This window comes from Mustelus asterias, chromosome 25 (assembly GCF_964213995.1).
Source record: "Mustelus asterias chromosome 25, sMusAst1.hap1.1, whole genome shotgun sequence".
Taxonomy (NCBI): Eukaryota; Metazoa; Chordata; class Chondrichthyes; order Carcharhiniformes; family Triakidae; genus Mustelus; species Mustelus asterias.
Genome location: NC_135825.1, coordinates 19,431,333 through 19,575,511, shown reverse-complemented (window position 1 = coordinate 19,575,511; position 144,179 = coordinate 19,431,333). Strand labels below are relative to the sequence as shown.

General features: G+C 43.3%; 2 protein-coding genes across 3 annotated transcripts; one reads left to right on the top strand and one right to left on the bottom strand.

The window, feature by feature from the left end:
* Nucleotides 1-71,493: 71,493 nt before the first annotated feature.
* LOC144511841 (dual specificity tyrosine-phosphorylation-regulated kinase 2-like) lies at nt 71,494-81,535 on the bottom strand. The gene is made up of 3 exons (XM_078242209.1): nt 81,118-81,535; nt 78,492-78,592; nt 71,494-74,494 (listed from the first exon to the last, which is right to left on the bottom strand). Exons 1-3 carry the CDS (start codon nt 81,179-81,181, stop codon nt 72,917-72,919), a joined length of 1,743 nt encoding a protein of 580 aa, XP_078098335.1. The 5' UTR covers nt 81,182-81,535; the 3' UTR covers nt 71,494-72,916.
* Nucleotides 81,536-89,243: 7,708 nt separating this feature from the next.
* Nucleotides 89,244-131,626, top strand: eif2d (eukaryotic translation initiation factor 2D). 2 transcript variants are annotated; one of them, XM_078242207.1, is made up of 16 exons: nt 89,244-89,448; nt 95,048-95,238; nt 96,143-96,226; nt 102,073-102,163; nt 102,622-102,729; nt 109,108-109,511; nt 110,868-110,985; nt 112,552-112,597; nt 118,522-118,625; nt 120,154-120,306; nt 122,532-122,621; nt 125,923-126,018; nt 126,713-126,833; nt 129,623-129,797; nt 131,139-131,224; nt 131,365-131,626. In XM_078242207.1, the coding sequence occupies exons 1-15, from the start codon at nt 89,393-89,395 to the stop codon at nt 131,210-131,212; spliced, it is 1,911 nt and encodes a 636-aa protein (XP_078098333.1). In that variant the 5' UTR covers nt 89,244-89,392; the 3' UTR covers nt 131,213-131,224; nt 131,365-131,626. The 2 variants fall into 2 exon arrangements, with proteins under 2 accessions (XP_078098333.1, XP_078098334.1); XM_078242208.1 differs by lacking the exon at nt 95,048-95,238 and having other exon boundaries at nt 89,256-89,448; nt 95,280-96,226; nt 131,139-131,626.
* Nucleotides 131,627-144,179: the final 12,553 nt, after the last annotated feature.

The following is a 144,179-nucleotide window of genomic DNA, read 5'->3' as shown; positions in this document are numbered from 1 at the left end:
GTGACGTTATCCAGGTACGGGAAGGTAGCCCGCAGTCCATTCTGGTCCACCATTCGGTCCATAGCACGCTGGAAGACCGAGACCCCATTCGTGACACCAAAAGGAACCCTTAAAAAATGGTACAGGCGACCATCCGCCTCAAAGGCTGTGTATTGTCGGTCCTCTGGGTGAATGGGGAGCTGGTGGTAGGCAGATTTTAAGTCGATGGTGGAGAACACCCGGTACTGCGCAATCTGATTGACCATGTCAGATATGCGCGGGAGGGGATACGCATCCAGCTGCGTGTATCTGTTAATGGTCTGACTATAGTCTATGACCATCTGGGGTTTGTTCCCATTCTTAACCACCAGGACTTGCGCTCTCCAAGGACTAGCGCTAGGTTGGATGATCCCTTCCTTGAGGAGCTGCTGAACTTCAGATCGAATGAAGATCCGATCCTCAGCGCTGTAACACCTGCTCTTTGTTGCGATGGGCTTGCAGCCTGGCACGAGATTCTGGAATAGGGAGGGTGTGGTAATCCTAAGCGTTGAGAGACTACATGTGGAGCGCGTTGGGCAATTTAGAGGCTGCGGGTCTCCCACTGAAAGCGGAGGGTGTGGCCCACCGTACTGCAGGGTTACACTCTTCAAGTGGACCATAAAATCGAGTCCTAGGAGTATTGGCGCGCAAAGGTGCGGTAACACAAGGAGCTTGAAGTTCTCGTAAACCGTGCCCTGCACCGTCAGATTGACCACGCAACTCCTTAGCACGGTGACAGACCGGGAACTTGACGCCATCGAAATTGTCTGCTTGACAGTCCGAATCTGGAGACCACACCGCTTCACGGTGTCTGGGTGAATGAAGCTCTCCGTGCTCCCGCTGTCAAACAAACAATAAATCGGGCGTTTGTTTACCGGTATGTCCATCATGGACTTGTCGAGTCTGTGAGGCTTGGCCTGGTCCAGGATGATCGACGCCACCGTTGGTTCATGAGCGCAACTGCAGGCAGCTGAGATGGTTGATGACGACCCCTGCCAGTTATTCGCGGTCGGTGCCGACCAAAATGGCTGCCCCCATAGGTCGCACGTGGACGATGGCGCCAAAACCTGCGGCCCCTGCAGGTCGCACGTGTCTTGCGACTCCGTCGTTCGGAATGGCGATGTCCTGGAATCGCACGTGGTAGAAGACCTTGAAGCTGCAGAAGACAAGGAGGTCGGCTCCGGGGAGTCACACGCCGCACTGCTGTTCTTGGATGGAAGTTTGGACCGGCATACCTTGGAATAATGCCCCTTCTTGCCGCAGGCGGAGCACAACACCACTTTAGCTGGACATCGCTGCCGAGGGTGTTTCACCCCCCCACAGAAGTAACACTGTGGGCCACCTGGAGCTGCTGCCGTCGTCAGGTCCGAGGCTGGGAACGCAATCGCGCAGTTTTTCGGTCCCGCTGAATGAAGTGGGGTCTGTGACTGCCCCTGCCACGCTGTCTCCATGTGGTCGTCGGGGTACATCTCCAGACTTTTGGAGGCCGTTTCTAGAGCGTCAGCTAACTCTATGGATTTAGTGAGATCGAGGTTACCTTGCTCCAACAGCCGAAGGCGGATGTACGACGAGCCAATTCCCGCCACGAACGCATCTCGAGCTAGGTCGTTCATGTACTGGTCTGCCGTCACTGACTTGCTGTTGCAGGCTCTGGCTAGCTGTTGAAGCTCGCACGCGTACTGTTCCGTCGTTTCGCCGGGCTGCCGCCGTCAAGTGGCTAGAAGGTATCGAGCATGCATCTCATTCGGCGGTTTGTTGTATCGCTTCTTGAGAAGCTCGAGGGCCCCTTTGTAGTCGGTGGCCCCACGGATCGCTAGGTATACAGCGTCGCTTACCCTCGCGTGGAGGACCTCCGCGGAGTCTGTCGGCGTCGTCGGTGGAGGCGTCGAGGTAATCTTGGAAACACTTCAACCAGTGGTCGAAAGTGTTCGATGCTCCCGCCGCACGTGGGTCCAACGTAAGCCGTTCGGGTTTAAGCATTTGCTCCATGTTTTCTTTGTCGTTTTTTTTTAAAAAAAGAGTTTACTTGTTGGCAATAAAATTGATGCGCGATATAACACACGAGAGGCAGGATGTACTCGGGAAATAAAGGCTTTTATTGCCAACAATAACAGAGCTACTATATACAGTATACGATCCCAGACTAAAGGGTCACCAGGCAGAGCAGTGACCTTTATGCCTCTCCCAGGAGGCGGAGCCGACTGGGGTGTACCATAAGGACTATATTAACAGGTAGAACAGCCCAACCCTAACCCCAACAGTAACATATCTACAGACTCATAGTACTGGCCAGACCATGGCTCAGCACTACCTGGTGGGAACCAACAATGGTTCACCACAGGTCCATTGACCTCGGGCGGGATTTTACAGTTTCAGGAAAGCGAGGCTGTAAAATCCCACCCATCACGTTCAACAGTTGGGCTCAAGGTGAAAAAAAGCCCATTAATCAGTATGTGACTGCATTAACATAGTTGTTATAATCCTGTGAATTTGGACAACTAAAGATGATCTCATTAAAGATAGGATTGTCTTAGGCATAAGAGATCCTGCAGTGAAAGCAAGTCTACTGAGAGAGGAGAAACTCAGGAAAGTGATAGACCTGCAGAAGTGCAGAGATTGTAAAATGTCAGCGAGAGCATGCTCATGGCAGAATAGACCAGGCTTTGCATTTTGCTAAAAGAGTGAAAGAACAGAAAGGTCGTGGAGAAAGGACAGGATGAAAATATTGTGGCGGATATCATGCAAAGGAAAAGAAGGCTTGTCCGGCATCGGGAAAGCAGTGTTCTAAGTGCAAGATGTCATTTTTCACATGTGTTTAGGCTAAAAAGAAGTAAAACACAGATATAGAAGCCACTGAAGAGATTTCAGCCAAAGATTCTGACAAATCGCCTCACAATAGCCTGGTGTTGTCACGTTTACAGGTGATAAATGGTTTTTATCTGTTGACCACAGAAGGGGAGCATCAAGGAAACATGAAGGGTCAGATAGACAATGGTGCATCATGCAACACTGATCTTCACAGACCCGTGCAAAGTGCCTCAATGTGGCGATCTGATAATGAGGCCCTCGAGGGTAATGTTGATGCTATATGATGTCATGACACTCATACCGAGAGGACAACTTAATCTGAGAGCTCAACACAAAGACAAGAATGAAGATCTGGAGTTCCAGATCATAGACAGGAAGCAAGAGTCACTCATCTGAGTCAGAGCAATTCTAAACCCTTGGACTGGTAACCCTAAAGGTGCCAAAAAAGACTAGCAATATGTTACGGCACATTAAATCATTGACAGCTGAACAGATCCTTGGGGAGCACAAAGATGTGTTTACAAGCTTTGTATGTCTACTTGATGAATATTCTCTTGCAGTTGATGAGAGTGTCAGACCTGAATTAGTCTTCAGAGAAGAGTTCCAGCTTCCCTCAAATCCAGTTTCAAAAACAAGGTCGAAGAGCTGGAGGAGATGGGAGTAATGAAAAAGTGACAATTCCCACAAACTGGATTAACAGCATGATAGCAGTGAAGCAGCCTGGAAAGCTGGGAGTTTGCTTAGATCCAAAAGATCTAAACAAAGTGCTGAAAAGATTTCATTACCACATGCCAACCATTGAAGAAATGTTACTGCAACTTGCTATGGAAAAAATCTTCACTCCCCTGGGTGTGAGGGATGGTTACTGGCAAGTGAAGCTGGTGCCTTTAGGGAGACACAGATGATTACGATACCCTTTGGCATTTCCTCCAGAAGAGCAACAACACAGACAATGTGAGGCAGTCAGGGATCTTTCCAGGGTAGAAGCCATTGAAGATGATCTGCTATTGGATTTGAAGACACAGTAGAAGAAACCATTGTTGGCCACAGAATCCAGTGTGACTGCCAGGAAGAACTCATCTGCTGAACATGAGGCTGAACAAGAAAGAAAAATCTTTAGTTCGTTATGTGGGTGGCACAGTGAATCTGTGGTCAGCACTGTTGCCTCACAGCGTCGGGGACCCAGGTTCAATCCCAGCCTTGGGTGACTGTCTGTGTGGAGTTTGCACGTTCTCCCTGTGTGTGTGTGTGGGTTTCCTCCAAGTGCTCCAGTTTTTTCCCACAGTCCAAAGATGTGCAGGTTAGGTGGATCTACTAGTTAAGCTCTTGATTGATTTAAAAATTCTCATCCTCCATTTCCTCGTCCCTCCCACTCCCTGTAATCTCCTCCAGCTCCACAACTCCAAGAGAAGTCTGAATTCAGGTCATTCTTTCGTGTCCCCAATTTTAATTGCTCCAACATTGGTGGCTGTGTCAAAGAAACATAGAAACTAGAAGCAGAAGTAGGCCATTCAGCCCTTTGAGCCTGCTCTGCCATTCATTTTGATCATGGCTGATCATCGAATTTAATATCCTGATTCCCCCCCTTCCCCCCATATCCCTTGATCTCTTTAGCCCCTAAAGCCCCTCAGTTGCCTAGGCCCCAAGTTCTGGAATATCCTCCCAAAACTTCTCTGCCTCTCCAACATACCTTCTTCCTTCAAGACATTCCTTAACACCTGTCTCTTTGACCAATCTGTTAGTCACCAGACCTTACACCTCCTTACGTGGCTTGGAGTCATACTTTGTTTTATAATGCTTCTGAGAAGCACTTGGTATATTTCATAACGAGGTGTTATAGAATATGTTCTTGTTTTCAGTTTCCTTGGTTGATACATTTTGAAGATGAGTTCTAACTGAAAATAACTCCTAGATCCGAACATACTTTTCTCTAATAAAAAATAGATCTGAAGTTATAAACAATAGACTAACAACTTTAATATTAAACTGCAATCGAGCACAGTTTAGCAGTAAAAAGTAAAGAGAAATTATATTTGATTATATTTAGCAACGTACGTTGAACATTCTTTTTCCGTCTCTTCCAGCAATCTTAATTTTTATTTGCAGTAACAAGATCCCTGTGGGACTGCACCTGGCAGAAGTCAACTGTGAGTCCAAAACAACGTACTTTGCCAAACCGTAGGTAGGTAATTGGCCATAATCTCCAGAGGACCATTGACTTCCCTCTCTATCAGAGAGACAATTGATTATATAGCTTGAGGGGCACCAGTCCACATCAAGAATGGGGCAGGTGAAAAGAATCATGGGAATCATAGAATCCCTACAGTACAGAAGGAGGCCATTTGGCCCATCGAGTCTGTACCAACCACAATCCCACCCAAGCCCTATTCCCACAACCCCACACATTTACCCTGTTAATCCTCCTGACACTGGGGTCAATTTAACATGACCAATCAACGTAACCCACGGGGTGAATGTGTAGACTCCACGCAAACAATGACCCGAGGCCGGAATTGAACTTGGGACCCTGGAGCTGTGAGGCAGCAGTGCTAACAACTGTGCCACTGTGCCGCCCACGTCTGCCTCAGCCAAAATAGGAATTAAAGCCACACCATTGGCGTTATTGTGAACCACATATTAGCCACCTAGCCAACTGGGTTAACTAGCCCCCATGCAGGCACTAACTTTGGAGAAAAGCTTAGGGTCATTTAGCTCTTGCAATGTCTAGTCCATCAAAATACCCTCATAAACGCAAATCCTTACATGTTTTGACTGTTCACCGTGATGATTTCCTGCTTCCTGTCAAAATGATCAAATGAGCTGTGACAGCCATCTCTGATTTCACTTCTAATCCAGAAATTTTCAAAAGAGGAGTTAGAGGTAAGAATGAAGTTTATAGTATTTTGGATATCTCCCATCAAATTGTTGGCTGGACTGCTGAATTTCAACCATTTGAAGCCCAGTAGATGCTAACTGGGCAGATTAGGTGAACAGAACAATGGTGTTAAAGTAAACAACTGCAGATTTGGGCATTTGGGTTTGGGAAACTCTGCGCCAGCTTATACCATGCAATTATATCCGGTAAATATTGTGGATCATGTGAGAAATAATTGATCAATCATTAAAAGCTGCACAATCCAGCTACAGGGAAAGTAAATATGATTTTAGCTGTACTACAAGACTATGAAGTAGAAAATGAAGAGTACCATACTTCAGCTATGTAAAGTTTTGGTATGCCTGCAATTGGAGTATCGCAATCCAAAGATGTGCAGGTTAGGTTGATTGGCCATGTTAAATTGACCATACTGTGTAGGGGATTAGCAAGGTAAATGTGGGCTGTTATGGGAATGGGGCCTGGGTGGGATTGTGGTCGGTATGGACTCAATGGGCTGAATGGCTCCCTTCTGTACTGTAAGGATTCTATGATACTTCTATGATGTCCAGTTCTGGTTTCTGGATATGGTAAAGAAGGATCAGTAAAGGGCAACCAAAATAGCAGCTAGTTTAAGAGCTCTTAGAATCATAGAATCCCTACAGTGCTGGAAAAGGCCAATCAGCCCATCGAGTCTGCACCAACAACATGCCCTATCCCCGTAACACCAGGTATTCATCCTGTTAATCTCCCTGACACTAAGGGGCAAGTTAGCATGGCCAATCAACCTAACTCACACATCTTTGAACTGTGGGAGGAAACCAGAGCACCCAAAGGAAACCCACGTAGACACGCGGAGAACATGCAAACTCCACGCAGATAATAAGGCCAGAATTGAACCTGGGTCCCTGGCACTATGAAGCAGCAGTGCTAACCACTGTGCCACTGTGCTGCCCTCTTAGATATGGTAATGGGCCTAAGACCTCACACTCGATATTATTATAATACATATATATATCCTCATAGCTCATTTCTAAAATTTTAAAAACTGGACAATGACCTTTGAAAATGACTGAAGCTATTGTCAAGATATCAGATCAGAAACCCCAGGGTATATTATGAAGTCAGACTAGACCTCAACAATTTACTATTTTGGGATCAATGTGAGGGTAAGGTGTTTCACTCTAAGTGCGATTCTACTCACAAACTGGGGAGTTTTTATCAAAACAGATTTTATTTAACAACACAGTTTAACTATAACAAATGAATTAGCTTTAGCAATTGAATAATACTTAACCATGACAAGAAAGAACATTTAACTGCTCAACTATCCCTATGAGTTCCAATTCAAGCAATATTCCTCTCATAGACATAAAGCTTTCTTTAAAATTAGTTAGCAAAACACAGACATAAATGCTTGTCTCAGGTTAACAGTCCTAGAGCTTTCAGAACACCTCTGGAGAGAGAGACAGAGAGGCACTTGTTTCTTCAGGCAGTCAAAGAAGCAACTGCTTGTATTTTTAAAAATGACACTGAAATGCAATTTCTTCTCTGCAAGCTTATCTCCTCCCATTAAACACATGACTCTACCCCTGTTAATCAACCTAATCAAAACTCTACACTAATACCCCCAGGGAGACAATTGCATTAGCTCTGCTTAAAACAAACACTCCGGCCAAAGTTTTACCACCACGCCTGCCCCGGATCCGGGTGGGCGTGGCTCGCAGAACGGAATTCTCCATTGGCTTCGGGCGGGATTTTACGAGCCTCACCTGAGTGAGGTCCTAAAATACCGGCCTCCAAGTCTAAAATGAGTTCTTATCCTGTGCTCCCAGCAACCAATTTAAAGGTTTTGCTAGAGAAATCAGTACCCTACAAAACAGATCTGAATTCTAAGAATACCTCTTACAAAACACATGATAGGCATATATTTCTTAAGGCACAGTATCATCACACTATGTCTGTCTGAAACCCTATTTAATGTATCAAAAATATTGGCACCTCGTTATTTCTGAAGAGTCCCTAATGATCCAACCCCTCCCCGTGTCCCTAATGATCCAACCCCCCCCATCCCCAACATGAGCTGCGGAAAGCAAGTACAAAGGAAACTATACAAAGGTCATCTGCATTTCTGAACTTGGCTGGCCTTCCAGAGTCTTCTAGTCTGCTAGGACAAAAGGTCCTGCAACCTGCCTTGATTCTTATTGGCTGGGACATTTTGCAATCTTGTGGACGCAGATGAGGAAGCCATATCCTTTGTCAAAGATGGTGTGGAGAGATGGGAATCTTGTGACAAGAACCTGTGGCTGGGAGAACCAGTTATACTGTAATGCTGTAAAGTTTATTTATTAATGTTTATTAGTCACAAGTAAGGCTTACATTAACACAGCAATGAAGTTACTGTGAAATTCCCCTTGTCGCCACACTCCGGTGCCTGTTCGGGTCAATGCACCTAACCAGCACGTCTTTCAGACAGTGGGAGGAAACTGGAGCACCCGGAGAAAACCCACGCAGACACGGGGAAAACGTGCAAACTCCACACAGACAGTGACCCAAGCCGGGAATCGAACCCGGGTCCCTGGCGCTGTGAGGCAGCAGTGCTAGGCGCTGTGCCACTATGCTGCCCATACTGTACTGCATAACCTCAGTCTGCCATTTTTCCATCTACCCAGCAGCACAAAGGGCTCTGTCAGGCTCAATGCCTGGCCCGATATGCTTCTACTGAACCTTTGTACCATCACCTGTAAGACTGATTTATCTCTGCCTGCATATCTCAAGTCTACTGGAGAAGTGAATTATCCAACATCAATTCAGCCTGATGATCTATGTGAAGGAACACACCAGTGGACTTTGATTCTGAACTCTGGACTCAACTGAAACAATTATTTTCTTTCTCATCTTTGCACTGTAAAAATTTCCCTTTCTATCCCATCTTTACTTTACAATTGAAAAGGAGGGTACCTGGCGACTGCCCTTCCGTGTTTGAGAGAGTGCAAATATGCAAATCCCCTGAGTTGATCCTATTTTGAGTTTGCTGTGGGTTCTTAATAGAAAAGTGGATCACACCAGAACTGAGGGGGTTGTAAACATGCCACCGCTAATAAAGAGGGAAGCAAATCCAAACCCTTTTCTGTTTATGGAAGGGTGCTGAAAGGAAAAATCAAGGCTGCTTAAATTAACTCCCTCCCCCTCACCGTAACAGGAATACAATAAGTTCTCAGAAGCTAGGGTTATTCAAGCTGGAGGAATCCTAGTATAAAGGGGTTTTCAAAAGGCTGAAGCAATTGGACTCAGTCCGGTTGCATGGGTTATTTGTTTAAAGCTTATTTATTAGTGTCACAAGTAGGCTTACATTAACACTGCAGTGAAGTTACTGTCAAAATTCCCTTGTCGCCACACTACGGCGACTGTTTGGGTACACTGAGCGGGAATTTAGCATGGTCAATGCACCTAACCAGCACATCTTTCAGACTGTGGGAGGAAACCGGAGCACCCGAAGAAACCCACGTAGACACAAGGAGAACGTGCAGACTCTGCACAGACAGTGACCCAAGCCAGGAATTGAACCCAGGTCTCTGGCATTGTGAGGCAGCTGTGCTAACCACTGTGCCACCGAGCCACCCATGGAGGTAGATAGGGAAGGTAGGAGGAGAGAATATGCTTGAAATATCTGGACGCAAAACATTAGGTTAGGTGTTAGGAAGTATTTATTTTCAGAGAGCCAAGGTCTTATATCTGTAACTTCCTGCAGCCCTCCACAATATATGTCCTCCTTGAATTCTGCACACTGACACAACCCCAATTTTAATCGCTCCACCATTGACAACTGCAACTCAGCTTCCTAGTCTGTGGAATCCCCCCCGATCCTCTCTGCCCCTGGGGCAGGCACGGTGACACAGTGGTTGGCACTGCTTCCTCACAGTGCCAGGGACCCGGGTTCAATTCTGGCCTTGCATGACTGCCTGTGTGCCGTTAGCACATTACCCTTGTGTCTGCGTGGGCTTCCTCAGGGTGCTCCAGTGTCTTCCCACAATCCAAAGATGTGCGGGTTAGGTGGATTGGCCACGCTAAATTGTCCCTTAGTGTCGGGGGATTAGCAGGGTAAATACGTGGGGTTACAGGAATAGAGTGGGATTGTTGCCGGTGCAGACCCTATGAGCCGAATAGCCTCCTTCTGCACTGTAGGAACTCCATGACCTCTCTTTCTCATTCTAAGATTAACTTTAAAACCTACCTCTCGGACCAGGCTTTTGATCCTTTGTCCTACTATCTCCTTATGTGACTCATGTGTCAAATTTTATTTGATGTTTCAGTGGGATGCCTTAGGCCATTTTACTGTGTTAAAGGCACCATGTAAATCCCAGATGTTGGGACAGATCAGCATACGTGTGATGATAAGGATTCACTGCCACTGAGAGAAAGGTTCGGGAGGTTACATTGCTGATTAGCTGCAATGGGGTTATGGGTCACTGCAGGATCTGGGAATCTTGCTTCATTACACTGGGGAGGAAAAACCTCATGATCCCTGGATCACTTCCCTTCCATTTCAATTAATGGAATGGAATCTGGCAATCTTTGAAATTGGCCAGTGATCCTCACTGTCAGAATTGTCTTCTTAGATCTCCACTGAGGCAGCAAAATCAGAAATATGCTTTCATGTCAAAAATAAAACCATGGTAGATATCAGGAATCCTCTTGGAGAATCATTTTGACAAAAGTTCTAATTCAGGATAGAGTAGCAGTTTGGACAAATGCAACACATTCATTTAAATGTACTGCAAATCATGGAAAAAAATAATAAGGTCCTAATTAATTTTTTTGGAAAAATATTTCATTCATTTGTGGGACATGGGTGCCGCTGGCTGGCCAGCATTTATTGATTTGATTTGATTTGACTTATTACTGTCACATGTATTAACACAGTAAGAAGTCTCACCACACCAGGTTAAAGTCCAACAGGTTTATTTGGTAGCAAATACCATAAGCTTTCGGAGCGTGCTGCTCCTTCGTCAGATGGAGTGGTTATCTGTTCTCCAACAGTGCACAGACACAGACACAGTGCACTGTTGGAGAACAGATAACCACTCCATCTGACGAAGGAACAGCACGCTCCGAAAGCTTATGATATTTGCTACCAAATAAACCTGTTGGACTTTAACCTGGTGTTGTGAGACTTCTTACTGTGCTTACCCCAGTCCAACGCCGGCATCTCCACAACATGTATTAACACACAGTGAAAAGTATTATTTCTTGCGTGCTGTACAGACAAAACATACCGTTCATAGAGAAGGAAATGAGAGAGTGCAGAATGTAATGTTACAGTCATAGCTAGGGTGTAGAGAAAGATCAACTTAATGCAAGGTAAGTCCATTCAAAAGTCTGACAGCAGCCGGGAAGAAGCTGTTCTTGAGTTGGTTGGTACGTGACCTCAGACTTTTGTATCTTTTTCCTGAAGGGAGAAGGTGGAAGAGAGAATGTCCAGGGTGCGTGGGGTCCTTAATTATGCTGGCTGCTTTGTTGAGGTAACGGGAAGTGTAGACAGAATCAGTGGATGGGAGGCTGGTTTGCGTGATGGATTGGGCTACATTCACGACCTTTTGTAGTTCCTTGCGGTCTTGAACAGAGCAGGAGCCATACCAAGCTGTGAGACAAGCAGAAAGAATGCTTTCTATGGTGCATCTGTAAAAGTTGGTGAGAGTCGTAGCTGACATGCCAAATTTCCTTAGTCTTCTGAAAAAGTAGAGGCGTTGGTGGGCTTTCTTAACTATAGTGTCAGCATGCGGGGGGTGGGGGGGTTGGGGGGGGGGCGGTGGGAGAGGGGGGGGGCGGCCAGAACAGGTTGCCCATCTCTAGTTGCCCTTGGAGGGCAATTGAGAGTCAACCACATTGCTGTGGCTCTGGAGTCACATGTAGGCCCGACAAGGTAAGGACAGCAGATTTCCTTCCCTCAAGGACATTAGTGAACCAGATGGTTTTTCTGACAATCGTTTCATGGTCAACAGTAGATTAAATGCAAATTATCCAGCTAAAATTGTACATTCAGTGACGATGTTTGGATACAAAGTTGTTGCACAATCTCAGTCGCTAACTTGATTATTTTTGGAATGCAATGGCGGCATTATTTATCAATCATGTAACAAAACTGACTCATTACAAAAATTTGGTTTAAACAAATAAATCTTCAATTGGTTAGGGGGCAAGCCAACAAGAAAAAGCAGAAGTTTAAAGAACCCTCCATCTCATCCTGAAAGTGTCATTTCTCGCAAAAGGTGTGGTTTCACAGTTAACAGCTGCATTCTATACTTTATCCAAGTGACCTTTCTTAGTGTGGGAGCCCAGCCAAATCTGATCTGTCTCCACCTGTCCACATGGCCACTCTCCAATAGTGGTTACTGGACACTGATCCACCCAGGGAGGTGAGGGCAATTGTAGCATCAGGTCTGCTGAGAAAAACGGTCTAAAAATCGTTTATTTACAAACTGCTCACCAACGATTCTCTTTGTGCATTTATATAGCTTCTTTAACATACTAAAATATCCAAAGGTGCTTCACAAGAGCTTTATCAAATAAAGTCAGATACTGTGTCCCATAAGATGATATTAGGACAGATGATCAAAAGGTTGGAGAAATAGGTAGATGTTACGGAGTAGTGTTAAAGGGGAAATGAGAGGTAGAGAGGCAGTGAGATTTAGGGAGAGAATTCCAGAGCTTAGGACTTAAGCAATTAGGGTCACAGCCATCAGTGGTGGAATGATTAAAATCGGAATGTGGAAGAGAGCAGACGTACACAGAACAGTACAGCACAGAACAGGCCCTTCGGCCCACGATGTTGTGCCGAGCTTTATCTGAAACCAAGATCAAGCTATCCCACTTCCTATCATCCTGGTGTGCTCCATGTGCCTATCCAATAACCGCTTAAATGTTCCTAAAGTGTCCGACTCCACTATCACTACAGGCAGTCCATTCCACACACCAATCACTCTCTGAGTAAAGAACCTACCTCGGACATCCTTCCTATATCTCCCACCATGAACCCTATAGTTATGCCCCCTTGTAATAGCTCCATCCACCCAAGGAAATAGTCTCTGAACGTTCATTCTATCTATCCCCTTCATCATTTTATAAACCTCTATTAAGTGTCCCCTCAACCTCCTCCGCTCCAGAGAGAACAGCCCTAGCTCCCTCAACCTTTCCTCATAAGACCTACCCTCCAAACCAGGCAGCATCCTGGTAAATCTCCTCTGCACTCTTTCCAGCGCTTCCACATCCTTCTTATAGTGAGGTGACCAGAACTGCACACAATATTCCAAATGTGGTTTCACCAAGGTCCTGTACAGTTGCAGCATAACCCCACGGCTCTTAAACTCCAACCCCCTGTTAATAAAAGCTAATACACCATAGGCCTTCTTCACAGCTCTATCCACTTGAGTGGCAACCTTCAGAGATCTGTGGATATGGACCCCAAGATCTCTCTGTTCCTCCACAGAGTTCAGAACCCTACCTCTGACCCTGTAATCCACATTTAAATTTGTCCTACCAAAATGAATGACCTCACATTTATCAGGGTTAAACTCCATCTGCCATTTTTCAGCCCAGCTTTGCATCCTATCTATGTCTGTTTGCAGTCTACAACAGCCCTCCACCTCATCCACTACTCCACCAATCTTGGTGTCATCAGCAAATTTACTGATCCACCCTTCAGCCCCCTCCTCTAGGTCATTAATAAAAATCACAAATAGCAGACGACCAAGCACTGATCCCTGTGGCAGTCCGAAAATTTTCCATCCACCACCACCCTCTGTCTTCGATCAGACAGCCAGTTACCTATCCAATCGGCCAACTTTCCCTCTCTCCCACACCTCCTTACTTTCATCATAAGCCGACCATGGGGGACCTTATCAAACGTCTTAGTAAAATCCATTTATATGACATCAACTGCCCTACCTTCATCAACACACTTAGTTACCTCCTCAAAAAATTCTATCAAATTTGTGAGGCACGACTTGCCCTTCACGAATCCGTGCTAGAAGACCACAAATGTCTCGGAGGGTTCAAGAACTGTAGGAGATCATGAGGGGTGAGACCATGAGCTTGTGTGTTCATCGACCCGCTTTCCTGCTGACGTCGTTCTGACTTCCACTCATGCAACAGACTTAAGTCTCCAAAATTTGATAGCCTAGTGGTCTTATCGCTAGACTTTTAATCCAGAAACTCAGCTAATGGTCTGGGGACCTGGTTTCAAATCCTGCCACGGCAGATGGTGGAATTTGAATTCAATTATAAAAATGTGGAATTAAGAATCTATTGATGACCATGAAACCATTATTGATTATTGGAAAATCCCATCTGGTTCACTAATGTTCTTTAGGGAAGGAAATCTTCCGTTCCTACCTGGTGTGGCCTACATCTGACTCCAGAGCCACAGTAATGTGGTTGATTCTTAAATGTCCTCTGAACAAGGGCAAGAAGTGATGAGCAATAATGTTGGCAAGCCAGCAGTGCCCATGTCCCATGAATGATTCCACCCAGGGAGTATGAACAATAAGTGAGAGATAGAGAGAGTGAATGACAAGAAGGAGAAGGTTAGCACAAGCACTAAGAGAGAAAGCCCATGTACACTGATAGAGGGGGTGAAGGGAGTGCATGCAATGAGAAAGGGAAGGAGTGTGTCCACCAAGAAAAAGAGGGAATGCGTGAGAGAGAGGGAGTGCAGCATGGGAGAAAGAGAGTGTGGGGTAAGGGAGAGACAGAGAGAAGAAAGAGAGTGGGGAGGAGAGAGAAGAATAAAAGTTTGCCTGCTGTCTGACGTCACAGTGCACCTCCGCTTTAAATAGGATCAGTCAAGCCTGATCTCATATCCTCCAAACAGGCACACAGCCAATGAACAGTGAGAATGCTGGCTATGCACCTAAACTGACAGCACAATTCCACGTGAACAGGCATGTGAAGCACACACCCCAAATCATGCCTACTTTTAAACACAATCACATTTCGAGGCCATGCTTTTTTTTTAACCAAAGTTCCTACGCCTTGGAGAATCATCACATTATTTTTCCATTGTCCATTCTAATGCGAAAGAAGTCAGGTAGCTTTTATAAAGTAGAGAGCAATGGAATTAGTAGGCTTGCCAGCAGTGAAGCTTCCTCATTGGTGATGCAGTGTTTCAGAAACAAAGGAGAAACACAACACATCTCACAGCAGTAACGACACGAAGAAACATGTCTTGTGTGTTCAATGTGGTGATGCTGAAACAAGTTCCTTCACCCAAAACCGCCATGACCTCTTATGAACCCTCCTTATATCACAACACACGGCGCTTTCCTGTCAAAGTAGTGGAGGAGTCACACGCTGTATTTCAAGCTTATTTGTCAAACTGACCTGCTCCTAAACTCTTATCACTTTTGGGCACTTGAGGAACAGTTTGTGCTGCAGTTGCCTCAGTTCAAACTTTTCCACTGCTTTTGCTTTCAAAAACCATACGTTATCTGAGGGATATATCTCCTTATCGGGAGTCCCAGCCAATGTGGGAGGATGTGTGTCCTTGTGCAGGAGAGATGTCGGGCACACTGAGTTCTCTCCTAACCAGGAGAATGTCCTCATATTGGACAGTGTTCGGGCATGCTCAAACTTCACAGCTTTCTGACACTGTGCAAGGGGATGATCCAGTTCTATAATTCTGCATCGGCCGGATGCTTACAACACACAGTTACCCTGCTATTTACCGGGAGGCAGCGCAACATAGTTGCAGAGGTGGTGGGGGATGAACAGGGCAGGACAGGACCTATTATCATCCTCTTATTGCCATTCCTGCCTGACCAATTGCCAGATTCGGGAAGCCAGTGCCCAGATAACACAGGATGGGGGCATCACTGACAAGACCCGCATTTATTGCCTGTCCTTAATTGCCCTTCCAGTTGAGTAGCATGATGAGCCATTTATAGAGTCATAGAGGTTTACAGCATGGAAACAGGCCCTTCGGCCCAACTTGTCCATGCCGCCCTTTTTTTTTACCCCTAAGCTAGTCTCAATTTCCCGCATTTGGCCCATATCCCTCTATACCCATCTTACCCATGTAACTGTCTAAACGCTTTTTAAAAGCCAAATTTGTACCCGCCCCTACTATTACCCCTGGCAGCTTGTTCCAAACACTCACCACCCTCCGTGTGAAAACATTGCCCCTCTGGACCCTTGTGTGTTTCTCACCTTAAACCTATGCCCTCTAGTTTTAGACTCCCCTACCACTGAGAAAAGATATTGACCATCTAGCTGATCTATGCCCTCGTTATTTTATAGACCTCTATAAGACCATTTCAGAGGACAGTTAAGAGTCAGTTGCTGTGGGTTTGGAGCCATGCCACCTGTAGGCCAGATCAGGTAAGGATGGCAGATTTTCTTCCCTGAAGGACATTAGTGATCCCGCTGGTGGGATCTTCTGGTCCCACCAAAATGAAAGAACCAGCAAACTCAAGTCTAGATGTCTCTTTTATGAACAATTGATGGTAGTTTCGTGGTCACCATTACTGAGAAAGGTCTTTCAACTCTGGATTTTACAAATTGAACTTGTATTCTATCAGTTGCCATGGTAGGACTTGAACCCATATCCCCGGAGCATTAACCTGGAGTGCAGGACTAATCCAGTGACATTACCACAATACCATTATCTCCCCTTGCTCTATCTCTTTCTCTTAAAGGTGATGGAGGGGCTTTGGCAAAGATTACGGGGCACTGGAGGATTGGAACTAGGGATCAGAGGGAAGGCTGCTGGGAATAAGGTTTAGGATTGTGGATTTTCTTTCTATAGAATCCTACAGTGCAGAAGGAGTTCATTTGGCCCATTGAGTCTGCACCGACTTTCTGACAGAGTATCAAACCCAGACCTATCTCTGTGACGCACATTAATCCCGCTAATTCCTCCAACCTACACATCTTGGAATTCTAAGGGGCAATTTAGCATGGCCAATCCACCTGACCTGCACATCTTTGGACACTGGGAGGAAACTGGAGCACCCAGAGGAAACCCACGCAGACACGAGGGGAATGTGCAAAGTCCACACTGTCACCCAAGGCTGGAATGGAACCTGGATCTCTGGCGCTGTGAGGCAGCAGTGCTAATTTGATGATGTTGTGGAGGGTATCTTGAGGGGCGAAGAAGAATTTTGCTGCAGAAAAGTGTCAGCAAGCTTGCATGACTTAAAAAGCATCAGGAAAAATATAATTTCATGCTGTGGGTCTCCTCATCAGCAGGCTTAGACTCTGCACTCGATTGTGACACACAACCAGATTTATAACTTTCCCTAGTGACACACAACACTAGGGACTCACAGGCATCCCTGACATCCATGTTGCCAAGGACATAAATGAGGAAAATGATTCCTCATTTGTAAATCTCCTCACGTATATACTATTGTGATCTGTCTATTCATATCGGTCTAGAATGAAGGGTGCCACAGTGATTAACATTTCTGCCTCACAGTGCCAGGGACCCGTGTTCAATTCCAGCCTTGGGTGAATGTGTTTGCACATTCTCCCCATGTCTGCGTGGGTTTCCTCCGGTTTCCTCCCACAGTCCAAAGATGTGCGGGTTAGATTGATTGGCCATGCTAAATTGCCGCTTAGTGTCAGGGGACTGGCAGGATAAATACATGGGGTTAGGGGGATAGGGCCTGGGTGGGATTGTTGTTGGTACAGGCTTGATGGGCTGAATGACCTCCTTCTGCACTGTAGGGATTCTATGATTCTATAAAAAAGTCATTTACATGGTCTTTCCACGTACAAAGTATCTGCCAAATCTGAGCACCTCAGAACAATCTCTGCACTGCCAAGTAATCCAGTGTTTATGAAGTACTTTCAGACATGAGAGGGCGCTATATAAATGCAAGCTTGATTGTATGCTGTTGAAAGTCCTTTTTTGAATTGTCTTGATGATTACATTAGGTGGCAGTATACACAAGGTTTTAACTGGATGAGGTTTAAGTTCAAGTTCAAACAAAAAGGAACTGTTTTGATTGGAGCTATAAAATAAATGGCAGAATCATCAGGAGCATAGACACACACAGAGACCTGGGAGTACAGGTCCATAGATCCTTGAAAGTGGCAGCACAGGTGAAGAAGATGCGAAGAAGGCACATAGCACAATTGCCCTCATCGGATGGGGCATCGAGTATAAAAGTTGGCAAATTATGTTACAGTTGTAAAAAATGTTGGTTAGGCCACATTTGGAATACTGTGTCCAATTCTGGTCACCACACTACCAGAAGGACGTGGAGGCTTTGGAGAGAGCACAGAAAAGGTTTACCAGGATGTTGCCTGGTATTAGGTATGAGGAGAGATTGAATAAACTGGGATTGTTCTCCCTGGAAAGACGGAGGCTGAGGGGTGACCTGATAGAAGTTCATAACGTTATGAGAGGTATCGATACGGTGAACAATTGGAAGCTTTTACCCAGGGCAGAAATGACAATTACAAGGGGGCACAAGTTCAAGATAAGGGGGGAAAGGTTCAGTGGAGATGTGAGGGGGAACTTTTTTACATAGAGGCTGGTGGGGGCCTGGAATGCATTGAAGTGGTTGAGGCAGTAACGTTAGCCACATTTAAGACTTATCTGGATAGGTATATGAACAAATGGGGAATAGAGGGATATAAGCGGTTGGTTAGATAGGTAAATGTGATCGGCACAGGCTTGGAGGGCCGAAGGGCCTATTCCTGTGCTGTACTGTTCTTTTTTCTTTGTAGATTCAGTAAGATCTCCATTTGTTTTTTTGCGACAGGAAAAAGCCATTTGGTCCAACAATTGTTTTATACGAATTCAACCACACTTATCTACCTTCTCGCAGTGTCCCTCAATCTGAAAAAGGGGCGAAAGCTATTTCCATCAACAATTTTAAAAGATGAGCAAGATGAGGAACTTGCAGGGTTACAACAAAAAACAGGAGTGTAGGACTAGGCATGACTGTGCTCTCAAGGAGCCAGCATAAGAATGATGGGTTGAATGGCCTCCATTTATAGCTATATGTTGCTAGAGTGACTTCTCTACAGAACCGAATCTGTATATCTCATTAGTCCTTTCACTTGTTTCTGCGACCTTGTAAAAATAATTTTTTGCATCAACCATTTCCTTGTGAAAGAATTTTGGACTGTTGCAAGCTAATCGCTGCGACCTCTGGTCAAAGTTTATTCTGAAACAGTCATTTTACTTGCGCAAGCAAAGTTCTCTTGAAATAATGGAAAGGGAACGGCACAGAATTGCCTGTCAGAGTCAGCAAAAATGTTATTCCTTGGCTCAAGGGTTAATTCTGGTACAGCTCGCAATTTGCCCCAGGCAGAAGTCCGAGTTCTGGTGATGACACTGAAGCAATGGTGCATGCAAAGAGACTGCATGTGATGTTCGAGAGCTCACAGTTGCTTCTGTAATTCAACTCTGCATGCGCAGTGTTACACTCGCACAGTTGCTTTCATGTTGCCTTTGTAGCTTCCATTTGCTCGCCATGGACTTTCCGCAAGCACCTCATTGCCTTTTGAAGTTGCCTCCCCTCTGTGCTGCAAGGATTTGATTTGCTTTGATTTATTATTGTCACATGTATTGGGATACAGTTAAAAGTATTGTTTCTTGTGCGCTAAACAGACATAAACATACAGTTCATAGAGTACAGAGGGGAGAAGGAAAGGGGAGGGTAGGCTAGCTTTGACAAAGAGTCATCTGGACTTGAAACATCAGCTTTTTTCTCTCCTTACAAATGCTGCCAGATCTGCTGAGATTTTCTAGCATTTTCTCTTTGGGTGCAGAATGTAGTGTTACAGTCATAGCTAAGGTGTAGAGAAAGATCAGCTTAATATTAGGTAGGTCCACTCAAAGGTCTGATGGCAGCAGGGAAGAAGCTGTTCTTGAGTCGGTTGGTACATGACCTCAGACTCTTGTATCTTTTTCCCGATGGAAGAAGGTGGCAAGAGAGTAGACGGGGCCTGGGGACCGTGGAATTTTAAGTTTATAAAGCTAATTTATTAGTGTCACAAGTAGGCAATGAAGTTACTGCGAAAATCTGCTGGTCACCACACCCCGGCACCTGTTTGGGTACACTGATGGAGAATTTAGCATGCCCAATCCACCTAACCAGCACGTCTTTCAGACTGCGGGAGAAAACTAGAGAACAGGAGGAAACCCACACAGATGGGGAGAACTTGCAGACTCCGCACAGACAGTGACCCAAGCCGGGAATTGAACCCGGGTCCCTGGTGCTGTGAGGCTGCAGTGCTAACCACTGTGCCACACGTGAAAACCAGTATAATGTAGACTTTGCATTGCAAGCATGTACAAAGCTCCCAACATTAAAACAGTGACTACACTTCAAAAATACTTCACTGGATAGCAAACACTTTGGGGTGCCATGAGGTCACGAAAAGGCGTCACATAAATGCAAGTCTTTTTATATTTTCCCCAGTGTGAAGCAAAGGTCAGCCCAGGCTCTATATGAGGGAGCGGGGAGTTCAAAATAACGTGAATAGTTGCTTCACAATATCGCACACCAATCCCATAAGTCTATTTGCGTAGCATGTCCAAGTATCTCATGTTACATGTCCAGAGGCAGTGAATACGCTGGTTTCCAAGTGGATGTGAATGATAACAAATCACTTCCCCTGCACTTGACAACTTCCTATGACTGTCTCCATGGCAACAACATCACAAACCAATCACAACATGGAAATTGAGTACAGGAAGCAGCCAACAATGATAGTGTAATGTCTCTACAAAAGAACTCAAAGTGCCACTGAACAGCACATTACAACTAAATGTCAGGGAAGCCTTAGAGTTTCTCTCTCAAATTAAATACGAGTCTCTATGTTCGGCCTTAGAATAAATTCTCCACATAGACATTCACAAATACTGGCAAACAAACTGTACACAGATGCCAGGAATTTCCACAGAAAAATGTGGAAACAGCAGAAATGCTAACCAGAACTAAACAGAACAATCTGGAATTTCGAATGCAGCACAGTTCAACAGTAATAGAAAGTGGATTAGTTACAGAATCAAATCAAACACAAATGAGAAATTAATAACACGCCAGGTGCAGATTATCTTTTATAAATGCAAAAAGAAAAATTGCTTTTAGTGCAACAGTGCAAAACAGAAATGATATAGGGCATTCATTCACTGAGAATGGTCTGTACCACCCTGCATGATACTTTCAAATTCATGCTACAAATCGAAACAGAAAAATGTGAAACAGCCTCTGAACATGGTGCTGTTAATTGCACAACGGTTAGCACTGCTGCCTCACAGTGCCAGAGGCCCGGGTTCGATTCCTGGCTTGGGTCACTGTCTGTGCAGAGTCTGCACGTTCTCCCCTTGTCTGTGTGGGTTTCCTCCGGGTGCTCCGGTTTCCTCGCACAGTCTGAAGGGCGTGCTGGTTAGATGCATTGGCCATGCTAAATTCTCCCTCAGTGTACCCGAACAGGCGCCGGAGTGTGGCGACTAGGGGATTTTCATAGTAACTTCATTACAGTGTTAATGTAAGCCTACTTGTGACACTAATAAAAAAAAACAATTGTGAGCATAGACAAACAGCTAAAAGAGAGGAACAGAAAATATTATGTCAGACAGCACAGCGTAGGGACAAACCTTTCAGCCCATCAAGTCTGCTGCTTTCACAGACCATGATAATCGAGCCTATTGCAAGATCTAGTTCTCTGCCCCCCGAGCTCCTCACTGATAGTTACATATAGGTACCCACATATCTCTGCAACCTTTAGTGAATCTATACATCAATGGCATCTTCTATGCTCATTCAGGTTGGTTACTGACAAAACGAAGCCTTTGACTCTACAGGAAGAATCATGGAATATTTGATCATTCCTCTTTCATGTTCATTCCTAAAGCTTTCACTCTCACTCCTTAAGAGATGTTTATAAAAGTCTGTTTGAAGGATTCATCCACATAACACCAACTGTGATTATTAAGAGTCTATTCCACATATCCATTCTTCTGCTTGGGGAACAGAATAGTTTGAATTTGTGCACACATTGGTTAATTTGATTTATTATTGTCACATGTATTGGGATGCAGTGAAAAGTATTGTTTCCTGTGCGCTATACAGACAAAGCATACCATTCATAGAGTACATGGGGAGAAGGAAAGGAGAGGGTGCAGAATGTAGTGTTACAGTCATAGCTAGGGTGTAGAGAAAGATCAACTTAATATAAGATAGGTCCATTCAAAAGTCTGATGGTAGCAGAGAAGAAACTGTTCTTGAGTCAGATGGTGTGTGACCTCAGATCTTTGTATCTTTTTCCCGACGGAAGAAGGTGGAAGAGAGTATGTCGAGGGTGCATGGGGTCCTTGATTATGCTGGCTGCTTTTCCGAGGCAGCGGGAAGTGTAGACGGAGTCAATGGATGGGAGACTGGTTTGCGTGATGGACTGGGCTTCATTCATAATACTTTGTAGTTTCTTGCGGTCTTGGTCGGAGCAGGAGCCATACCAAGCTGTGATACATTCGGAAAGGATGCTTTCTATGGTGCATCAGTAAATGTTGGTGAGAGTCATCGTGGACATTCCGAATTTCCTTAGCCTCCTGAGAAAGCAGAGGTGTTGATGGGCTTTCTTAACTATGGCATTGGTGTGGAGGGACCAGGACAGGTTGTTGGTGATCTGGACACCTAGAAACTTGAAGCTCTCGACCATTTCCACTTCATCCCCATTGATGTAGACAGGGGCATGTTCTTCACTATGCTTTCTATAGTCAGTGACAATCTCCTTCATTTTACTGACATTGAGGGAGAGATTATTGTTGTCGCACCAGTTCACCAGATTCTCTATCTCTTTCCTGTAGTCCATTTCATCATTGTTTGAGATCCGATCCACTATGGTGGTGTCATCAGCAAACTTGAAATGGAGTTGGAGTGGAATTTGGCTACACAGCCATTGGTGTATAAGGATATAGTTGTGTAGTGTATCTGGTTGTCACATTACATGTATTACAACAGTGACTACATTTCAAAAATACTTCATTGGCTGCAAGACACTTTGGAACATCCTGAGGTTGAGAAAGGCGCTAGACAAATGTAATTAATTAGTTGATATTCTCTCACGCTCTGACTCTTTCGTTTTTTCTTTCTAGTCTCACTTGAGGTTCGTTCATTTTAAACTTACGTCATCTAATTGTGTGCTCAGTCCACATTAGGTATTTATATCAGTTAATTTTTAAGATGTGTTATGGCAAGTAATGATAAATCAGTTGCCATAGTATTGCTCCAACCAATTTAAACAAAAGAAGTGGATACAGAGGGCACGATCTTACTGGCCGTTCGTGCCACTGCAAGCGAGGTTGAAGAATTTGGTGCTCAGCCAAATCTCCGTTCACTGCCATGGGACCAGAAATTGCTGCCGGCGTCAACAACCTCAATGTTTTCTGCCCTCAATGTTTTCTCTTGCAGAGGAGCATAATTAAAGACCATCAATATAAGAAAGTAACCTAGAAATCCACTGGGGAATTCAGAAGGAATTTATCTACACAAAATGTGGCAAGACTGCAGAATTCCCTACCCCAAGGGAGTGGTTGAAGCAAATAGCACAGATGAATTGAGGGAGAAACTAGACAAGGCCCATATGAGGGAGATGGGGATCAAAGGTTATGGTGGTAGATTTAGATGAGAAAAGATGCGAGGAAGCTTGAGTGGAGAATAAAAACACCAGCTTGGACTTGTTCGGCCAAATAGTGTGTTTCTGTGCTGTATATCCGATGTAATCCTATGTGTTATGTATGTTGGGACATAGCCCCTTTAAAGGAATGGATCATGTGACTTCAAATGTGGGATGAGCTGTTGGGATCCGTCCTGAGTGAGCAGTCAACATTTGGAGTGTGGAGCGAGTAGACATAATAAAACGCTGTGTTCCCTGACACCTGGCTGTGGAGTATTATTGACAAGAGGTGTCAGTACAACAGGACTTAACACGATGTAATATCAGGTGGGGAGTAAAAGAAGCAAAAGATTCACTATCACCCATGTTTGGCTTGGCCAATTCAGTAGATGTTCTGCTATCTCCCAATGTAACCTCAGGGGGAGAGTCAGGAAAGCCCCAGGGAAACAGGGTAAATGGCGGAAAGTTGCCACTTATGCGTTTCCTCAGCGGTTTCAATGGTCTCTGGTTGAGGTTACAGCAGGCGGTCGCCAGAATTGGTGATGACCCTCAGGGGAAACACAACAATGTAGATTTATCAAGAGTAGAATAGCTAGTCTTGCTTTATGGTCGATTAATATGGATGCACATCTATATTCTATTTACTTTGCTGACAATAACAAGCTCGCAGTGAAAAATTAACATGGAGACACCTTTTCCTCTTTTGCTTTCACCAGCAGCAAAATAAGAGCTTTTCACATCAACTGCAACCGTGCCCAATCTAGTCTCAACTCATAACGTAAGCCAGGTCTAGTCTATTTAGTACCTTGAGGGGAAACTAATTGGCAGTGCTGAGTGCAGTGAACTTGGCACTAAAGCCAATCTGGCATTTCTCAGAAGAGGAATGCATCTATATGATGTAGCAAGCAAAATACAAATCAGGATGATTAAAAGGCATAAAGACAAATGTCGAAATAAATGTACTGTCAAAGGAAAAACACTAATGAGTTTGATAAATGCAGACAGCTTGCCCTTTAACCTTTTGAAACGTCATCAACAGGCTAGCGAGGAGTCAGCTATGGCTCAGTCAGTAGCACTCTCAACCTTGAATCAGAAGTCCCAATCCAGAGACTTGAGCACAAAGATCAAAACTGACACTCCAGTGAGGTTCTGAGGCAGGGCCACACTATTGGAGTTGCTGTCTTTCAATTGAGAGGTTAAACCAAGACTCCCTCAGGTGAATATAAAAGATCCCACAGCAGATTACCCATCATCTTCCGGCCAATATTTCTCCTTCAATCATCATCATAAAGAGAAACAGATTCCTTGATCATTATCACATTTCTGCTTCTGGGAGCTTGCTGTGCACATATTGGTTGCCAAATTTCCTACATTACAACAGTGGCCACGCTTTCAAAAACATGCTTTATTGACTGGAGAATGCTGTTGGAGGTTCTGTAGTCATGAAAGGTGCTATATAAATGCAGGCTTTCTTTCTTCTTGCCACATTTGAGTGGTGTCATTGAACAATATTAAATAGTAGGAAGTCTCACAACGCCAGGTTAAAGTCCAACAGGTTTATTTGGAATCACAAGCTTTCGGAGCGCTGCTCCTTCATCAGGTGAGTGGAGGAGCAGTGCTCTGAAAGCTCGTGATTCCAAATAAACCTGTTGGACTTTAACCTGGTGTTGTGAGACCTCTTACTGTGTCCACCCCAGTCTAACGCCGGCATCTCCACATCAATATTAAACAGAATCAGGGGACATCACACAGAAGTGCTTTGAAGGGCTCACAATGTGGGGAATGATGGCAAGGCTGCATTTATCACCATTTTCTAACTGCCTTTGGCAACAGAATGGCTTGCTAGGCCATCAGAGGGTTGGCACTGTGTATAGCCCAACCTGGGTAGCATTAACAGACTCCCTTTCCTGAAGGACATTAGTCAACATTAGTCAACACCACCATGCCCGCACACACTGATGCAGAGAGCAAAGATATTTGACACAAGAGGTAATAGTCTGAATTAGCATGAATCACAGATATTTCTTTTAAAAAAAACAAAAGTATACAACAGCTGGAGTCAGTTAACCAATGTAAAAAAGACAGGGAGAGATCACAGGCCTACTACCATGAATGGAGTTGAAGCCTGATGGTGTGTAAATACAAACACTCCAGCAAAGGGAAGATAGTGAAACAAATGGCAGCACTTAGCATATCGAGGGAGTACAGCGAAGGTTTACCAGGCTGATTCCTGGGATGGCAGGTCTGTCATATGAGGAGAGTCTAACTTGGTTAGGATTATATTCATTGGAGTTTAGAAGAGTGAGAGGGTCCTCATAGAAACTTATAACATTCTAACAGGATTAGACAGGGTAGATTCAGAAAGAATGTTCCCAGTGGTGGGAGAGTCCAGAGCTAGGGGTCATAGTTTGAGGATAAGGGGTAAACCTTTTAGGACTGAGGTGGGGAGAAATTTCTTCACCCAGAGAGTGGTGAATGTGTGGAATTCACTACCACAGAAAGCAGTTGAGGCCAAAACATTATGTGATTTCAAGAAGAGATTAGATACAGATAGCTCTTATGGCTGAAGGGATCAAGTGATATGGGGGGAAGCTAAGAGCAGTGTATTGAATTTGATGATCAGCCATGATCAAAATAAATTTTGGAGCAGGCTTGAAGGGCCGAATGGCCTACTCCTGCTTCTAGTTTCTATGTTTAAGAATATTGGAAGTCTGGGGGTATCATCAAGTCAGGACAGCCTAGCATGGAAATTTATTTTTATATACATTTCTCAGAAGAAATTTCCCTTGAACATGAATTATCTTAAATGTGACTTCTTGTGGATATTTTTTAAGCTGGAAAATATCTCTCAGTGTTTCTTAAAAGGTCGTGTGAAAACCTTTTGAATAAACTGCGCTCTCAACGACACTTGGCTCCAGAAGGATGAAATGAATTGATTGCATTGCAAAGTGAATGCTCACTTCCATTCTGTGGTCTGTCTATATCATCCACAAAGAGAACAAATGGCTGCAGATGGTTTATAAATAGCAAGGTTAGTCATAACAGCGGCCCGGGTTCGCCCAACACCAGCCTCCTCGGTGCTGCAGAGGAACTATTCTGTCTGACAGTGTTCCATGAGCACAAGACAATAACTGAATAAATTGTCAGCGCACAGGGATGATTCACTGGGCCACTATCCAGACATGGGGGAGAGATAACGAAAGAATGAATTGAACAGTTAAAATCTTTAAGTAGATTGCATACATGAAACTTGATTTTCCCCATTCATATTTTGCAACTAAAAGAGATCCTCCCATTGTTATTGCTTCTGATACCCTTTTCTCCCTTCTTAATCGCAAAAAGCCTAGATAAACTTGCACTGCACTCCCTAAGATTTGAAACTTAATCTTGTGTACATAGCATGCTCCAAGATAAATATTCTTTGCTTTCTTTGTAAACTTGTTACTAGTTAGTACAAACAATCGCACAATCCGTTCAGACAACAGATAAAATCAACCATTCCCGGTACCTTTAAGTAACAGGCTGCATGATCAAACAGGTTTATTCACAAACATTTATTACCTCGAGAAGTGAGTAAGGTATTGGCGGAATATTGAGCAATGCAATGAAGTGTGGGAGGTCTTGTGGGCAAGTGAATAGCATCTGTAGCTTTTTAGGCCGAATGCTCTGGGATTCAAGCCCCACCTAGCATCTGATGACCAAGGAAGGTGCGTGCATAATGCAGCCAGACAGGTTGAGTATCACCCTGCAAATCCTTCCGACACATGCCATTGGCATGTCATCGAAAGAATTCTAAAGCCTCCACCATCATTCTCAGCTTCATACTACAACGTGTACAGAAAAACGCACATTGCCACAACAACTTGAACTTCCTGAGTGAACCGTAGCCCACTACCAACAGTAGTGGGAACAGTTGGCAAGGTCTTAATTGAACAAACCAGCCAGATGAGACCTTTTGAATTTCTCTTATGTAACTTAAGATGAAGTAATTCCACAAAAGGAAGTAAGGAATCTTAATACAGAAGCAAAATACCACAAATGTTGGAATTGTGAAATAAAAGCCAAAAACCACTGTAACTATTCAGCAGGTGTGTGGAGAGAGAAACAGGTTGATGGTGACCTTTCATCAGAATATCAGTTCAGATCCAGCGAAATCTGTTTTAAGATAGAGAATCTTAATCCTCAATACAGAACAGAAATATAAATTCATAAACCACCACACAAAGCTTTGACAAAGGGTCATCTGGACTCGAAATGTCAGCTCTTTTCTCTCCTTACAGATGCTGCCAGACCTGCTGAGATTTTCCAGCATTTTCTCTTATGGTTTCAGATTCTATCATCCGCAGTAATTTGCTTTTATTCAGGGTAAATTTTCTGGTTCCCCCCCGTCCCCACCAAAGGAATCGTTGCGGACAGGATGGAAAATCTGACGGATCATTTAAAGGTCCATTGACCTCGGATGGGAATTTCCGGACTCGGGACAGGTGCGACCGTAAAATCCCACCCTATAGTGGAGGAGTTGGAGAGATCCACTGTGGGCCCTGATTCTTTAATCCATACTCCCTTTAACCGGACGAATTGGGTTGGTGAAGTATCAGCACAGCCAGAGTGAGAAATGCCCAATTTATCTCTGAGCTCCAAAGAATGACAAACTGAACTGAGTTAGTTAGCAGCGGATTAACATTAACATCCAAGTTGCATTTTCAAGTGGTCTTCCTTCAGGAGCCCTTTCCTATGATGTTACAGGGCAACCACAAATCAATCCGGAAGGGTAAATATAGATACACTCAGGCAAATTTAATTGATGGATTGTTGTAAAGATTTGTGGTACATGAGCGTTAACATACCATCCTGATTTAGTCATATATCATGGGTTATCCATCATTGCTGAGTCATCGTCCTGGAACTCCTTTGTTAACAGCACGTGGGAGTTGCTTCAGCAGATGGCTGAAGCACCTTATTAGGTAACTCATGAGGGGCAATAAATGTCAGTGACATCCTGAGAATGAATAAAACAAAACTACAATGTCTAGAGCCCTGATTTTAACCTAACCTACCCAAAGTCAATGGAGATGTAAAGATTGATAGGGTGTAAAATGGGCATCTGACCCACATCTGACGCACACCATTATGAAGAGCTTTGAAAGCTAGTCATGGCATGAATCAATTCCAGCCTCCCGGACTGCCTGGATCCACTACAGTTTGCCTACCACCGCATCAGGTCCACAGCAGACGCCATCTCCCTGGCGCTGCACTCAACCCTGGAACATCTACATAACAAAGACACCGATGTCAGACTCCAATTTATTGATTGCAGCTCAGCCTTCAACACCATTATTCCTACAAAACTCATCTCCAAACTCCATAGCCTGGACCTCGGCTCTTCCCTCTGCGATTGGATTCTGAACTTCCTATGGCACAGATCACAATCAGTAAGGATAGACATCAGCATCTCCTCCACGATCATCCTCAACAGCAGTGCCCAGCAAGGCTGTGTTCTCAGCCCCCGACTATACTCCTTATACAACTATGACTGTGTGGCCAAAATCCCCTCCAACTCAATTTTCAAGTCTGCTGACGACACCACCATAGTGGGTCAGATCTCAAACAATGATAAGACAGAGTACAGGAATGTGATAGAGAACCTGGTGAACTGGTGCAGCGACAATAATCTCTCCCTCAATGTCAACGAAACGAAGGAGATTATCATTGACTTCAGGAAGAGCAGTGGAGGACATGTCCCTTTCTACATCAATGGAGATGAAGTAGAAATGGTTGAGAGCTTCAAGATTTTAGGTGTCCAGATCACCAACAACCAGTCCTGGTCCACCCATGCTGACACAATAATTAAGAAAGCCCACTAACACCTCTACTTTCTCAGAAGACTAAGGAAATTTGGCATATCAGTTATGACTCTCACAACTTTTACAGATGCACCATAGAAAGCATTCTTTCTGGTTGTATCACAGCTTGGTTTGGCTCCTGCTCTGCCCAAGACCGCAAGGAACTACAAAAGGTCATGAATGTAGCCCAACCCATCACGCAAACCAGCCTCCCATCCATTGACTCTGTCTACACTTCCCGCTGCCTCGGCAAAGCAGCCAGCATAATTAAGGACCCCACTCACCCTGGACATTCTCTCTTCCACCTTCCTCTATCAGGAAAAAGATACAAAAGTCTGAGGTCACGTACCAACCAACTCAAGGACAGCCTGTTCCCTGCTGCCATCAGACTTTTGAATGGACCTACCTTGCATTAAGTTGATCTTTCTCTACACTGTAGCTATGACTGTAACACTACATTCTGCACTCTTTCCTTTCCTTCTCTATGAACGGTATGCTTTGTCTGTATAGCATGCAAGAAACAATACTTTACACTGTATACTAATACATGTGACAATAATAAATCAAACCAAATCAAATCAAACCTGCCTCGTTCCTACTGGATGATTTCAATTGAGACTTGCATTTGAAAAGTACTTTGTTGGTTGCAAAACTCTTTGAAATGTCCCAAAGCACAAAATGTAATTGCAGATTCTTTCCTTTTCATGCCAACATATTTGTCCCCTTTGAAGATGTATGAAAAGAAAAAAGAAAGATTTGTATGTATATGGTGCTTTTTATGATGACCAGGCGTCTCATGATTCACTATAAATAAGGAACTATGTAGAATTGTGGGAAGCTTGGAGTGGCCCAGGGCGAGGCCCCAAGTTTGGAGTAAAGATGTTTCTTTATTAAACCCTTTCTTTGATTTATAAGTTGGAGTAAATTTTGTTGTATTTTTATTAGCTGCATTTTGAAGAGTTCCTTCTGAAGAAACATTGGCAGCAGAGGAAAACCCATCGTAATTTGGTGTTTGTTTTTGAAGAAGTGCTACAACCATGGCAGAAGATAGAAGTAAACCGGTGGGATTTGATTTTCCCCGTGTCTTTCCAGATGCTGAACCATATCGGCAATGGAAGGCAGAGGTGGAAATGTGGACCCTTGTCACCACAATACCGAAAAGAAAGCAAGGTATGGCATTAGCTTTGCCGCTTCCAATTAGGAGCAAGATAAGAAGCAAAGTATTTTCCAATTGGACAGCAGATAAATAAAGAAGAAGAGCTACAGTTCCTGATACAATACTTAGATACGTTTTACCAGAAAGACGAGTTCTTGGAGAATTATGAAAGATGGGTGATGTTTGACAGGATTAGGAGACAAGACACCCAGTCCATGGAAGAGTATATCATGGATTTTGATAGGGGCCATAACAGGCTAATGAGATTTGGAGATTCCAGATCCAGTATTGGCCTTTAAATTGTTGTACTGTGCATGTCTGTCGCATATGGATACTCTTTTAGTAATGACTGGAATACAATTAAGGGGAACAGAGTCCCTCTTTGATCAAATGGCAGCATCATTAAAAAAGATTTTCAGGAAACAATCCTTCCCCGCCACCTTGTTCAATACAGACCAGAATGCCATAGCGCCCAGAACAGAGGAGTCAATGGTGACTCAACCGCGTGCCAGACCAAATGATACATGAAGGCCTTTAAACAGAGACAATTACATTAATAACAGACCTAGTGCCGCAAACAGTTATAACTGGTTTGAAAATGGGGAAAGAAGATGCACTGATAAAAGACGAAGGAATGCTCGAGGGATTGTGAATCGTTGTTTCCAATGCGAGTCCCCATGCCACTACATTGTAAATTGTCTGAAAAGAAGAAATCATGTCTTTGAAACCATGTGACACAGAATACGTGGAAACCGACAGTGACGAGGATAAGGACCAGGGAGGCATTGTTTTGGTGGCAGAAAAGTTGAGTCCCATAATGAGCGTTCTGACTCTTTCAACTGTGCTGTTTTAGATAGTGGATGTACATCCACTGTCTGCGGTCAAGATTGGCTAGATTGTTATTTAGGGTCTCTTGATCATAAAGATCGAAAGAAAGTAAAAGAACATAATAGTTCCACCTGCTTTAGATTTGGAGATGACAACACTCTAACATCCTCCAAAAGGGTGATACTTCCCTGTAAGATTGTGGGAATCAGTTTATTTATAAGTACAGATGTAGTTTCCAGTGATATACCTTTGTTGTTGAGCAGGTCTGCGATGAAGAAGGCTCAGATGACCATCGATTTGAAACAGGATAAAACTGTGGTATTTGGGAAAACTGTGGACCTACATTTTATAAGATCTGGCCATTATTGTCTTCCTTTAAGTGAATCGAAATTGTCAGACCAAAGGATTCATGACACATTAGTGTCGCTAACAGACAACAGCATAATGAACAAAAAGAAGATTATTCTGAAACTCCATAAGTAGTTTGGTCATCCAGCACCACAGAGACTGAGAGCACAGCTGCAGGATGCAGGTGTGCTGGACAAAGGATATAATGATCTCATAGAACAAATATCAGGCCAGTGTGACATTTGCATAAAATATAGAAGGACACCCCCGTGTCCAGTCGTGAGTCTACCATTAGCACGAGATTTCAATGATGTAGTGGCAATGGATCTAAAGGTATGGGACAAGGACAAAGGCATCTATCTATTGCACTTTGTGGACATGGCCACCCGGTTTTGCATATACACGGTGATTTACAGCAAAGATAAAAAGACCATTATAGATAAAATTATGACCCACTGGATTGGAACAGGATTGGGGGCACCGTCTAAATTATTGACAGACAATGGGGGTGAATTCGCAAATGATGTGTTTCAAGATATGTGCAAAAATTTAAATATTGTAATAATGCACACAACAGCAGAGAGCCCATTCAGCAATGGCCTCTGTGAAAGGAATTACACGATTATAGATGACATGTTGCATAAAATTTTGATGGATCAACAAGTTGCAGGTTGCATTAGCATGGGCAGTGCATGCGAAAAATTCATTACAAATGATGGGGGGGCTATAGTTCATACCAGTTGGTATACGGGAGGAATCCAGGGTTGCCGTTAGTGTTAACAGATGCTCCCTCGGCGCTAGAAGGGACAAGCATTAACTCCATGTTTTCTGTACACTTAAACACCATGCATGCAGGGAGAAAGGCCTTCATTAAGGCTGAGGTTTCAGGATGGATAAGAAGGGCCCTAAGGCATCGTATAAGACCATTGGCGGTATACTTTGAGAAAGGGGATAGGGTCTACTATAAAAGAGAGGACAAAAAAAAGTGGAAAGGGCCCGGGAAAGTGACAGGAACAAGACGACAAGGTAGTTATAGTACAACACAGTAACCAGACAGTGCAAGCCCACTCTTCGAGTAGTGGGAATTGGGTATGAATTTGAAGCACCTGAACAAGATGCAGGAGTGCAGAAGGCACTTTGTACCTCACATGCACATACCCTGAGTTATTATGAGGAGCAATCAACAATAGATGAGAAGGAATCTGATGATCAACAAAGTACCAGTGAAGTAGGGGGTGAAGCTGCTACTTCAAAGATTCAGCTACCCAAAGTAGGCACAGTGGTATCATACATACCCGAAGGGTCAAGAGAGTGGAGGGATGCCGCTATAATCGGGAAAGCAGGAAAGGTCTCAGGAAAGTACAAACACTGGCTCAACATCCAAGAGCGAGGGCAAGAAGCCAAAGCTGTAGATTGGGAAAATGGGGTGGAGAGATGGAAACAAAAAAAGCGAGATCTAAGTCCTGAGGATGAGCCAATAAGCATTCATGAACCCAGGAAGAAGTCATGAATCTGTGACCAAAGATGTGTCAACAGTGAACAGCAGTCTGAGAGTAGCAGCCCTGACAGAAGCAGGCATGGCAGTGGAGGCCGGAGCTTAATAAGGAGGGCTAGGAATCAAACCAATGAAAGGAATAGGAGTAGAAGCCCCCATAATAAGGAAGTATTGATAGCTGTAAACAAAATGGAGCTCGCGGAAGTAAGAGTGGCTAAACAAAGGGAGCTGGACAGTTGGAAGGAGTTTGGGGTGTACACCAAGGTACCAGATGAAGGGCAGCCTGCTTTCTCCCATAGGTGGGTTTACACAGAGAATGTTTTGCAAGATGGGCTGTATAAAGTTAAAACCAGATTAGTAGCCCATGGGTCTGAGGAACATTTGGATGGGAGAGACATTAGGGTTGATTCACCTACAGCAGGGAAAGTGACACTGAAATTTTATTTCGCTGTTCTAGCATCTAATAATTGGATGTGTAAATCAATTGATATCAAAGCAGCATTTCTGCAGGCGAAACATTTCAAAGAAATGTTTTTCTGAGGCCACCCAAGGAAGCAGATAATACACAGGGACATTTGTGGGAATTAAATAAATGTGTATCTGGGTTAAGTGATGCATCAAGGATTTGGTATTTCTCTGTACGATCTGTACTGAAGACTGGCTGTGTCCAGTTAAAAACAGATCCAGCAATGTTTTCCTGGAAGGCTAAAGGAAAATTAGCTGGAATTTTTATAATGCATGCGGATGATTTCTTATGGGGTGGCACAGAAGAATTTGAAAAAAGGATAATTGAGAAGCTGACTCATTATAAATAAAGAACTATGTAGAATTGTGGGAAGCTTGGAGTGGCCCAGGGCGAGACCCCAAATTTGGAGTAAAGATGTTTCTTTATTAAACCCTTTCTTTGATTTATAAGTTGGAGTAAGTTTTGTTGTATTTTCATGAGCTGTATTTTGAAGAGTTCCTTCTGAAGAAACATAGAAAGAAAAGAAAGAAACATAGAAACACTACAGTGCAGAAGGAGGCCATTCGGCCCATCGAGTCTGCACCGAACCACAATCCCACCCAGGCCCCACCCCCACATATTTACCCGCTAATCCCTCTAACCTACGCATCCCAGGACTCTAAGGGGCAATTTTTAACCTGGCCAATCAACCTAACCCGCACATCTTTGGACTGTGGGAGGAAACCGGAGCACCCGGAGGAAACCCACGCAGACACAAGGAGAATGTGCAAACTCCACACAGACAGTGACCCGAGCCGGGAATCGAACCCAGGACCCTGGAGCTGTGAAGCAGCAGTGCTAACCACTGTGCTACCGTGCCGCCCTTTTTTTTATTAATTTAATTTAATTTATTTATTTAATTCCCACATCTCAAACCATTTTACATCCTATGAAGGACTTTCAAAGTATGGTACTGGTGTAATGTGGGAAGTACAGCAGCCAATCTGCACACAACAAATTCTCACAAGCAGCAATGTGATAATGATCAGATCATCGGTTTTTGTGATGTTGGCCTTAACATCAGCGATAACTCAATCTTCTCCTCTTCTTCAAAATAGTGTCCTGGGATGTTTTACATCTACTCAAGATGGGGCTCACTTTAACATCTCAGCATAAAGATGGCATCTCCAACAGTGCAGCACTCCCAAACTGCACCCGAGTATCAGCCTTATTGCACCCAGATTCCAGAGTTGGATTTGAAACCAGAACCTTGTGACTCACAGATGAGAGTGCTACCAACACAGCCGTGGCTGACAGAACAGTGGCAGCAAACGCACAGTTAGTCCATGAGCAAATATATTGGGGGGGGGGGGGGGGGGGGGATTTTACGGGGAATGGTGAATGTCTACCCTCCCCCTCTCTCGAAAGTAAAGTCAAGTAGGCTTCACAAGGCCGGTGTCGATCTTTCACTGGGGAGAAAGCCAACATTCTGTCAGTTGTGGCAGCATCAAGAGCACATTAGTAGCTGCTGCGACTGAAGGCAGAAGAGTAAGTAGGCCCAGGGATCTATCGAACCGGTAGGTCTGGGGACTTGGACAGGGAGCGTTTTGGATGGTAAGAGAGAAGGGCAGGAAGCTGCTGGGGCTGGTGTGTTTAAGATTGAAGTGAGTTAGAAAGAAGGGGTGTTTGATCTTAGGAGGCTACCCCCGACCTATAAAGGGCAACCCTCAAAGATTGAACCCCGCTCCCTTTTTTCCCGCCCTTTGAAGAAGATAATTGTTAAATAGGGCTGACCACTCCAACCTGTTGGTCCAAACCAAACATTTTATGGCTTGGGCACTCACCTGGAACTTGGCCGGGGCACATAAAATGCAGCCCTTTGACTTCTAAATAAAGTGTATTGTCCATATGGAGTGGTGTTTAATACTGATGAGAAAAACCTGGAGAAGTCATTGATGAAGATTACACCTTACTATTACCAAATGTCCAGGATCATCCTCAAATTGCCAAGAATTGAAGATTAATCTCCAGGATACTATAGCAGGAATTCATTGAGACAGATTATTGGGAAAATTAAACAAAATTATGTTTTTATTTTCCTTTACTTTCAACACATTCAATTATGAGTGAGAAATATATTGGGGATGGCAGGAAGAAGAGGTTGTTTCATGAACAGTGAAGATTAATTCAACTGGGTAAAAGTGAGTCTACCCCTTTTCAATTGGTAATGGGGAGGCAATGTGTCCAGGAGATAGACCAATGATGGGAACGCGGTTATGGATAATGTGAAAAGGAGATCATTAAAACTTCCTGTATTACAGAGTTGGAAATCTTAATTACATGTAATAAAGAAAAATCTGTAAGGGGAAAATTCTTCAACACTGTGATATTTGAGGCCTCCCTGAGGAAAGACAAACACTGTGAAGCATGCAGCAGATGGTTCAATCTCTACAAAGCCAATTTGGTGCTGGGCAGGTGGATATGCTTTGGAAGATTGCCCCAAATAGTTCAGATGTGTCAAGAGCTTCTTCCGGATGCGAGTTGATACTGGGTCGGGTGCCAAGTACACTCAATTTTGCACCCTACTGATTTAAGGGAGTGATGATAATGGTTACCAGGACGATTCAGAAGGAAAAGAGACTGTTACTGTTTGTTTGGAAGCAAGAGCATCAAAGGGGAAGGTGACGGGACAAATTAGCACATCATCAGTACAGGAAGCGCTCTGAACATTGTTCCGAAGGAGAGTCATGTTGGACTCAAAACATGAACTGTTTCTCTCTCCACAGATGCTGCCAGACCTTTAGGATTTCCAACACTTTGTTTTTATTTCAGAACCCCAGCATCCTTGCTTTAATGTTATGAACAGTAATAGGCTAAATGATCTTCTGTCATAATCGGTGCAAAGTTTAAACCTTAAGAAAACCTTGCAGTTTTCCAGTGCTTTTCACAACCTCAGGGTACCTCACTAAAGTACTTTTGAAATATAGTCGCATCATAAGGTCAGAAATGGGGATGACTGAACAATCTCCAGCAACATTCTCAACTTGTTAGATGTGTCCAGGAGAGCTTTTTGATATAGTATGTTGGCAATCCAACCAGGGAGGGGGCTATACTGGACTTGGTATTGGAGAATGGGCTGGATACAGAACTGGCTTGGCTATAGAAGACAGAGAGTAGCGGAGGAAGGGTGTTTTTCAGAGTGGAGATTTGTAGCTAGTGGTGTTCCGCAGGGATCAGTGCTGGGACTTCTGTTGTTTGTCGTATATATAAATGATCTGAAGGAAAATGTGGGTGATCTGATTAGTAAGTTTGCGGATGACATGAAAATTTGGTGAAGTTGCTGATAGTGCTGGGGATTATCAGAGGGTACAACAGGATATAGATAGATTGAAGACTTAAGCACAAAAATGGCAAATAGAGTTTAATCCAAATAAATGTGAGGTGGTGCATTTTGGAGGATCAAATTTAGGTGTGAATTATACTGTAAATGGCAGAACCCTTAGGAATATTAATATACAGAGCGATCTGGGCATGCAGGTCCACAGTTCCCTAAAATTGACAACACAGGTGGCCAAGGTGATTAAGAAGGCATATGGCATTCTTGTCTTTATCAACCGCGGCATTGAGCACAAGAGTTGGGAAATCATGTTGCAGCTATAAAAAGCCTAGGTTAGGCCACCGGCATTTGGAGTATTGCATGCAGTTCTGTCACCACACTACCAGAAGGACATGGAAGCCTTAGTGCAAAGAAGGTTCACCAGGATGTTGCCTGGTCTCGAGGGTGTTGACTATGAGGGGAGGTTGAATAAACTAGGATTGTTTTCACTGGAAAGACGGAGGCTGAGAGGAGACCTGATAAAGGTCTACTGAATTATGAGAGGCATGGATAGGCGGGATAATCAGAGGCTTTTAACTAGGGTGGAAGTGTCAATTACAAGGGGGCATTGGTTCAAGGGGAAAGTTTAAGGGAGATGTGCGGGGGAACTTTTTCACGCAAAGAGTGGTAAGTGCCTGGAACGCGCTGCCAGTGGAGGTGGCAGAAACAAGCACATTAGCAACATTTAAGAGGCATCTGGATGGGTACATGAATAGAGAGAGAATAGAAGGATCAGACCAAGTAAGAGCAGAAGTTTTATTTTTGTTTAGTTCGGGCATCGTGATCAGCACAGGCTTGGAGGGCTGAAGGGCCTATTCCTGTGCTGTACTTTTCTTTGTTCTTTGTTCCTCAGATACTGAAGTCCGTGCCCATGTGCAGCAAGAGCAAGATCTGGAAACATTCAGGTTTGGGCTAATAAGTGGTAAATGACATTTGTGCCACACATGAGCCAGGCACTAACCATCTCCCCTTGACAAGCAATGGCATTACTATCACTGAATCCCCCACTATCAACATCCTGGGGGTTACCACTGGCCATTGACTGAACTGGATTAGCCATATAAATACTGTGGCTACAAGAGCAGGCTGGGAATTTTGCAGTGAGTAAATCATCTCCTGACTCCCCAAAGTTCATCCACTATCTACAAGGCACAAGTCAGGAGTGTGACAGAATACTCTCCACTTGCCTGGATGAGTGCAGTTCCAACAACACTCAATTCGTCCACCATTGACAAACAGTAGCAGCAGTGTGTATCAACTACAAGATGCACTGCACCAACTCACCAAGATTCCTTTGGACAGACTCCTTCCAAACCCATGACCTCTAACACCTAGAAGGACAAGGACAGCAGATGCATGGGAACATCACCACCTGTAAGTTCCCGTCCAAGTCACACACCATCTCGACTTGGAAATGTATCACCATTCCTTCACTGTCGCTTCACTTCATTGGGTCAAAATCCTGGAATTCCCTTCCTAACAGTACTGTGGGTATACCAACATCACACGGGACTGCAGTGGTTCAAGAAGGCAGCTCACCACTACCTTCTCAAGGGCAATTAGGGATTTTTTTCTGCTGAGTGTGATGCATTCACTCTGTGAATGGATAAGAATGAGTAAGCAAAAACATTGTGGTCAGTTGGTCTCAGGCAAGTTTCAACAAAGAGCTATGTAACAATGATGTTGATTGAAGGATACATATGGGCCAAGACACTACAGATAGTACTTCTGTTCTTATGGCTGGCACGGTGGCACAGTGGTTAGCACTGCTGTCTCACTGTACCAGGAGCATAGGTTTGAGTCCCAGCTTGGGTCACTGCCTATGCGGAGTCTGCATGTTCTCCTCATGTCTGCGTGCCTTTCCTCTGGATGCTCTGGTTTCCTCCCTCAGTCTGAAAGGTGTGCTGGTTAGGTGGATTGTCCATGCTAAATTCTCCCTCAGTGTACCTAGACAGGCAGTGGAATGTGGTGACTAGGGGATTTTCACAGTAACTTCATTGCAGTGTTAATGTAAGCCTACTTGTGCCACTGATACATAAACTTTAAACTACAAAATAGTGCCATTGAATCCTTTCTGTCTGCCAGAGAGATTGGACAGGGATTGATATCACATCTGAAAGACAGCACCTCCAACAGAGGATAGACTCCTATCCTGCACTGGAGTGTCAACCTTGATCTTTGTGCTTTAAGTTAAAGTTTATTTATTTGTCATAATTGGGCAGCAGGGTAGCACTGCTGCTTCACAGCGCCAGGGACCCGGGTTCGATTCCCGGCTTGGGTCACTGTCTGTGTGGAGTTTGCACATTCTTCCCATGTCTGTGTGGGTTTCCGCCAGGTGGTCCGGTTTCCTCCCACATTCTGAAAGACGTGCTGGTTAGGTGCATTATGCCGAACTGTGGCGAATAGGGGAATTTCAGAGTAACTTCATTGCAGTGTTAATGTAAGCCTTGCTTGTGACTAATAAACTTTATTTTTCTATCTTTGGACTGTGGGAGGAAGCCAAAGGAAACCCACGCAGACATGGGGAGAACGTGCAAACTCCCACAGACAGTGACCCAAGCCAGGAATCGAACCCGGGTCCCTGGCATTGTGAGGCAGCAGTGCTAACCACTGTGCCACCGTAGTCCTGGAAAGGGACCTTTAAATCCAGGACCTTCTGACACAGGTAAGGCTGCTACCCACTGAGGCCTGGCTGATACTAGAAACATTTCCAGCTGTCTTACATCGGTTGCTCCTGAGCGTGTGGATGTCACGTAGCAATTGTCTTCTCATTGTTTACATTCTATCTTCACATCAGTTGAAGAGATGCAACCGGCCAGTGTCATTCTGTTGAGAATGGCAGACTTGTGTGAAAATCTTTGTCATGGTGTAGCCATGAATACATGGAGATTGAAAGCAGCAAAATATTCTCTCAATGACTCTGATCTTTGTTCGAGGCTGATTGGCTTTGTGGAAAACATGGGCAGAGCCAGTCACTGGCACTATTGCTAATTTGTTTTCAGTGGCATAGCAATTACAAGCTTATTTGAAGAGATGTATCCAAACAATGCGTGGAAGTATTAGGCATAAAACGCTTTGTATTCTTGTTTTGACACGTTTAGCCAGTTGGGGCACAAAACAAACTCAGAAATAATTGTCTGTTTACATTATTGTAAAACCAACTGTGTGACATTTCCATGGAGAATAAATGCTCTGTTGCAGATTTTCTTTTCACCGGGGGAGTCATTTGTGGCTTTTAATTATCCTGAAATCCCTTTGCAATGCTCTGCAAAATGTTTTCAGCTGTATATATTCATTCTTTCATTCATGCCTGTGCTTTGTTCCTCACCTCTGTTTCCCCTCCACCATTATTTTTAACCTGTATTCTGAACGTTACCAATGAGCTTGCTATCAAGTATTAGCGCAAACAATTTGAAATCCAGCAGATTAGAGCAGTGGTGTAACAGGAGCTGTATTGGAGTAGCAGGTTAAAGCTTCGCTCTGTTGATTGCTCTCGATAGATGCTGAATCACGGATCTCATCTGTTCCCAACATCAGTGAGGCAAGGGTAAAGGCCAGAGGATGAAAGTTTCTCTGTTTACTCCCGCCCCAAAAATAACAGAAGAGTTTTTTTTCTCAATAAACAAAGACCCGCTAACAAAATTGCATTCCCAACTACTACGAGCTTCAAAGCATGCATTCCTGACTGTCTGTTTCAGCTATGCTAATTACAAAGACAAACAAGAACTTTCTTTTTTGTTAAAGAGCGTATTGACAATAGTTCCAAGTGTTTTCACAGAGGGAAAGGAAAAAGAAATTTGGCACCTTGCTTCCTGACGAGTTCTACTGAATTTTTCACTGATAACAAAAAGTTAGCGTTACACCTGAATTTAATAGCTGGACAAAAAAACCCATTATTGAAACATCAGATTTATTGAATTTATACAGGCCCCACTTTCCAGTATTCACTCTCTCTTTCTGATTTCAATTGTAATAATTGTTGTAGTACCTGTTAATTCTCAGATAATTTCGATCAGTTTGCTTACTCTAAGGTTTTACCCCGGTGTCTTTATTTTCAAGATGGACGAAGGACAAACACAAGTAAAGGTTCAACAAGTTTATTAATAATAACACTATTAACCCTTAAACTACCCACATAAAACAAGAGGATGCCCCAGATTCAAATATACTACCCGTAAAGATGGTTTGGTTGAACTGCAGGCTCGATTCTCTGAGTCCCTCTGGTCCGTCATCACAAAGGTGAGTCTCGATGGCAGCTTCTTCCTTCCTTCCTTCCTTCGGTCAGTCTTCCGAATCGGCATGGCCGTCTCCTTTGTCGAGTCTTCGCTCCTGTGTGTCTCAAAGTGTGTCCCTTTATCCCCAGCCTGCTTGCCTTTCCAGAAACTTCTCTGGCTTCCGGCCAATGAGGTTCCAGGAGGGGGTTCCAATACCCAGTGGGTTTCTTGATGTCTGCCTGACAGGACACCAGGGTCCGCCCCCCAGGTGTCCATCTCCATGCTGTTGCTTACGTATAACTTGTTATCAGATAAGGTATCTACAGGAAATCTTGGTGACAGAAAGTCTGGCCCGATCTGGGCTTCTAACAATAGGCCGGTGCATCTCAATGAGGTGCAATGATCTCCTGCTAAGTCTCAGTAGATTGTAACGACCTTTGATGGGTGGTTGATGGGTCAGGCGCAGACACGTTTGTGTATTTGTACAATTGGCCTGCCTGAGGTTTGACTGTGTTTGATTTTAATATGCCCAATTCTTTAATTTAGGATATCCAATTTTATCAGCCTTAAAACTAGGCCCTGTTTATATCACTACATTGTTAACCCATTACAAATGGCAGCTTCTTGCTGAAAAGGACCGAGCAGTTAAGTGCACCTTTCATTATCAGAGTACTGGGTGTGGCCAGCTTTAATATACAGGCCAGTTTCTCTGCAATGAAACATCCGGCACAAATATTTGAATGCAATAAATGATTTACAAAGCAGGATTTTCCCTTGAGGATCTCACTCTCTGAGTCAAACTGTAGGAGGGGGACGGTAGCCCAGCAGTGGTTTTGCCTGAATTGGCAATTAACGGTCAAAGGGTTAAGGCTGGCAGTGGGTGGGTTCTTGAGGCTGGAAGACCAGTAGGAACCCCCTCAGTATTGAAAGAAGCAGGATGTCTTTTCAGGTATCAGAGAGAGTGGACAATCCGTTGTCTTACACGCTACTGTGAAGGGAGTACTCCTCCACAGGGCAACCTGAGGCTGTGGCTGATGCCAGGAGGGGGAGCAGCGTCTCAAAGCTTCCCTGGAGCATTGGCCTCTGATTTTAGGAAGCCACCTCCAGGTAGCTATACTGTTCCTTTACCTGGAGACGTGCCACCCTGCCCCCACCCCCACCTCCAGGAAATTGGCTTGCTACCAGGAAACTGAATCTATGATCCCTCCCACCCCCGTGCTTGTCACCATCAAGTCTAAAACTTCAGCCCATTGTCTCACATGGAAAATCCAGATCTAGCGGAGGATCTTATATTGCGTAAAGTGCTCTTTTTTTATTCATGACATGGGTATTGTTGCCTGGCCAACATATATTACCCATCCCTGGTTGCCCATGGAGGGCACTTGAATCAACCACATTCCTGTGGCTCTGGAATTACATGTAGGCCAGACCAGGTAAGGACGGCAGATTTCCTTCCCTAAAGGACATTAGTGAACCAGATGGGTTTTTCCTGACAATCGACAATGGTTTCACAGTCATTAGTAAATTCTTAATTCCAGATTTGTTTTTTTAATTGAATTCAAATTTCACCACCTGCCGTGGCGGGATTCGAACCCGGATCCCCCAAAACATTAGCTGAGTTTCTGGATTAATAGTTTATTGATGACACAGCTAGGCCATCGCCTCCCCCTAGGCTCTTGTTCATTCTGAATCCATTGTGAAGTTAACACATCATCAGAGTTGGGTAAGACGCCTCAACTCATGAAACCTGTAACTAGATAAGCTTGACATGGTGATTTTGTTTGAATATCATTATCATTCTTTGTACTGACAGAGTAAGTTATGTAACAGGAGTGGAAGAACATGAGAAGCTATTGTGGACAAAGCAGAAAAATTGGCACTGTGTGAAAGACAGGAAAAATAACACCTAGAACGTGACTCTGGGCAGCAAAATCTCGCATTTGGTCAGGTAGGAGTATTTTAGCATTCAGTAAATAAAATGCTGATTCAGTATTGTTACCCAACGAAGCTGTCCCTGCCTCTTTTCCATTCTTCATATTGAAGCATACAGTAATGTCCCACCTTTCACAATTTCCTTGTTCCTGCATTTGCTTACCCATGTGTGGTGATTGTCCCTTTAAGGATCAACCTGCAGAGTAAGGGTCACATGAGCCAATCGAGGAACAGGATGGGGTATCACCCCGGTAAGCGTGGGCTTCTGAACTCAGAGTCACCCTGGGAGCTGACTGCAGCAATGAGACTGCAGGCCTCTGTAACGTTTAACTTGATAAATAAACATGTTTTCCCTAAACTGGTGAACGAGCATCTTTACATTTGGCAACGAAGATGTAAAGAAATTATCCCCGGATGTACAATGTTGGGAATCCCATGGAGTCACTGGTGGTGGGCCGGGACAATGGTGTCACATTTTTACATCAGCGTGAATCACGATTTGGGCGTCTCGTCCAGAAAACCCCACCACTTGTGTTCTTTTATAGTGGGGTAATTTTCACCCCAAGGGAAAAGGGGGCAGATGGAAGGTTAAAAATAAAAATAGACAGAAACTGGACCCCATCTGCCCACTTTTCACTATAACCACAGAGGCGGGTCAGGAGAGGCTGAGGCGGGTAGGCAGCCAATCAATTCTCAGTAGGTGAGTCGGTTAATAATATATTTAAAGGAGGCTGAGTGCCCCCATTTTAACTTTTCATTTAATTTTCACTTCTGTAAGCAGGGATGCAGGAAACCTGGCAGATGAAAAGAGGTTGGATCCATGAGGCCAGTGCCTTTATTGCATTGCTTGTGGCTCAGAAGGAACAGTCAATATTGCTCCCCCAAAGCTTACTTTTATCTGTATAGCGCGCAAGAAACAATACTTTTCACTGTATACCAATACATGTGACAATAATAAATCAAATCAAATCAAACAAAATCAAACCGACACACACTCCGCTCCCCTGTAATCGGGGATCCTTCCCCCACCTCCCATGATGGATCCCCTCCCATCACCCCAACGTCAGCTGACCCTCTCCCCTCTGATGACCGGTTCCACCCACTCCAACTCCCCCAGCTCCAGGGACCCGGGTTCGATTCCCGGCTTGGGTCACTGTCTGTGTGGAGTTTGCACATTCTCCCCATTGTCTGTGTGGGTTTCTTCCGGGTGCTCCAGTTTCCTCCCACAATCTGAAAGATGTGCTGGTTAGGTGCATTGACCTGAACAGGCGCCGAAGCATGACGACTAGGGGAATTTCACAGTAACTTCACTGCAGTGTTAATGTAAGCCTTACTTGTGACTAATAAGTAAACTTTAACTTTATGAATAGAACCAAGAGATACCACTGGAGATATATTCAAAATGATTCTGGTTTGCCGTGCTTACGGTCCGTCACTATAATGTGCCAGATTCAGGCAGGGATCATAAGACGGTCATATGACTAATAGTGGATAACACTGCTGTAAACCTATTTACAATTTAAAATTGTTTTATGGAATATCCTGAAGCAAGATTATAGTTAACAAATAGAAAGAAAAAGTGAACTTATATTTTCTAATTTCAGCATAACCCACGTCACTCAGCAGCCAATGAAACACTTTTCTGAGATTCTCTCACCTTTGTAAGGTTGGAAGGATGGCAGCCAATGTACAAACAGCAAAGCCCCAGAAACAGTTTAAAACATTTTTTTTGTCTTTTTGTTCTCCGGATGTGAGCATCATTGGCAAGCCAGCATTTATTCCCCATCCCTGATTAGAGTCATTGCCCTTGAGAAGATGATGGTGAGCCACATTCATGAAGATGCCAATATATATGTTACTGCCAATATCTATTCATTTGATAGTGTGATCCAGACTGTAACAATGAGATGCCTCATTGTATACTGGGGACATGGTCATCTCACAGATACACCAACATGCCATCCTAAAATCTTCCAGAAAGAGGAATGGAAAGAAACCAAGCCAATCTCAAATCAATGGGATGTAATGGATAGCTGAATGTAATAGTATTCAGTGAATTTCAACACAATTCATCATCATAGATTATGGAACAGGAGTCCATTCAAGTCTATACTAGCTTTCTGTCAGTCCCATTCGCCCGTTCTAGCCCTTCATTTTGCATGTCTACTTCAGCCAAGAGCCCAACCAATTACTTTTTGAAATCATTTGTCATTTCCACTTCTATCACCCTCACAGACAGCAAGTTCCAGATCATTACCAGTCACCATATACAAAAGATTCTTCCTTACATTCTCCTTATGGCTCTTGTCCCAAACCTTAAACCTGTGCCCCTTCATCTTTGTACCATCAGCTAAATGGGAACAGTTTTTCTTCCCTCCTTTTGTACCCAGTGCCTCTATTTATGAACACAGTAAGAAGTCTCACAACACCAGGTTAAAGTCCAACAGGTTTATTTGGAATCACGAGCTTTCGGGGCGCTGCTTCTTCCTCAGGTGAGTGAGTGACTGAGTCTATTTATGAAGCACAAGATTCCACAAGCTTTGCTAACCACTCTCTTAATATGTCCTGCCACTTCAAGGATCTGTACACTCGGTCTTTCTACCCCTGCACACTCTTTAGAACTGTTCCATTTCATCCATGTTGTCTCTGCTTCCTGTTAAAGCATATCACCTCACGCTACTCCCTATTAAATTCCAGCTGCCACCTGTCTGCCCATGATGTCAGCTTATCTGTGTCCTGTCGCAGTTGATTAGTATCATCCTCACTGTTTGCCACACCTCCAGTTTGTTCCTCTTAATGTAACAAAACCCCCAGAGCAGTAAGTGGCATAAAAGCAAAATACTGTGAATGCTGGAATCTGAAACAAAAACAGAAAAAGCTGGAAAATCTCAGCAGGTCTGACAGAATCTGCGGGGAGAGAATAGAGCCAATGTTTCGAGTCTAGATGACCTTCATCAGCGCTATGCTGCCGGCATCTCCAGCATCTATAGGCCCTGCTGATTTTTCGTGAGATTCACGCTAGTGCACTCTGCAATGCACAGAATGTAGGAGATTGTGATGACTTCATCCAGGCTAATGAGGTTGGCTTGCTAGAGTATGAACCCCTTGGTTAATTTGAGTTAGTTTATTTGTTTGGTACCTTAAAAGAGATACCTGATGAGTGGGTCCCTGACGGCGCTCCTTCACTTTGGGAGAGGAGTAGGGCAGGGCTACCCCTTGTCCGGCCAACTGTATTCGATATGCGTGGAGCCATTCCTGCGCCTCTTGCGGAGGAGGTTGTCGGGTTTGGCTCTGCGTGGCCCGGACGTAGGGGTAGTCCTGTCGGCTTACGCCGATGACACGCTCCTCATGTTCACGGACCCGGCTGACCTGCAGAGGATGTGAGAATGCCAGGTGGTGTACTCCGCTGCGTCCCCCGCCAGGGTCAACTGGGCCAAGTGCTGCGGACTCCTGGTCGGTCCGTGGGAGTTGAACCCCCTTCCGGAGGAGCTCAGGCCTTTCACCTGGAGCAGGACCAACCTCCTCTGCTTGGGGGTCCATCTCTGCCCAGCCGAGGAATCCTGGCCGGCAAACTGGCAGGAGTTGGAGGGCAAAACCTCTGCTTGACTGAGTCGCTGGACAAGACTGCTCCGAGGGCTGTCCTACAAGGCGTGACTTCTGGTCATAAACCAACTGCTCGCCTCCATGTTGTGGTACCGGCTGGTCACTTGACCCCTCCCCCTGGCTTTGTCACCAATATCCAGAAAACTCTCGTGGGACAACGGACTGCACTGGGTCTCTGCTGAGGTTCTGTATCTCCCACTTGGGGAGGGCGGTCAAGGTCTGGTGTGCCTCCGCACACAGGTAGCGACCTTCTGCCTCCAGACCCTGCAGAGATACCTTTACGCTGAGCCTCCTCCACGATGGTGTGCCTTGGCGACATATTTCTTCCACCAGTTGCACGGCCTGAATTATGACATGCAGGGGCGTATTCCGACCTCCTTGCAGGCGTTGCCAGTATTTTACCAGGACCTCCTCACGGTCTGGAACACGGTCACCTCGCGACGCAGCTCTCCCCCGTCAGGCGTAGCGGCTCTCGTGCGAGAGCCGCTGCTCAGGAATCCGCACCTCCAGCCGTATACCTTCAGGTGGCTGGCGGAGAGGAGGGCCATGGGCGCCCGGGGTGACCAGGATCAGGGACGTGCTGGATGGCGGAGGAGCGGGCTGGATGAGCCTCCACGTGCTGGCTGAGTGTGTGGGGGTGACCATCTGGCGCGCGGCCAAAGCCATGCAAGACCTTAGGACGTTCGTGCTCAGCCCCGAGTGCACATGCGGTCTCGAGGCGGCGCAGGCATGCGGTGGGATCCCACCCGAGCGTTCCCCTGCTCGGACAGAATTTCACATTGGCCTGAAGCCTAGACCTCCCCCCGCCTCCCCCCCCTCCCCCCCAGGTCAGGTGCCCCACAGCATGTGCCGCCTCACGGAAATGTCCTCCGTGCCCTTTTCTATCGCAGGAGGCTTTCCCTGTGTGGGCTGTTGCTGCACACCTTCCACTACCGCGTCCTCGCCTGTCGCCCGGATACACCTTGGCGGGCCTTGTTGCTGCCGGGCGGCGGAGATCCCCAGTGGAGGTTCCTCTACGGAGGGATCTCCCTTGATTATCTTGGGGATCTGGGGTGGAGGGTGCTGCACGCAGCAGTTCCGTACAACCGTAGGTTTGTTGGGTTCACGGGCTCCCAAGCTTTCCCCTTCTGTGGTCTTGTGGAGTCCGTGGACCATGTCTACGTTTTATGTCTTAGGTTGCACAAACGTTTTGTTTTCCTGAAAAACCTTTTATTGATGTTTTGTTTGCACTTCAGTCCCACGCTCCTGATCTATGGGCACCTGGTGCGGAGAGGGGCAGGTCGGGAGGGCGACCTCCTCGTGAACCTGCTCCTGGGCCTGGCAATAGGTCCAGGCAGCAGGTGATCAACGGGGTCATCCATCCTGACTGTCTGTCCCTCTACCGCGGCTATATTCGCGGCCAGGTGTCCCTGGAGAGGGAGCATGTGGTGTCCACGGGCGCACTTGACGCCTTCCACGCCCACTGGGCACCCCAGGGGCTGGGGTGTATTATCGACCCTGATAATCACCTTTTGATTTAATGTTTTAAGTTTCCTTTCGACTTTGTTTTTTGATCGGGCTGTTCCCACTCCTTTTGGGGAGCTGCCCCTTTTAATTTGTCCCTAAGTTAGTTTGAGTTAGTTTATTTGTTTGGTATACAAAAGAGATACCTGATGAGTCCTAATTGATGGTTAAACTGGGGAGGCTCTTGCTCCCTATTTAAAGCAGGTGTGTCAGACTCCCAGCCTGCATTCAGCAGGGAGCAACTGGAGAGCTGGCTGTGTACAGATGTATGGTGTAAATAAAGTAACTTGGTGATGGGACTTTCGCCTCCGTGGAGTTATTACAGAGATTCATTTTGAAAATCCCGTTGAAAAAAACAGAGGGATTTAATCCAGTTTTTACGCAAATTTGACACTTTAGAATTTTTTGGGGGAGAATCCCACCCCCAGAATTAGTTCTAAGCTAAGTCAAGAAAGAAAGAAGGACTTGCTTCGAACCAACATCTTTCATGACCATTGGAAATCCCAAACTGCTTCCCAGCTTATGAAGGTGGTTAATGTGATGTAGGAAACGCAGCAGCCAATTTGCACACAGCAAGTTCCCACAACCAGCAATGTGATAATTACTGAATAATCTGTTTTTTTAAAGAGATGTTGGTTGAGAGACAATACTCACTCAGAACCAGGAATAACTCTTCTGTCCTTCTTTGAAATAGTGCCATAGGATCTTTTGGGAGGACAGACAAGGACTTATTTTAACACCCCATCAAAATGATAACACCTTTGACAGTGCAGTGCTCCCTCTGTTCTGCACTGGCGCATCAACCTAGATTTATAAACGCAAATCTCTTGAGGAGGGATTTAAACACACAATCTTGGGTTCAGAGGCAAGAATGCTGCCCACTGAACCATACATCTAAAAACATGACAAAATTAACTGTTGCTGGCCAAACTCCTGTTCCACACTGTGATCAAATTTGAGCAGTGCAGTCCTAAAATAGACATTCGGGCCACCATTTACAGCAAGGGCCTAATGAATGATTTAGGCAGCTGTCAGGGTCACTGACCCAAGCCAATGTCAGATTATTGGCGTCCTTTATGTGTGGGATATTGGTCCATCCAACTGGCCCTCAGTGTACCCATTTTACATCAGTAAAGTTAATTCAGTGTGGTCCAATTTCTATCAAAGTTTCTTCCTGTTGTATACGGCAGTTCTGCCAGACTCTCCCTTTATAGAGGGATCCGTTTGCACTGATTATTTTCTTAGGTTATTATATTCTGTGCCTTTTTGAACTCGAGCGGCAATAATCAATATCGCACAGTGGGGGCAGTGGAAAAATAGTAATGACGTCTGAACATGTGTAATTCCCCTGATATCAGGTCATAAAAGACTACATAACGCACAGACATTGGACTTTACCTGGTTGCCTGATAATGGAATCAATTTGCAAATTATGCCACTGTGAGTTGTGCCAACAGATTATCAGTTATACCTGCAATATCACAGATGGTTCTTTTGGAACTCATACTTGGAATAGTAGCAAGGTTTACTGGGCTAGATACTTGCATCGTCACTATGGCTGTAGATATCACTAGTGAGTGTTACCTAATCATTCATTACCCCTGTGCTGACTAGATTCTGATTAAGCAATGCCTTGATTTTAAAATTCATAGAATCATAAAATCCCTAAAGTGCAGAAAGAGGCCATTCAGCCCATCGAGCCTGCACCTACAACAATTCCATCCAGGCCCTATCCCCGTAACCCCAAGTATTTAACCTGCTCATCCTCCTGACACAGAGGGGCAATTTATCATGGCCAATCCACATAACCCGCACATCTTTGGAGTGTGGGAGGAAACCCATGCAGACACGGGGAGAATGTGCAAACTCCATACAGACAGTCACCCAAGGCTAGATTTGAACTCGGGTCCCTGGTGCTGTGAGGCAGCAGCGCTAAATAAAAAAAATTCTCGCTGGTGTTTTGAAATCCTTCCTTCGGTCTTGTCCTTCACTTCCTCTGTAATCTCCTCCAGCCCCACAAATTTTGAAGATACCTACAATCCACTACTTTTGGTCTCTTGACCTCCCCATTATTAATTGCCACTCCATTTGTCATTGTACCTCTACTTGTCGAAGCCGTGAGCTCCAGAATTCCCTGTCTAAACCTCTCCACCTCACTATGTTTCTTCCTTCCTTTAAAATGCTCTTTGAAATCAACCTCTTTGGCTCAGCGTCAAATTTTGTTCAATAACGATCCTCTGAAGCTCCCCTTCTGTTACATCAAAGACGCTACATAAATGCAAGATGTTTTTGTCATGTGGAGCGATGCATCGGGGAAACTGAACAGAGATGGGAAATAAAACAGGTCTCCCTCCCCGAAGTCAGGAACAGATCAAGCACAAGTGTGGCAGAAAGACATCTGACTCCACTGGGCAATCTGCCACCCTATAAAAGATTGGACAGGTATTACTACAGGATAAGGATAAGATCTTGCCTTTTTTAAATTCATTCGTGGGACATGGCGGCGCTGGCTGGCAGCATTTATTGTCCATCGATAGTTGCCCTTGGAGGACAGTTGAGAGTCAACCACATTGATGTGTGTCTGGAGTCACATGTAGTCCAGACCAGGTCAGGACAGCAGATTTCCTTCCCTAAAGGACATTAGTGAACCAGGTGGGTTTTTTCGACAATTGACAATGGTTCCATGGCCATCAGTAGATTCTTAATTCCAGATATATTTTTTATTGAATTCAAATTCCACCATCCCCCTGAACCAAGTTGCGGGAACAGACTAACCCACTGAGCTGACACTCTTGGCTATTTGTCCTCTGCCAGTTTGCGCAGTGGTGTGTGCAACTAGCACACATTATTGTCCATCTGGATGAGGCCAGAATGGTTAGCATTGTCTGCATGTCCGCTGTGTCAGTCTGGCTAACAGGCCGTGCTTTGCAATGGCAAAGTTCCATGCTTCCCTTAGCCTCATGACTTCTCACAGGGCTGTGAAAGCTGAAAGGCTGACAATCAGATGAAATAGTTTAATTTCATACAAATTATCAAGTGCGGAAAAGTATTCAGAAAAGAAGAACATGCAATTAGTCTCTAGAGAAGCTGATGGGGGCGGGGGGGGTGGTTTATTATTCAGCTGCTTGCACTCAATGAGCACTATCAAACCATTCACTCTTGTCTCAGGAAATTTTTTCCCACAAAAAGTATGAGTTGCCCAAATGTCTTTGGCTGATAACAAACACGCCAGCATGACTAGTGAAGGAAAGTCACCCAGGCATGAGATCAAACAAAGTTACATTCTTGTTACAATGTCATTTATATTTTCTCTTTATTTTTTCTTAACATTGTCCATCGAAACCATTTCAGATTCAGCAAGGCGAACTATTTTTAATTGTAATGAAATGCCAAAAGCATCTTCATCGGGTTTTGCTAAAATGGGTTGAGACTGTATCCATCCAGACCTCTTGAGACACCGCAGTAAACAGGAATGTTGGTCAGGGTTGAGAGTTTGTCTGCTCTGTGTAACTCTATTCACAGTACAGTAGATTATTTCAGCATCAGCAGTACAGCTGAACCTATCACCCCGATTTAGTACAATCCAAGAGGGAAGCAGCTTCCACCCCCTGCACTGCAGGAGTTTGCACTAAAAATTAACTGTTATGGGATCCTGAGGGCCCTCTGTGCCATCTGCTTACAAGATGAATTATAAATAAAACCAGAGGCTAAAAGTATCTTCGCATATTTAGACCGTGAACTCAAGAGTTCTCACCTCCCTCATGTTGCCTCAAACAGCTGGGAGTATCGGTCCGAACGTTACAAGGTCATTGTGGTAATAAAAAAATATTACAATAAAAGCACTTTTAATCAGGGAATATGCTGACATAAGGACAAAGGAAAGAGCTTGCATTTGTCTGGTGCCTTTTACAACTTCAGGGAAAGGCCAAAGGGTTTTATAGACACTGTAATAATGGAGAAAACAGAGCAGCCAATTTTAGTAGGAGGTCTCATAAATCAGAATGACATAAATGGCCAGATAATCTGCTTTAGGTGTTGGTTGAGGGATAACTATTTATTGCATTTGTCTTGAGTAGTGGCATGGGGTATTTTATGTTCACTTGAAAGTGCAAACAGGTCCTCATTTTAACATCAAATCCAACAAAGAACACTTCTGGCATTCCGACATGCCCTCAGCACTGCACCTGAGCGTCAGCCTAAATTTCATATTTGCACCCCTGGAGTGGGATTTGAACCCACAACCTTCAGACTCAGAGGCAACCACTGAGTCACAGCAAACATTTACAGATAGGCATTGTCATCCACATTTTTCAAATTGTAGTTTTCCCTTTGAACAGTGCTTTACATAGTATAATGAAAATGTTAAATGTCGGTAAGGTTAGGTGGATTCATTAACGCTTTAAAGCTTCACTAATGAATGAGGGAAGTGTTAATGATAACCATTTGTGTTGGGAACTTATGGTTAAGACCTGTTCTTTATCTTTCAGCCCATAAAAACAATTTCACAAAATTTTTAAATTTGGAATTTTGTGCTGAACAGCCAAGTGATTTAATAGCAAGGAGCAGAATCATTAGCTGGAAATTTCTGGTCGTTCACGCCAGCGGGATTCTCTGGTCCCGCTGCAGTGAACGGAGATTTGGCTGAGCGCCAGACTCTGTGCCATCACTTGCAGTGGCAGCGGGGCATGAACAGCGGGAAGATTCCACCCATTATGTTCTTGAAATGCCCCATTTGAACTTTTGATCAAAGTGACCCTGAAATTCCAAACAGGACCAAAGCACAACCGGGCTCATTTCCGGTTCGTTTGTGCCCATTGTGTGCTGGAGCGTGGAACTTGAGTGTCTCTCAACACAGCAGGTCTGTCAGGGGGGAAATTCCTGAGCCAACCCAAGAACTAGCGAGAGTATCCTTGAGGCCGTTTGAAACGGCCCAAACCCTCTGCAAGCAAATTGAATTAGTCATAAAGGGTAAATGCTCTATATAGCCATGATGCAAGCATTTCATAGGTCCCTCTCTGCTATACAGTTAAGAGGCACTGAGGGGGAATTCTGCACCTGCGTTGGTATGTGCAAATGGAGACAGGGTGCTAAATCCTGCGAGAGCTGGAAAACGAGAATCTTACTGATGAGATCACATTTCCAGATTTTCCCCATGCCAGTCATAGAACAAGGTTACCATCCAATAAGTCGTGAATCTCATTTAAATAGATCAACAGATACTTTTAGGGCTTCCCCTCTGTATTGTCACCCCATGTTGGGAACTCCTCCATTGACGGCGTGACGTAATGTTGGCGAGGTTTACCAGTGTTTTTTTGACAAAACCAGCAGTGACGTTTTTACACACAGATGTGTGCTTGAGCTGGCATGAATAGCTCCCATACATCCGAGGCTTTCCATCATACAGCAAAACTGAGGCATTGGTTTGTGTATGTTGTCATCCCGCACATCATGCCGAGCATTAGATCTTTCTCTTTAATTAGGTTTTCTCAATCCATTCCAAATTAATTGACTTTCTTGAGATTAATATTGAAGGAGAGGAAAACTGAAATGGTGAGAGGAAATGACAGCAGAACTTGGTTTTCTTTGGCAAATAATCTAGCAACAGCATGACCTCATTTTCTTATTGGTGGCAAAAGACCCACAGTCTCTGCCAGTTCCTGCTTCATTCACAAGTTTGATGCAGGTATGGTAGTGTTGAGCCATGTATAAATCAGTGTATTTAAGCTGCCAGAAAGAATTATGATTAACTTCAAAATGTTGCTCTTTCACTCTGCTGATTTTTGCAAATATTTTTGTTCGTACAACAAAGACATTGGAGGAAGTAATTTCTGAGATGTGAATTAACATAATTGGATAAAGTCATTGTTGCAAGTGCTTAGGTAACCTTTCACTCTGTCGTCATTCATCTTCTTCCATCTACTCAGCAACCAGTTTGATTTTGATTTTATTTGACTTATTATTGTCCCACGTATTAGTTTATACTGAAAAATATTGTTTCTTGCATGCTAGACAGACAAAGCATACCATACATAGGGAAGGAAAAGAGAGAGTTCCACTATTAAGTCAATAATACTTTTTCTTGTTTAAAGTTGGTCTTAAGAAGAGTTTGCATTTGTAAATTGCCTTAGATTGTCCTAAAGTATTCTGCAGCCAATGAAATCTTTCAGTGTAATCACTGTTGCTATGTATGGATTGCCACAGCCAATTTGTGCACAGCAAGGTACCATAAATGGATGTCTTGTGGTGCATTCGACAATGTCCCTACCTCTGAGCCAAAAGCTCTGGGTCTGACTCCCACAGTAAGAAGTCTCACAACACCAGGTTAAAGTTCAACAGGTTTATTTGGTAGCACAAGCCACAAGCTTTCGGAGCGCTGCTGACTCCCACCCCAGGTCTTGATGGCCAAGGAAGTGTATTTGTAATGCGGCCAACTGGTTGAGCATTAACCTGTAAAATCTTTCCAACACACATCAATGGCTGGTGCTCAGAACAGGGGAGACTCCTGGTCAGCTAAGCTTGATGCAGAATGGTGCCCCTCCAGCAGACTAGCGATCCACTCTAGATAAAAACTCTATGGGAACAGATGAAAGTCTGCCCTGTGCAGTGGGGGAAGAGAAGCAACAAGGTACCATAAATAATGATGAGTTAATCTGCAGGTTAACAAATTTTAGTTGAGGGAGAAGCATTGGCGAGTAGATCAGGCAGAAATCAGCTGTTCCTCTTTGAACAGTGCCACAAAAGCCTTCATGTCCATCTGAGAATGCAGATCTTGGTCTCATCCAAAAGACGGAAACTCAGACGCACAGTACTCCTTTCATGTTATGCTGGATTACAGATTTTCTTCCATTGAGGATCAACAGTTGAGGAGTTTAATGCAGTAGAGCTGACCAACCCACTCTGAAATGCGTTGTTCCCCTCAGCCCTGCATTTGTGACGAGTAGTAACCCCTTAAAATTGCAGCTTTTAAGGAAGTAAAAATAACCTCAGTGCCAGTGTTTCCAGTTGCTCCCAGTTGAGATCTGAATATATAACAACAGTATTTACATGGGTGTGACAAGTTGAAAACTATTATTGACAGTAAACAACACATGTTCAATCACACAAATGCCCTTGTCTTTTTGAGTAGATTGGTTTATTTGCATTCCACAACTGGCTGACCAGGGTGATTATTTTAGCAAAATATGGAAACAGCACAGGAAATGAACAAATAGAGCATTATCTCAGAACTTAGCCTCTAATATCTTCAGAATCACTCAAATATATTACTAATTTGTAACCCCCCACCAGCTCCACATTAACCTCTACACCAGTGATGGGCCCCACGAATGGCCCTCCTTCATCTCAGTGGGCCGCAAGATTGAAATTGGGTTTGTTCACGAACAGTAACCCCATGAATAAGATTCAATACATTTAACACACACCGAATATTTCATAACGAGTTATAGAAAATGCTGAATCATTTATACATTAATAGAAATACCATTAACTTCTAATGGTAAAAACAGAATAAATATTTGCCTTTTGGACGCAGAGGGCTCTCGCAGTCAATGTTGTGAGCAATCAACACGAACCTCACTTCACTGGCCCTTGCTTTACGTGCATTCCGCTTCAGTCATACCGGTAGGAAAAAAAACTACACGGACTGAAATGAGTGGAATATGGCAACCCCGTGCATGGGCAACGGTCAGCAAAATGACACAGGCCGCACTCAGGACCCAGATGGGCATCATGGAGCCACCAGGGCACAGGTTGCCTACCGGTGCTCCACAGCAATTTCCCTTTACCTCACAAACTGTAGCAACAGATAAATGGAATGTGAGGTTCAGCTCTATCTTCACAACCACCATCAGTGGTTTCAAATTTTAGATGGTTAATGATTTCTGTACTTCTAAATTTACTGTATTGCATTCATCATCACGCAAACCATTGACTCCATCTACAAATCCTGCTGCCTCAGAAAAACAGCCAGCATAATCAAGGATCCCACACACCCTGGACATACTCCCTTCCACCTTCTTTTGTCAGTGAAAAGATACGGAAGTCTGAGATCACGTACCAACCGACTCAAGAACAGCTTCTTCCCTGTTGCCATCAGACTTTTGAATGGACGTACCTTATATTAAGTTGATCTTTCTCTACACCCTAGCTATGACTGTAACACTATATTCTGCACCCTATCCTTTCCTTCTCCCATATGTACTCTATGAACGGTATGTTTTGTCTGTATAGCGCGCAAGAAACAATACTTTTCACTGTATCCCAATATATGTGACAATGATAAATCAAATCAAAATCAATACAGAAAATATTACTGAGGGAAAGATAAAGCAAGATATAATTATATGATGATAACCTTCGCCTTGCTCAGAACTATGACACTTATGGTACTAACCATCCCCATGGATACTAGAATTAATGCACCTAGGCCATGCTCCAGGATTGGAAAGACATAAGAGTTGGATGTTGAATAAACTCTTTCATGCACACTCTAAGAGTCGTGGAGCTTTTGTTGATCCAAAGCGGCAGCTTTGTTAAGGAGCAGCCCATAACCATGTTCCAGCCAAACAAACTGTTTTTCTGGCTCCAGTAGCCAATTACTCATTCTTTTCAGACTTGGCAAAAACACTTCTTTCACTGAGAGGTTCATTAGTGGATTATAAAGTAGTCAAAGAAAAATTAAACACCACATATTTATCATGCATGAATACATGAATTTTGGAGATTATTTGAAAATGGTTTATTTGTAGAAATAGCCACTTCTTAATGACTGGAGGAGCCAGTCTTTACAATGCTAAAAAAAGTTAAGAAAATTGGATTTTAGTCTTTTTTTTCCTCCCACTCTTGGTGTATCTCAAGGATCATTCCAGTTTTGCTTTGGAAGCTTTTGTGTTTCTCATCATTTTGGAGCAGACAAAGCTTATAACCCTCAGTGATATCCAAAGAAAGACCTAATTATAGAATAGCACACATATTCAAGCACAACTTAAAATCCAGAACAATAGTAATGCATTCGCGAGATCTACGGGCACTTAAAAAAGACCACCAGCCTTCCATTTGCATGAAGCAAGCATTTTAAATGTGAGATAAATTAAGTAATATGTAATTTGAGAATTATTGCAATATTCCCCTTGGAAGTTGTAGTAAAGTTGAAGGCAACTCATTGCAGCTTCATGTAATAATTGATTTATTAACAATAATATATACACAAGAAAAGGGGCTGACAGAATTGCAATACATGTCAATTCTCTTCTTCCTGTCTCCAATTGAGATGTCTCCTTGTCCCAGGATACGCACTCTTGTTCCCAATTGGCTCAGCTTCACACATGACCTCTCTATAGGTTCCAGCCCAGTCATGTGGCCTTCAAAGGATCGCCTTCTTACCACACTCCTTACCCCCCAACTGCTGGTTCCACCTATGAATGAAACAAAAGGAACATCATTAAACGTAGGCATACATGACACAACAACACATCAGGGTCACCCAAGGGAATACTTATCACAAATTCAATGGGACCTCCAGACTCTGGAGGAACGTCCTGACTCGGTATTGGGTCTTTTGGTGAGTAAAGAATCAGGGCAGTCAGGTGCAAAAGGCAAAATCATCAATCCAGGATAGACATCCTCCTCAGTAGCTACAGTCTCCTCAGCTTCTGACCAGGCTCTACATTAACAGCAGGAATCACTGGATCAGCATCAGGACACATGTTGGTCCCCTGTATCAGGCCCAACTCTCTTCCTCAAATGATCCATATGTTTTTTTACACAATGACCTTGTACTTCTACAATGTAGGAGACCAGTCCCGTTCTTTCCACAATTTTGTTGGCCACCCATTTTGATCCACCTGCAAAGTTCCTGATTAAAACTAAATCATCACCTGGAAACCTCTGTCGCATTCTCTTGAGTCATGATTTTCTTTCTGGGAGACTTGCCTAGCCTCCACCCTCCCCACCAAATATAGAATTACCAAATCCAAACGGGTTCATAGGTGGCATCCCATTAGTAATTCAGTTGGCGTAACCCCTGCGGTTGCATCTGCATGGTATTTTATGACAACAAGAAACTTGCCAAACGTAAAGGCAATGGTCTGTGAATTGGCTTTTTCATTGGTGATTTGAACGTTTCTACAACTCGTTCTGCCAAACCATTGGAATCTGCGTGGTAAGGGACTGACAGAATGTGGCAAATACCATTTGATTTAAGAAATTTTTGAAACGCCTCTGCTGTAAATGTTGTGCCATTGTCTGACACTAAGACGTCTGGGATGCCATGGATGACAAAATCTGCTGCAATTTCTCCATGGAGGCTGTGGCCGTTGTAGACTTCATGAATTGGACAACCGGCCATTTAGAATGAGCATCCACCAGAATGAGGAACATGTCCCATGAATGATCCTGTGAAGTCTGTATGCAATCTTGACCACGACCTACCCAGCCGCTCCCATGGATACATATTTGCCAGTGGCAGCAATGACTGATGGGCTCCACAACTTGGGCACTCGTTGACCATTCTTTCGATTTCTTTATCGATGTCTGGCCACCAAACATAACTTTGGGCTAGAGTTTTCATCCTGCTTTGTCCAGGGTGTGAATCATGCAATTCCTATAATAAAAAGGGGTGGCACTATTATAGAGCCCCCCACATTAACACACCATTCTCACATGTTATCTCCATCCTATGCTGCAGGTAAGATCTGATTTGCTGTGACATTATAGCACCACCCTTGCATGACCATCCTCTTTTGACAACACCAGGTTTCTTTCAGTCCAAGTTATTATTTGAGTAGCTGAGACCGGCAAAGTCTCTATCAGGTGCTGCGCCAACACTATTTCTTGTGGTAGAGGTGGTGATGGTACTGTCTGTAGCAGAGGGAGGCAGCTGAGAGCATCTGCCTTCGATATTGTATGCAGCTAGCCATACAGACCATCTCTACACCTTTGCACAGGCAATTGGTGGCACTGGTTTATCCACTCGGAATAAACCCAACAATGGCTTGTGATCTGATACTTTGGTGAAATGTCTGCCACATATATTGATGAAACTTCTTCACCATGTAAATTACCGCCAGACTTTCTTTGTCAATCTGAGAATACTTTTTCTCAGCATCTGATAATGTTCTTGATGCAAATATGTATCTGTGGGAGCGGCCGGGTAGGTCGTGGTCAAGATTGCATACAGACTTCACAGGACCATTCATGGGACATGTTCCTCATTCTGGTGGATGCTCATTCTAAATGGCCGGTTGTCCAATTCATGAAGTCTACAATGGCCACAGCCTCCATGGAGAAATTGCAGCACATTTTGTCATCCATGGCATCCCAGACGTCTTAGTGTCAGACAATGGCACAACATTTACAGCAGAGGAGTTTCAAAAATTTGTTAAATCAAATGGTATTTGATACCTTGTGGAATAAGACCACTCCAACTCCATGTAGTGATGCATCACAGGTAACTATCAATGGATTAAAATGTACCAGCAGTGTTGAGGACTGTAAGGTTTGCTTTACTTTTGCAAACACCTCCTGTTGTGATTTTCCCCATTTCCATCGCTGGTGCTTTTTTGAAAGCTGGTGAAGTGGAATTAAAATTGTAAATATGTTTTGTAAGAATTCACTGTAATATATCACCATTCCTGAACAATTTTAACTCTGCTACATTTTTAGGCTGTGGTACTTCCTTTATGGCTTTAACTTTATCCTCCAAAAGACGTAGACCTTTAGTGTCTACCCTGACACACAGGTATGTAACTTCATCCACTTGGAAAGTGTATTTCTCTCATTTCAAACAGATGCCCGCTTCTCGAAATCTTAGAACCGCCTCTAAGCTTGCCCTGTGCTCCTCATGAGACACTCCTGTAGTTAGGATGTTATCCAGGTACACCACTACTTTAGGAATGTCCGGCAATAAACATTTCACCATTTGTTGCAATATGACACAGGCCGATATGATTTCAAAGAGTAAAGGTGTGTACTGGTATAACCCTTTGTGGGTGTTGAGAGTAACTAACGACTGAGAATCTTCATCCAACTCCAGCTGCTGGTAGGCATGACTGAGAGCTAACTTGGTGCACTTAGGGACCCCTGCTGTATTGCCATGGAGATACTCAATTCTCAGAATGGGGTATCTATCTATCTGAGCTCCTCAGTTTACAGTTAATTTACAATCCCTACAGATTCTTACTGTGCAATTTGGTTTTAGAATAGGGACTATTCAACCCATTCAGAAAACTGTACAGGTTTTGATACCTAAGACTTTCGATTTTGCTAGCTCCAGTTCTACCTTATGTTGGAGTGCATAAGGCTCTGGATTGACCCAAAAATATTGATTTAGTGTTTCAGCCATTTTTGCATTCCCCACTATTAACTCCCCAGCCTCATCTTTCCAGGGACCAATATTCAATTTAGCTAGTGTTGTCCTTTTTATTTAAGCATTTGCTGTCCGTTTTTATATTTTGTGGTCGCTTTCTTTCATAATTTATCTTTGCCCTTTTTATTACTTTTTTAGTGACCCTTTGTTAATTTTTAAAAGCTTCCCAATCTTCCAGTGTGTCACTGACCTTTGCAATATGGTATACCTTAGCTTTTGCCTTTATGTTATCCTTAACTTCCTTGCTTAGCCGTGGAAGTCTTGCTCCCCCCTCTTACTACCTTTCCTCCTCTCTGGAATATATTTTAGTTGGGTGGACTTGAATATCTCCTTAAATATCTGCCACTGTTCATTAACAGTCCTACCTTGGACCTTGCCCAGTCCAACCTTGGACCTTGCCCAGTCCACTAGGGACAAATCTGTCCCCATGTCTATGTAATTACCATTGTTTAACTCCAGAATGCTAGTGTGGGACTCCAGTTTCTCACCCTCAAACTGAATTTGAAATTCTAGCATGCTATGTTCACTCTTCCCTGGAGGATCCTTAACTATTACTTCACTTATTTGCCCTACCTCATTACAAATCTAGGATAGCCTGCTCCCTGATTGGTTCCACAACATATTGCTCCAGAAAACAATCTCTAATACATTCAATGAACTCTTCTTTGAGGCTACCCTTATCAATTTGATTATTCTAGTCAATATACATGTTAAAATCACCCATGATTATTGCTGTACCTTTCTTATAATTCTTGGTTTATAATCCGTGCCACTGTGGAACTTCTATTTAGGGGCCAACAGATTACCCCCGCTAGGGACTTCTTTCCCTTGCTATTTCTTATTTCTACACAGACTGATTCTACATCTTGGACTCCAGTGCCTTAGTTTCAATATTCACTCTCCTTCCCCTTTAACTGTGCACTGCAATCTCCCACTGACTAACAAAGTTTTTCCTCATCGCCAGTGTAGTAAAGTCAAAGATGACTCATTATGGCTTCATTTAGTAATTGATTTATTAACCATAATACGTAAAAGATGTTGGGGGCTTTTACAATCATTTTTTTGTTGTATTTAAAAACCATTGTTCCCCTCAAGTAGCCAAACAAAGTAATAGAGTGGTTTCAGGATGATTTTAATAAACCACAGCTAGCTACAGGACCCTGAATGTCCATTCAGAGTGAAACATTCAGAAATACAAAGGCAATTAAAAACTTGGCTTTGATTACAAGTAATTAGCATATACCAATAACAGAATAGAAGTTATCTCTATCCAATCATAGTTATGGTTACAACATGCATACATAAGAGTATGATGTCCAATTAAAACTTGTGCATGTTATATCGTCAAGACGTGATAGCTATATCTCTGACCAATGGTGTCTCAACCTCCCTTTCCATTGTTCCTTGTTCTAATGGACTAACATGAACTGCAGCTGCACATCATTCAATTAGATAGTTCTTGAGCCTTATCTGGGTTTATTTTAATCAAAACCTCTCATTTGCACATAGCTTTGCCTGTGTGACTGAGGTTCAGCTTATGTGATTTTTTAACCCTCTCACGAGATAAGGATCTGACAGAACTGTAATACACACCTACTCTCTTCACCTCCCTGGCTGTAACTGAGGTTCCTCCCCATCCCAGGATAATGCACACTTCCTCCCGATTGTCTTGTCTTCCATTGTCGCCTCTCCATAGGGTCCAGCTGATCAAATGGCCCTCAAAGGATCGCCCCTTTACAGGGACCATGTTACCACAGAAGTAATATTTAGAATAATTTAGAATAGTTCAAGTTTTTTTATTATCTTTAACTCATATAAATGACTAGACACCAGTTTACATAAGCAGACTGAATCATCCCTGAATGAGAATCTGCATCTTATACTTTTCTGTAGTTAGATTAGTGTGACTATCCTATGCCTTTGAGAAATGCATTCTAATTATGTTTCTTTGCAGGTTTTTCAAGCAGCTCCCAGCATTTTATTTTGGCACTGTTTTGTCTGCAGCCGGTGTCTCTAATTGTTACTGAAGCAATATAATGGCCATCATGTTTATTTTTAATCTGGGCTAATGCAGTGTCCTGGGGTTTCATGATCCTTTTGGAATTGCTGGGTGGAGCATGATTGAGGTCAGGTGATACCTGGGGACAGTTGTTTCCACAGAAAAGTCCAAGTTTTTAGTTTTGCTTTTCAGTCGTAACCTGAGGTGGAGAGCAGCAACAGTGCTTTTCCCCTCTCTCTGGAGTTGGAAATTCTGCTGTCTGTGAGTTACTGTTAGAATCTGGTAGAAGCAAGTAGCGCCTGTCTGTCTGTCTCTTTCCAGAGGCTTTTTGGAAAGTTCCAGGACTGGTAAACCTCAGAGATTTAATCCAACGTTGAAAAGACCAATTCACAGCAGATGTTAAAAAGCTGAAAACCCAGCATCACATGAGCATACCTGCTTTTTGTGCCAAGTCTAGAAAGGGGTGAATGTTTGTGGGATGTTGTTTGACTTGGAACGTCATAGATAGCTAGCTGTTAAGGTTTATAATGTATCATGTTTGATTCTTGTAATTGGTAAATCTTTTTTTATTATATTTTAACTGTGTTCTTAAATAAACTTTGTTAGATAAAAACTTCCTAGGAGTGACACACGTTATGTTCACCAATGCCAAAATCAAATGTAGAAACTTAAGATCTAGGCTACCTTCATAAAACACTGGCCTGAGTCTTAATACTAGCGCACCAACAGTAACAGTTTAACCCCAATCATGACAATTTGCCTATTGGATAATACTTATAACCCATGACAACCCTTAACACCTTGGACAACTGCGAGACTGTTATCCTGATCACTCTTTTGTTCATATCTTTGCACAAGTGAAATTATGAAAAGGACAGAGGGAAACTTCTAACCAACACAATATTAATAAACTGAAACCTATACCCAAGTGCTTAATATACACTTTTTTGGCAAGTTGCCTCTTACAGTCTCTTGGCATGTAACAGTTTGGATAAAACAAGAGCTTTCTTTCTTCTAAGTGCATAATCTGTGAAACCATCTGTCACCAGTTCGACTCCTGATCTGATAATGAAGGGAAGGTCATTTCTTGAAGCAGCTAAAGTTGACTGAGCTGTGCACATTTCCCCGAGTAACTCCTCGAGCCATGTCCTGGGACTGTGACTGGTCTCAAACAACCACTTTCCTTTGAATAAGATATGACTTCACTTACTGGCGGACTTTCCCTTTAACTCCAGTTGTTGGGGCACATTCTCACCAATCTTGGTTGAATGAGTCTTGATGGAGAGGGCAGTTATGCTCAGCTCTTTGGCAGATAACCTTTATATTCTCATCTGTATCAAGACGCTGATCTCAGGCTATCCTGAAGTATTTTACAGCCAAGTGTGGTCACCCTTGTATTATAAGAAATATGGAACACAGGAATCCCACAAACAGAAATAAATGGCCAAATCATCTATTTTAGGTATTTTGTGAAGGATAAATACAGGTCAAGACACTGGGAGAAATTCAACTGCTCTTTTTGAATAGTGCTATTACATCTTTCAACAAACCTAAAAGGGCAAAACCTCAGTTTAAATGTCTCAGTCCTACATTGAAGTGTCTGCCTAGATGTTGTGCTCAAGTCTCTAGAGTGGGACTTGAACCCACAACTTTATGACAAGAGTCACAACTGAATCACAGCTGACAATAAATTTATGGATTGCTGAGGCAGGTAAAGATGTTGCAATCTTAGTCGAGACCGGTAACTTTAAATAAAAATGAATTCCCAGTTATTAACTTTAAAGGCCAGTCTTCACGATTCTACATTTTAACCCAAATCTTTTGTCATGAGAAATGTCAAAAGAGAAAAACAAGCACTACTAATTAAATACCCTGGGTGGAATTCTCCCATTGTGAGACTCAGTGCAGTGGCATGCGGCTTCTACAGTGCCTGTCCCGCTCGCCAAAATGGCAGGTTCCCGCGCCAGATTCTGCATTTGGAACCTCATCAATTATGCACAGGTCAGTTCCCCTCTGACTCTTTTTGCGAGCTGGCAGCTGATTCGTCTGCCCAACCTCAGCTGACAGTTTTGAAGGTCTCGATGCCGTATTTAAATACCAGCCAGCACACTCACATCACCGTCTCCAGCTCACCTGTCTTCACCAAACCATGCAGGATGTCAGCAACCTGTGGAAAGACTAAAAGACTCGAAGTAAGAACCTTAATTCAACCACCATCCCCGTGACTCCATCATCACGGGCACCTCGCCCATGTCTCACTTGGACCTCTCCCCATTGGATCTGGATCATCCCCTTTCAGTAAACGATGTGGTATATTTTGACCCCATTGTTCGTCAGCTTTTCATGCAGGCTTTTTGGGACCCAACTTCCCTCCTGTCGGTTTTCCCTCTTCCTTCCATTGTTCATCTTCTCCATCCACCTCCTTGCCCCTCTGCCTGTCATCATGAGCCTTCACCCTTGCCCCCAACCTCTACACAGCCCTCGTGCCACATCACTCCCTTTTGTCTTCATCAGGCCAGTAGAGCCACACCCCGCTCCACCCCACCCTGGTCAAACTTTGGACCTGTGTTGTGGTAGCTGCAAGAGTCCCACAGCACAGTGCTGACCAAATGGACACTGGCATGTGGTACCAGTGGGCAAGTAGACCCCTGTACTTCCAACTCCAGGCACTTACTGAGCCAAGAGAGTGACTTGGTGATCGGGCAGGTGTGGTGGCTGTTGGTGGTATATGTCGGGCCTTAAGGTTACAGGTCGTGATTGAATAGAATTTTGCTGATGGCCCATTGCGCCTCATGGATACCCAGTCTTGATTTGCTGGATTCGTTCAAAATCTATCCCATTTGGCACAGTGGTAATCACTCCTACCGATACTGTCACAGATGCATCTGCACCAGACAGGTTAGTGAAAATGAGGTCAAGTGCATTTTTCCCTTTTGTTGGTTCCTTCACGATCTGCTGCCCCCCACCGCAGATGTTAGCAGGGACTTTGCAGGGTTGATCAGGCCAAGTTTGCCATTGTCATTTCCGGTGCCTAGGTCAATGCCAGGTGATCTGTCCGGTTTCATTGGGTTCATTCTTTATTAGACTTTGTAGAAGTTTTGATACAACAGAGTGATTTGCTAAGCCAGTTGAGAGCATTTAAGATTCAATCACAGTAGCCTGACAAAGTCCAAAGTAAAGATGGCAGATTTCCTTCCTTAAAAGGACATTAGTGAACTAGATGGGTTTTTACAACAGTTGACAAATGGTTTCATGGAAATCATTAGACTTTTAATTCTGATTTTTCTTCTTGATTGAATTCAATTTCTGTCATGGTTGGATTTGAACCTGGGTCTCTGGATTACTGGTCCGGTGACAGTATCATTATATCACCACCTCATCCTATGAAGCAGAGAGCATGCTAATCTATGTACTGCAAGTTAACAATGTATAATTTTAAAAAAATAAAAGTTTTAAATGCCAAGATACCACGTAGAAACTGTTTTATTGGAGTAGATCTCGACACAATTATTTGATGGGAACTGTATGCACATATTTCAGTTTTCATTGAATGAAAACATTCTCTGTGTTGTAGTTCATTCCGTTGCATTTAACAGAGCTACTGAACTTCAGGTGACAAAAAAACAAGAATCCAACAAACTTCGACTCACATTCAAATCATTTTCAGGATCTGATTTATTCTTTAAAATGTCATTCTCTTGAACAATAAAATGCAAATCACAACATTTTACACATCAACATGAACGACTGCATGGAAGGACTGATTATAATCCCTTGAATATTTCAGTAATGTCAGATGGTTGGGTCACAATACCCTAAATCTATATAAGGCACACTGCAAAGGACCAGAGACAGGGCCCACATAGTCACAGTGTACGTGTTTTGGTTCCTTCAAGCCTTCAGTTAACTTATACATTCCTTCCGGCACACATCCTCAAAAGCGTCTACCAGAGGTAGTTTAAGAGGCACTACACCAGCAATAAATAGCTGTTTAAGTCTTATTATGAACACACACCACACACAGGATATTTAAATCACACTTAAGTATTGAACTCTGGCAAATTGACGGTTTCTAGAGTTTGTACTTATTGACAAAGGAGTTATTCAAATCTGTAATAAATTTTTGAATTGGAGAATGTGTTTTATTTATATTTTTTCAGGGCATCTACAACAGTTCAACACTGCTGTAACTTTCACAACCTAATGGTAAATTCCACCCCCCCCCCAAAAAGGTGATTATGCCAAGTTAAAAAGGCACATTAAAAATAAAACTCATACCATGTTTTGCATGATTGCTTTTGATATAGTAGACCTGCTTTTAAAAGTTCGACCGTACGATTAAAATTTGTTAAGTTTATTTTACTTTCAACGTTGGCAGAAAGTTTTTTTCCATAGAGCTGTACAGCTTGGGTACCAATTATTGCAGTGTAATCAAACTGCAGCTATCAAGAGCAGTAGATAACATTCGATTTGAGATACAAGATATTGGTCACCTTAAATAACTTTTGAATCAAAGAGTGAAATTGCCAATCTTATCAACTGACATTTAAAAAGCCAGTTATCTTAGTAGGTCAGGAATTATAAAATTGCAATTATGAAACCAGCCATGTTTCAGATGCCTGCCAGATGGCATCTGGCCAACAAAATCCACAAGAACCTTTCCAAGTAAAATATCTTGATGTTCAGCAAATTCTATTGCAGAAGATGGAAATGACGGAGGAGCATTAATTGTTCGTTCCCGAGTTTAATGCCCCACCATTGGCAGCCATGCCATCAGCTCTTGGATTAATATTTTAAGCTCTGGAATTTCCTTTCTAAACCTCACTGTTGCTCCATCTCCTCATCTCTTTGACCTATCGTAATATCTCCTTACGTCAAATGCCTTGGCTCTTTTAAACTACATTGAACACACTACATAAATGCAAGTTGCTGTTGCAAAAATTGAGCTGGCCAACTTACCTACGATAAATATGCAATTTTGTTTCTTGAAATAAGCTTATTCTTCCATTTTAATATGTCAGGATGTCATTTTTGTTAGCACAGAAGTTTACTTTGTGAAAAGTTTAAACGTTCTGTCATTTAATTTGCAAATTGAGTTTACCCTTTCAGAGATTTAAACGTAGATGGAGATTAACAGCAGAAATATCCTCCCTACTAAACACAAGAGGGGTTACACTTTGTTCATTTGCCACTGATTCCATTCCATCTCCTGGCCAATTGAGACTGAACCAGACTGTTTGAGATCTTGCTGTTACGTTTAACCTGGGATGAGTTTCCAATCACATTTCTGCATCGTCACCAACACTGTCTATTTCCACCTCAATATTACCCAACTATGCCCTTGCCTCAGCTTCTCTGCTGCAGAAACCCTTATCCATGCCTTTGTTATCTCTAAATTATTCCAACACATTCTTGGCTCGCCTCCATAGTTCAACCTCCACGAACGTGGTCATTTAAAACTCTACCACCCGTGTTCTTAATCGCAAAAATCTCCACTCAGCCATTCCTCCCTTGCGCTTTCTGACCCACATTAGTTCTCAGTTAAGCAATGTGATTTTAAAATTCTCATCAGTTTTCAAATCTGTCTGTGGCCTCACCTCTCCCTATTTCTGCAATCTCCACCAGCCTTACAGCCTGTGCTGTCAATTCTTGCCACTTGTGCATTCCCGATTTTAATTGTTTCACAAGCAGTGGCCAGGCCTTCAGCTGTCAAAGTCCTAAGCTCTGGAATTCACTCTCTAAAATTGCCAGCTCTCTTTCCTCCTTTAATATTTTCCTTAACACCATCACTTGCAAGTTCCCCTCTGAGCCACACACCATCCTGACTTGGAATTATATCACTGCTCCTTCACTGTCACTGGAACCCAAACAGCACTGCGGGCGCACCCACCCTATTCTGGGTACCACACAGACTGCTGCAGTTCAAGGTGGCAGCTTACCACCATCTTTTCAAGGGTAATTAGGGATAGGCAATGAATGCTGACATTGCCAACGAAAGAATATTAAGAAAAAAAACTCTACCCAAGCTTAGTCAACTTGCCTGGTCTCTCTTTGTACGAGATGTCAAATTACTGTTCAATAAGGCTTGTAAAGCATTAGATCATTTTGGTTCTTATATATGAAATGCAAACTGTCACTGTTTCTGCTGAACCATATCTATAATTTATATTAAGGGGAATATTTTGGCATGGAAAAATACTTTTTATATTTGTCAGCATTGTAAATATATAAGAAAAAGCTCACATTGGCTATTGCACTGCATGAGGTTATATTTACAATATATAAGGGAAGTTAGATGGTTTTCAAGTACATATTTAACCTCAAAATATTACTGAAGATTCCAATCCACAAATATTAAGCAGTGATAAACAGCTCCTCCATATCATACTGGTCTCCCTGGAGTAATTCAAATACTTGCTCACCGTGTGTTCTGGCATATTACCTAATTCTGGATGACAGACAACTTTTCAACTCCCAATTGGCTTGCTAAATTTTAATAGTCTCAAAAGCAATCGACTAGCCTGTAACATCATAAACTGGAAGCCCAACTATCACCGTAACACAAGGGGCTGGCAATTCAGAACATTTAGTGCTAAGTTTGTACTTCCCCTGATTTGCTTTTACAACACTACAAGACATCGTGTTGAAATTCCATTGCTTCACCCCCAAAATGTGCACTTTTGCAAAACTGTTGATTTTAAAATCGGTTGCACTATTGATGAAGGTGATAAGCAACTAGGCCAGAATTACTGTAAAGACTTTCTTCACCCAACTTACTTCTAAAAGAGAACCGTGCTTATGTTTGTGGTGTCGATAAACTTTATTGCAGTGGGCCACTTAGCTGTACAGCATGCAGCCTTGCAGGAACACAAGTTTATGTAAATATTCTCACTAGTTTGCATACATCTCAATTTTGAGATACTAACTGATCTTAAGGGACAATTTTCACCGTTACTGCTGGAGTAGTAAACATACATGGCATGTCACCCACCCATTACAGAACTGCATTGCCAAATTCTATAAATGGGCAGATGATTTGCTCAGTTATTTTGTTACTCTAACAATGACTAATTACCCCCTTGTTCCGATTTGGGATTTAACCATCAATGGATTAATTAAGGACTGCTCTTTTCCAGACTCTCAAAACAGGCCAACCAGTGAGCGTGAAGACAAAGCGCAAGTAAAATTGGGGTGTTTTGCAGACTAATCTGCTAGGGCCAATGCACCATAGTTCACACACCACTGGTTACAACTGAACAGCTCAATTTGCAATAGATTCCCCTTTGCTGCTATAGGAGGAACTGTCAAGACAAAAACAGCAGAGAAAATGCCAGCTGTACAATCTACTGTTCCTCCTACACACCACATAAATCTTGGCAGGTGTCCTTCAACTGCAGCTCTTGGCTACAGATTTGAACTTCCGAAACTTCAGATGCTGCACATGGATATCTCAACATGTCACCAGTTCCACAGAAAATTAGCATTTATGCCGATATGTACAGGCCTGTTCAATGTAATTCAGTGGTGAATCACCAGCGGCCAATACATTGAATTGACTCATCAGTGTTCATTGTGAAATATTTCTAATGTGTTGCTGAAATTTCTTGTATGTTCGGAATAGTAACCCATGACAAAAGTGCTTCGTGTGGTTAGGTTTAGTGTGCTGCAATTTGATAGATTACAGAAACCGCACTCTTGCAAGAGACGACGATGTAATTTGGGTTGTAAACATGGTGAACATAATCAAATTAGTTACACCGTACAAATTGTATGTGTCTAGCTTATAGCACCCCTTAGAAAAGTTTAGACAGTAAATGGATTTTCCATTCATTTGCACTGGTGAAGGATGGATTGAACAATAATTACCCATGTACTGTTTTATTGGTAAAACTGGCAGTGTTTGCTTTGTAATGTGTGGAAAAACAACATGAATTAGTTACATATAAATGTTAAAATAATACTTTTGTATGTTTCTGCCTGTTTTGCTAACACAATGGCTATTTTATACCAGTTTAATTGTACATACAGACAAGTTAGTAAGGATCAGCAAAGTAGCAAAATGTCTGCTAGCCAAACTGGTTTTTGGTTCAATCTTCAACTCATTCACAATAGTAATTAGAAGCAGACCTCTGGTCCACCTAGCCTATACATCCAACTTCTGATGAGTGGGAACAAGCAGCAGCAGCATGCACTGCACATAGTGTAACAGGATAAACTCCTCTTCCTCAAACACAATCCATGAAAATGGGAACAACAGCTCATCCAGATTATGCCTTAGATTGAAAATTATGCTTTGAATCTGGCATCTTAGTCAACTAAAATTTCATTAGACCTGCAATTATTCCAATAGATACCTTTCAAAATGTTGAACCACTGGAATGTCTTTATCTCGAAACCTTTTGTAAAGCAGGAGAGATTTCATAAGGCATTTGATCAATTTATAAAAATGCTCTGTGTCTTCATTTATCAAAAAGCTGCTGTTGATACATTTCATAAATTGCATTAGTTAAACCTGAAAAGTGCACAACTGTAAAGATTAAAAGGTATACATCACATAGAAACATTAAAATCTCCTGCAAAGTCAAACAGAATTATTTAGATTTGCACAGTGCTTATGCAAGATTGAGTGAATCTGGTTTTAAATGTTTTGCACCAACATTTTAGATTCTTTCAATGGGAGGATGGAGGAGTTAGGAAATATCCCTATCCTAGCATTTATTAAAACTTGCCGAGACAGGGGAGGATTTTTGGATCAGGCCTGAAGTGGTACGGTTTCATTCCAGAAAGTATGGATAAGAGTATGATACCTTCGCATTGAGAGCCAGCCTTAAATCGGAGTCTGAATTTTATGACCTGCAATCGGTGAAGAGGCAGGTGACATAAAGGTTTCACCTGATTATCCTTGAGGAACTGAAACTGAGAAACATAAACATGGTGATGCAAAACATTTCTTTTTGCAGGTCTGTACGTTTGTTGTGGGTTTCTATTTTCTTTTCTTGAAATGCACACTAAAATATTTCTTGGCGTTTCTTCCCTTTGTGTAGGCCTTTAAAAAAAAAATGTCACACTGTTTGTCCTTAAAACTACAGCAATCAGATTGCTATATTGGCGTTGAATTGGATTGTTGAATGCATACTGTAGGATTAGACACTTTGGCAACCCTGCAGATTAACTTTTGACACTGTTTTGGAATTTATCAATAACTTTCACCGATCAGAGAGTAATGAAAAGTAAATTCCAAATAAGCTTTGGTGATTGTTTGCCACAGTACAAAACAACTTAACTTCCTCGCCTGCTTCACTGGCCTACCGACTCAACAGCTGATATGAATCTTCTAGTGAACATTTACAAAGACAAATTTTCAAGGTTTTTATGAAATGGCACCCAGATATTAGGAAAAAACATGAATCCCTGTGTTTGGTGGAATCATCTTAAAACCAAAGATGTTAGGTAGAATTCAGCTGCCACAAATCTTGCTCACGTTTTCCAATTAACTTTTTCCCCCAGACTTGCTCTCCAGCTAAGGAAGTTTGTAAGTTTAAAGTGGGAGCTGGGACCCAGGACAATGGACAGGCCTTCTAAATTCTGAAACCCCTAGGTTGAAAGGTTCAGAGGGATATATTTATCACAAACAACTTGTGGAATAAACTATCACCCAGAAGATGGGTGATCAGCAGATTTCTACTGCATAAAGTATACTAAAGTATAACTCCTGGATTAGAATGACAGCTAGATATTTTGAGTGACCAAGCCTGAAATAGAAGTGGCTTGCAGCATCCACCGACAGTGAGCTGCATGAGCTGATTGGCCTCTATCTTTGTGACCAACTGAATAAACACAATTGGCCAATTTTCACTGTTAAAGAGATCATGTGGCAATTAATTACCAGTGTCCCATCATTTTCTGAGTAGTATGTTAGTGGCTGGTCATCAAATCTTTTTAATTTCCTGCAAAGCCATACTAAAGTAAAAGTCTGCATGTGTAGATTTGAGAAGGGAAGGGCAATTCTGTTACGTAGTTTGTCAAGCAGGATCCTTAATTAACTAGCATACCGTCGGGAGAACAACAGGATTTTAAAAAAACTAAAGTGAAATCAAATGTGGCCTAAAGAACTTGTGTTGATTCAGTGAGGTCTGATATAGACAAATCTTGACCAAAATATTTTATATTCAATCGCTCCTGCCAGGGTAGTTAAAAATGTTGAACGAGATTTAAGCACAGTCCATTTACTTCATATTCTCGACAAACTAGGGGTATTTATAATTTAATGGAGATTAAAAACTACAATAGTCTTGAGGGTCAGATGGATAAAGAATAATTTTATGCACTTTAATGCAATTTGGAAATTACGGTAGTTTCTTATACATAATAATTATGAAATACTTGTTAAACATTTTACCAGCAAAAAGACCTATATAAGAAACTTTTTTTTGCATTTGACACATGTTCTTGGGTTTAATTTGCAGCACACAATAGCCTTAGCTAACTAATTTTGGAAGCACAGTACGTAGAGGTATATTATTTCCATTTGAATCAGCCATTTGCACCAAATTGGTCCTTAGTTTGGTGCTTGTGCTAATAGTTGAGGGCAACTTGGAAACAATTCCTGGCAAGGAACTATTGCTGTCTGGCGTAGATTTAACTGGCGTGGTCTTCTCCATAGTGGGTGGTTTGGGTAAACGTCTCACTAGCCATGAATGTCTCAAAGCTTGGGTGGGTGTTATGCGATTAGGTGGCTCCCAGTCCAAACATCTCTTTAGGAAGCTGATGAACAGTGAGTCATCGCAACCCTTCAAGGCCGTCACCCAGCTCCTGCTACCTGGTGGCCCTCGCGGCTTACCTCTTCTAGAACGACCACCATTCACAATCACTGTGTTATCCGGGAGTGTGGTGATATTGCAATAGCGAGGCTGATTCTTGGAGTTGAAGAAGTTCTTGGCTCGTTTGCACTGATCCAACATTTTTTGAGGTGGCATTCCCAAAAGTTCCATCATGCAAGCCAACTGATCTCCTTCATCTTCTCCAGGAAAGAGAGGGTACCCAGTCAATAGTTCAGCAAGGATACAACCAAAGCTCCACATGTCAATGGGCATCCCATAACGTGAGCCGAGGATAACCTCTGGGGCGCGGTAAAATCGTGACTGGATGTACGTGAAAACACGCTGATGCTCGTAGCAACTGGAACCAAAATCAATCACTTTGATGCCACTACGGCCTTGCTGCTTCAACAAAATATTCTCAGGCTTCAAATCACAATGAATGATTCGATTTTTTTGCAATGCTTCCAGGCACTGTAGGATGGAATGGGCAAACTTCCGCACTAACTGCAGGCTGAACCCTTGGAACTTGTTTCTTTTGATCAGTTCATACAGGTTCATGCTCAGTAGTTCAAAGGTCATGCAGGTGTGGTTGCGGAATGTGAAATTCTCCAACATGTGGATGATATTCATCTGCAAGTTCTTGTCTTGCTTTTTCAAGTGCTCCAGAATTCGGATCTCCTCTACAGCCTGCCGGTGGAACCGCTTCTCATTTCGTACTACCTTCAATGCCAGGTGCTGCCGCTGCTTGTGGTCATACACTTTAGCCACCTGCCCAAAGCTTCCCTTCCCAATAACTTTAAGTATCTCATACCTGTATGCTATATGGTCATGAGGCAGAAGTATGTAGGCTGCTTGATCATCATCATAACCACAGTTGTTTGATCCACCTACTACCCCTTGTCGCTTTTTTGCATTTAAACCCATGAAGAAAATTTCAGGATAGTTAAAAATTTCCTGATGCTCAAAGGAAGACAACTGATGCATGTGCATCTTCATGGCTTGAGTAGGTGTAATAGCAGCTTTTGATTTAAGCAAAACACCTTCTGATTTAGATGAGGTTGTACTATCCTGGTTCTTTTCTTTAAGTGAAGGGAGCGCTGTTTTACAAGTTCGAGGCACGGTGGACTGCACAGTTGCATTATTGCGTCTGTTTCCAGCATCTTCAAATAAGTGTTGCACCTTGACCTGAGTCCGACATGAAGGTGGCAGATGGTCCTTCATTGTGCTCTTGCCAATCTAAAATTTGTACAAAAGAAAAAGTTCAATTTGTCAAAACACAAAGTATGGATGGTAAAATAGCAAAGTAACAAATCCTTTCATTATCAGCCTCTAAAGCAGCGTTGTCAAGAGAAATTGCTGACCCAGTGCAGGTGTGGTGATATCCTTTCATTTAGCCAAATACATTTTTAGTGGGAAACACCTTATATACACATAAATGCTTGAAAATATGCTTCACGTGTGCATTTACTTGAATGCTTTCCACCATTCAGCAGCCAAGGCAGTAATGCATTCACGTGGATTAAAAATTCATTCTCACTGCTTTGACTCATCATTTTAACAGAAGTTAAAAAACTAAACATGCATATGCCAGGCAAATACAGATGTTGAGAACACATGCTCATCACAACATCTCCTTTTCTAATTTAATCAGAAATTCACTGGGTCACACGTTGTTTGCGGCCAATGTGTTGGGCCACTTATTCATTTGCTAAGTTACACAAACTGTGAAATACAATCAAATAGAATATGAACATAGATTTACGAACAATTATCTGCATTAATCTCAAACAATTCTTTATTTTCTCTATCCCCCACCCCTTAGATGATGTAGTGGGAAGGTAAGCACGGGAGAAAAGGACCATTTTCACTGCCGGTATCCACAATAGTTCAACAACAGTATCAGACAGGGAAATGTTCTTTTCTCTTAGGTTTGACAATGTACATGAACCTGGACCCTCAATAAGCAAACACCATCACAAATACGATTTCTTTATTGAATTATACTGCCCAATTAGCAATGAATTGGATCGTATGTGCTAGGTTCCTTCCTTTGGGCCCTTCCAGAAGGTCAGAGATTTTATTAGCATAGAGAATCCACTGATGCAAACTTATCTACACTAGGTTGTAATAAAAGCAAAATACTGCAGATGCTGGAGTTCTGACATAGGAACAGAAAGTCCTGGAAAAAACGAAACAGCTCTCGCAGTATTCGTGGAGAGAAAAACACTTCAAGTTCAATATGATTCTTCTTCAGTTCTGAAGCGCTCGAGCAAATGGAGCTGCAGATTTTGGCAGTAATAGCGCGAGGCGAGGGGGAAAGGGATCAGAGAAAATCCAAGTGGAGATATCGGATGAGTATTGAGGTTCATTGTGAAAGCTTCCAACATCTTGGGAAAAAAAACTGATCTTTCAATCATTTACCAAGGTGGTGTTGGTCTTCAATTCTGAAGAAATCATCCTTGACACGAAATGTTAACTTGATTTTGCTCTCCACAGATGCTGCCAGACCTGCTGAGTCTGCCGGCACTTTGTTTATATGCCACTTTATCTTTGGTTTTGTACACTGTTTTTCCCTCCACCCCTCTTGTGGCAAAGGAACTAACATTTGCTGGAATACAACTCAAAGAGTTCAACCCACCTCTCAGACTTCCTACCTGGTCATTCATGTACAAGCACAATTTGACAATGGGCAGCATCAGAGTTGCTCCTGTGCTCAGCAGACATCCACAGAAGAACTTTCTAGGAAGAGTCCTGCAGCATTCAGAATCCAGGGCAACTTTCCTCGCCCTAGCTCAGGGAGAATGAACCCTATTGAAATCCCAGCCAAAACCTGATAACTGGTTAAGGCCTTGCAATACACAGAAACTTTACTTTTAAATGATAACACACGTTGCTGTCCAGGACCAACCACTTCTTCCTTCTGAAGGTTGATGCAGAGTGCCACAGTTGCTATGCAAATTGTGGTATCGTAACTAACCAATTTTTGGTAGTTCTTCGACATGAATAGAATCAGTCTAGTTAAGTGCGTTTATCATCTGATGTCCACATCCATACTCTCTCCAGCATTTTTGACCATTAAAAGTGTGAAATCTTGTCAGTTTTTCCCTTCCCTCACTGAGGCGTATGTAGTGTGTAATTAACACCCTGCTGTCACCCAACATTAAGATCAACTAACTTTGCACATATTGGAATCAGAATTTGGGATGCTTTTGGTCGGTTTGATTTACAGCTAGGCTATACCAAACACAAGTGAGCTATTGGAAGCTGTGTTCTCACAATTGCTGCAATTTATTGGAATTATTTATAAATGCAGTTTTTAAAAACTCAAAATAATCTTTGGAGATCACTGGTGCTGAAAGCAGAAGGACGGTCAGTGCTCAGTGTTATTACTTAGACAATATCAATAACTAACACAAATTATGATTGTTCACATTTTCCACTTTCTTGACACACTACACCAGAAAAACGTTCCACTTGATGCCCACATTGTTTCCTTTAAGTCAGTTCTAATATTCAGTGAAAGGTTCTCTTCCTTCCTTCCTCCCCCCACCCCCCCCCCCCCCCCCCCACCCACCCCACCACCACCACCACCACCACTGAAAGTGCAGGCATATATGTGGGCATTTCTTTTAAGATAAAGAAAAAAGGCTCCAGTCAACCAGGACTTAATGCATGCAGTACATGGTGCATTCCTTTCACAGCAAGCAAACCCCTGAACCCAGTTACAACACCTATCAGCTAATTTAGTCATCATCTCCTGCGACTTCGAAAATGGCAACATAACTGCACAAAGTTATTATTGTGGTTGAAAATAGAAGCCAACCAAAGACTAAGAAATACCAGAGACTAGTGCCATAGCTCAGCTATAGCCAATATTAATACATCATCTGACGACTTAAACAAAGCAATGTATTCATTTAATTCATAGATGCATGCTGGATTGAAAAATGTGTCACCAAAGCAAGCGGGAATACACACGGAATTGGACTACTAGAATACAAGTGAGTCAAAAAACTCAGCAGTGAAATGCACCCCCCACAACTGAAGTCCCTTTAAATTTCATAGCTATTTCATAAAGGTGAGTGATGGGCTCTTTTCAATCATGTGGTAACAGATCACGAGGCCTGACACCAGTTTGCAGCCTAGTCCCTTCAAACATATAGTGGGATGGCAGTGGCAGTCAAAAGAGTTGGGACAAAAGAGATTTCAAAAAGGGGTCAAAAATAATTAAATGAAACAGGGATGTCTAGTCTTTCCACAAGTTACATTTGTTTCCCACCTTTCAGGTGAATCCATTGTCTTTTGTCCCAAGTAATGTCCCATATGGGGAAGATAATAATAAACTTGCCTAACTATGTCTGTTAATTGCCATATTGTTGCCGGTACTGGTTGACATTGACACTTCAGGCAGCTTGAAAAGTCTCCACAGAACAAAGTGAAAACTCCTTGCTCTACAAAACCAAGGCATTAACTGCTGAAGGAAGTTGGATAAACTTTGTAAAACTGTTGCAAATGGTGAGCATTTATTGTTTTGCAGTTGCATCGCCTCCTTGCAGAGCTAAAAAGCATTTATCCTAGAACTGCATGTTATGGGTTGTCTAATTGTTAAGCACAGCGCAGCTTCAACAGAAGACTGCACATGCTGCTGTGTTCAAAATGCAAGTACAGGAGAGGTCTATTAACAGGCCAGTGAATATCGTGAAACATGACTGGGCACACTTTAATACTTGGTTGCAGAGAACTGCTAGCAAAGTAAACAGCACAATTGTCCTTGGCACCTCTGAGTCAGGTTATGTAGAAGAGTGGGAGTGGGAATGGGAATGGGGGGGGGGGGGGGGGGGTGAGCAGGGAAAGAGACACAGAAGTGGAGGTGAAGGTATAAGCCTAGGTCAATGTAGCCACTCTCTCAATAGTGGTTATTCCTTGGATCTAAAGAGAATTTGTAACAAATACCAATGAGTCACAGATTTAAAAGTGGTTAAGTGCCTCCATTACAAACATTACAATTTCAAGAGTCTCTAACAATGTAAATGCTGTCACCTGCAGTCACCAGTCCAATTTGTGTATTTCTCAGTAATTTATGTTGAGAAACTATCTGCTGCACTTGAATCTACTTCCTTTGCTCCTCAGAGTCAGGTTTATGAGAGTTTGTTAAAATTATACATGAGACTGGTTCAACAATGATAAAATGGCATTATTGTAAAGTGCATTGGTACACACTGCACATGCTTACCGTTAAGCTATTAAGAGATGGTAATCCCACAGGGCTTTGTTTCTCCACAGACGTGGCTTGGCTCTCAGCTTGACTTACACGCATGCAAGAGTCAAATTGGGCTGCAAACAGAAAAGTCAAAAGCACACGATTACTGGAGTTATAAATTCAGCAAATAAGCCTTAAAATGAGTGAAGAATTTGCAGCAAACAACCAGACCAGGTTTACAGCATGTTATCTCTTGTCTTCCCCACTAAAGACCTCACTAAAATGTGCAGTGATTTTTCTTTCTCTTCTCTCCTGACAAACAAATACACGTGTAACATGTTCAAAAACAGGGAGTTTGAGGGGTGTTAATCCTCTTCAATCTGTGAAATATGTTTTAGTAAAACGGCATAAAGAATGACAATATTTTATTAAAATCAACTTCTGTCTTATGGCACCTACAGTACTCAATGGGGTTTAGCTTCTAACATAGCCTAACCCCTTTAAAGTATCCTGGAGGGTAAACAGTTCAAAAAGATCTTCCAAGTACTCGATGGCAAATCATTCTTGGTGCTGAAGGTCTCTTCACATCAGCAGCTGTTTGGCTCTGTGCTCTTTGGAAGAAGCCAAAACAGTACAAAATAACTGTGTACTTTAAAAGAAAGAACAGGTCATTCCCTTGGTCTTTTCTACTTGTGTGAGTCTAGAGTGCATGTAGCTACTTGTCCTCTACTCCACTGAAGCAGAATAGGGGAGGTTAGAGTACAAAGTGTTACTAGAATTACAATTAGCTTTCGAAGCGGGGTCAATCATGGCTTCAAAGGGGAAATTAAATAAACATTTCGTTAAAGCAAATCATAAGGCCATGGGGGAAAAAAAAAAGCATAGAATTGCTTGTTACTCCAAAAAAGTACCAACAGTACAGCTGTAATGATTCTCAGCCTCCTGCTGTAGCAAACTTTCTACAATTCCAGTACATATTTCACTGAATTAATACAAAAAGTGTAACAGACAGTCGGCAGACGAGAGTACTGAACAAAATAGGGTTTGAAAAAGAAACTGGTCTTCTCCCATCAAATTTGGTAAAACGACAAGTTGGATTTTGTTGTTCCACCAAGTCATTGGCCAGACGAACAGAACCAGAAGCAGTCAAGCAAATTCAGAGCGCGAGAAACACTGGATTTGAAGATTACCTGTACGATAAGGTTAAGTTACCTGCTGCAGGTTAAAATTTCTGTCATCGTTGAGTGTGTTCGGAAACCTCACGGCAAAGCTGAATAGCAATTGTAGGAGGTTATGTGACAACCTGCTAACCATTTATAAGGGTGCAATCTATAGATGAGTATGTCGCGATAAGTAACTACGTCACTGGAGTTGGTCATAGGTCATTTTTAATAGACTTGCAACTATACCGTAGACCCATTAGACTTGTCACTGTCATCAAAAAAGCACAGTGGAACAATTAACGCTAGATGTGCCTCAATGATGTTCATTACCTGTTATGTTCAAAGAAGCTGTACAAACAACAGTTCACAAACTCAAGATTACACGAGGGAATAGAAACATCAAGTTGGAATTTTTCGTTCTACATAAATGGTGTAAAATTTACTTCAAAGCTTAAAGACCTGGCCACTGACAGCATACATATAAACATTTGCATTAACTGGGAACCATAGAAACATCCACAATTGTTATGTCACAATTATTTAGAGTCAGTGGTTGGATTCTAACCCTGTTTTCAAAATAAAAAGGATCAAGGAGCCAGTTCCACACAGAGGAATGTGTGAAATGGGAACAAGCCAGCTAGTTTAACAGACAAAACTCTGGCAGATCCTGGCGGAAAGGTGATTCAAACTTCTCAAGGCCAAAACTTATGAAACAACATGGGCAAAATTGACAAGTCAACTAAAGTAAATCGGGAAACTGGCTGACACAAGCACACTTTCTGAACAGTAAAAAAATGATTGAATAAAAAACATATTTCACAAGGGGTTGTGGGGGGGGCGAGTGGGCAGAGTTGGCATTCGCTGCCATATGCAGTCTTCTACTCTTGAGGCAGTCCGCAAGAAGGCTTAAGTTATAATCAAAACATTTTGAGCAAATTTCCTGATGTGACTTGTACAGAAAGCAGTGGCATTGAAGGAACAGAAAGTTCAAAGAACGACACATGGGGAGTTTTCATTTGGTGGGAAGTCCTGAACAGGAAGTGGGGGGGGGGGGGGGGGGTTTATCCTCATTTTAAAAAAATAAGAAGGTGGGGGAAAAAAACAACAAAATAGGGTGGGGGACATGCAAGATCATGATCTAAATGGAATGGAATAAAATCACACAGAACAAAACAGAATGAAAGAATAAAGGAGGAATAAGAGATTTTTTAAAAAGCACATTTGAAGGATCGACGTTGTTTAAATGCTTGGTGGAGATAGATTGCAAACCCTGGGTTGGGGGGCAGGGGAGAGACACATTGAGAGCCCGGGATGGGGTGGGGAACACATTGAAAACCCTGACCATAAAATTTAAATCCCCCCCAGCACAAAAATCAAACTAGTGAAAGATTATATCTAATCTGATCATCAGATTTGTGGGATGATAACTGATTGAGGTGTGGGTGACAATCCCACACTGTCATGGAGATGGAGGGACATCATTAAGTGGCACATACCGAGTGAGGAGCTGCTGTTACCCGCGGCCAGGTATCCGGGAGCCGCCGCTTTCCTCGTTAACATGGCTTTCAGAGAGCGTTCAGCTGCCTCCCAGCGCCGGCCATTCCGCACACAGCTTCCCCGCAGCCGGCCATCTGCCCGTGTCCAGGCCGGGCTGCAGCCAGGATGCCCCTCAGGCTTCCCCCCCGCTCCGGGCCTAGGCCTCCCCGCCGCTCACTCGGTGTCTGGCCACGATCACCCACCCGTCCCTTCCCGAGCCGGCCCGGCTGTTTGTCCGTTAACGGCGCTCCCGCGCGGCCCAGCGCCACTCACTCAGCCCGAGCTGAGGCAGAGAGGGGGGGAGGGGCGGGAGAGACACCGCCCGGCCCATCCCCCACCCTCAGCAGGCTGTCAGCGCCAGACCTCCCGCCCCTACTCACTGCTGCCCTCTGCTGCCGGGAGGACCCCTCCTGGTGCTCTCTGTTCGACAAGACACTGTTTCCACTGGTTGGTGGGAGGACCGCTTTCTGCTTCCCCCTGCTGGTGGGATGACCCCCTTCTGCTTCCCCCTGCTGGTGGGATGACCCCCTTCTGCTTCCCCCTGCTGGTGGGATGACCCCCCCCCCCCTTCGGCTTCCCCCTGCTGGTGGGACGACCCCCTTCTGCTTCCCCCTGCTGGTGGGATGATCCCCCCCTTCTGCTTCCCCCTGCTGGTGGGATGATCCCCCCCTTCTGCTTCCCCCTGCTGGTGGGATGACCCCCTTGCGCTCTCCATTATACCATACAATATTCCCCGGCTGGTGGGAAGTAAAATAGAATCCCTACAGTGCAGAAAGAGCCATTTGGCCCATCAACTGCACCAACAACAATTCCACCCAGACCCTATCCCTGTAACCTCATATATTTATCCCACTAACCCCCCAACACTAACATGCCCAATCAACCTAATCTGCACATCTTTGGACAGGGGAGGGAACCAGGGCACCCAGAGGAAACCCACGCAGACAGGGGGAGAATGTGCAAACTCCACACACAGTAAGAAGTCTCACAACACCAGGTTAAAGTCCAACAGGTTTATTTGGTAGCAAAAGCCACTAGCTTTCGGAGCGCTGCTCCTTCGTCCCACTTACCCGATGAAGGAGCAGCGCTCCGAAAGCTAGTGGTTTTTGCTACCAAATAAACCTGTTGGACTTTAACCTGGTGTTGTGAGATTTCTTACTGTGTTTACCCCAGTCCAACGCCGGCATCTCCACATCAAAACTCCACACCGACAGACTCCCAAGGCTGGAACCGAACCCGGTCCCTGGTGCTGTGAGACAGTAAGAAGTCTCACAACACCAGATTAAAGTCCAACAGGTTTATTTGGCAGCACAAGCAATGCTAACCACCATGCCACCCCAAAGAGGATGACCTCCTTCTGCTTCTCTCTGCTGATGGCAGAACCTCCTTGTGCTCCCCACCCTCACTGCTGCCCCTGTTGGAAGGATTTACTTGGTCGCCCAACATGCTACTTCCTGCTGGTGAGAAGGCCTCCTTGAGCGCCTCACCTCCACTCACTGGTGCCTCCTGCTGCTTGGAAGGCTTCCCTTTTGGACCTCCATAACAAAATACTGCCCAACTCACAATCATAGGTGATGTACACCATTTTGGTCCACATTGGATCAACCATTCCAGAAGCTACCACGAAGCAAAACTTCCCCTCACTACCCATCACCATTCCACAGGGACCGCTCCCTCTGTGACACCCTTGTCCAATTTCCTATCCCCTTCCCACAGCACCTTTCCTTGCAATCGCAGAATGTGCAACACCTGCCCCTTTACCTCCTCCTTCCTCACCATTTAAGGCCCCAAATACCCCTTTTTGGTTAATCATCGTTTCACTTGTACTTCTTTCAATTTGGTCTATTGTATTCGCTGCTCCCTATATTGGAACGACTAAACACAAACTGGGTGACTGCTTTGAGAAACACCGTCACTCACCACTTTCGCTCAGTCCACAAGCATGACCCCAACCTTCCTGGCTTTATTTTAACTCAGCATCTTGCTCTCATGCCCACATATCCATCCTTGGCCTGCCTCGATACTCTAGTGAAACCCAACACAAGCTGGAGGAGCAGCTTCTCATTTTCCGATTAAGCTCATTACAGTCCTTGGGACTCAACGTTGAGTTTGATAACTTTAGACTGTGGTCTTATTCCTCCATCTTAAAACCATTTTTGAAAAATATCCCATACATTTATTGCCCCAAAACAAAAGCCTTCCCTTCACTCCTTCCCACTCCCACTCCAGGCCATTTGCATTTCATTCTTAATGTTGCTACATCTTGTTGGAATCTCTCACAGCCACAGTTTATATCTAATACATTTCTCCCTCTCTAGTTCTGATGAAGAGTCAAACAGGCTCAAAACATTAACTCTGTTTTCTCTCCCTCCAGATGCTGCCAGACCTGCTGAGTTTGTTCAGCATCCTCTGCTCTTATTCCAAAATCTAATTGTTCCTTATCTGCCAATGGGGCTATACACCTCCACCGCTTTCTGGTGAAGTTCATTCCATGGGTTTATTATCCTCAACATCCATCTCTTCACTCACTCAAACTGTATGCAAATGTTTTTGTGAGAGTTTGGTGTGCACCAATGTTGGTTGCCCTGTTTCCTACGTTACAACAGTATCTATACTTCAAAATCACGTGTTTGGCTGTAAACTGCTTTGAGGTGTCTGGTGGTCAAGAGTAGTGTGATATCAATGTAAGCGTTTCTTTTTAACATCATTAGGGCGTTAAAAGGGGTATTTCTCTCAGGAACATCAGAGCAGGAGTAGTCATTCTGGCCCTTTGAACCTGCTCTACTATTTGATGAGATGACTGATTCTGATTGTGGTCACACCTTCAACTTTCCTATCTGCTGCCCATACGCTTGATTCCATTGTCGATCAAAACATCTGTCTAACTCAGCCTTCAATGAATTCAATGACCCAGCCTCCACGGGGAGAACATGCAGTCTTTATACAGACAGTGATCCAAGCCAGGAATCGAATCTGGGTCCCTGGCGATTCCTGGCTTGGGTCACTGTCTGTGCGGAGTCTGCATGTTCTCCCCATGTCTGCGTCGGTTTCCTCCGGGTGCTCCAGTTTCCTCCCACAGTTCAAAACACGTGTCGGTTAGGTGCATTGGCCATGCTAAATTCTCCCTCAGTGTACCCGAACAGGCGCCAGAGTGTGGCGACTAGGGGATTTTCACAGTAACGTCATTGCTGTGTTAATGTAAGCCTACTTGTGACACTAATAAATAAACTTTAAACTACTTTCTGGGGAAGAGGATTTCACAGACTAACCAACCTCAAAGAAAAAAAAATCCTCCTCGTCTCCATCTTAAAAAGGAGACTTTAGACTGCGTCCCTGAGTTCTGGTCCCACTCATTGGAAGGAACACCTTTCTGGTATCCTCCTATCAAATCCCCTCAGGATCTATTTCAATAAGGCCACCTTTCATTCTCCTACAATCCAATGAGTGAAGGCCCAATCTGTTCAACCATTCTTCCCCAGAGTGAGTTGAGTGAATCTTCTCTGAACTGCTTCTAATGCAATTAGATTTTTTTTCACGTGAGATGCCAACAACAGTACACAGTATTCTAGATATGCTTTCACCAAGGCCCTGTACAACTACGGTAAAAATTCCCTACTATTTTAATTGATTCCCCTTGTATTAAATGCCAACATCCTGTTTGCTTTCCTAATCCCTTGCTGCACGTGCAACATTAACTTTTTTGATTAATTTACCAGACACACACATCCCTCTGAAACACTAAGTTCTGCAATCCCTCTCCATTTAAACAGCATTCCACTGTCTATTCTTCCCACCAAAGTGGACATGTTCACATTTTCTAAAGGAGGCTTTAGACTGCGTCCCCGAGTTCTAGTCCCACTCATTGGAAGGAACACCTTTCTGGTATCCTCCTATCAAATCCCCTCAGGATCTATTTCAATAAGGCCACCTTTCATTCTCCTACAATCCAATGAGTGAAGGCCCAATCTGTTCAACCATTCTTCCCCAGAGTGCCCACTCATTTAACCCATCTATATCTCTTTGTAAGCTGTTTAACCTCCTCTTGACAACTTACTTTCTTACTTATCTTAAAACCATAGGAAAGCTGCAGTACAGAAAGAAGCCATTCAGCCCATTGTGTCTGTGCCAACCAGAAAAAAGAAACTAGTCGCTCATTTTAATCCCATTTTCCAGCATCTGGGTCCATACATAGCCTTGCGGGTTACAGTACGTCAGATGCAGATTGAGGTACCTTTCAAAATGAGTTGCACATTTCAGCCTCAATTTAGGCAGTGAATTCCAGATGTCCACCACCCTCTGGGTGAAAACGATATTCCTCATGCCCCTCGAATCCTTCTACTAATCACTTTAAATCTATGCCCCCCCAGGTAATTGACCCCTCAGCTTGGGGAAACAAGTCTTAACTCTCTACCCTGTCTAGGCTCCTCATTATTGTGTACACCTCAAATAGGCCGCCCTGTAGCCTCCCCTGTGCTAAGGAAAACAACTCTAGCCTATTCAATCTTTCATCATAGCTGCAATTTTCAAGGCCTGGTAACATGCTTATAAATTTCCTTTGCACTTTCTCCAGAGCAATTATGTCCTTCTAGTAATGTGGTGACGAGAACTGTGCACAAAATTCTAGCTGTGACCTAACCAGGATTTTATATAGTTACGCCATTACATCCCTACTTTTGTATTCAATACCTCACCCAATAAAGGAAGGCATTCCTTATGCTTTCTTGTACCACCGTGTCCACTGTCCTGTGTTATGGTTCCGGTCACAAACTTCAAAGTGTTTTATGGAGCCCACCTGGATCATAAGTTTTGCATCTTGAATTTGGCTAGGAAAAGCATGATACGTTTCACTTCAGGTATGATTGAAATGACCCACTAGGGGCGAAGTTTATTTAAGAATATAGTTAACATGTATAGTAAGAAAATTAGCAAGAACTTTTATCAATTACAAACAAGAAATAAACCAACCACTATAATGTATAACCCTTAACAAAAATATCCAAGTGTCTTCCAATCAAATCAAAACCCTTGCCATAGACAAAACCCTTTAAACAGGTTCAATGCAGCAAAATCTACTGCTCACGTGATACTGGAATTGAGCCCTTTGGTTGGAGAATTGAATACTCTCAGTCTTGTAAGTTCTAGTAGTCCTCTTGACAAACCCAGAACAGTTTGAAATCAGAACAGCTTCCCAGAACCCCAGTAGACTCTGGTCAAGCCATCAACAGCAGATTTTCTACTCTAGGAAGGCTTTCTGCTAATCCACAGAATTTCCAAAACCACGGAGAGAGAAATACTTCTTTTCAGCTTGCTGTCCCTTCTAAAACTAAAAACTCAAACCTGCAGCTCAGAACTAAAAATGAAAGAGCTCCTTTCACCTGGCCTGCCAAAGTTTTTCTCCTAACAATGCAGAGTATAAAACAACAACAGGCAGCACGGTGGCACAGTGATTAGCACTGCTGCATGACAGCTTCCAGGACCTGGGTTCGATTCCTGGCTTGGTTCGCTGTCTGTGTGGAGTTTGCACATTGTCCCTGTGTCTGAGTGGGTTTCCTCCCGGTGGTCCAGTTTCCTCCCACACTTCAAAGATGTGCGGGTTGGGTTGATTGGTCATGCTGAATTGTCCATAGTGTCCCAGAATGTGTAGGTTAGAGGGATTAGCAGGGTAAATGTGGGGGTTGAGGAGAAAAGGCCTGGGGTGGGATTGTTGTCAACTCAATAGATTGTGGACTCAATGGGCCGAGTGGCCTCCTTCTGCACTGTAGGGTTTTTATGATTCTATGAACCCAGAGTTAAAATAAACAGACCCCAATTAAGCTATTGAAGTAGCAATAAAAGGACCTCTCGTAGACAACTCGGCAGCAATGAAACCAAATTGAAAAAGATCTGCTTACAACAGGATTTGAAAAAAAAAACTTTCTTAAAGGTACACTAACATCACACCTGCCACCTTCAAGGACCTGTGGACATGTACCTCAAGTTCTTTGATTTCCTCAACCTCTCTCAATATCTTTCCACTTATTGAGTATTTCCTTGCTTTGTTTGCCCTCCTCAAAGGCAGTACCTCACATTTTTCCGGATTGAATTCGATTTGACACGTCTCCACCCATTTAACCAAACCATTGATATCATTCTGAGTTGACAGCTATCTTCTTCACAATCAAGTACACAGCCATTTTGTGTGTGATCTTCAAATTTTCCAATCATGTCTCCCATAATTAAATCTAAATCTTGGTGCCATTGGCAAATTTAGCTCCCTTGATCCAAGTCATTGATGTAGATTGTAAATAGTTGAGGCACCAGCACTGATAGCTGTGGCCCTCCAGTAGTTACAGCTTGCCAACCTGACAAAGACCCTTTTGTCCTCACTCTCTGCTTCCTGTTAGCTAAGCCAATCCTTTATCTGTTCCAATTTATTACCCTCGACACCTGGTCTTATCTTATGTGGTAACCTATGATGTGGCACCTTATTGAATATCAATTGACAATCCCTTTTTTGACTTTACAACACCCACACCCACAGCATAATTTGTTCTGTACACTGTATCTATGCAGGAAATATAAGGGAAAATTCCTATGTAAACTCGTCATGCTGTGATTGCACACTTATACCAGTCTTAACCTGCTCCTGGGCCTGGCGAGACGCGCCATCAATAGGTCCAGGCAGCGGGCGATCAACGGGGCCGTCCACCCCGACTGTCTGCCCCTCTACCGCGGCTACATTCGCGGCCAGGTGTCTCTGGAGAGGGAGCATGCGGTGTCCACGGGCGCGGTTGACGCCTTCCGCGACTGCTGGGCGCCGCAGGGGCTGGGGTGTATTATCGACCCCGATAATCACCTTTTGGTTTGACGTTTTAAGTTTCCTTTCGACTTTGTTTTTGGTTCGGGCTGTTCCTCCCTTCCTTTTGGGGAGCCGCCCCTTTTACTTTGTCCCTAAGTTAATTTGAGTTTGTTTACTTGATTGGTATCGAAAGAAATACCAGTCTTAACCTGCTCCTGGGCCTGGCGAGACGCGCCATCAATAGGTCCAGGCAGCGGGCGATCAACGGGGCCGTCCACCCCGACTGTCTGCCCCTCTACCGCGGCTACATTCGCGGCCAGGTGTCTCTGGAGAGGGAGCATGCGGTGTCCACGGGCGCGGTTGACGCCTTCCGCGACCGCTGGGCGCCGCAGGGGCTGGGGTGTATTATCGACCCCGATAATCACCTTTTGGTTTGATGTTTTAAGTTTCCTTTCGACTTTGTTTTTGGTTCGGGCTGTTCCCCCCTTCCTTTTGGGGAGCTGCCCCTTTTACTTTGTCCCTAAGTTAATTTGAGTTAGTTTATTACGTTGGTACCTTAAAAGAGCTACCAGTCTTAACACTGTAGCCCCTCAGTGGGATTGTTGTTGGTGCAGGCTTGATGGGCTGAATGGCCTCCTACAGCATTGTAGGGATTCAGTCCTAGAAATAATAGAAACCCTACAGTGCAGAAGGAGGCCATTCGGCCCATCGAGTCCACAACGACAACACATTTAGCCCGCTGATCCCTCTAACCGACACATCCCGGGACACTAAGGGTCAATTTAGCATGGCCAATCAACCTAACCTGCACATCTTTCGACTGTGGGAGGAAACTGGAGCATCCGGAGGAAACCCGCGCAAACACGGGGAGAATGTGCAAACTACACACAGACAGTGACCCAAGCTGGGAATTGAACCTGGGTTTCTGGAGCTGTGAGGCAGCTGTGCTAACCACTGCGCCGCCCTAGTTATTCACCCTAGCTATGACTGTAACACTACATTCTGCACCCTCTCCTTTCCTTCTCTTCTATGAATGGTATGTTTTGTCGGTATAGCGTACAAGAAACAATATTTTTCACTGTCACGATAATAAATCAAATCAAATATGATTCTAACGTTTAAATGAATATAATGCTTACTATTCTACATTGAATTGAGTATTGATTGACAGCATTTACCATTGTCAGTAGATTTATCTTTGATGCTTACATTTGGAGAAAAAGTCACACAGTGATTGATGTACAATTGGTCTTGCTGCAGTGCTTGGGGCAGGTAGGAACCTCCAGAGCGGTCACACTGGAAGCGTGTGTTCCACTCGGAACACTGAAGGGGAAACACGCAAGATGGCGGCAGGTGCAGCGGACAGAAGCCGAACAAACATTGAAAAACCATTTGCTCTCTAATTAAACAAGTGGGACGGGCTTTTTGAGAGCCGCCCAACAACACGAAAAGGGGAAATGTTCGCCAAACCTTTTCGCGTCAAGTCCAACACTGCGATCAAAGGGTCGGATAGGTGAGCTCATGGTGTCCGCTCTGTGGTGTGTTCCGCCGGCTCCCTCCCCTGAGGAGACGATGGGCCGCCTTTAGAGGTTAAACATCTTTCTCATTGACAAATAATCGGAATCAATAAACTCCAGCACGTCAGAATGTAATGTTTACGCGTCAGTGTCACGGTGATTTGAGCTAATTAAACTGCAGTCTGTACACAGTCTCACTCTCCCTTTGGCAGGCCTCAGATTATCAGCAGAAAGTTGTTGCTGTGTCTTTTTCCCTCCCTGTCCAGCACCACAGCTTATTATTATTTTCAATCTAATATTTTACTCGACCTTCCAGGAACTGGTGAAGTCAGTCCTAATCCCAGGGGCAGAAAACTTGCTTTTAAATAATGCATTTCACAACCGCAGAGGTTATAGCCAATGAAGCACTTTTGAAGAGTAGGAAAGGCAAAAGTGTGTTCACTTTATCATAGAATCCCCGACAGTGCAGAAGGAGGCCATTTAGCCTATTGAATCTGCACTGACCCTCCAACAGAGTATCTACCCAGGCCTTGTCCTCATAGTCCCACGTGTTTATCCCCTAATCCACACATCCTGGGCCACTAAAGGGCAATTTATCATGGCCAATCCAGCTAACGTACACATCTTTGGACTGTGGGAGGAAACTGGAGCACCTGGATGATGCAAACATGGGGAGAATGTGCAGATTCCACATAGTCACCTAAGTTTGAATTGAATCCAGCCAGGTCCCTGATGCCGTGAAGCAGTAGTGCTAACCACAATGCTGCTGTGAAAATCACCCTGCTTGGTCTGCACCTTGTGGTACCTACAGTATACCCACCATTATCGCTATCTAAGAGACCAAATATGCATATGACTCTGGGGTTGATTTGTTTCAGGCTTGCTGAATCCAAAATGAAAACAAGAAGTGCTGGAAGTACTCAGTAGGTCTGACAGCATCTATGGAGAGAGAAGTAGAGCTAACGTTTCAAGTCCAATATTCTTTTGAACTGCAAGTTTCTGAAGAAGTAATATTGTGCTCAAGATGTTAACTCTGTTTCCCTCTCCACAGAGAATGCCAGACTTGCTGAATTCTTCCAGCACTTTTTGTTTCAGCTCTCCAGTATCCACAGTGCTTTGCTTTTAGTTTAGTTGCCAAATGCAAAACCAGACCAAGATGGAAGATGTACGTGGCAAAATGCTGGGAGGAGGGGGAGGAAATGTGTGTAAATTATTTTTACTTAACTTTAGATGGGTGTGGGGGGGGTGGGAGAGACTACCCGTAGTCTATCTTGACAGATGGAGACAGACTAATTATAAATATTTTCAGTTTAAGTTCTCAGTTTAACAAAATTATTTTGTTCCTGTGTCAGGGGAATGGACAATGTGTACAATGGATCAGTTCTAGCCATATTTTCAAAAAAAAGTTTTTGCTGTACTGTCTGCTCTCAAATTTGCATCCCAGTTAGGTCAAAGATTGCGTGGTGACTAGACAATCTCTTTGAAGTGATCGTGATATACACCCAAAAGACTGGTGTAGACAGAGGATAGGCTGGAGAGAGGGTAGAGACAAATTCACTGTTACTGATGTTCAAGTCATATACTTGGAGTTTGATGATTAATTTTATCACTTTCACACCTTTTGTCGACAATTCTTTCAGCATTAAAGGTATTGCTCGCCCTCCAGTTTAAATCCGTGAACTTTTGAAGTTGACACAAGAATCATTTTACTCATGGAGATCATTGGGATCCAATAGGAAAGATTGTTATATCCAAATGTATTAGATTATCAGGCTGTTTGCGAGATATGCTCCAAGGGGGGATAATTTAACTGATTGTGGATTTAATCAGTCTTTATGGAAACTCTTCCTTGCATGAATTTAACTTAAAATTATGGCATATACTCAGAGTCATAACATTAAAATCATAACTTGGGTTTTGATGTCCAAAATGTTTCTGATGAAAATGAATTGCATAATAAAATGCACAACCAGTGCTAAAATGGTCTCCCTTTTTAAAATTCACTCTTTGGTTTCTGGTTTGCATTCAATCTACTTCTGGGTGGCTTGTTCTGTAAAAGCAACTGTGGAGTCCAAAATTAGAAGGATGGCAAACTGTTCTCAGACCTTAAAGTTCTGCAAGGACTCCTTTTGTGTGGTTTTTGAAATCAAGTATTACCTTCAGGGATTGCAAGACTGTGTTTTAGATACATAGAAAATAGGTGTAGGAGTAGGCCATTCGGCCCTTTGAGCCTGCACCACCATTCAATATGATCTTGCACTTTCAGTATCCCGCTCCCGCTTTCTCTCCATACCCCTTGATCCTTTTAGCCGCAAGGGCCATGTCCAGCTTCCTCTTGAACATATCTAATGAAGTGGCCCCAACGGCTTTCCGTGGCAGAGAATTCCACAGGTTCATAACTCTGAGTGAAGAAGTTCGTCCTCATCTCAGCCCTGAATGGCTTACTCCTTATTAGAAACATAGAAAAACTACAGCACAATACAGGCCCTTCAGCCCATAAAGTTGTGCCGAACATGTCCCTACCTTAGCGATTACTAGGCTTACCTATAACCCTCTATCTTACTAAGTTCCATGTACTTATCTAAAAGTCTCTTAAAAGACCCTATCGAATCCGCCTCCACCACCGTTGCTGGCCATTCCACACATCCACCACCCTCTGAGTGAAAAACTTACCCCTGACATCTCCTCTGTAACTACTCCCCAGCACCTTAAACCTGTGTCCTCTTATGGCAACCATTTCAGCCCTGGGAAAAAGCCTCTGACTATTCTTAGACTGGGACCCCTGGTCTGGACTTCCCCAACATCGGGAACGTTCTTCCCACATCTAGCCTGTCCAACCACATCAGGATTTTATATGTTTCTATGAGATCCCCTCTCATTCTTCTAAATCTCAGTGAGTACAAACCCAGTCAATCCAGTCTCTCTTCATTTGTCAGTCCTGCCATTCTGGGAATCAGTCGCTGGACTCCCTGTATAGCAAGAATGTCCTTCCTCAGACTCGTAGACCAAAACTGCACACAATACTCAATATGTGGCCTCACCAAGTCCCTGCATAACTGCAGCAAGACATTTCTACTCATATACTCAAATCCTCTTGCTATGAAGGCCAGCATGCTATTAGCTTTCCTCACCATCTGCTGTACCTGCATGCCAACCTTCAGTGACTGTTCCACCATGACGTCCAGGTCAAGTTACACTTCCCTTTTTCCTAAACTGCCACCATTCAGATAATCATCCTTCCTGTTTTTGCCACCAAAGTGGATAACTTCACATTTATCTGAATTATATTGCATTTGTCAAGTATTTGCCCACTCAGTCAGCATGTCCAAGTCACCCTGCAGCCTCTTAACACCCTCCTCACAGCATACACTGCCACCCAGCATAGTGTCATCTGAAAATTTGGAGACATTGCATTCAATTCCTTCATCCAAATCATTAATGCATATTGTGAACAGCTGGGTTCCCAGAACTGAACCTTGTGGTACCCCACTAGTCACTGCCTGCCACTCTGAAAAGGACTTGTTTATTTCCACTCTCTGTTTCCTGTCTGCCAACCAGTTCTCTATCCAAGTCAATACATTACCCCCAATACCATGAGCTTTAATATTTCTCTCTAATCACTTGTGTGGGACCTTGTCAAAAGCCTTTCAAAAGTCCAGGTACACAACATCCACTGGTTTACCCTTGTCCACTCTACTGGTTACATCCTCACAAAATTCCAGAAGATTTGTCAAGTGCGATTTCCCTTTAGTGAATCCATGCTGACTTGGACCGATCCTGTCACCGCTTTCCAAATGCTCAGTTATTACATCCTTAATAATTGACTCTAGCATTTTCCCCACCACCCAGGCTAACTGGTCTATAATTCCCCGTTTTCTCACCCTCCTTTTTTAAAAAGTAAGGTTACATTACTCTCCAATCCATTGGAACTCTTTCAGGGTCTATAGAATGCTGGAAGTGATCACCAATGTGTCCACTATTTCTAGGGCCACTTTCTTAAGTACTCTGGGATGGAGAGCATCAGGCCCTGGGGACTTATTAGGTTTTAATCCCAGCAATTTCTCCGATACAATTTCCTGACTAATAAGGATTTCCTTTAGTTCCTCCTTCATGCTAGACCCTCTGTCCCCTCATATTTCTGCAAGGTTATTTGTTTTCTCCTTAGTGAAGACAGATCCAAAGTATTTGTTCAGCTGGTCAGCCATCTCTTTGTTGCCCATTATGAATTTGCCTGATTCTAATTGTAAGGGACCTACATTTGTCTTCACCAGTCTTTTTCTCTTCACATATCTATAGAAGCTTTTGCAGTCAGTTTTTATGTTTTCTGCAAGCTTACTGTCATACTCTTATTTTCCCCTTCTGAATTAAATTTGTCCTCTTCTGCTGGATTTTAAATTTCTCCCAGTCCTCAGGTTTGCTGCTTTTTCTGGCTAATTTACACGCCTCCTCTTTGGCTTTAACACTATCCCTGATTTCACTTGTTAACCATGGTTGAGTCACCTTCCCCGTTTTACTCTTATGTTAGACAGGGATGTACAGTTGTCAAAGTTCATCCATGTGTTCTTTAAATGTTTGCCATTGCCTATCCACTGTCAACCCCTTAAGTACGGCACGGTAGCACAGTGGTTAGCACTGCTGCTTCACAGCTCCAGGGTCCTGGGTTCGATTCCCGGCTCGGGTCACTGTCTGTGTGGAGTTTGCACATTCTCCTCGTGTCTGCGTGGGTTTCCTCCGGGTGCTCCGGTTTCCTCCCACACTCCAAAGATGTGCGGGTTAGGTTGATTGGCCAGGTTAAAAATTGCCCCTTAGAGTCCTGAGATGCGTAGGTTGGAGGGATTAGCGGGTAAATATGTGGGGGTAGGGCCTGGGTGGGATTGTGGTCGGTGCAGACTCGATGGGCCGAATGGCCTCCTTCTGCACTGTAGGGTTTCTACCCTTTGCCAGCTTATCCTAGCACATCTCATACCGTCAAAGTTAGCCTTCCTTAAGTTCAGGACCTTAGTCTCAGACTTAACTATGTCACTCTCCATCTTAATGAAGAATTATATTACGGTCACTCTCCCCCAAAGGATCTTGCACCACAAGGTTAATCCTTTCAAATGGATTGTTTATCATTACTGACAATGCTATAGAAGTTAGTGCGTGAAGCAGCTTTAAAATTACAGAGGAATGGGAATTTGTCAGCAAGTAAACCTATTTATTTTGAAGTACTGCATTTGACAATGCTGTGCTACAGAGTCCAGCTACTGTATCCCAGCCACACTGACCTGCAAATCCCTGACTGCAGTACGAAAGTGATCTTTCATATATTGGACTGTCGAGTGAAATATAAACATCAGACTACCATAATGTTTGAAAAAAGCTTTGCTTAGAGAAAGTGAAAACTGGTTGGAACGAACCAGTGCCAAATCAATTCTGTAAGTCCAGAGAACAAGAACATTCAGTCTCATTCCACTGTGTACAATGTAAATACACACTAAGAGATTTGAAAGTAGAAACCCAAACATGGATTGATTGTAGTGAGAATCAATGTGTTGGTAAAACTAAAGAATTATTATTTTAAGCAACCAACCCAAATTGCTTTTCATTCCCCAGGAGGAAGCTCAGGGCTGACTTACAGTCAGCCTTCCCTTCTTTATCTGGTAAGGAACTGTCACAACTCATACCGACCAAGGAGGAGCTGAATGTGGTGAAAATGTATTTGCACAAAGGAGAAGCAGTGACTGCCTATGTTTTGAATAAGAACCCCGCCTTTTTTGAACTGAACAAGATAATTTATCCAACAGGTGTGTGTGTTTTATTTAAAAACTGTGTTTTCTGATTACAGCAATTTCATAAAAGGAGAAGTTAGGCCTGCAGGTTGGGTGGATTGGCCATGGTAAATTGCCCATTAGTGACCCAAGATGTGTAGAAGGACAATGTCAGCAAACCTATGGGATCACCAACATCTGGAAGTTCCTCTCCAAGTCAGTCACTATTCCTTCACTGTTGCTGGGTCAAACTCCTGGAACTCCCTCCCTAACAGCACTGGGTGTACCTACATCACATGGACTGTAGCGGTTCAAGAATCACCACCACCTCGAGGGCAATTAAGGATGGGCAATAAATGCTGGCCTAGCAGCAAAGCCCACATCCCTTGAATGAATTAAAAAATAAACTTGATGTCATACCTGAATCTGTCAAATTGAATTTTGTGCACTTGTTTTACTGTATTCTGAACTCAAATCTCCATCTCCAAAGTAATGGGCCATTGATGCTCTGTTCCACAGTGTCATCTACCTGAGCTAAATGGCAATTTAGCATGGCCAATCAACTAACCTGCACATCTTTGGACTCTGGGAGGAAACTGGAGCACCCGGAGGAAACCCATGCATACATGAGGAGAACGTGCAAACTCCACTCAGGCAGTCATAAAGACCTCAACATTCAGTCTGATTTCAGCATCAGGTCTGAGTGAATTGTTCCCGTTTGAATGGAGCATCCAGTGAATACAATGGAGGGGGTGTCATGGTGACTGTGGGGGCTACTTTAAGATGGACGACTGCCATTATACATCTTTCTGGAGAGAGACTAGTAACAGGCAGCTAATTTGATACCGCGCATGTTACTTTATTGCTCAAACTCAGAATTCCTTTCTCCCCATGTCTTTTGTGTTTAGTAGTTTGATATCTTTTTATTTCTATTGCACAGTGTATACCCTCTGGTCTTACCCAGATCTGCTCCCTGCATTCACAACATGGCCTGCTGTACTAACAAAACTCGCTGGAGGAGCAGGTGAGGCATCTGAAAGCCAAAGGCACAAAAACATATCATAAAGAGAAAAATTTTAAATGATTTCAGCCTATGTAATAGTTCACATTTTGTGGAAGAATATTTTCTGTTCCTATAGTTACTTGAGTGTGAGCCGTTCAGCTAAACTTGAGGTGGGGACTAAATAGTAAAATTTAAGAAAGTATTCTGTAATCCTGAATGCCACGTAATTCTCAAGATTTTCCAAATCACTGCTTTGCCAGAGCACGTTCATCTTTTCTGTCAATTGTTTTCTGTTTTTCCTCTCATTGTGCAATTTGTGACTTTCTTTAATGTTCATCTGTGGAGCAGTCGTCACAAGTCCTTATTGAGTGTATTTATTAGGGTACAGTTTTAGGAAAATAAACAGAATAATCCAATTTCATGGAAGACAGAAGAGTCCTTATAGGAAGAAAGCACCTTTTTATGTTTTAACAACAAATGATATAGCATTTTTAACTTAAAACGTTGCAAGGTGATTCTCGAGCATTGTAGAAGCAAGACTGAGACACAAAGAGATATTAGGTCAGGTGACCAAAAGCTTGGTCAAAGAGCTAAATTTTAAGGAGTATCTTAGAGGAGGAAAGCAAGATGTAGAGAGTTCGTAGCATGTCAGCTACGCCTCTCATCAACTTTTACAGATGCACTATAGAAAGCATTCTTTCTGGTTTATCACAGCTTGGTATGGCTCCTGCTCTGCCCTAGACCACAAGAAACTACAAAAGGTTGTGAATGTAGCCCAATCCATCACGCAAACCAGCCTCCCATTCATTGACTCTGCCTGCACTTTCCCACTGCCTTGGCAAAGCAGCCAGCATGATCAAGGACCCCACGCACCCCGGACATTCTCTCTTCCACCTTCATCCTTCAGGAAAAAGATACAAAAGTCTGAGGTCACGTACCAACCGACTCAAGAACGGTTTCTTCCCTACTGCTGTCAGACTTTTGAATGGACTTACCTTGCATTAAGTTGATCTTTCTCTACACCCTAGCTATGACTGTAACACTACATTCTGCACTCTCTCATTTCCTTCTTTATGAACGGTATGCTTTGTCTGTCTAGCACGCAAGAAACAATACTTTTCACTGTATGTTAATACATGTGACAGTAATAAATCAAATCAAAGATAGCGAGTCAGAGAGGTGTAGGAAAAATAGTCCAGAACTTGGGGCCTAGACACCTGAGCCACCAGTGGTGGAGAGATTAAAATCAGGGATGCATAAGAGACCAAGAATTAGAGGGGCACGGTTGAGGGGCTGGAGGAGTTGCAAGAGATAGAGAAGGGCAAGACCGTAGAGGGATTTGAAAACAAGGATGAGAATTTTAAAATCAAGGCGTTGCTTGACTGGGAGTTCAGTGAACACGGGTGATAGGGGAACAGTGAATTCAGACATGGGCAGCAAATTCAAGCCTGCTTTTCTTTCAAATCAAAGTTTCAATTGAAGTATTCAAGGATCTATTTTGGATAAAATTATTTGTCATGGCTATAGTAGTTTTCAAAAAGTTTGACTTGCCTTTTCTCAAGGGATAATGTACTTATGTACTCAATGGTCACTACAGATTGCCAATGCGCCATCACTATGTAGCAAGCTCTGTCAGTCGCTGACTGAAGACTGCACGTTCCTTTGCCTTATCCATCCCGTTGTATAACATCTCATCATCTATGATGCAATATAATTACACTTATTTAAATGAGTGTAATTAGACTGTCCAAACCATTCATTCTACTCGTGTGAGTTAGGGTTTGTTTAGTATTGTTGGTAAACTTGAGACCATCCAAAACTGCAGCCCGTGCCCTTACTTTCACCAAGTCCCGTTCACCCCCATGTTCACTAACCTACATTAGCTACCAGTTAAAGTGTTGATCTTAAAATTCTCTTTGTTTTCAAATCCCTCCCACCTTCTCCATCTCTGTAATCAACTTCAACCCCAAAAAGCTCCAAGATATTGACATTCATCTAATTCTTGCCTTTGAGCATCCCTGGTTTTATTGTGTCACAATTGCTAGCCAGGCCTTCAGCTAACTATTCCCTAAGCTCTAGAACTCCTCCCTAAATCTCTGACTCTCTACTTTGCTTTCTTCCTTTAAGACATTTTTTAAAACCAACCTGTATGAACAAGCTTATAAACACATGCCCTAATATTGTCTTGTGTGTCTTATCGCTCCTCTCAGGATCCTGCACCAGGAACATCTGAACTAAATCAGCCACCTTCCTGACAATGTTATTGGATTACCAAGAAAATATAGTTTTTATACTGTACTTGTTTTGAATACTAAGAAAAGATGCTTTTAATAATAGAGTACTTGCTGTTTAATACTAAGAAAATATGGTTTTTATAATTGAGTAGTTGCTGTTTAATCCTTTGCCATCAACCTAAAGGAAAATCAACCAGGGCGTATAATGGGGACCTGATCCAATGTCACCAGTTTTATGCCTCTACATTGACTATTCCAAAGCACTCCTGACCTGCCTCCCACATTCTATCTTCTGTAAACTTGAGGTCACCTGAAACCCTGCTGCCCATGTCCTAACTTGGATCAAACCCAATTCACCTATCACTCCTGTGCTCACTCTCCAATGTCGGCCTCTGGGTAAACAAATCCCTGATTTTAACATTTTTATCCTTGCTATCCATGGCCTCATACTCTCTGTCTCTGTAATCTCCTCGAGTCCTACAACCCTTTGAGATATCTGTACTCCTCTAATTCTGGCCTCTTGAGCATCCCGAATTTTAATTGCTGCACCATGATGGTTGTACTTTTAGCTCAGTAAGAAGTCTCACAACACCAGGTTAAAGTCCAACAGGTTTATTTGGTAGCAAATACCATAAGCTTTCGGAGCACTGCTCCTTCGTCAAATGGAGTGGAAATCTGCTCTCAAACAGTGCACAGAGACACAAAATCAAGTTGCAGAATACTGATTAGAATGCGAATCCTACAGCCAGCCAGCTCTTAAATGTACAGACAATGTGGGTGGAGGGAACATTAAACACAGGTTAAAGAGATGTGTATTGTCTCCAGACAGAACAGCTAGTGAAATTCTGCAAGTCCAGGAGGCAAGCTGTGGGGGTTACTGATAATGTGACATAAATCCAACATCCCGGTTTAGGCCGTCCTCATGTGTGCGGAACTTGGCTATCAGTTTCTGCTCAGCGACTCTGCGCTGTCGTGTGTTGTGAAGGCCGCCTTGGAGAACGCTTACCTGAAGATCCAAGGCTGAATGCCCGTGACTGCTGAAGTGCTCCCCCACAGGAAGAGAACAGTCTTGCCTGGTGATTGTCGAGCGGTGTTCATTCATCCGTTGTCGTAGCGTCTGCATGGTTTCCCCAATGTACCATGCCTCGGGACATCCTTTCCTGCAGCGTATCAGGTAGACAACGTTGGCCGAGTTGCAAGAGTAGGTACCGTGTACCTGGTAGATGGTGTTCTCACATGAGATGATGGCATCCGTGTCGATGATCAGGCACGTCTTGCAGAGGTTGCTGTGGCAGGGTTGTGTGGTGTCGTGGTCACTGTTCTCCTGAAGGCTGGGTAGTTTGCTGCGGACAATGGTCTGTTTGAGGTTGCGTGGTTGTTTGAAGGCAAGAAGTGGGGATGGCCTTGGCGAGATGTTCGTCTTCATCAATGACATGTTGAAGGCTCCGGAGGAGATGCTGTAGCTTCTCCGCTCCGGGGAAGTACTGGACGACGAAGAGTACTCTGTCCACCGTGTCCCGTGTTTGTCTTCTGAGGAGGTTGGTGCGGTTTTTCGCTGTGGCGCGTCGGAACTGTTGATCGATGAGTCGAGCACCATATCCTGTTCTTATGAGGGCATCTTTCAGCGTCTGGAGGTGTCTGTTGCGATCCTCCTCATCTGAGCAGATCCTGTGTATTCGGAGGGCCTGTCTGTACTTTTAGCTGCCAAAGCTGTAAGCTCTGGATTTCCCCCCTGAAACTTCTCTTTCCTCCTCTTAAGACTGCCCTTAAAATTCACCTTTTTGGCCAAGCCAGTGCCTTAGTATCGATTTATGTGACAATTTCAGATTAGGTTTATAATGTTCCTCTGAAGTGCTTTGGGGCATTTTAGTCCTCGGGCTAGTAAATACAAGTTGTTGTTTTTCTTGATGGGCAGTTGTCAGGTAGCAGGAGAATCCAGTTCAGCTTCTTGTGGGGAAAAGGCAGACATTGTAATTTCGAACTTTCAAACAAATATTCAAACGTAAGGGAGAGAATTCAAGACATCCACTTTATAAACATCCTGGCACATCACTAAATTACTGTGAACTTTGCTTCTGAGATTAATGACGTCATCTGAACCCCTCTATTAAATTGTACTATGGGGATTCAATCCAAGAAATTATTTTAATTTTAGCTTTGTGTCTTTTTATTTTGTGTTCTGGTTACGCATTTGATTTTAACCCAGGCTTTCGCTGCCGTGTTTTAGTTTTTGGCAAAGGTTGCTCCTGCCGGTAGGATCTTCTGGTCCTGCCGATGGCAATACCATGCTGTGGGTTCCCCCGCTGCAGAGGGTGGAAACAATCAAACTGCCCTGTTGACAATGGCGGGACAGAAAGATCCCGCTGCTGGCCCAGGGCAGGCTGTCTCCACCGCCACAAAACAGAGGTGCAGAAAACCCCACCCAGTAGCTTTTTTGTCATGTTCTTTTTTCCAGGATTTATCTTTTTAGGAATTATGTTTTGTAAATTGTTATTTCTCACACAAGGCCACATGTTGAGAAACTATTAGATGAATGGCAATTAAGACATGATTCATCTGTTCCAATTTCCAAAGTTGTGACTACTGGACAGTGTTGTAGTCATAAGCGCAGGAGGCAAATGTCAAGAATGATGGGAGTAAAACAATATGCTTGCTCCTGTTCCATTTTATCAAGTCTATCATATAACTATCTTGAATTTCCCTAACTCATTTGAGTGTACTGCCTTCCCCAATAGATATTTGTACGGGAAGTCAGTTAGCTCAGTTGGCTGGATAGCAGGTTAATGATGCAGAGCGACCCCAACTACAATTCACGTACCAGCTGAAGTTAATCATAAAGGCTCCCCCCCCCCCCCCCCCCCCCCCCCCACTTCTCAACCTTGCCCCTCGCCTGAGGTGTGGTGATCCTCGAGTTTAAATCACCACCAGTGGCCATTTGGGACTATGGCGACTTTACCTTTTACATATTTGTATAAAGCTTTCTTTTCCTAGGATCTTAAATTACATTTTCTGGGATCTAGAATTTTAAATCTAGTGTTGACAAATCATACTTAATTTTACAACCTCAAATTGTACTGTTTGGGCTGAGAAACTAATATCCTGGATTTATCTTGCCAATGTCGTTTAAAACTTTATATGAAATTAGTTAGGTTGCCCCAGACTTCATTCACTCGATGATCAAGGTTAGGCTTCTCTAGCCTCTGAGTTTGTTCCCCTTTGTACGTGGTCATCCTTGATGTTGTTCACTCCTCCAGTTCCTAAACTCCCTTTTGAAGTGTGTTAACCAGCAATGCACACAGCCAAATTCTGACCGGTGTGTTACAGAAGTCAGCATAATCTCAAGAGACTTGCACTGCAGTGCAATAGTTTAGTATCATTTGCCTGTAGTCTCGCTTTAGTTAATCTTTATAAAAATAGTGCTACTTTATGTCTTATAATAATTAAATATCAACCTACATGGCTGAATCATTGATATTCATTACTCTATTGCTCACAAAATTAAAAGTTTCTACATTTGATTAAAATATGAATAATTTGTAGATTTAATACAGAAATTGTTTTCTAATGGATATCTGCTGCTTTAACATTTGGATTCACTGCATGCAGTAAATCTGGATTATTTTACTGTTACAGATCTTATGTTGCCTGGAGTGGTTGTGCCACCTTCTGGTCTTCCTGAGGTACGGCAGGGAGATCTTTGTGCCGTTAACCTTGTTGGAAACAGGTACAGTACTCCCATTACTACATTTAGATGTCTAATTTTTATCCCTTTTGTAAAGTTTGTTTGCAAGTAACCTTTTTTTTAGACTGTACTGGCAGCCAATTTGTGCTATGCATCCCACAGAAAATCATTGAAAGTTAAAGCGTGAAGCTCAGAGGTGACCATTTAGCCTGTTGTTGGCCTTGTATTCTTTGTCTTGTATTCTTTGTCTGGTATTCTTGCTGTTCTATTGAAAGCTGCTGGTTGATGTATGTATTGCAGACAAATGGAATGAAGGTCACCTCTTTCTAATGCCGTGAGTCCACAAAACAAATCCAGCAATGCAACTACTTTAAAAAAAAAAGAGACACGCTAATTTTTACCAGCAACCTGAGAGGGGAGGAAGATCCACGTGACCCTATTTAAATTTAAAATAAAAATGGCATTGCTTTATTTTACGCCTTTTGTTCAATATATTGCAGAGCTCCAGTGGCGGTAGGCTTGGCTGCTATACCAACAAAAGAGATGCTTGCAGCTGATATGAAAGGAAAGGGTGTCATCACCTTCCATACATATTTGGATCAGTTATGGTAAGAATGGGGAGTACCTCAATTCAATTTGTAACTTTTATGTGGTCATAAACAGATTGGTTTAAAAATGGCAATTGTATTTTTAGCATTTTAACTGTTAGTATCAGTTATTGAATCTTTGCTGTCAAAGCTTTTCATCTTGCACTCATCAGGACAGTGCATAAGAATATCAATAGTAATGGGAACTGTTATAATCCAGGTCAGAAACTCCAAGAATTTTTAAGAAGTCATCCTAGATCATAAGTTTTGCACTTTGAAGTTTGGCACCGATAAGCGTAAGATGTATCTCTCCAGATATGATTCAAATTATCCACAAGGGAGCTTTACAAAACAAACTTTATTCAAGGATACAGTTAACACATAAAAAATTAGCAATAACTTTTACCAATTTCAAACAAGAAAGGAACAACCATGATATTGTATAAACCTTAACAGTTAAGGATACTGTTCCAGCTCAACATTCTTACCAACATTTATGCTCATGTGATGTTGGATCTTGTATCTCGGCAAAACCTGCTGTGAATTAGTTCTTTGGATGGAGAATTGAAACTCTGACTTCCCCGTCCTGTAGCTCCCGGCACACCTCGAGGTAGAGATAGAGCCACTGCTTGCCTCCACCAACAGCAAAATTTTCACTCCAGAAAGGCAAGAAAGACTGCTTTCAACTCGCCAGCAGAATTTCCAATACCAGGGAGAGAGACAAAAAGAGAGACTTTGCAGTTTGGAGTCCATCACCTTCTAACTAGCCAGCGGCCAAAACTGAAAGTAAAGAACTCTTGTGAGAGAAAAAACTGTCCAACCTGACCTGTCAATTATCCCACCCAATAATTCATAAGGTCGTAAACTCCAGGAGAGTGCATTAGGCCCAGTTTAAAAATAAACAAAAAGCCTATTATATGATTCTAACACCAATAAAAGACATACAGCTCAGTGCCTGCTTACAACTCCGAGATCATGCTTCAAATACATCTCTTAAAGGCACAGTAGCGTCACAGAACAATAATTTATACTACATGAGAAGAGAGTGCTGATTGGTTGGCAAGTGGGCTCTGATTGGTGGAGGCATTGCCATAGAAAATACACCAGGGAACAGTTAACTGTCAAGCTTTTGTGCAAATTCAAACCAGACAGGTCCGCTGTGATTGGTCAAGGCATTACCATGGCGAACTAACCAGGAATGGTTGTTCCCCCAAACTTTTGTTTAGTTGAAAAAGGTGCAGTGCTTCTTTTGTCTGCAAGGGCCCTGTGTGTGAATATATGTAGCTTCTAGCATGCATAAGTGAGTCACACTGCGAGCACAACTGATCATCTTAAATTGGTTTTCAATGTAATTCGGTAAATGTTGTCCAATCACAGAATCATATGTAATGTTGGACAATATGGCCGGGATTTTACCATCGCATTGCGCTCATTTTACGAGCGCTGGATTTCCGGCGCAGTCAGCCTCCTGCCGGAAATGGGCGAGAGGTAGGTTAATGTATTTAAATTTATTTAAGGAAGCATTTACATATCAGAGCTCAATCATCCAGACCCACCCCCCTTTATGACCTCGCCGGGAAAGGTTCTCACCGGCGAGGAATAGACACACTCCCCATTATCGGGGAGCAGTTGACTTGGCCTCACCGGTGGAACCGGAGGCCAGTAAGGCCCCCTGGGGAGGCCGAGGGCAAGGGGGTATGCTCCTTGGGCAATGCCAGACTGACAGTGCCACCCTGGCACCTGGGCAATGCCCACCAGGCAGTAGTGGGGGTGGTGCAAATGGGAAGGGGCAAGTGGGGGCGGGGCTAATGGGGGAGGGGGCCCGCTGCCACTCTGCAGCGATCGGTGGGGGGAGAGAGGGCCCGCTGCCACTCTGCAACGATTGGTGGAGGGAGGGCAGCGGTCCGTGATTGTTGGGGGAGGAGGAGTCCGCGCACGGTCTGGGTGGTTGGGGGGGGGGTTCGGCAGGGGCTGTATCTCGGGCCGCAGGCTGGTGCGATTGCAGGGCGGAGCTGTTTCAGGCTGCCTGTACTAGCAGGGCCAGACAGCTCTCTCTTTGTCTGCCAGACCCCTGCTACTGCTAATGAGCATCAGAGGCCTGCACATGCTCACTGCCTCCCTCTGTAGGCTTTCAGGCACGTTAAGTCCCACCCACAGTCTCGCTCAGAAATTTGCAGCCAGAGTGCGTATGGGGGGAGGCCTAAAAACAGGCCCAAAAGACGGATCTGAAACTCTCCCAATTTCAAGTCCACCCAGCAATTAGACCATAAATGGTAAAATACCACCCTGTATTTTGGGCTTTGTGAGCATGGGCTGTTTGGCAGTCAGTTACTTTGCCTGGTGTGAATAGCTAAAGGGATGTGCTGTACGCTTGTTAAACAAAGGACAGGGCCCTGTCCTTTGAAGGTAAAAGATATCCCTGCATTGTTCCTTTATCAAATAAACAAAAGCTTGGGGGACAGCTATTCCCTTATTCATTTCCCATGGCAATGCCTTGATCAATCAGAATTAAAGTAAAGTTTATTTATTAGTCACAAGTAGGCTTACATTAACACTGCAATGAAGTTACTGTGAAAATCCCCTCGTCACCACACTCCGGTGCCTGTTTGGGTACACTGAGGGAGAATTTAGCATGGCCAATACCTAACCAGCACATCTTTTGGACTATGGGAGGAAACCAGAGCACCCGGAGGAAACTCACGCAGACACAGGGAGAACGTGCGGATTCCACACAGACAGTGACCCAAGCCAGGAATCGAACCCGGGTCCCTGGCGCTGTGATGCAGTAGTGCTAACCACTGTGCTCTGACCTGCATGATTTGAATTTGAAGAAAAAATTGGCAGTTAACTGTTTCCTGGTGCATTCTCCATAGCAATGCCTCTACCAATGCCCACTTGCCAAAGAATCAGCACTCTCTTCTTGCGGTATAAATTGTTGTTCCCTTCGGTATTGGCTTTCCTGCCAACTGTCCCAATGAATGCAAGATGAAAAGCTTTGACAGCATGTCTGTCTTTTTCAGCAATACTCCAGTTCTGTATGACCAAATGGCTTATGTAACTTAGGCTGATTTACCATCCATTACATTCCATTGCATACTTCAGTTATACACTTTTAGAGACCTGCAAAACATTTCCAGTACAATTAGTATCTTTATTGTAACGGTACTCCTTTAAATTTCCATCTCATTCCATTCTCTTTCTCATGTCATACCCATTCCATTCCTTTCATCTTCTCATATTATCCCTATCCCATTCCTCATTCCATATCTCCTATGCATCCCCCCTCCCTCCACACTCTAGGCCCACTAAATGTACCTACCAGCTGACGCATCCCTTAAAACAGTCTGGACAGGCAAAAATTGTGTATTATTATTATTGCTAGGTAGTATTGGTATAATAGCATGATGTGCCACAAGTGGCCATATCTGCTAAACCTTTTAACTCGTGGCTTTATGAAAGATTAAAATGAAGTTATAAAATCTCTTGGACACTGAGGTTGCACTAACCCATAACACGTGATACACTTAGGACACAATTTGTCTCCTTTCACTTGACAGAATTAATAGCTGACAAGCAGATTATAGTGTGAGTGGCACAATAATTTAAAAAAATCATCTTCACTTAGCTTCTCCAATCTTTCTGTTTGTCCGAATCTTAAAAATAGAACACATTTGTTCAATTTTCTGGGGTTGATTCATTTGCTGCTTGCTATTGAATTCAAGGGTAAATAAGTGATCTTTGTATCCACCTATTTGAAGCGCACTGCTGCTTTTCACACATGTTAAGAGTTATCTACTTTAACTACCATCCAAATGTCTTTTAGTTTTCAGTCTGATGGAGGGTATTGCCGCATGTTTTGGGACATTTATACCTCATAGGGTGTTAAGAATGGGTTATGTTTTGAGGGTTGTATCTTAAAATAAAGTGAATTCATACAGGCTTGATAAGGAAGGCTACTGGCCCTCCCGCTAATTAAACAATTGTTTTATCACGATTGTGCCCATGCTAAGTCTTTTTATCTTTCCTAATTTTTTATTGCCAATTTTTGAACATAGGTGTTCTTGGCCTTCTAATCTTTTATTGGCTTTCCTATAGCTGTTACATTTGTCCTAACTTACAATTATCATCTGTGTGGTAATTTTAAAAATATGTATACAATTTACAAAAGGAAATTGTAATCTGGAACTTCCTGTCCTGTAGATGTGGAGTCATTTGAGAATTTGAAGACTGATTAGAAAATTGTTTCACTGAGTAGGGTTATCAAGAGATATGGAAAGAAAGCCGATAAGTGGAATTGAGGTAAAGATCAGATTGAATTGCAAAGCAGGGTGAATAGCTTACTGTGTTTGTGTGTGCTACACAGCAGAGCTGTGGGCAGAGACAAATGTCTGTTGTGAAAGGTAAGCTGAAATAGGGGACAGGAGTCAAAGAGGACATGAACAACGAGAGGATGAAAGAGTGCTGCATAGGCAAACAAGTGAGAAAACAAAATAGCAACAAGTGAAAGAAAGGAAATGAAAGTAATGAACAATATAATGTTCAGGAATGATCTAGGTGTGAGTGGAGAATAAAGATAGAAAACGGAAAGACTTGCAGTTTTATAGAACCTTTCACAACCACCAGATGTCTCAAATGCTTTATAACCAATGAAATCATAGAAATCATAGAAACCCTACAGTACAGAAAGAGGCCATTCGGCCCATCGAGTCTGCACCAACCACAATCCCACCCAGGCCACATCCCTACATTTTCTACCTATTAATCCCTCTAACCTATGCATCTCAGGACACTAAGGGGCAATTTTAGCATGGCCAATCAACCTAACCCGCACATCTTTGGACTGTGGGAGGAAACCGGAGCACCCGGAGGAAACCCACGCAGACACGAGGAGAATGTGCAAACTCCACACAGACAGTGACCCAAGCCGGGAATCGAACCCAGGTCCCTGGAGCTGTGAAGCAGCAGTGCTAACCACTGTGCTACCGTGCCGCCCAAAAGTACTCCGAGGTGTAGTCATTGTTGTAATGTAGGAACGTGGCAACCAATTTATGCACAGCAGACTTCTACAAATGGCAATAATGACCAGAGGAAGTGTTTTAGTGATGTTGAAGGATAAATATTGGCCAGAGCACTCTTTTTTGAAATAGTGTCAAGAGATCTTTTGCATCCACCCTGGTGCATCCACTCGCACCTAGATCATTCCTGCCTAGTTCATTACTTTCAGTTCCTTCCTTTCACTTGTTGCTATTTTATTTTCTCACTTGTTTGCCTATGCAGCACTCTTTCATCCTCTCGTTGTTCATGTCCTCTTTGACTCCTGTCCCCTATTTCAGCTTACCTTTCACAACAGACATTTGTCTCTGCCCACAGCTCTGCTGTGTAGCACACACAAACACAGTAAGTTATTCACCCTGCTTTGCAATTCAATCTGATCTTCACCTCAATTCCACTTATCGGCTTTCTTTCCATATCTCTTGATACCCCTACTCAGGAGTGGCTGCAGTTTAACATCTCATTTGAAAGAACAGTGCCGCACTCCCTCCATGCTGCACTGTATAGTCAGCCTTTACTTTTGTGATTTTTAATCGGGAGAGAAACTTGCTTCCTTTTGGGGCGGCACAGTGGTTAGCACTGCTGCCTCACAACTCCAGGGAACCAGGTTCAATTCTGGCCTTGGGTCACTGTCTTGTGGAGTTTGCACGTTCTCCCTGTGTCTGCGTGGGTTCCTCCGGGTGCTCCGGTTTCCTCCCACAGTCCTAAGATGTGCGGGTTAGGTTGATTGGCCATGGTAAATCACCCCTTAGTGTTAGGGGGACTAGCAGAGTAAACTCGTGGGTTTATGGGCACAGGCCTGGAATTGTTGTTGGCACTATAGGGCTTTTATGATTCTATGAAAACAGTGTACCCTCAACTTGACACAAGTAACACTGAGTGATTCCATTTAGATTAGTGCCTGTTCTTTACTCCAATACAAAACTCCACTCTATTTTCTTTCTTTCTAATGGGATCATCAATTTAGGTTCTTCCAAATTCGACCGTTTCCTTTTTTCCCACTAATTGCCCTATCTGTATTACTGTCCAATTGTATGAACGTGAATCTAGTATAAGATCCATGTTCAAACAATTGGTGAATTATTACTGTTAACTGGATTGATTGGGTGAGGTAGTTAAAGGAAATAGTGTATTCTCCTGTTGCCAACTGCACCCCAAGCCCACTTCCCCTTTCAACCCTTGGAGAGGGAAAGAGGATCAAAGCATAAGTCCATGTATTTTATTTATTTCCCTTTGATGTAACATGGCAGCTGGTTCAAGGTTCTTTTAACTGGAAGGTGCAGCTTCAAAGAGGAAGAGAGAGGAAATGTTTTTCATTAATCAATTAAACCTTTTATTCTTTTTAAGGGCATTTGGAGAAAAGACTAACCCACCTGTGATTCCTCACACGTACTGTGACCCTGGGGAGAATGGATATCAGGTTGAGGAAGAGGAGGAAGAGGAGGAGGAGGAGGACGGGGAAAAAGAAAGAGGAGAAGAGAAGGAGGAAGAAGTGATGATGAATGCAGATGATATTGAGAATGTGACTGCAGTGCTGGACAGTACAGAGAATGATACACCAGACATGGACAGTCTTTGTTTGAATGTGGAAACTGAGTCAGAACACGTATCCTCAGCAACAGGTCAAACGAATGACAACGAAGCTCATGGCTCAGAGAGTGTTGATCTAAAAGAAATGACAAAAGACAGTGAAAATCACCAGGATACAGAGAATGACCGGGACACTACAGAAATGAATGGGACTGTACAGGGTATGAAGGAACTTTCTTCTTTTTTCACATCTACACGAAACCATGATGGGGAATTGTCCCTGCCTTTAAGTAGATCGCTGTGTATACGTTGCATTTCTTGCAAATCAGTTAAAAATCCTGGAATCTCACACAACCATACATTCATTCTTTCACTGGATATTTTGAGAAATGCCCAGTAATTATAAGCAATGAAAACAGTCCAGCAGTAGGAAATTAATGTTTTCTAAAAAAGCAAAACCATTTATAAACCAATAGAGTGAACTCTGAGGCCAAATTTTCTTTTCTTTTACAATTGTTGCATTTGATTTTAAATCAGTCAATAGATCCTCTCTTGAGGATCAGCATGGCACGGTGGCATAGTGGTTAGCATTGCTGCCTCACAGCGCCAGGGACCTGGGTTTGATTCCAGGCTTGGGTCACTGTCTGTGCGGAGCTTGCACGTTCTCCCTGTGTCTGCGTGCGTTTCCTCCAGATGCTCTGGTTTCCTCCCACAGTTCGAAAGACGTGCTGGTTAGGTGCATTGGCCATGCTGAATTCTCCCTCATTGTACCCAAACCGGCGCTGGAGTGTGGTGACTAGGGGATTTTCACAGTAACTTCATTGCAGTGTGAATGTAAGCCTACTTGTGACTAATAAATAAACTTAAATAAACTTTTTTAAAACTTTGCATTTTTGCCTGGTGATGAAAGCTACACAGTTCATCATTTTCAAAGAAATCCTTTTGTTTCATAAAAATACAAAATTCTGCAGCAATCAGGATTTAGTTTTGCATCCTAATCTTTCCAAATGTTTTTTATTATGGAAAGAAGGATGTATTTTACAAACTGCGGTCTACTTACAATTTAGTCACCACCTAATGCAAAAAAGGCTGACTAACCCAACAATTCGAATTAAACAGGTAACGCAGCAAATTAGGAATTGAAAATAAAAGATTGAATTATCAAGAAGCTTAACTTAAGCAATGAGTAGACTATACAGCAATGCTTAACTCTATAAGAAGTTTTGTTGCAAAACGTGAGTAAACTTGAAGGTTTGAAAAAGAATATCAGTGTTAAAAAGTTAAAATAAATAAATGGACAGAATAATATGTTTTTCGAAATAAAATCTTAAGATCTTCTAATAATGGAAGGGTTTGTAGCCAGTAGCAAAAGCTAAATGCCTTCGGTAGTAACATAGTCACATTAAACACTGGGCCCATTGTCATTTTGTGCATTCAGTTTAATTCCTCTCTCAGAATCTTGGCAGCCGGTGGCACTTGCTGTTAACTGACCTGTCAAGTCAGTTTAGTAGCAGACAGCTAGATCCTGTAGTGGACGGAGCAAAAATAGCTTTATTCTCCCCTTCCTATTTCTACAGAGCAGATGGATGAGCTCCTTCTACAGTGTTTCCTTCATGCATTGAAATTTAAGGTGAAGAAAGCAGACCTGCCACTGCTTACAAGCACCTTTCTCAAAGTCCATGTATATCCATGTTGGTAAGTGCAATAGTATTCAATCTTGATTGTAATAAGATGTTCATTCATTGCGGGAGCTTAGTTGGTACTCCACATTTGGGCGGCACGGTAGCACAGTGGTTAGCACTGTTGCTTCACCGCTCCAGGAACCCGGGTTCGATTCCTGGCTTGGGTCACTGTCTGTGTGGAGTTTGCGCATTCTCCTCGTGTCTGCGTGGGTTTCCTCCGGGTGCTCCGGTTTCCTCCCACAGTCCAAAGATGTGCGGGTTAGGTCGATTGGCCATGCTAAAATTGCCCCTTAGTGTCCTGAGATGTGTAGGTTAGAGGGATTAACGGGTAAAATATGTAGGGATATGGGGGTAGGGCCTGGGTGAGATTGTGGTCGGTGCAGACTCGATGGGCCGAATGGCCTCCTTCTGCACTGTAGGGTTTCTATGATTTTTATGATTTGCGGGTTAGTGAAGGACTCAAATTGGCTCTTGCTTTATGATTAGTCAAGTTTTCTACAACAGGCTGCACTTTATTTAGAAATTGAGCCAACGGATCAAAGAAAAAATGAAAGGACAAGAGATCTTGCATCTTATTGCTATCTTCCTGGATATTCCTACTTTTGTTCATAGACTGGAAAGAGAAGAAGCCCAGCTCAGAATTAGACTTTCATATTCTGGAACTATTTTTTTGAGAAACGAATAAGATTGCCTTTATTTTACAATTGATTACATTGGAACAGACCTCCCCCCCCCCCCCTTTAACATTAAAAATTAATATCGGAGCCTCTTGTTCCATGCCAAGACTATGTGCCCACTTAAAAAGTTGAGTGGAGACAAGAATGGTTATTCTGAATTTAGCTTGTGGAAGTATCAAAACATGCGTGCATGGTACAGAATAGTTTTTCCCTCAGCCACTGAATAAGAGACAATGACTAGTTTGGTCTATCTCAGACTGAACTTGCAACCTTTCCAAATTTCATGGTCATAATGAAAATGCGTTTGTCAAATTTACCTTCATCTGTTTACGAGCCAGCAATTTAATGTAATTTGTTTTGTTGAGTAATTTGTTCTGAGCTGGATAATTACTTCATTTGTGCATCACATGTCGCTGTGATGAAACTGCTAGACGACTCTTCTCACTTTCCCAATGAAAGATACTAAAGAGAAATTTGCTTGTGTCACACCACTTTGAAAAGCACAGCCGGAGATTTGTGTCAATTCACTAGGGCAGGCAGCCATACAATAATAGCAATGAAGCATGCCAAGTGAGCCATGTAGGTAGCAGCCTGCGGCACTGCCTGGCCCCAGGGGATCAACTTATGTCTGCTAACTGCACCACACAAAAGATTTTCTCCACAAAACTTTGTCAAAAAATTTTTCTTGTTTAGAAAGAAATGGCCTGCCTGACCCCAGGGGACCGACTTATGTCTGCTAACTGCACCATACAAAAGATTTTCTCCACCACGCTTTGTCAAAAAAAAATTCTTGTTTATAAAGAAATGGTTCTCCTCGGTTTATGAGAACCCCATTTTCTCATAAATCCAAAAATTTATGCTGAATTATTTTAATTTTCTTATGCTGTTTTCTTCTTGCATAGCCCTGAAGGCCGACAACTAGACATCAAAAAATCAAGTTATAAGAAGGTAAGGATAGAACATAGAACAGTACAGCACAGAACAGGCCCTTCGGCCCACGATGTTGTGCCGACCTTCATCTGAAACCAAGATCAAGCTATCCCACTCCCTACCATCCTGGTGTGCTCCATGTGCCTATCCAATAACCGCTTAAATGTTCCTAAAGTGTCTGACTCCACTATCACTGCAGGCAGTCCATTCCACACCCCAACCACTCTCTGCGTGAAGAACCTACCTCTGATATCCTTCCTATATCTCCCACCATGAACCCTATAGTTATGCCCCCTCGTAATAGCTCCATCCACCCGAGGAAATAGTCTTTGAACGTTCACTCGATCTATCCCCTTCATCATTTTATAAACCTCTATTAAGTCTCCCCTCAATCTCCTCCGCTCCAGAGAGAACAGCCCCAGCTCCCTCAACCTTTCCTCATAAGACCGACACTCCAAACCAGGCAGCATCCTGGTAAATCTCCTCTGCACTCTTTCCAGCGCTTCCACATCCTTCTTATAGTGAGGTGACCAGAACTGCACGCAATATTCCAAATGCGGTCTCACCAAGGTCCTGTACAGTTGCAGCATAACCCCACGGCTCTTAAACTCCAACCCCCTGTTAATAAAAGCTAACACACTATATGCCTTCTTCACAGCTCTATCCACTTGAGTGGCAACCTTTAGAGATCTGTGGATATGGACCCCAAGATCTCTCTGTTCCTCCACAGTCTTCAGAACCCTACCTTTGACCCTGTAATCCACATTTAAATTAGTCCTACCAAAATGAATCACCTCACATTTATCAGGGTTAAACTCCATTTGCCATTTTTCAGCCCAGCTTTGCATCCTATCTATGTCTCTTTGCAGCCTACAACAGCCCTCCACCTCATCCACTACTCCACCAATCTTGGTGTCATCAGCAAATTTACTGATCCATCCTTCAGCCCCCTCCTCTAAGTCATTAATAAAAATCACAAAGAGCAGAGGACCAAGCACCGATCCCTGCGGCACTCCGCTAGCAACCTGCCTCCAGTCCGAAAATTTTCCATCCACCACCACCCTCTGTCTTCGATCAGACAGCCAGTTACCTATCCAATCGGCCAACTTTCCCTCTATCCCACACCTCCTTACTTTCATCATAAGCCGACCATGGGGGACCTTATCAAACGCCTTACTAAAATCCATGTATATGACATCAACCGCCCTACCTTCATCAACACACCTAGTTACCTCCTCAAAAAATTCTATCAAATTTGTGAGGCACGATTTGCCCTTCACAAATCCGTGCTGACTATCCCGGATTAATCCGCATCTTTCTAAATGGTCGTAAATCCCATCCCTAAGGACCTTTTCCATCAATTTACCAACCACCGAAGTCAGACTAACCGGTCTATAATTACCAGGGTCATTTCTATTCCCTTTCTTAAACAGAGGAACAACATTTGCCACTCTCCAGTCCTCTGGCACCATCCCCGTGGACAGCGAGGACCCAAAGATCAAAGCCAAAGGCTCTGCAATCTGATCCCTCGCCTCCCAAAGAATCCTAGGATACATTTCATCAGGCCCAGGGGACTTATCGACCTTCAGTTTATTCAAAACTGCCAATACATCCTCCCTCCGAACATCTATTTCCTCCAGCCTATTAGCCTGTAACACCTTCTCTTCCTGAAAAACATGGCCCCTCTCCTTGGTGAACATTGAAGAAAAGTATTCATTCATCACCTCGCCTATCTCTACTGATTCCATACACAAGTTCCCACCACTGTCCTTGACCGGCCCTAACCTCACCCTGGTCATTCTTTTATTCCTCATAAGAGTAAAAAGCCTTGGGGTTTTCCTTGATCCGACCCGCCAAGGACTTCTCATGTCCCCTCCTAGCTCTCCTCAGCCCCTTTTTCAGCTCGTTCCTTGCTAACTTGTAACCCTCAATCGAGCCATCTGAACCTTGTTTCCTCATCCCTACATAAGCTTCCCTCTTCCTTTTCACAAGACATTCCACCTCTTTTGTGAACCACGGTTCCCTCACTCGGCCATTTCCTCCCTGCCTGACAGGGACATACCTATCAAGGACACCCAGTATTTGTTCCTTGAAAAAGTTCCACTTTTCATCAGTGCCTTTCCCTGACAGTTTCTGTTCCCATCTTATGCCCCCTAATTCTTGCCTAATCGCATCATAATTACCTCTCCCCCAATTGTAAGCCTTGCCCTGCCGTCCGGCCCTATCCCTCTCCATTGCAATAACAAAAGACACCGAATTGTGGTCACTATCTCCAAAGTTCTCTCCCACAACCAAATCTAACACTTGGCCCGGTTCATTTCCCAGTACCAAATCCAATGTGGCCTCACCCCTTGTCGGCCTATCCACATATTGTGTCAGGAAACCCTCCTGCACACACTGCACAAAAAGTGCCCCATCCAAACTATTTGACCTACAAAGGTTCCAATCAATATTTGGAAAGTTAAAGTCCCCCATGACAACTACCCTGTGACCCCCACACGTATCCATAATCTGCTTAGCAATTTCTTCCTCCACATCTCTATTACTATTTGGGGGCCTATAGTAAACTCCTGGCAACGTGACCGCTCCTTTCCTGTTTCTAACTGCAGCCCATATTACCTCAGTGTGCATATCCCCCTCAAAGTGCTTTTCCGCAGCCGTTAAACTATCCTTGATTAACAATGCTACTCCTCCACCTCTTTTACCAGCTTCCCTACACTTACTGAAACATCTATACCCCGGAACGTCCAACAACCATTCCTGTCCTTGTTCTACCCATGTCTCCGTAATGGCCACAACATCGTAGTCCCAAGTAGCAATCCACGCCCCAAGTTCATCCACCTTGTTCCGGATGCTCCTTGCATTGAAGTAGACACACTTCAACCCATCTTCCTGTCTACCGGTACCCACCCTTGACCTTGATACCTTCCCCAATATCTCACCACCCTCAACACTGACTTCCGGACTACAACTCCTTTTCCCACTCCCCTGACAAATTAGTTTAAATCCCCCTGAAGAGCCGTAGCAAATTTCCCTCCCAGGATATTGGTGCCCCTCTGGTTCAGGTGCACCCCGTCCTGTTTGTAGAGGTCCCACCTTCCCCAGAACGTGTTCCAATTATCCACATATCTGAAACCCTCCCTCCTGCACCATCCCTGCAACCACATGTTTAAGTGCACTCTCTCCCTGTTCCTCAACTCGCTATCACGTGGCACCGGTAGCGTACCAGAGATGACCACATGTTTTGTCTTTGCTCTCAGCTTCCAGCCCAGCTCCCGAAATTCCTGTTTTAAATCCCCGTCCCTTCTCTTACCTATGTCGTTGGTACCAATGTGTACCACGACTTGTGACTGTTCCCCCTCCCCCTTAAGAATCCGGAAAACACGGTCCGAGACATCACGGACCCTGGCATCCGGTAGGCAACAAACCATCCTCGAGTCTCTTTTGCTGCCACAGAACCTCCTATCTATCCCTCTAACTAACGAGTCCCCAATAACTATTGCCCTCCCGCTCTCTTCCTTACCCTCCTGAGCCAAAGGGACGGACTCAGTGCCGGAGATCCTCTCACTGCGGCTCACCACTGGTATGTCGTCCCCCTCAACCGTATCCAAAGCGGAATACTTATTGCTAAGGGGAACGACCACAGGGGATCCCTGCACCGACTGCTTCTTCCCAGCCCCTCTCACCGTCACCCATCTATTTTCATTCCGCGGAGTAACTGTATCCCTGAAGCTTCTGTCTATGGCCATCTCTGCATCCCTAATGATCCTAAGTTCCTCCAACTCCAGCTCCAGTTCCCTTACATGGTTTTGGAGGAGCTGCAGATGGATGCACTTCTCACAGGTATAATCAGCAGGGACACTGACGTCGTCCCTCACCTCGAACATAGTGCAAGAGGAACATTGCACTGCCTTCACACCCATCCCCTCTAGATACCTTGCCAGTACCAGGTAGAAACAGCAAAAAATGAATTAACTCACCCAAGCCCTGTGAGCCAAAGCCCTACAGCTTTCACTCTGCCTCCTGCTCACTCTGCTGCCCGCTAACGACGCTGCCCGCTCAAAAGTGCGGCCTACTTTTAAACCCTCCAAAAACCTTCCCAGACTCCTGCTGGGCCCACTTCCTGTTTTAAAAAAAACCTCCGATTTTTTACACAAATTTAACTTAAAATAAATAAATAAATGTAGTGAACAAACCAACTGCCTTCTCCTCAGCCTGGTCCTGTGCATAGAAGTGTTTCATGCAACAGCTAAACATAGGAAAAATTACAAAACCTTTGTAGAATCAATGACACCACGTTGATCCATTGTGCCTATGCCGGTGGTATATGTTTATTTGGAGATAAATGCTCTCAGTGCATTCCCCTGAATTTTCCTATATTCTTCAATGGTTCTTTTTGAGTACTTATCAACTTTTCTTTTAAACGGTATGATCTCTTCCTCAACCGATATTTATGCTCCATATTCTAATAACAGTCTCAATGGCGGCATGGAAGTACAGTGGTTTGCACTGCTGCCTCACAGCGCCAGGGACCTGGGTTCGATTCCCAGCTTGAGTCACTGTCTGTGTGGAGTTTGCACGTTCTCAATGTGTCTGCGTGGGTTCCTCCAGGTGCTCCGGTTTCCTCCCACAATCCGAAAGACGTGCTGGTTAGTTGCATTGGCCATGCTAAATTCTCCCTCAGTGTACCCAAACAGGAGCCGGAGTGTGGCGTCTGGGGGATTTTCACAGTAACTTCATTGCAATGTTAATGTAAGCCTACTTGTGACACTACTAAATAAACTTTAAACTTTGGAATGTATTTTGACTTCTCCTTCATTCTTTTAGCTCTGAATTTACCCCCTTTGCTGACCATTGAAAACATTCCTTCACTATTTACCTTCTCAAAAGTTTCAATAATTTTGAAAACCTCCTTTTACCCTTCTCTGTTCCAGTGCACAAAAACTAAATTTTCAAGCCTTTCTTCATAAACCCAATTCCAGGTTTTATACCATTGACTCTTTTCTGTAGCCTTTTCCTGTTTTTTAGAAAAGAATGTCCTGAACTGTACTCTAATCTCTGAAGTTACAAATGTCTTGTGAAAATTCAGTATCACTTCCTTACTTTTGTATATTTTCCTCTTGTACATAAAGCCCAGATTCCCATTTGGCCTTTTAAATCACCTTTCTTTTGTGTTGTGTTACAGTGACAAAATAATTATTGTGATCTGTGTGACTGTTGCGTTTGTTCTCATTCTTGTGTAATCCAGTCACCCAAACTGGTTGGTCTTTTTGAAATTCAGTTTTAAAGTTGACCTCAAATTTTCTGCAGTTAGATCATAGTTGGTGGTAAGAGTACCTGTTCTGGGTGATCTTGGATCTTGTGAAGTGACGTATATTTGGCAGCAGTTGTGCTACAATTTCATGTTGCTGGAAAGCTTAAACTTCGTAATGGTGGGAAACATTCGATATAATTACCTGGATTGCAAGATCATAGAATCCCTACAGTGCAGCAGGAGGCCATTCGACCCCTCAAACCTTTACTGACAATAATCCCACCCAAGCCCTTTCCCCATAACCCCATGTGTTTACCCTGCTAGTCCCCCTGACACTAAAGGGAAATTTAACTTGGCCAGTTAACCTAACCCCCACATCTTTGGAGTGTGGGAGGAAACCAGAGCACCCGGAGGAAACCTACGCAGGCATGGAGAGAATGTGCAAACTCCGCACAGTCACCTGAGGCTGGAATTGAACCTGGGTCCCTGGCGCTGTGAGGCAGCAGTGCCGCCCTCTCCTCTGAAGCATTGGCTCCTTAACAAGAATCCTGAATATCACCATCGGTCTTCTCAATGAGAATCCAGTGATTTAGGGCAGAGATTGAGTTGAATGCTCTGCATTTCTAATGCTATCAATTATTTGGTTTGTATGAGTTTTTAAAACTATCTGTTTAAATCTTGTCCTCAGCTCTCCAAGTTTCTTCAGACCATGCAGCAACGGCAGATAGTGCAGGTGAGGGAACTGTCGAAAGGAGTCGAAAGCATTGCTGTTGTGAATTGGAAGCATGCAGAGTACGTATGCAAAACAAAACCACTCCTCATCAATCAGTTGCCCATGTAACACTGTACCAGTAAGAGAGTATGTTAAGTTTGAGATCTTTCTGGTTTGTGAATTTTGATTATAGCACTTGTGTAGTTTGTGGAGCAAGTATCGTGCAAACTCTGCCTTTACTTCGCTGCTCTGATGAGAGAAAAATTGGGTTGTGATGAAAACGCTTCTTGTTTTTCTCACTGTTTATCAGCTGATAGTAACTTAATGCCCTTTGAAACTTTCTTAGGTGCTGGGATCTTAGATATAATCTGTTTCTTTGCTGTCATAACATGAATCAGAAAATGCAAAGTGTGACAACAAGCTGATTTTCAGTGACAAATAACTGGCACATGTTGCCACACAAATTGTAGCTTGTGTCTATTCAAAAAATATATAACTGAGATTTTGGAAAGGGGAGGTGGGTCTGGGTAAGTTGCTCTGTTGGAGAGTCAGTGCAGACTTGATGGGCTGAATGGCCTCCTCCTGCACTGTAGGGATTCTATGGTTTAATCTGATTTTATACGAAGAGATTATTTTGCAGAACATGAGTTATTCATGAAGAAATGTAGAAAAATATATTATATATCCAAATATAGTTTGTAGAAGAAAACTGTTTATTTTTCTCGCCCTCTTCTTCACATCCATCCTTTCCCTGTCTGGATCTTTTGGCATCATTACAAATCGAAAATTTATAGATTTACTGTCACTCCCAATGTTATTGAAAAAAAATGTGCATTTTGAAAAAAATAATAAGCAGGAGTAGGCATTATGTATAATGGCTATTAGTAAAAAATAAAATAATAGATCAGTTTGCCAAATTAAAAAGAGCTAATTCTATTGGGGATTATCACAAAGACTTTCTTGCTTTCCTTCTTGGATGAGATTAAATTTCTTCTAAATCTCACGTAACTGCCATAAGGAACGACTGAAGCAGGCAACATTGACACATTAAGGGGAGACTAGATGCATACATGAGAGAGAAAGGAATCAAGCCATCTGGGGGCAGAGTAGGCTGAAGTAGCAATTCGAGAAGGGGGAAACATGTGTGGTGGAGACATCAACATGGCTCAGTTGGACCAAATCACTTCTTGTGTGCTATTGATCCTAGCAAGAAGTCTCACAACACCAGGTTAAAGTCTAACGGGTTTATTTGGTAGCACAAGCCACTAGCTTTCGGAGCGCTGCTCCTTCATCAGGTAAGTGGGAGTTCTGTTCACAAACAGGGCATATAAAGACACAAACTCAATTTACAAAATAATGATTGGAATGCGAGTCTTTACAGGTAATCAATTTGGTTCTCTAAAACCACAACCGAATCTTCATTAACAAACTCCATTGGCAATTCTAGTCATGCACATTGAAATTGAAGAAGTGACATGCTTATAAAAGGGTGAGTTCCATCTTGCCAGGAACCTTTCCCACCAGGGGAGAAAGGAACACTGACTCATTAGAATAACTGTTAAATGGAGTTGCCTTCATGCCATTTAGAATTGCACTTTCTGCTTGCAGCATCCGGGCCTTCAAAGTTCCTGAAACAGCTTCTGACGAAGACCTGGTGAAGATGGATAGTGTGAGAGAGACACCCTGCCAACCACTTGAGATCAAGTCCTTTTACATTGTTTCCAGTAAATTAATTCCCCTGTTTGAGCACGCAGGACTCAAGTAGGTATTGTTAAACTTGTCTGCCTGAAATGTCTGTTACAGTCTATCTCTATTTGTGTGAGCAACCCAGTTTTTTAACAATGGGAATTATTTTATGGCCACATGCACACTATTATATAGTGAGGAGTGAATAATGTGAATGACAAAGCTGTGAATTTGTAAGTCTGGGTGGATCCTGGAGTGGTGCCCAATACACCTAGAAAGTTTGGAAAAATGTTAATGATCTTGATGTCCAGCAGAAGTGTGGCCACATATTACCGTGGCTGATTCACACTAGCTTACAGGATACTGCTAAGATTCATTATGACCCCGTAAGATCTGAAATGTTAACAGCCAGATCTGCTGAAAATTTGTAGCATTTTCTGTTTTTACATAAGATGTCTCTTGAAATAGGAGAAGCCACAACTCTACCTTTCAGAGCCCAGTCCTTCGGAATTATTACACATGACTGCCAGGATAAGGGGTCATGAGTACAAGCTAGTGAGTGGGAGGTTTAGATATGGAGTATGATGGTAGTTCACACAATGAATGATCAGCAGATGCACTTATCTTCTGGTGGTGGCAAGAGGATGGTTGGTTCTTATGATAAGGGCCTGTAATATTTCTCCTGAATTGACGAGCCCTATCTATATTGTGAAGTCAGATCCAGAATCTTATGCACGCATAAGATCTTGTTGAAGTGGGAGAACTTCCAATTTCAGTACCAACTACTTTTCTGAGTTTTCAGCATTGATCAATTTTGGTTGAAAGCTTCCTTCGCTCTGCAGAAAGTGCGCTAACAACTAAAGATTATGGGGGCACAAACCCTCGCGCTTATTTGCCAGAGATCTGCATATTTGCAAAAATGGCCAATTCTTTATAATTTTGTCGGATTAATCATGCTGCATTACAGTTTTGAATCCAGGCCACTGAGGTAAATCCAAAACTGTCGGGCTCCTATACAAATGCTCTAGTTGCTTCACTCAGTATATCTACAAACTACATTAACTTAACCCACAGCCATTTTTTTTCTTTAACCAATTCCTTACCTGTCACTGAGTTTTACTTCAGTACCCATTGCCCAAAACAGTATGGCAGCCTTTCACAAAGAACTGGGTGACAAGTTTTCTGGATGGCTTGGTATTCTGTAAATGGGTCATGCGAGCAACCACCTAGGACAGCACATCCTTAAAATAAAGTTATGTAGATTGGTCAGGCAGAATTGACCCTTTCTGTAGCTTGCACATCACTGCCTAAATATTTCATAAATACTTCTCAGCTTTGTTTTTCTGATCACTTGCATTAGTTTTCCAGTTATTGCAGAAGGGCTGATTGGCTGATAGTTGCTTGGGCTTACATTTGACACTATGGCAAATTATATGTTAAAGATGAACATAGGAATTTACAATGTGCAATGATGAAGGTTACTGTTTGCTTGTTATCTATTAAGATTTCTTCATAGTGATAAACTTAAATGTGTTTTTCTAACACTGTCCTAACCACATTATTGAAAAAAATAGCTAAATATCGGGTGTATTGATGTTACCCTTGAGGTCACGGACAATTAGAACTTGTGTTTGAGAACAATCAAGGTATGAATGCCAAAACATCTTGGGGAATAAGGGCAGAAAAGACCCAAAAATGTAAGGATCTATTTATTTCGACTTCCTAAGATACATCATCGTCTTTGCTCTTCAATCTGACCTTTCTCTTCAATCTGACCTTTCTCTTCAATCTGACCTTTCTCTCCATCTCTCTATTACAAACAGTTGTGTCTTCATAAGATCCTTTATCGCATTGTGATCTCCTATTCTACCATACTTTCCAATTGCTACAAAAAAATCTTTAATTATATAATGAGTGCTTCTGATATTTACATACATATACCTTCAAACATTACCAGCTATTCTATTAATAGCATTTAATTTTCTTCCACCAATGATCTGTGGCCTCTGAGAGAGATTTGTGATTTTTTTACGGACTAATGGGCAATCTCCACCAGGAACTGATTCAAAATTACTGAAACTCATGTTTTACTTGGTATTCTTACTGGCCTCGGTGAAAGGAGACTGACCCAGCAGTCTAGGCTGGATTCTGGTTTGGGTCCCAGAGGTAGGTCAGCCTACTGCACTGTTCTGCTCCCCACATGGTTCCTTCAATATGCATCCAGGTTGCAAAGTATCTTCAGAGATACAGAATTCTTTTTTTCCGTGCTTTCCTGGTAAATTTGTTTCCATTCTGTTTAGGAAAGATGCAACCCTCTCAAATGCAGATGTTAGAAGTATCATCACAAATTATGTAAAGTCCAATGAACTGATAGACGACTACAATAAAAAGTAAGTAGTCCTTACATGAGTATATAATGCACATGAGAATATAGATCTTAAAAATAATTTAGACTTTTCTTTAAGAATTTGGGGAAAGAATAAGCAATCTGCACTTTTGACAACTTAATGGCGGAGAGCATTGACAAGATTACACAGAGAGGCCACAGGAATTAGAAAAGGCCAAGAGTTCCTACCACCTAGAATGCTTCAATGTACCTTGTTTCTTGTTAGCTAAAATGTGTCTTATTGAGTAAATTAGTTGGCCGTGATCATGTTTTATGTGTTAATGGGGAAAATCGAGAACTGGGGGCAGTGTTTCAGAATAAGGAATTTCCCATTTGAATCATAGAATACCTCCAGTGCAGAAGGAGGCCACTTGGTCCATCGAGTCTGCACCTACTCCCTGACAGAGCATCCCACCAGTCGGATGCAAAGGAATTTCTTTTCTCAGGACTGTGAATGGCAGAGCAGGCTCAAGGATACAAATGAGCCCCTCCTGTTCCTATTTCATTGAATCCTTACAGTACAGAAGGAGCCCATTCAGCCCATCGAGTCTGCATTGGCAACAATCCCACCTAGGCCCTATCCCCATAACCCCACATATTTACCCGAGTAATCCCTCTAACCTACGCATCCCAGGACACTAAGGGGCAATTTAGTACGGCCAGTCCACCTAACCCGCACATCTTTAGACTGTGGGAGGAAACCGGAGCACCTGGAGGAAACCCACGTAGACACGGGGAGAACATGCAGACTCCGCACAGACAGTGACCCAAGCCGGAAATCGAACCCAGGTCCCTGGCACTGTGAGGCAGCACTGCTAACCACTGTGCTACCACGCCGCCCTAATAAAACTTTTAGTTGCTAACTCCTGAGACCATTGTATTATGATCTCTTGTTGGAATAACCCAGTTATTCAGTTGTGTTTAGAAGAATTTATTTAAGTGCTTTGAACATGAGTTGTAAAGGTCATATTTGTCCTCTGGTTTATAATGTCAAATCCTTTAATGAATTGGAGGTACAGTATATTTTATGTGCATTACTCATGCATCCATTGTATTTTGCTTGACTTAATATTTCTTTACAATGTAACTACTGAATATCTGATGCGTCTTTCTTTCATGGACTCCCTTATTTTGTTATCATTTTGGTGCATTTTATCCTAAAATTATGTTACTAAAACAAAAATCTGGTAATTCTGCTGTCCATGTAGAAAATCATAGTTAAGTGTTTACTAGTGTCAAGGACAGAAGGCTGTTTAATTTAAAACAGTCCTGATTTCTTCCCTCACCAGCTGTCTGTAAATAGAAGGTGTTTTTGATGTTTGTAAGTGGTGTCATATTTTCCCAAACGCTTCAGTTTTGGAGTGATCCAATCCTCTATTAATAACCCAACAACAAACTTGAGATAGGGTAAAATCAGAGGGTTAGTTGATCTTACAAACTCTCAACACGGGAAGAGGGTTTGCAATTTCCCTCCTGACCCTTTTTGCATTTGATACAGTAAAAGGATAAAAGAGAGACAGCTATTGGTCAAAGGCCACAGACAAAATAAGAATTATTGTTTTAAATGAGCCCAGAATCAAAAGTCCAATGGCGTATTCCTTCAGAGATGTTGGCCGGCTATAACTGATGCGGTGTAACCCACTTTTCCAGTAGCAATGACTTCCATGCTGGGAGAAGCACGTAGCGATGAATTAGTCCTGCAGTAGGCACTGATACAGAAGTTCATGGACCCGATTCTCCCAAAAAAATTCTAAGTGCTGAATTGGTGGGAAAAATTCTGTAATTCACGATTGTTTTTTCAGTGGGAGTTCAGACTCTGCAGAGGTCACAATCGTGAATCTCATTAAAAGCTCGGGGGGGCGGGGCCTATTCACACCAGAATCTGACAGATGGCCCGATTGTTGCCCCCACGACCATTCCCGGGCCACCCCGGCAGACCCCACCCCCCACCGGGAGGCAGACCCTCCTTGGCGAATCCCGTGAAATGGGCAACACACGCATCTCCCAACCTGACGCGCCAAAAAACTAGCACGTTGTGATGGGAGAATCGAGCCCCATGTGTTCCAGTAGAAATAGTATAGATGAGGGCCAGGCAATTCATACCTGGACAGAGCTCTGGTTTTGCTACTGTATTGTTGATGGAAGTTGGCAGACTGCCTCTTTTAGCTTCACAAGACAAAATTACAAGTTCTAGCAGCTTTGGGGATGGGAGTCATGTGACATAACTCTCACTCTTCCCCTTGGTTTGCACAAAAGATCTATATATTCCTGGGCTGAATTCTTGAGATGGCTAATGTTTCATCCATTAATACATTTTGTGGCACAGTGGTTAGCACTGTTGCCTCACAGAGCCAGGGACGTGTGTTCAATTCCTGGCTTGGGTCACTGTCTGTGTGGAGTTTGCACGTTCTCCCCGTGTCTGTGTGGGTTTCCTCCGGGTGCTCCGGTTTCCTCCCACAGTCTGAAAGACGTGCTGGTTAGGTACATTGACCCGAACAGGCGCCAGAGTGTTGCGACTAGGGGAATTTCACAGTAATTTCATTGCAGTGTTAATGTAAGCCTTACTTGTGACTAATAAATAAAAACTTTAAACTGCATTTACTAGAGGTTTCAGGGTCTTTTGTCCTCACGGACAGATCATCTCCATTGGTCAGAATTTCCCCCAGAAACATAAAGGGGCCTTTGAGTATTTCCTTGGAATTTGATTTCTGCAGTCACAGGGGGGCATGAATGCTTCTTTAGAGAAAACAAGATTGTTATCAGAATCATAGAATCCTACAGTGCAGAAGGAGACCATTCGGCCCAGCGAGTCTGCACCAACCACAATCCCACCCAGGCCCTATGCCCATAACCCCATGCTTTTACCCTAGCTAGCCCTCCTGACACTAAGGGGCAATTTAGCATGGCCAATCCACCTAATCTGCACATTGTTTTACTGAAGGCTAGAAATTCCTTTTGTGTGAGTTGTAGCCAATCATGGCTTCAGTCAGTGAAACACCTTTGTCAGTTTCTTCTTTACAAATGTTATGAGGTAGCCAGGATGATCTAGATGTATATATTTTTTCATGCCTTCTTGGCATGATACTATAAAGATCACAAGAAACGTTTTGATTTTATTCTCCTGTAAAAGTACTCCCATTTTCCTGAAAGGGACAAACATCAGAATGGATTAGCATGTAAACTTAAAATTCTGAACAAAATAAATCCTCATCTGTGATATTTGTTTCAGACCATAAGTATAAAATTAGATTTTTGTGATTTCTGCATTTTACAGTGATAATTTCACTTTTGTCTTGCTTCCTCAGTTATGTAGTCATTAATCCTATACTTTGCGACTGCCTATTGGAAAAATCTGAGCACCATACTATAGCTAAACTCACTTGGGATGACCTCTTTACCAGGTAAGCAGAGCTATTAAAATGCTGCACTCTGTCTGTCCACTGAGACAATGTAATGTTAAGATTGACAACAGCTTGCATTTATCTAGTCCCTTTTGCATGGAAAATAATTGCTTCAAAAGTGCTGATAAAAGCTTAATTAGATCAAAATCAATGCAGAGACAAGGAAGATGTTAGAAGGGGTGACCAAAATCTTGATCAAAGAGCTGGGGAGAGTCTTGTGGGTGGATTAGTGGGATTGCCTGCAGAGAGAATTCCAAAGCTCAGTGTTAGATGTCTGAAGACAGTGGGGGCTCATATGGGAAGGGGGATAGCATAAGAGGCAGAGTTGGCAGGATGCTACATTCTCGGACAGCTGTAAGGGTAAAGAAGGTTATATTGGTTGGAAACACAATGAAAATATTAAATTACAGGCCTTGTGGGACCAGGAATCAACATAACTGAAAATAAATTTCAGTCTGTTTCCAAGTTTTGTTTTCTGTCATTTTTCAATTGCTTCATGTCCCTTCAAAAGCATTAGGAAACGTTCTGTAATTTTACCTTTAAAGTACTGAAGCATGCAAAGATAGCATTATTAATATTATAAGAGCTGTCGCTAACTGCCCTCAAAGGGACAGGTTTAATCAAACTTTAATCACATTTTGTGCTTGGTCTGATTTGCTGTTGTGGTCAATTATAGCTCGAGTTTTTGTTGCAGGTGCCTGATGAAGCTTCAGAAATGTCATCAAGTGACTTTCCCTGGACAAAAGCCAGTTGTTCGAAAGGGTGAAATTAAACCCATTAACATTGATATAGCACAGCGTGGTTCAAACAAAAAGGTCAGTAGCTGAAAACCATTTATCAGCGAGACTATAATGGATACTTCGCGGTGAGTTAGAATCAAGTTGAGAGATTTGGGCATCATCACCTGAATAGCTTATGTTTATTCGCTGCATTTTACTGTGTCAAGTTTAAGTGATTTGGAGTTCCCAGTATGAAATTAAGGTTGCGAATTTTCTTTATATTTCTTCTTCTTTCTGCTGTCATTTGTTCTAATTGGAAGATGCTGCATAAAATAGGAACTGAATTAATATATGATATAAGATGTAGAATATGCAGTGTTACTGTTTGTCACTATCTTGTATGCCTAGGATGTATTTGGTTCATAGCAGTCTTGATGCGGAATGCAGTACTTGTTGCACTGGATTCTATGTGCACAGGAGACTACTTGCTTAATTTTTAATTAATTTTTGAAGAGGTGACAAAGATAATTGATGAGAGAAGGGCTGTAGGTGTAGTTTAAATGGACTTTAATAAGGCGTTTGACAAGATACCACCGGGCAGTCAGGTACAAAAACTTAAATCACATGGGATTCGTGGTGGGTGGGCTGGCTAGATAGATACAGAACTGGCTTGGTCATAGAAGACAGTAGCGGTGGAAGGCTGCTTTTCAGAATGGAGATCTGTAGCTAGTGGTGTTCCGCAGGGATCAGTGCTGGGACCTCTGGTGTTTGTAGTATATATAAATGATCTAAAGTAAAGTTTTAAGTTTGTTCATTAGACACAAAGGCTTACATTAACACTGCAATGAAGTCACTGTGAAATTCCCCTAGTTGCCACACTTCAGCAACTAGGGTCAATGCACCTAACCAGCACATCTTTCAGACTGGGAGGAAACCGGAGCACCCAGAGGAAACCCATGCAGACACGGGGAGAACGTGCAAACTCCACACAGACAGTGACCCAAGCCGGGATTCAAATCCGGGTCCCTGGCACTGTGAGGTAGCCAGTGCTAGGCACTATGCCACTGTGCCGCCCACATCTGGAGGATAATGTGGGTGGTTGATTAATAAGTTTGCAGATGACACAAAGAGCGGTGGAGTTGCTGATAGTGCCGATGATTGTCAGAGAATACAACAGGATATAGATAGATTGGAGACTTGGGCACAGAAATGGCAAATGAAGTTTAATCCGGACAGATGTGAGGTGATGCATTTTGGAGGATCAAATTTAGATGTGAATTATACTGTAAATGGCAGAGCCCTGAAAACATTAACGTACAGAGTGATCTGTGCAGGTCCACAGTTCCCTAAAAGTGACAACACAGGTGGCCAAGGCGACGAAGAAGGCATATGGTATGCTTGCCTTCACCAGCTGGGGCATTGAGTACAAGAGTTGGGAAATCATGTTGCAGCAATATAAAACCTTGGTTAGGCGGCATTTGGAGTATTGTGTGAAGTTCTGGTCACCACACTACCAGACGGATGTGGAAGCTTTGGAGAGAGTGCAATAAAGGTTCACCAGGATGTTACCTGATCTCGAGGGTGTTGACTATGAGGAAAGGTGTGCTTATATGGCGAAACCAGTTGAGTTTCTGGTCAATGGTAACCCCACTGTGACTACAAAAGCAGGTCAGAGGCTAGGAATCCTGCGGGGAGTAACTCACCTCCTGACTCCCCAAAGCCTGTCCACCATGGCTCAAGTCAGGTATGCGATGAAATACTTCCCACTTGCCTGGATGAGTACAGCTCCAACAACACTCAAGAAGCTCGACACAATCCAGGCTAAAATAGCCCGCTTGATTGGCACCACTTCCATAAAAATTCAGTCCCTCTGCCACTGATGCACAGTGGCAGATGTGTGTACCTTCTACAAGATGCACTGCAGCAACTCACCAAGTCTCTTAGGCAATACCTTCCAAACCCACGACTGCTACCATCTAGAAGGATAAGGGCAATAGACACATGGAAACACCACCACCTGGAAATTCCCCCTCCAAGCCACACCCTGATTTGGAACTATTTTGCTGTTCCTTCACTGTTGCTGGGTAAAATCCTGAAACTCCTTAACAACACTGTGGGTCTACCAACACCGCATGGACTGAAGCAGTTCAAGAAGGCAGCTCACCACCACATTCTCAAGAATTGGGGAAGGGCAATAAATGTTGGCCTAGCCACCGATGCCCACATCTCATGAATGAGTGAAAAAAAAAAGTAATGCCATCTTTGTTTCTCCCACATGGGTAACTTTCAACCCTCCAATTCCTACCCCAACACGTTATTATTCTCTGCATTTCTACCTCTCGTCATCATTCCAGACTTGAATCTCTCTTGGATGAGCCTGTGGTTACAGTCGTGCTTTTTCAGCTATTCTAAAAGCTCTGTTAACCATATCCTGTCCCTCACCTCACCAAGATCCACTCATTTCATTGGACCTTGCTGATCTGCACTGGGCTCTGATCCTCCAACGCCTCCATTTTGAAATTCCCATCTCTGTTTATGTTCCCTCATGATTTTTTTCTCTCTATAAACTGTCTCCAACCCTACAGCTACCTTCCCCTCTTCACTTCCATCCCCAAGAACACTCCATTCCTCCAACTGTTCATACTTGTGCATTTCACTGCTCCAACTGTTTTGTTGGCTGCTATGTCGTAAGCTGTCTCAGCTTGTAGTTGCCCTCCTAAACACCTAGATGCCTTAATGTCTCTCTCACTTTATAATCCTGTTTTATTTTGGTTCTCTGTCCTCCTATGTCTGTTTATTCTTCTTTGAGTGGCCTTGAAAATCTTAAAGAAGACATATAAATGGAAATTATTATTTTACTTCCGCTTTATTTGTGTTTTTGGCAGGTAACTATTGTTGAAAACCTTGAAGCGTTTGGTTTAGATCCTCAGACCTTGGGAAATGCCCTTCAGCAAAAAGCTCAAGCCAGTGTAACAATGTTCCAGGTGCCTGGTACAAAGGACAAGATGGCACTTCAGGTTCAAGGCAACCAGGTTAATCATATTGCCAAGCTCCTAACAGGCAAGTACTGTACTTTAACTTTAAATCAAACATTCATAAGTAGAATAAAACCATTTCCTGAATTGCTAAGTCCATAGAATTTTGTGTAGTCGATGCTTTCTTTTAAACTATATGAAATATGCATTACATTTGGAAACATTCTATTCTTCATGAGGCGTGATGAACTCTGACAATATAAAATATATTGTAGATGTGTTGACATAATAACCAAAGGGGCTTTTTTTTAAGGACTAAATGTTTACTTGGTAAAATAATGATGTTAACACATGTTAATTGAAGTTATCTTTACATAAAAAGGGGTAGTAATTTGGAATTTGTCACCGAAGAAAGCATGAAACTTGGAATCGGACATTTGTGGGGCGGCACGGTGGCACAGTCGTTAGAACTGCTGCCTCACAGCGCCAGGGACCTGGGTTCGATTCCGGCTTGGGTCACTGTCTGTGTGGAGTCTTCATGTTCTCCCTGTGTCTGCATGGGTTTCCTCCAGGTGCCCCAGTTTCCTCCCACAGTCTGAAAGACATGCTGGTTAGGTGAATTGGCCATGATAAATTCTCCCTCAGTGTACCCGAACAGGCGCCGGCTGTGGCGACTAGGGGATTTTAACAGTAACTTCGTTGCAGTGTTAATGTAAGCCTACTAAGAGTCATAGAACCATAGAGGTTTACAACATGGAAATAGGCCCTTCGGCCCAACTTGTCCATGCCACCCAGTTTTTACCACTAAGCTAGTCCCAATTGCCTGCATTTGGCCCATATCCCTCTATACCCATCTTACCCATGTAACTGTCTAAATGCTTTTTAAAAGACAAAATTGTACCCATCTCTACTACTGCCTCTGGCAGCTCGTTCCAGACACTCACCACCCTCAGTGAAAAAATTACCCCTCTGGACCTTTTGTATCTCTCCCCTCTCACTTTAAACCTATGCCCTCTAGTTTTAGACTCCCCTATCTTTGGGAAAAGCTGTTGACTATCTACCTTATCTATGCCCCTCATTATTTTATAGACCTCTATGAGATCACCCCCAAAGATTCCTAGGCTCCAGAGAATGAAAATCCCAGTCTATCCAGCCTCTCCTTATAACGCAAATCATCAAGTCCCGGTAGCATCCTAGTAAATCTTTTCTGCACTCGTTCTAGTTCACACTAATTAAAAATAAACTTTAAGCATTGATTACTGTGTATACCAGTTGTTAAATTTTCTATTAAGTGTGGTATTTTAATTAAATCTTATGCAGTCATTCAGTTTACACTGTGTTGGGCACCTTCGTAACTAACCACAAGGAAAGGTGTTCTGAGAATCATTTTGTTCAGTCTGACAGTTGCTTTGTGATTGTATTGCAGAGGAGTACAGGATCCCGACAAAGTATATTACTGGCTTGGAAAAAGCCCCAAAAACTGGCAAGAAGAAGCGATGACATGGCAAATAGGTATAGCAAGGGATCCAATCATAGCAATAAAATCACTGCCGATACCTGTTCTTGTCAATTTGTTTTAAATTTGTGATATCAAACTTTCTACCAAAAATGTACTAGACATCAGGTTGCTATGCATTTTTGTATTCCTTTAGAAGAACCTGAAGAACTGTTGCATTTGACCCTAACTGAAAACTACATGTGAACTTTGAATTGTGAAAAGATCACTGGGAGTAATTTGCATTAGCTGCTGGGCTGCTGAATTACATGGGGAATCCTGAAGCTTCATTGCTAACTAGTGTATCTGAGTTATTCCAGACCCCGAAGCCTACGTAGCAAGTTGCGTAAAAACCATTTCAAATGTTACAAGGAGCTGTAAAAATGTAAGTAGTCGTGTAATAAAAATTGCAAGAACTGAACCTTTCAGACTTATGTGGTTATTATGCAGGAAGGATGAATATTTAAAATATTCTATTTAATTAATCTATTAAGGGACTATTTAATAGGATTCAGTGTTGATGTATGTGTAAAATGCGGGTGGATAAAATACTAAACTAAATTGCAAATGTTCTAGTTGTTTGAGCTCTCTGAAGCCAAAGTTTGAAATCACCAAATGTCCTTCCCCATACCCTTCCGCTCCTTAACATGAAATAATTCCTGACCAAGCTAATTCAGAGTAGCATTTTAGAACAGAATAGTAGCTAAAAGCAATGATATTCCACTGCGCGCTTGCATTTTTGTACCTTAATTTATTTGTAACTGTTTGATATCTTAAGTAATTGCATTATGAGATAGAGAATCTGGTGAACTGGCGCAGCGACAATAATCTCCCTCAATGTCAACAAAACGAAGGAGATTGTCATCGACTTCAGGAAACGTAAAGGAGAACACGCCCGTCTACATCAACAGGGACAAAGTAGAAAGGGACGAGAGCTTCAAGTTTTTAGGTGTCCAGATAACCAACAATCTGTCCTGGTCCCCCCCATACCGACACTATAGTTAAGAAATCCCACTTTTCTCAGAAGACTAAGGAAATTTGGCATGTCAGTTACGACTCTCACCAACTTTTACAGATGCACCATAGAAAGCATTTTTTCTGGTTGTATCACAGCTTGGCATGGCTCCTGCTCTGCCCAAGACCGCAAGAAACTACAAAAGGTCGTGAATGTAGCCCAATCCAAGTCAGCCTCCCATCCATTGACTCTATCCACACTTCCCACTGCCTCAGCAAAGTAGCCAGCATAATGAAGGACCCCATGCACCCTGGACATTCTCTCTTCCATCTTTTTCCGCTGGGAAAAAGATACAAAAGTCTGAGGCCACGAACCAACCGACTGAAGAACAGCTTTTTCCCTGCTGCCATCAGACTTTTGAATAGACCTACCTTGCAATAAGTTGGTCTTTCTCTACACCCTCGCTATAACTGTAACACATTCTGCACTCTCTTGTTTCCTTCCCTATGACCGGTATGCATTGTATAGCGCGCAAGAAACAATACTTTTCACTGTATACCATTACATGTGACAATAATAAATCAAATCAAATATATATTGTATACACTTCTTAGGCAAGCCTTCGAGATCAAACATGGGTTAAAAGCTGACTGATTCACACACTATGGCCGGAATTCTCTGGCAGGTCACACCCCAACACCACTGCCGGTGAGGACAGAGAATTTGGCGCTCAGCCAAATCTCTGTTCACCGCAGCAGGACCAGAGAATCTCTTTGGTATGAATGGCTGGGGAATCCCGTCCTATCACTCAGAAAGTGTAATCCATAAGAACTAGAATACAAACAAGAAAACATTTGTCTTGCTAAGATAAATATTATAATGATACAAACCTTAAATTGCAAACTCAGTATTTAGAAGCAATTAAGCATTAGCAGCTCAGATATCATGCAGCTGGCTGCATTTACAATTGTACATTTTGTATTAGTGCAAAGCAGTTTCTTCTTTGTGCCAATGTTTAACTTCACAACACCAGGTTAAAGTTCAACAGGTTTATTTGGTAGCACAAGCTTTCGGAGCGCTGCTGCTTCTTACCTGATTAAGGAGCAGCGCTCTGAAAGCTCATGCTACCAAATAAACATATTGGACTTTAGTCTGCTATTGTGAGACTTCTTACTGTGCCCACCCCAGTCCAACGCCGGCATCTCCACATCAGTGTTAAACTTGTGCAGTGGAGATTGGATGTTCAGGATCAAACTGATTCTCCAGCATAGTGGAATATGGCTCTCTGCTTCAGTCTCAAGAGGGTGATGTTGTCCCTAAGTTGGTCATTTCATTCAGAAAGCTCAGATGGATGGCTGTTAGAAGCCAAGTGTCACACTGGGCAAATCCTGACTCCTGAATAAGGCAGCATTCGGACTATAATTGCAGTTTTTGCTGTTTGGAGAGACTACTCTGATTTGACGATGGGAGCGTTAATGCACCTTCAGATGAAGACTAAAGCACCTTTTAAAGAAATATACGGTTAACATAAATATAACATGGATTTACCTAGTGCCTCCAATGTAGTAAAATATCTTGTGCTTTAGAGGAATGTTATTGAACACAGTCTGACGCCAAGCCACATGAGCTAATAGGACAGGTGAATGAAAGGTTAGTCAAAGAAGTAGGTTACATGTAGTGTAGTAAAAGTGGATAGAGTGGTGGAGAGCTTTGGGGCGGGAATTCCAGAATGTGGAACTGAAGGCACAGCCACCAAGGGTGGAGCGATTAAAGTTGAAAATTTGCGAGAGGCCAGAACTGGAGGAGCGCAGAGATCTTGGAGGGTTGGGAATTAGAGGTAAGGGGTGAAGGGGCCATGTAGGAATATGCAAACAAGGGTTGAGAATTTTAAAATAGAGGCTTTGTTGTTTGAGAACCAATGTAGATAAGGGCGAATGGGCCTTGGCTGAGTAAGGAAATGAGCATTAGAGTCTGCTGAGGGTGGTAGGAGAGAGAAAATGAGCAGGAGAGCATTGGAATAGTCAAGTCTAAAGGTATCAAAGATCCTGCAGCATAATTTTATAAACCAGTGTGACCTAAACTTGCAACAGCCATCCATCTAGGCTCTGTAAATGAGATGACCAATTTAGTGTCAAATCTCCAATATTACTCACTTGGAGCATTTATTAAACTGCACACGCAAGTTTCTTTACTCCTCCCATGCAATGGAAATTTTTCTTCTTTGAAGTATATTTACATTCCTTATTTTTGCAGAATAAAACATTGCGTCACATTTTCCACTTTAAATTGCGTTTGTTATTTAACAGCCCTTTTTCCTAGCCTGTGTTCCTGCCGTTGTCGTGACAGTTGCTGTGTTCGTTTGATATTATCAGCAAACTTTGACAAGCACTGCTTGTTGTTCAAACCTGTTTTACGTATATCTAGAATACATTACAAAGAGTGATTGATCTCAAATTCCAAGGATGTTGCGCCAACGTTTCAGTTAAAATTGAGGATGAACAAGAGGCCAGAACTTAGTGGAGTGCAGAAATCTCTGAAGGTTGTGGAGCTGAAGGAGATTACAGTTGTGGGGCTAGTACAATGTTTTTCTTGTTGTTGTAGTTAAAACTATCATTCCCCTCAAGTAGGCAGACAAAGTCACGGAGTGGTTTAAGATGATTTATTGATAACTGTAGCTACAGGACTCTGATCCAATCTTTAAGACTAGTCAGAGTTCGGAATTTAGAAATACACAAGCAATTATAGTTTTGAATTCGATTACAAGCAATTGGCATATACCAATCAAAGATTTACATTTGCACAGAAGTTCTATCTACCCACTCACAACTATCGATTAGGTTTACATCATGCATACATAAGGGTATAGTTGTCCAATTATAACTTGCGCATGTCTTCCTAATTATAATATCATCAAGCAATGATAGCTATATTTCTGACCAATGCTATATCAACATTCCTTTCCATTGTCCTTTGTTCTAATGGGCAAATATGAGTTGCACCTATACATAGTTCAATTGAATGTTCTTTGACTCTTATCTGGGTCTGCTTTAATCAAGACCTGTGGTTTTCACATAGCTTCCTTGTGTGACTGAGATACAACTTGCAGTTTATGTGATTTTTAAACTTATGAGATTATTAACCCTTTCACAGAAGTAGGGAGGGACAAGGTCATGGAGAGTTTTGAAAATGATGAGAATTTTAAAATCGAGACATTGCTTGACTGGAAGCCAGTGTAGGTCAGCAAGCACAGTGGTGATAGGAGAATCTGATGTGCTGTGAGTTAAGACAGGGGCCAGCAGAATTTTGGATGACCTCAGGTTTATGGAGGGTAGACCAGCCAGGAGTGCATTGAAATAGTGGAGTCCAGTAGCAACAAATACAAAAATTATTTCAGCAGCACCTGAACTGAGGCTGGGTTAAGTCAGGTGATTTTATAGAGGTGGAAGTAGGCAGTCTTAGTGAAGGCACAAATATGAAGCAGGGAACTCATCTTGGGATCAATTCCAACAATAGGTTGCAAACAGACAAGCTTAATCTTGAACTGTTGCCAGGGAACTGGAGTCAGGAGTTGGGGAATGGAGTTTGGAGCCAAAATCCAGAACAAGACATTGCATTACAAATTGAGAGAGTGAGGGACGCTGATTAAAATAATAAAAGGAAGGTTTAGCGAATTGGGAAATTTATCTTGCATAAAGACCGCTGATGCATGGAATGACGTGTTAGACAGAATAGTCAAGACAGAAACTGTAATAAGTCTTCGGAGGCAGAAGTCCCTTCACCAAAATCCCTTTATTTACAACTTCTAACAACAGTACACAGAGTGCTAGCAGTTTATCTCTGGGGGTGTCAGAGGAAGTAACACTTGCAGTTAAATACAAGGCAAATACTCCCTAATTAGCCCATCAATTGAATCCTTAATCAGGGACACCTTTTGGTGTCCAACCAAATAAACAAAATCAAATTAACTTAGGGACAACTCAAGGGGCAGCTCCCTAATAGGAGGGGGACCACCTGAAACAAAAAACAAAGCGGAAAGGAAACTTAAAAACATCAAATTAAAATGTAATTAAGGGGGGATCCTTAATCAGGGATATTCCAATAGGCCAACCTCAATGACCTGATTGAAGTCATTACAGAAAAACACGAAACATTTAAGAAACAATTAGACATTGCAATGGGAGCTCTGTCGTGTTCATGCGTATTTATTTATATGCTAAGATGGGCTGAAAAGCTTCCCTCATCCATAATTATCTTGTGGAATGGAGAGCTTTTGCCATGTTAGGATCGCATATGGATCAGATACCGATGGTTCTGGAGATACCTGCGCTCAAGTTTCTGTTGCATTCAAGTCTATCCCGGTTGGTATTGAGTTTGATGCTTATCCTCGAGTCTGATGTCTTGGATACATTTTATGTTAATAATCATGCAACGAAAGGGGAGGTGTAATAGATACTGAAGTGACATTAAATTGGATACATCAGTCCTTTATTTCAAACACAAGTGAGTATTAATAATTTCAGTATTTGAGCAGTAATTTACAAAGACGTACAATGTTATTATCCTGTTCCTCTTCTGATAGAGCGCCTTGTTTAACTGCTCCCTCTAGTGCAGCATCTCAACCTTCACAATTGGAGGCTGCTTCATCCGAGATTGTGTTCCTGGAAATCACGACTATAGGTGAAACACTGGTTCTCATAGAAATCAATGTTAAAATTGGAATTTAATATGTAGGCCTTCCTCAACAGAAAAAAAAAATTAAAACATTGCACCCTCTAACTTGAAATATTTTACATTGCTAAGTTCCTACATTGGTATATAAAATAATTTTTGAAATAACTTTAATATAACTTTCTACCTGAAGCATCTCCTGCTCGCTGCTGATCCTGAAGTGAGACACAAAGTCAGAAGGGGGCTTCTGATGGCGCTGCCCCTTCTGCCCTTCCTGCCCGAGATCTTAGCCCATTCATTTTCAGGCTTCCCTCATGCGGGGTAAATCTTCCCACCAGCCTGAAATATGAGACTGGGAGTGAAATTCTCTTTGTGGCTAATAAATGGCCACTTCGGGACCTCAGTTAGGACAAGGGAAGTTGACCTCTGTGAGGCCTTGCCTACCCCAGCATAAAATTGCCATGAAGTCAAGGTGGGCAGGAACCCAGAGGGAATCCTCTTCTTTCAGTCTCGCACTCCAGCTTTGGATTGCAGGTCCAGGCGAGGGAAGTTAGGGTTGGGGGGAGGTCGAGGAGGAGGCCATAACCTAGAGGTCAGAGAGGGGGGGAGGGCATAATCTGGAGATCAATGAGGGGGAAGACCACAACTCTGAAGGCAGGAAGAAGCCACTTCAAAATGGCGCTAATCAGATCACACAGGTAAAACGAATCTCAGAATGCTCAATGACGTGACAGGCCCACTAACCTTTTGATGTTAAAGCAAAACAACATTAAATGAGGATTTACTGTACCCCTTTCAGTCATTCATTCTCATCATCTTCATAACTGTTGTGGTTAGCATTGTCCCCATTTTGTCTTCCCTAATCAGGCAGTGTGCACTATCCGCTTTCTAACCTGGCTGCTTGATAAAGTTAAGTTTTGTAACATCAGGAGAACGTGAGATGTCACACTGACAGCCCAGATGTTCAATGTGATCAGGAGCCATCTGTTTATCAGTGCTGCTTTCCCCATTGCTTTAGGTGATCACAGATACAATTATTTCCTTATCTGATGTTGACCGCCTGATTGAATGATAGTTCCAGTTGTCTCCTAATGTATTAGCAGTTGTGTTTTTGCTTTAAAGCTAGGTCTGTTTGACCATGTAAGAGGTGACTGTAGTCAGTGAAAGATGTCACTTTTATTGCCATCCCTAATATTGGGCGAAATCTTACCAAAAAATGGCAGTGTGTTGGTTCAGGCGCGAAAAACTGAGTCTTACTGGCGTATTTTTGAGCTGTACCATGAGCCTCATTAGTGATATTCTTTATGCCCACAAGTTTTACACCGCTCTAACTGCATGTTCCCTCTGATTCGCTTGCTCCTGCAAGCACTGGGGGGTTCCATATAAATGGCTCCCTAGCACTTGTTCCACAATGACTGCAGGGGATGGCAGGCAGGAAGGCAGTAGCGCTTTTCGGAGGGGCCCTCACCAGGATGCGAGATAGAGTGGAGCAGAGGCAGGACACACTCTACCCCCGCTCCAGGGGCCAGCCTTCCAGCAGGGTCACCACACAGGATGCAGGGTGGCACTGGTCAGTGCAAGCACACTCCAGAGGCGGACAGGGCAGCAGTGTCGGAAGAAAATGAATGATTTTCTTCACGTAGCCAGGGTAAGTGAACCATCCCCAGCCTCCCACTGGACCCCCAACCCTTTCTCTCAGCCACCTTGACCTTTGCCAACACCAGGCCCCAGGTTCCCCCCCTCCTTCCCCCAAACACCATGTTCTCCCAGTAGCTGCTATGCTCCTCACATCCAGTTCCCACACAAGCCCCACACCTGCCACACCTCATCACCAACCTGTCAACACTCCCACACTCTCTGTCACTGTAGGACCAACTCAACCACAATAGGTGTCAGCCGGCACAGCCAGCTGGAGTCATGCCCGAGCTTAGAATCCACACACATTTTGCGGCTCGAGCCCTTCACCAGCGTCGGAGATTGATAGCTTGTTAGATCTCTTCAAGGACTTCTTGGCCTGTTTGGAAAAGCATGTGCTGCCTCACTGGCACAGTGCTGCCTCACAGCGCTAGGGATCCGGGTTCAATTCCGGCCTCAGGTGACTGTGTGGAGTTTTGCACATTCTCCCCGTGTCCGGTTTCCCCCCACAGTCCAAAGATGTGCAGGTTAGGTTGATTGGCTATGCTGAATTGCCCCTTAGTGTCAGGGGGATTAGCAGGGTAAATACGAGGGGTTATGGGGAAATGGCATGGGCGGGATTGTTGTTGTTGCAGGCTCAATGGGCCAAATGGCATTCTTCTGCATTGTAGGGATTCTATGAGTCTATACGTTATCTTTCCAGTAGTTAAAGCATCTATGTGGGGACATAGGAATAAGTATGTTATTCACATGCTAGACTATGGGAGGGAAGTTTCACATCCTGCCAGCTACGATTCCCGTGGCGGATCATGCAAAGGTCCGTGCACCTGGGGTGGGATTTTCCAGTTTTTGGGGCAGGCACGGCCAGAAAATCTTGCCTCATATCTTACAGGAGGGATTTATCAACACTGGAAGCAGGGAAAACCTATTCTAAATTAGGTTTAAATGAGCTTTAAACATAGAAATACTCAGATAAAAATCATAAAGATAAGCTCTCCAAATGGAAAAGTTGTATTTATTTAATAATCCTCCAGAAATTACATTTCCACATCAAACACAACTTTAGATTACAACTGACAAATCATGTACATACAAACAAAGCCAATGAATTCAACTGGTCTGTTAAATGAGACAAGCAACATGTCAGTAATACACTATCATTGACGCCACTCCTGTGACAACATCTAATAACATCAAATGAATTTCAATGTCAATATGAAGGACTGTATTACTCGATTGACACATTGGGAGTAATAAGCTAACTCATCAAGTAGGAAATCCACTGGATCAGGTGGAACAATGGATCTTACACCCAGCCCAACATTGCTCATTGGTTTCAATGGGGAAGTAAATTAGGATGGAATACCAACATTGCACCCAATACTTCTCCTGTTTCCCGAATGGCGGGGCAGGTTAAAATTGTCCACATTTTACAGGTTCACAAAATCCCTTCCATATCCTTGTCAGTCTGAAAAATCAAATACACCGCCCGCACCTTATGTATACAAAATCTATCAATGATCTTACATTACTTTGACCAACCTTAATTGAAGTTACCTTAATCAGAACTTGAAATGTCTCTGCACTCTCAAATTATACAATATCGTCAGGATGTTACTTATAACTTGAGAAAATTCCTAATCAGCAGTATGATTTTTGCAAACATGTCACTTTGTTTCAAAGTGACATGTTTGCAAAATACCTTTAAATTGTACTTTCTCTTCGTCTTAACATCTATTAATTCAAATCCAATTCGCAGAGCATGGAGGCAGTGGACGAAGAGGACAGGACTTCTCCACTGTGAGGACAATTACTTTCCTCAGTGATGTGTCTGGTTAATTTCATTTTCTGGCTTGTGCTTGAGGTTTCAGATTTTAAAAATTAAATGCTTTGCACATTTTGGAGTTTCCCCTCGCAGGCACTCAGTGCTTCATCAATTGGCTTAACACTCAATTTTGAGCTTTCAATATTAGGCAGGGTTTTCCGCCCCACTGCGCTGGTCAAGTAGCGTAGCAGGGCGGGAAATATGAGTCAGGGGCAAAGAATTGGACAGGGTCTGATGGGAGTGGACCCCGATGGGGAGGTGGGGAAGTCCATAGGAGGGGAGGGAAAGGGGGAACTCTGCATTGGGGGGTGGGTGAGGACTGGTCAGTGCGTACACAGTATACTGGGAGATCGAGGCACCTGCGCAATGGCGCCCCTAGCAATCTGCAGCCGGCCTCCTAGCATGAATACGTACTCCGCCTTCTGGCAAGAATCACATTATGGCCTCTGTATTACACAGAGTGCCATAAATTACCACAACTTATAATGGGCAAGAAAACCTCTCATTTTCTCTTCCATTTGACACTTTATTTTCCTGAAAATATTCCGCCCATAGTGTTTGGCTATGGGAAAATTTATTTTTCTTGTTCGTTAGTGTGAACCTTCACTCACTTCTAAATTATGTTGATATCCACAGTTGTAGATGCTTCTGATTGAATACATTCAAATTTCAATTTTTTTTCTTTTTAAGTTTGAGGCTTTGCTAGCTGCTTCTCCATGGTGATATCTGGGTCAACAAATCAAGAAAATGATTAAAAACAGTTTTCCTTCAAAAAAAATTGTTCCCTTCCAGGTGAATAACGACTCAATTATCTATTGGCCTTTGCCTTCTTGGAATCTTACTTCATCCTTTAGATTTTACATATTTTGTCTTTCAGAGCTCTTCTGTATGGATTCTAAAATGTTTGCTCATGGCTTGCCTGCATCAACAATGATCCTTCTGTTTCGTCCTCTAATGCTTTTTGTTTGGCATTTCCTCCTCTGATAGCTTTTTAGAATGGAAGGAGGTGCTTCCTTCTTATTTATGCCATCATCTCCCACTTCCTAGGACTGAGCATTCTGATGATGGTTGAACTTGGAAGTCAAGGCCTCCAGAATACAAGCTTTTCCATGCAAGTGAAACCTGTCCCATTCCTTGCTTATATCATTGGGATGAAGACTGGCAATAGTAGAAAATGGAAGACGTCCTAACTGACAGCATTAAATAAGTCTTGGTCAAGTACAGCACAAATCAGAAACAATATAATACTCTCCCTACATTGCTCCAAGGCAATGCTCTGGACCAATTTTTGGAACAGTGGTTAAGAATGCAGTCTTTCCAATGGGTTTTAATTTTTTAAAAACTTTTGTAGATTTATTTCTAATGGTAAAGGAATGGGATTACCCAGAAACAGTTCATTGGGAACTGCCAACACCAATTCAACAGATGTTTTTATTTGTTTTGGACTGAGTTTGAAACCCGTGCCCCGTAGGCGAACATACTGCATTCTACTAGGTGTTAGCATCCTGCCCCTATAATGCATTTATTTTTGGTTTACCTAAGCTTTAGTTCGCTTGACACATTAAGAAAAGCAAAATTTGGCAAAAATGGCCCATCATGGCTAGAGCTGTAAGATTTACCTGTAAGATTTTTTTTTTAAATCTACTGTTGAACCAGTGCAACGTTTGGGTATTGCGTGATACCCAGATTTGTTGGTATTTAATCCCTTTCCAGTTAAATTTTCATTTTCAACATGAAGGCATTGGTTACTTGGAAAGTACAAGTTGGTGAGATTTGACTATTGCACCTTTCAAATCCAAGGTCAAATCCAACCTAAAATGAAAGAGTTACTTTCAGATTTGATTGTTATTTGATGTCAGTAGTTATTTGTGTCAGAAATAGCAACATCTATTGTTACGATGAAAATTGCTGATGTATTTCAGGCTTTGTTGACGTACTTATCCACAGAATCTCTTCTACTGCATGCGCACCTATTGTATTTGAAAGTGGCACTGATTTGAAGGAATTACATAGTTAATATAAGAAGCATGCATCTCAACAATCATGACTTATTAAACTTTTTGAGCACCGAACATCCTGAGACTCGATGCCTCAACTTTAAAAATATAAATCTGATTCCAAGGGGGGAATTTTACCATTTTGAGTCTAAGTGCCGGATCTAGGCATCAAATAGATCCGCGCCTGGAATCCTCTTTCCAGCGCGCCCATACGCGTTTTGCCGGCTCCGGCCCGATCCGCACTGTGTGTGGGGCTTAGCGCTGGCGGACTGATCGGAGCTCTGAACTGCACATGCGCAATTCGAAAAAAATCTGACAGCGCGCCTGGGCGCGAAAAAAAGCAGAAAGCGGAGAGAGCGGCTCTCTGACGGTCATCCTCTGTTCGGGGGGCAGGGGAGGGGGTGTGACCGATCATCCCCTGGCTGTGGGGGTGGTGGGGGGAAGTGGAGAGGGGGTGTGACGTATCATCCTCTGGTCAGGGGGGGTTCCACTGCCTGTTTGCAGCCGATCCCTCCTGGCACCATCACTGGCACACTACCAGCCACAGTGATGGTGCCAGGAGGGATCGGCCGCAGACAGGCAGCGGAACTCCCCTGACCAGAGGATGAGACGTCACACCCCCCCCCTCCCCCCCAGAGGATGAGATGTCACACCCCCTCCCCCAGAGAATGAGACATCACACCCCCTCTCCACTTCCCCCCAGGGGATGATCGGTCACACCCCCTTCCCTCCCATCCCCCCAGAGGATGAGATGTCACACCCCCTTCCACCCCCCCCCCACCCCCCCAGGGATGAGACGTCACACCCCCTCCCACCACCCCCCCAGAGGATGAGACGTCACACCCCTTCTCCTCACGCCCCCCCCCACCCCCCAAGGGATGATACATCACACCCCCTCTCCTCCCCCCCCCTCCCCCCCCAGGGGATGAGACATCACACCCCCTCTCCACCTCCCACGCTATCCAGAGGATGACCTGTGTCAGAGAGCCGTTGCAGTCTCTGACCCCGCTCCTCGGAGGCTGCAGCGGCGACATCAGACTTTTACTTTGCAGGTCGGTAACAGTGCGGACGTGGATCGGGCCAGAAGACGGTAAAGTGGGATTTGGTGGCAGAGTTGGGCGCGCAGTTCATTAAGTCGATTTAAATGCATGCAAATGCATTTAAATCGTCGGGCCGCCTGATTCGGGTGCGTGCCGGACCCGCGCCTGAATCGGGTGTCGGTAAAGCCGCGATCTGCTCGGAATCGGGTGCAGATCGCAGTATAGGCCCGACGCCCAACTTTACCGTGATTTCGCGCCCATCAGGCCCCAAGAGTTTAGTCAGGACTCGAGAAGTTTATAAAGCCATTGAATATTCTTACATCTGCAGTATTTGGCAATTTTTTCCCATTCTATGCACCAAATAAGATTTGAAAGTAGATTCTAATAATAGATTTAACAACACTGCAACGTGGGAGTAAATCACCAACCTAATGGAAATTCCTAACTTAAACTCAGCTGGTTTAAGTGCCTCAGAAAAGGTTGCTGCATAAGATAAAGGTACACACAGTTGAGGGTAAAGTGTTCGTGTGGATTGAGGATTGGTTATCTAACAGAAAGCAGAGAGTCGGAATAAATGGGTGCTTTTCCGGTTGGCAATCAGTGACGAGTGGCGTGCCGCAGGGATCGGTGCTGGGGCCTCAACTGTTTACCATATACATAGACGATCTGGAGGAGGGGACCGAGTGTAGGGTAACAAAGTTTGCGGATGACAGAAAGATGAGTGGGAAAGCAAATTGCGTGGAGGACACAGAGAGTCTGCAGAGAGATTTGGATAGGCTAAGTGAGTGGGCAAGGATCTGGCAGATGGAGTATAACGTTGGTAAGTATGAGGTTATCCACTTTGGAAGGAAT

Coding starts and splice junctions, on each gene's coding strand:
- LOC144511841 (XM_078242209.1), bottom strand. CDS start 81,181: ATGTTAACGAGGAAAGCGGCGGCTCCCGGATACCTGGCCGCGGGTAAC. Junction 78,593..81,117: donor TAACAGCAGCTCCTCACTCG/GTATGTGCCACT, acceptor TTCTGTTTGCAG/CCCAATTTGACTCTTGCATG. Junction 74,495..78,491: donor CATCTCTTAATAGCTTAACG/GTAAGCATGTGC, acceptor TACAAATTTTAG/ATTGGCAAGAGCACAATGAA.
- eif2d (XM_078242207.1), top strand. CDS start 89,393: ATGTTCGCCAAACCTTTTCGCGTCAAGTCCAACACTGCGATCAAAGGG. Junction 102,164..102,621: donor GTTAACCTTGTTGGAAACAG/GTACAGTACTCC, acceptor AATATATTGCAG/AGCTCCAGTGGCGGTAGGCT. Junction 112,598..118,521: donor AAAAATCAAGTTATAAGAAG/GTAAGGATAGAA, acceptor TCTTGTCCTCAG/CTCTCCAAGTTTCTTCAGAC.